The sequence below is a fragment of the Poecilia mexicana genome, unplaced genomic scaffold, assembly GCF_051168715.1.
Source record: "Poecilia mexicana isolate PSO_F unplaced genomic scaffold, ASM5116871v1 scaffold_10, whole genome shotgun sequence".
NCBI classification, from domain to species: Eukaryota; Metazoa; Chordata; class Actinopteri; order Cyprinodontiformes; family Poeciliidae; genus Poecilia; species Poecilia mexicana.
The window spans coordinates 12,512,484-12,656,662 of NW_028263379.1; the positions used below are offsets into that span (position 1 = coordinate 12,512,484).

The window sequence follows — 144,179 nt, forward strand, 5'->3', positions numbered from 1 at the left end:
GCTAGGTAAATGGATGAGTGACTAAGTAAGCTAGGACGCTAGCTAGCTAGGTCTGTTTGGAAATTTTCTGTCAGTAAAACAAAATTTACAATTATTTTATGCAAAAACAGTTTGTTTCTTTTGCATTAGCTTTGAGGACTTATTAGAAATAAAAAGATGATGTTTTTATGTGCAGCATTGTAAAATCTGAAATTTCCTCCTCCTCATATTAGAAAGTGAGAAGCTGAGAACCAAAACAGATTCATCACAAAATTTGTAAAATTTGCTTTATATATTATTGATTTGCATAAATTCTTAGTTTTTTTTTTAAATTAAAATTTCCCCCAAAATGTTGCTTGATAAATGTTCTACCATTTTAGACATGCAGAATAAATAATAACCACTTTGACCTTTAGGAGTCATTTATTCGTCAGTAAAAACAACAACAGAGAACATGGTGGCATAAAAAACACTTTTTTTCAAAAGGAAGATTTTCAATTGAATTCTGGAACAAAGTTGGAGTCAAATTTAAAAATATAAAGAGTGTCCAAGCGAAGCAAACAAACCCGACCAACACTTTCGACATGGTTACCATAGTTTTTAATCAAGTTTTTAAAAAAGCACCTGAATTACAAAAACATTAAACAGATTTAACTTTCAATGACTAAAATGAATAAATTGTGAACAACTGTAATTCTGAGTGTGTGTAGTTTATATTATGAATCTGCATCCTTACAACTTTAGCTAACAATAACAAATAAGAAGGTAAAAGCTCAGGAAATACATCGACTGGCACAAAATCAGCAGCCGCAGAATCACTCACAGTAATAAAGCATCAAGATTTATTTAGTTTTCACGGCAACACAACACCTGTTCACTAAATGTAAGGAAACTGTTAGTGAGTACGGCTCAAAAAATCCAAGCTACTCATTTACATGATACAACCTGAAAGTGTCTGATTATGACATGCTGTGGTGGATATAAGAGTTTGGTTAAATCTTTATTATAGCAACAATCAGAAAAGTTTGCATGTGTATTTAAAGGGGCAGTATCACATAAAATCAACCTTTTTTAAGCCTCACATCATGTTATAATGTTATTCCTTCATCAAAAACAGATTCATCTCCATGGCAACCATTCAGCTGTACAAAACGCCTGGTTGGACCTAGCCCCGCCTTCGAGGCGCAGCTCCTTCTCAGAGCTGCAGTTTCCAAGCTTCTGCCCCACAGAGCAGCTCCTTCAGACTAGCCAGCAGCAATTAGCAAACATCTGGTGAAACTGCACATCTGCTGAGGTTGTTAAAGGAGCAATGCTGGTAAAAACGTTGTTAAAGGGTTCTTAAAGAGACAGAGGCCCAACTTCAAGGTGTTAAATCAGGAAGTAACATTTCTTTTAAGTGATATTTGAATACAACATTTTTATAATGACCTACAGTAACATTTTTACTGCATTATGCTGTTTTATGCCTGGAAAACACATAATACTGCCCCTTTAAAGCACTGTACATGTGCAAACAGATTTAATAGAACATAAAGTAAAAGTGAAAGCTTTTAAAAAAAAAAAAAAAAGAAGGACCTACATTGATTTCATTCGCTAGTATACAACATGAGGCAGTTAATGATGCCTTTGAGAATATAATCAATGAATACGAAATGCTCTTTTTCCACAAATGAGGTCTGGAATATTTCTCAGATCCAGAAACAGCTAACATTCAGCTTCAGATCCTCCCCAGCATGCGAGCGACCCACCAGTCACACGGCATCACGACCTGGCAGATGACCCGGCCTCCTTGGTAGTAGTACGGCCACGGGTTGAAGCCGCCCAGGGGCTCGAAGTAGCGGCGGCAGAAGCGGTAGCCGCGGCGGCAGTACTGGCAGCAGTAGCCGCGCTCGTCCAGACGGTTATCCAGCTCGATACCGACCTCCCTCTGCAGAGGACACAGCAGGGCCACCATCACACACATGACAAACGCCAGTCCTCCAGAGGCAAGGGCAGGAGGAAGAGGAGGAGGAGGAGTGACTGATGGGAATTGATGAGGTGGCTTTTGGTTCTAGGTCAGGAAAATGTACGCAAAAGCCAAACAAGAGTCAAAAGATCGGAGCTAATGTGTGTGAAAATGCAGAGTTGTGTCGCGTCTGACGGCCGAGACGAAGAGATCAGGAGAGCCCAGGTTTGAGAGAAGCTTCAGTACGATAATGCCTTTGACCTTTTCTATTATAACTGAGGCAAAGCGACTGGCAGCGGCACAGCGAAGCCACCCTTCATAACCTCCCAACCAGCGCTGTTTCCTGTCAAAGGGACTCTTAGTTGCTAGTTACTAACATAATTGCACTATTTATTTCATCTTTGACCTCTTAACTCCCTCGGATGGAGCGCAGACGGCTCTAAAATGGCCGCCCCTCCTCCAGCAGAGCATTCAAATTAGAGATCCTCACTTCTCGCTGCCCTCCCCGTGACCTTGACTTTAAGTGCATGGCACATTCCTAAAGCAATTAGCAGAGTAATGATCGCCTAAGAAGGATTCTTTCATTTGCTCTTGCTGGCTGCCTCTGAATTTATAGAGGGGCCAAATGAAACCCAAACGAAAGGTAAATTGGGTAGAATTAATGGCCCTTGGATTTTTCCATTGTGCTGCTTGGTTCATGCCCCCATTGACTCTTTGGGCTGAGTGCCATGCCTCCGATCAGGATCCTCCGGATGGGGGTTCGGAGAAGTGCCACTTAACTGGCAACATGCGGGTCGAGGTAGCAAAATGCCCTCGGTATTCATTTGACCACATTTCAATCTCTTTTAGTAAATGAATCCTCAGAGACAATCCGGCGCTGGTTAATCTCCTCGGATCCGGAGATTTGGCCTCAACCCGGACACACGCAATGACTCAGCTACACGCAACCATGCAGAACAAAAAACATCCAGAAATGTGTGGGAAACGCTTAACCCTGAGGGAAACGGACCCGTCCACCTCAGAAATAAAGGAATTTCTCCACTCCACTCTGCAAGTCACACAGCAGTAAATCCCTCTTTGTTTTTGTTTATGTCTCCGCTTGCTACAGCGCCTTGCAATTGTTTTTATTTCCCAGTTTTTGTCACATTACAACCCTGAAGGTCAATACTTTGTATTGGGATTTTAAGTGGTAGATCAGCACAAAGTGGGGCATAATTGTGAAGTGGTGGAGTGAAAACACTCCAGCAGCGATCGAAATATTAGAAACAGCTTCGTTAGCAGACCAGTGTGTCCTGGTTTCTGGTTTTCATGAGGCGTTTTGCTAAAACCAAACAGTTTGTGTTGAAATAAAAAAGTTTAACATGAAAAAAACATTCAAATGGCTCAATCAAATCAGCTTGAAAGCTGAAACGTGGTATGTTATGAACCAGATAAAAATGCTCCGCTCCCGGTCAAAAACAACCAGTCAGAGCCAGGAGGCGGGTCTTAGCGCTGTCAATCAATCTGGTGTACGCTGCTCAATGTGCGAATAGTGGAAAAACAATACATCGTTACAGGAAAACTGTTTAACTAGCATTAGCATTCATGGCAGCCTATGTTGTACCAGTTGAAGCTTAAGAGCAAGTGAGAGTGATTGACAGCGCTAAGACCCGCCTCCTGGCTCTGATTGGTTGTTTCTGACTGAGTGGATCAGAGAAACTGATCATTTTAGGTGGTCTCTCAATGTTTTCCAGAGCTGTATAATACCGGTAAATATCGATTATCGGCCATAGCAGTAGTATTAAAACATCAACATATATTCATGTCGTTGCATCCCTAAAAACTCATAATACGGGAAAAAATACAAGTTTTCCAAATTATGTTTTATATTGAGGGAAAGATGTTTTGTTCCACTGGCAGATTACTTCAGCTTTAACTAGTACTTTTTGTCCAATGTTAAAGAATTAAGCTGCTATTTCTTGCTGAAAGTTACTTTAAGTTAATTTTGTCTTATGTCTGATGTATTTGCACCAGAAACTAAACCAAAAGTACTTTAAGATTTTGTGTTTTTACAGCGTAAAAACATTTCCTTCACTCCGTTTTGATGGTCTGCCACATAAAATCCCACTAATACGTATTGATGCTTTAAAAAGTGGAGACGCTGTGAGCAGTTCTGTGAATCTCTGCAGCTCCTGCTAAAAGCCGGAGCAGTGAGGAAGTCTGTCATGCGTCTGATTGGAGCGCTGATAAGGCGAGCCGCGCTGCGCACACTCGCCAGACATATTTAAAACACACAGAAACAGATAAACATCGAGCATAGCTGCGTTTGATTTATGACTATGACAGGCTCAGGTAGGCTTTTAATGATTTATTGTTCCAGTCGGGTTTCAGGTCATCAGCTTCCAGGCAACAATCTGTTATGGAAACAACACGAAGGCTGTCAATGGACCGACGATAATCTTATCTGCTGCTCGCAGCCCGAACTGGGATGTAACCAAGTCTGGCGCTCTGGCTCAGAAGAAATGAAGGAAATATTTTATTCAAATGACGTTTATCAACACAAACAGCCAATGGGCAGCATTGTAGCTTAAAGAGAATTAATCAGAGCTATCCTTTAAAACGCAGCCTCCATATTAATCGCCTTCGCTCTCAGTTGCCGACTCTCGTGGGAAGCTGAGGTGATAAGAATAGTTCACCTTGGGAAATCTGAGACAGTCACTCACAAACAAGCCGCATTAATGAAGAGTAAAAGCCATTACCCCCTCGCTGCCTCTGATTTCATCACACCCGTCCTCACACACACACACACACGCGCCTCCATGCATAATATGAGACACTGGATGTGAATGAGTCGGCAGTGTAGAAAACTGTGTCAGTCATTCAATAAGATGTAACGAATCAAAGCATGACTCCTCTAATCTCCACACTTGTTGGTATTACACACCCTGATCGCCGCTCTTCATGAAGCACATCCCTGGTTGTGTTATTAAATCTCATCACATTCATTCTGTGATCAAAACGGCAGCGATAACGCTTCGTTCCCTGCCCTGCGTTTCTTTCACTTCAGGCAGGAGGGAAGGAGCAACATTTGAAACGTGTTGCTGTGAGACCTGGCCTCAGATTTCCATCTCTGTGTGTTACAGTGAGGAGGGATGACAGTGAAAACCGATGTACTGTAATTCAATAGCGCAGTCATGTTTTTCTGTACACTGGGAGTGATAAGGAGCTTTAGGTTCAGAGAAGATTTCTTTGCTGTCTTTACATTCCTGCAGCTTTTTACCTCTGGTATGCATTGCACTGAAACCTTACGAAAGCACTTATGTCTCCATATTTTGATACATTTCCCACAAAAACATCAGTTTGTTAGGTTTTTATTTGATAGACACAAAGTAGAGCATGAATGTGAAGTGGAAAGATCCACAGTTTTCAAACATTTTTATAAATAAAAATCAGGTGCAACTCATTAGTAATTAATATTATTTGCTAATATTTGTTTTTTACTCCATAAATCAGCCACTGCAGACGTGTGACCAGCCAGGTAACACCAAAACATCACTGCATACCTTTGGAAGCCTGCAATGCTACAAATACACAGCAACTGTCTTTACATATTAAAGGTGACCTATTATGCTTTCTTTAACAGAGTAGGATGTGGGACTTACAAAAAATTATGTTCACTACATTTTTTGCACAAAATCATTCTCAGATAATGAGATTTTATTCTGCTCAGTCCTGCATATCTTCTCCCAGAATGAGCTGTTTCAGGGCTCTGTCACTTTAAATCCAAATGAGCTGCTGTTGGCCACGCCCTCCATTAAAACGTTTACACTCACTCGTAAAAATAGCTGCAAGTAGATGTGCATTCAAATGTACGTCTTTGAAAAGCAGAAGTGGAGCCTGCTGCACAACCAACCAGAAAGCAGCAAGTGGTTTCTGAGTGGTAAGTTATCAATAAAACACATGCCTTTTCTAGCACCCACTGTAAAGCACATGTAGCAGTAAAACCAGCTGACCAAACATGCTGGAGCTCCACTTGGGTTGCTAGGCAACAGCGCATTGACTTAACATTCTGGAGGTTTTTGAAACGGCTCATTTTTGTCTTAAAAAGATTAATTTACTGCCAAAAAACAGGTGTGTGTTTTTTTTAAGTGCTTTGGCTGTTTTTAGAAGCAGGAGAAACCAAAATGGAAGTAGAAAAATGTGAAAAAAGTCAATTTTTCATAATAGGGCTCCTTTAAAACATCCGGTTACTTCATATCAAAAGCTCTATTTTGCTATTTGGGTCAAGCACAGCGGTGCCATCTCTCCACAGGCCTGTCAGGGGAGGCAGTTATTTAGTCTGAGATGTTCAGGGCCAGCTTGGAGGCAACCTGCGCTCCAACAGGGCAGCCGTGGCAAAGTTCAGCAGCATATATCTGTCAGGCTCAGCCACAAGGACTCAGCCGATTATCCCGCTTTGTGAGCGCGCGCTGCGGGCCGGAGTGGCACCGGATCCCAGGTCTGTGAAATGCAGATGAGCTGAGCGAATGTTTTTTATGTGTGTCAGAAGAAAGGAACCAGTGTGTGTGTGTGTGTGTGTGTGTGCGTGTGCACATCTACATGAGCGCAGGAGGAAGAATAATAACAAATAAAAATAAATGCGGCTCACACATGTGGCATCCCACCGACATGAGCTAAAGCTCAGACTCCCAATTACAGACTGCTGCCTGCCCTCCGCTCGGCCACAAAGGCCTTTGTTATCAGCAGACCCACAAACAGCGACTGGAATGGATTGCAATGGTGCGCGTTGCTCGGCTGATAGCGGCAGAACATTTCAAAAGGAGCGCAGAGTTTTTCATCCCCTGGTCTGTTTTAATTGCACGGACAGTCGGGGAGAAGACAGAAGCCGAGGTGTTTCTGGGACGGGTCTGATAAATGTCAACACTGCGGGACGACGTCTCGCTTCTACGTTTCTCATCGCTGTGAGGAGGAGAGCGAGTCTGACTCATTATCCTTGAAGTTACCTGAAGTGGCAACTGAAGCGCTGAGCACAAAGCTGTATAGCCTGTGTGTCACCTGCATCTTAAATCACGGTGCTTGAAGTCCTTGAAAATACTGGAATTTCAATAAGGTGTTTTCAAGGTCTGCTAAGTCCTTGATTTCGGTATGGACTCCTTGCAGTGTGACGACATGCACGTAAGATCCCGCCCCCATCTTCCTGCTGGAGGGCTAAAAGCTAAAAGCTGCTAGCTAACGATGACTAGCATTGCTTTTAGCTGTTAAGCTATCAATATAATGTGCTAAATCTTAAATGTACACCTGATATATAAAAGAAAAAAGTGATGCAGTGCTTTGCTACTAATTGTCAACAATACAACATCTAGATAACAAGGTCAGGAAAAAGCTTTAACTAAAAATTGTGAGGGAGAGGCAAGGGGTTATGCTAGCTTGACTTTGATAAACGTAACCTGGAGATGTGCTGCAGAATCTGGTGAGTTTTGGTTCAGTTAAAAAATGTAAAAAAATCCAGGAATTTAAATTAGCTAATAAACCACCGCTGTGTTAGCTTAGCTAATAACAACAGTAGCTAATCTACCACAGCGATCACTTATCAATAAACTCAAAATAAACATGAAGCCTAAAAATATAAAACTGTAATGGACTGAATGTTCTGATCTGTTTGTGGGAAATGTTTGAGTGTTGAATCCTGACACAAAGTGTCGTCGTCAGTTGCTATGGCAACGGGTCTGGTGTAGCGTAGCCGACAGAGAGCGAGAAAAAAGTGGTTTTGAGTTGTTTTTTCTACGTTATTCTTCCCTTTGCTGTGGCGCACTGCACTAAATTAATACTACCTGCATTTCCAGGTTTCATTTAATTTCCTGAGTGGCAGCGCAGACATGGATAGTTTGTAAAAGAGTAGAATTGTCTTTATTCATTGTTTCTGTTGTTGTTTTAAATGTCTTCCAGTGTTAAATGTTCAATAGAATTTAAAGTTTATTGATCTTTGAGAAAACGTGTTCGTGCATTATGGTGCCATTTCTTGAAAATGATCTCAAAACAACAATATTATCGTTCATCACAATAACTTCTAGGGCAATTTATCGCCCAGCAAAATTTGCCTAATTTGATTAAAATCTTAAATATAATGTACAGCTGAAACCAGACATTTTCATACACCGAATAAGACGTGTTTTTCTCTCTCTGAGGTTAAATCAGAGTGTAAGAGAGATCTTTCAAACATAAAGTTTTGTTTTATTTTAGTTTACAAGACTATTACTAAAGTTAATAAATTATATTGTGAACTGAAACTGTTTTTTTGTTTTGTTTGTTTTTATCCCCAAAGTTTCTGGAGTTTCAAAACTTACCTTGAAAAGTGCTTGAAAAGTGCTTGAATTTCCTTGAGGGAAAAGCGTGTGAACTGCAGTTTGTAATTTACGGCGCGGCGTGATTGTCCCTCAGAGCCGGCGATAATTAATCACGCTGCATTGAGAGGTCTGGATGCAAAACCCCAACACTTGGCCTCTGCATGCGTTTTATGTGCTTTTATAATTAAAGCGTTATTAATAAGTGCAACTTATCTGTGCAGCAGCGAGTGACCTTGGGAGTGCTGCTTTGTGCAGAGATGTCCGCTGACTGAGGAGGGGGAGCCAAAGCTCCAACGGGCTGCAAGGCACAAGTTGCTGCCTTTGAAAGGCTGGATATTCCTCTCAATTAATGGAGAGACATTAAGGGAGTCTTCAATGAACTAGCCTTGCTTAAACAGATATATAGAGCAATTGCTGTGCCCTCTGGTGCACAAAGTCAGTTTTAACATCAATTAGTGAGCAATTTATATGCAGAAAGAGTGGAGGCAGAGCGGCCTGATTGAAGCAGCTCACTGTATCTCGTGGTGTGGTCTCTGGCAGAGAGGAAGAGGAAGAGCTGGGCCTCCACTTACGTAATCGTTCACTGGAGCGTGGTCCAGGACGTCCCGGGCGAAACGCTGACCTGTGACCTCTGCGTCGGGCGTGTCCACATCCTGAGCCTCGCCGTCTGCAGGAGGGAAGGAGACAAGCACCATGAGTTTCTGCTGTTTGAAAAGGAAATGAGGAAGATTAAAATTTCACCCTGTTCTCCCTGTGGCTTTTTGTAATTAACAAGTGAAATGTGCTCAGATTCAACCCAGACTCTTTTTTTTTCCTTGTTCGGTTAAACAATGCTGTTCTTGTTGTACTAACATGAATTTTAATTTGTGAAACATCACGTTTTACAGCATGTTGGAAGGAATCCCAGTCTCACCATAACCAGACAGAAACACGCTGGAGCTGGCCGGGCGCGCTGGTTTTACACTGCAAAAACACAAAATCTTACCAAGCATTTTAGTTTATCGGCCAAATACCTGACAAAACTAACTTATATACAGGAGCTTGTGTTAAAGTTAATAATTCCTTAATATCGATGAAAAATACGAGTTGCATTGGCAGTTGTTTGTTTTTTCAACTGAATTAGGACTATTTTGCACTGCTGAATCCAAAAATAAAAAATCAGGTTGGGGTTTTATTCTAATTTGATTAAGAGAAATCAGATCTTCTGACTGAATTGATTACATTTTTGTGACATTATCAGTTCTCATCCAAAAACGGTTTTAGGAGAAAAAAATTGTTTTCTAACAGAGTGTATCAGTTAAATATTACCAACCCGGATTTATGTGAATAATAAACACTGATAAGGGTAAATTAAACATTACGTCTTCATCTCTCATTGATCCAGATTGTCAGGAAACCGATCCAGATATGGGAACAAGTCGTGCATTTTGGTGCTCATGTTGCTCCGTAGTTCAGAAATCTGACCTGACTGAGTAAAACCAACGTGATTTTTGGATTCAGCTCATCAAAATGACCCTGAAACAGTTGAAAACCCCCAGAAACATTTAGGCTGTTGACCGGTGTAATTTAACTTACAGCAATAATCTACCAGTGAACTAGAACTTTTTCATCAACATTAAGGAATTATTAACTCAAAATAATCTCCTGTATGATGCCGAAAATTTACTTTGTACAAGTGTACAAAGACACTTGCAGTGGAAACTGGACCAAAAGTACTTGATAAGATTTAGCATTTCTGCAGTGCAGTTTAAATAAAAATAAAACAATCTGTGCATTTTGTTACATTAAAACATAAAACTTTATTACTTCATTAGGATAGAGCAGAATTGTGAAGCTAGATGGTTTTAAAGATTTAAAAGTGTGTTTGTATTCAGACGCTTTTTCTCTAAATAAAAAAAATCAAGTGCATTTTGATGAGTATTTTTTTAATACTCATCAGTATGGATGAGTATTAAAAAAAACAAAATTTTTCCCAATTCTATTGATATTAAAGCCAGAATTGTCTTTCTTCCAATGGCTTAAATGCTTTTCCACTGCTGCTTGATAAAAGCATAAATGCATCTCTTTTGAAAGCCACACTGCCAAACATGGTGGTGGCAGCATCATGCTGTGGTAAAGATGTTCAGTCTGCAACATAACATCGTAATAAATAAAATACACTGAAGTCTGAGGTTTTAATGCTCCAAATTTAAATAAGCTAAAGTGAAAACGTTTTAAAGAGACTGCCGTGTCTCAGGCTGAAAACAATGAAAATAAAATTTTCTTGGTAAAATATTTAATCTGTTTTCAAGAGTCAGATAAATATTCACATCAGCTCTGAAGTTAATGCACCAAACCTGTTGGTAAACACGCTGCTTCACACTCCCTGCAGCCCTAAATTAGAAAGACTCAAAGACAAATGTCTCATCATCAGGTGAATATTCATGTCTTTTAAATCATTATTTATTTTCTGAGTGTTTATCAAAACAGAAATCTGCACAGCGGTTAAAGTCTCTGTTTTGTGGAGCTGCTGGTGAAGCCGCGTCTATCTGCTGCTTCATGCTGACTGCAGAATCTAAATGTTTTTAGATATTAAATCAACTGCAGGAGCTGAAACTCTGCCAGTTCATCTCTGCAAAGATCTAGATTAATGTTTTCACATTGTTTCTTTAATGAGGTAAACCAGTAATCCCGCCCGTCACTGGCTGAGCAAACAAACTTTCACTAAACGCCAAAAAACCTAAATGTTAACTTATGATTCCAGCTTTTAGTTTTATGTCAATATCCCAAATCTATGTTTTGAATTTCACAGGTTGATCTCGTATTAAATGTTATGTTCCTAATGGTATGTTGAGTGTGTAACTATTTTTGTAATAAATGTTTTATTTTTAAGATGTGGACCCCAGGAAACACAGCCATTGTTACGGTAAATAAATAAACACATAATCTTATTTTTTACGTTTTCCCAGTGTTCAACAGGAAGCAGTGTGTTTGAGGTGTTGCTTTAAAATTCCTGCACAGAAGCGCCTCCATTTGACTCAAATTTCAAGTCCAGTGGTGTTTTTCCTCTGATTTCTCCCTCCACCACAGTCCTTCAGTCTCTACACTCTCCTGCATGAGCAGCTTGAACAAGCTGCTCATGCAGTTGGTAAATCATGCCTCCTCCACGGACCTCCGCATGGCCTGTGGGGAAGCCCTGCAGCTACAGTCTTAATAGTCTGCGTTTAGAGGCAGATATGCCCCCTGCTCTCACCAGTCATGGGGGAGGGATGGATCCAGTGGATGGGCATCTGCTGGCAAATCTCCCAGATCTTGGAGTCGAGCAGGAAGTCTGGGTTAACGACGGGCTCCTCGGCAGGAACCCACACTCGGGAGTCCTCCACCTGCACTTCCACGGCCTCGGCCTCGTCGACCTGCCGGACGACAGCGCACACAACACTTGCGGCTGCACGTTTGTTACACAAACACATTAAAAAGCATGTCGGCTCCTGCTAAAAACACCTCGCTGTCCTGCATTTGCACTCTTCTCCCTGGAGCTGTTCCAGCCTTGTAGCTCCATCTATCACCTCTGTGTCTTCAGAGAGGAGAGCAACCTCCTGACTCCTGACACCCGCTGCCCTGCCTCGGCTCTCACCCGCCTCTCGAGCCCCTGGCATGCTCCTTTCTAATATACATCATTGAAATTCACAGACGCCCATGATTTGACTTTTAAATGACTTTAGAAGTGGTCTTCATTACTCTGAGAGTGGTTGCAATGTCGCGAAATGTGACAGACACAATAAAGTCTTGCATTCTCCCTCCACCCTTCGTACTTTACTTGGCACCCAACGCCATCAGACGGCTTAATTTGTTGATACTGTAGTTCATGAGCTGTAAAGTAAACTATTATTGCTTAATGATAGGGACTGCATGTCAGTGTTGTCTAATAGAGACATATGACGGGGATTTGGTAATGCTCTCCCCTAACAGTGCAGATATTTATTTTCTTCATGTATATGTAAATACACACGCAAACAAACCCTTCTCTTCCCTTTCCCTTGCTAATTAGCCGCCCAGAACAGAGAAACAGTTCACTTGACAAATGTTTTTACAAGGTGATTTTCTTCCAGTCTGCAGCTTAATTGCACATTAGTTAAGCTTGATGATGTAGAATCCTGGGGCAATAGCAGGAGTGGGAATCATTTATAGCGGGTCCTGCCCCCCTCCCTCATCTCAGCCCCTGTCACTCTCACTTGAGTTACAATTTCACCCCATTTGCTGCTTTTTGTGTATCAGTAGTGGCAACTGCCCCCAGAAAGCTCAGTTTAAAGGAGGCGCATTTCACAAGATTCACATTTTGCCTGTTTTTGTACTTCCATTTGGGTTTCTACTGCTTCTAAAAACAGAACAAGCACTTAAAAAAACTATGTTTTTTTAAGTGTCTGGAAAAAGACCAGTTTCTAAAACCTTCTGAATGTAACATCACAAATCAGCAGGCACTGCCCAGCCCGTTACCTAGCAACCCCAGGGAATTCCAGCCCGTTACCTAGCAACCCCAGAGAATTCCAGCCCGTTACCTAGCAACCCAAGCTGAGTTCTAGTTCTGAGTTCAAGTGTTTCGCTTGTGACTTGTCAAAGGACGATTCATACCACCAGCTAATTTGAGCATTTGCTAGTAGAAATACTTCAAGAGAAGGTATTTTTTTAAATTTCTTTTTACATTTTGTATGTTATTGTAATTATAAAAAATAGCGCATGATTTCAAGAGAATAAAAAGAAATAAAGATAAAAATGCTTAAAACACATTTTGCTGGACCGCTACTGAAAAAAAAAAGAAAAAAAATCATGTATTTGTATGTGCCGGTGAACAACAATCAAATGTAATAAATTAGTGTTTCACATCAACACGTTGAATAGCCGACAGTGAGCTAACACTTTTAGTTAATGTCATAAAAAATGCGATTTTTATAAAAATAAAGGGTACTTTTGACGATGATGAGTTCACCAGAGGGCATATTGACAGTCCCATGGGTCCAATACACAATTATAATTTATGGATTAAATAAAGGCAATTATTATTCTTGAAACATTGCTTTGGCCTCTCACAATGAGTATTTTAATTAACGTAAATAAATATGCTACACTTTATTGAGGTACATTTTAAACATAACCCAGAAGTATTTCTTCAGTGCGTACCTAAACGAGCCAATGGTACGCTTCGTCGTTCAGTGACATGACTTAGCTTGTGAACAAGTTGGGGGACGTATTATTTGGATTTAAAGAGACAGGAGGCCCTAAAGGAGCTCATTCTTAAAGGAGCTCAGAATAGGCAGAACTGATTTAAGAATGATTTTGAGCAGGTTTTGTATAGGCCATTGACCCATCCTAACCTGTTCAGGGAAGCATAATAAATCACCTTTAAGCCAATTCTGCTATGTCAGAGGTCATGTTGGGTGCAGGATTTATTCACCCTTTTCTTACACACTTTCCTTCACTTTTAATCACCAACAGTAATGATAACTGGGAGGACTGGCGTGTGCCGCAGGGTGATGGTGGTACAACAGCAGAGGTGGTGCTCCGGCGCTGTGCTGCAGAAATTAAAATCAAACACAAACAGCACTCTTTAATTGGACCTCTTAACCACTGGAGCCAAGTGAGTCTTCACTGGGAAGTAAATGGAGGTCAGGACACGGGGCTCACAACAAGACTTTGACTTCACAGTTGAGAAACGACTCCAATAACTTGGAGGAGAGAGAGAGAGAGAGAGAGCACCCGGGGGGAAGTGGTAAAGGTCAGTATTTTAGCATGGGGCATGGATTTCTAAATGCCAGTTGACAAGCACAAAGACAACATGATTACACACTGCCAGTTTGTACACACTTCTGAAAGGCTTTTCCATTTTCTATTGACAAATGATATATTATTAAGACACAAGCAACTTTTTATCATGTATTGGACCTTGGAAATGATGGTAATTTGTTTTGCAGCAGCCTGCTCCTGGAGCATGTATGACTTTCGCCTACAGTGCACAACTTAATTATATACCAGTTGTGCTGTAGTTAACAAATTTACCCTCTCCTGCCACCGTGTCCCAAGGGGGGAAAAGCCTGTCGACATGACACATTGTTTAAGCGCCGCTGTTTGCCAGAGATCAACAAAGATTTTCTCACCATACCCAAGAGCTTTCACATGCCAAACGCAGCACAGCGGAGGTTTTTTATCTGGTTAACCGGTGAGTGAATTTCCCAGACAAATTCGACCAGGAAAGTGATACATGTGAAACATCTGATTGCTCTTTTTCATTGTCTGATCCACACACTGTAAAACATTTGAGCCCCATTTAGTTGTGTCTACTGTCTTCTACTGTGTGAGACAAATACATTTAGCCAGTTGAGTTTGTGAAAGATTAACTTGTGTAAGTTGTGTTAACATTTTACAATGTTTGTCAAGAGTTGAATAAACTTGAGTTTTTAGCTTAACACCTTAAAAAAACTGAAAGAAGTCAAAGACAGGAGTGGGAACTATTTCCCAGAATGCTTAGCGGCATGTGAGATTGAAGTGCGTTACGTTGATCTGACTCTTGTGTTTTATTAGGGCAAATGTTTATTGTAATATCCTGTTCACAATAAATGTTTCTGAGCTGAACTCATAGTTTTGTTTAATAAAATTAATTGTCAGATCAGAAAATTTGTTCATGTAGTTAGAAAAAAGGATTTAAATTATTCTAAATTATTATTTTAACTTCATATTGTGAGTGAAACTAATAGAGAAATCTGAGGGCAGTTTTTTCTGCTGGAAACCATTTTGCAACGGTGTTGTTTCCATTAAATAAGGAATAAAATAAAAATCACACCTAAATAAAGCTGGTGATGCAATAAGGCATCAAATATCAGCAGCGATGGATGTATACTGTTAGATAAAATATATTCATAATATAAATTTATTTTCAGAATTTCAATTTGTGAGATTTTATGGTCAATGAAGACACAGCTAATGTTACACAAGCATAAAAATTGGATTCAGAATATAAAACAAGGTTTTTAAAGACTGTTTTATTAACAAGACACTGGATTTTAATACTAACCAAAAAGTTTTAAGGTGATTGAATATGAATGTTGGTTAAAATAAATTAAAATTACATTTACACCTTTTCATGGACTTCAACAAAACAGCAGTTCAAAGTGCCTTATACCTTAAAAACATAAAACAGTAGCCAATTATAAAGCAGCAATAATTATATTTTGTCAAATACCATCAGCAAAATCATTAAGCAAATATATTTATTAAGCTTCCAGTTATTATGAATTAAAGGCAACTTTGACTTTTCATATTTTATAAAGTGTAGTCGCTTGGTTGCAACTTCAAATTCATTTGGTGAAGTAAGTATCTCTGTGATTAGTGTTAGTGGTAACCTCTCTGCCCATTTTATTTGGACTCCAAAGTGGGAAAACTAAAAACAAAAAACCAGCCAGGGTCAGAGAAAAGTCTGGAGAAAAATTATTTTGCGTCTCAGTTGAAGCCCACCTTAAGCCTGCCTCTCTTTTTCTAACCACTAGGGCTGTTGTAAACGAATATTTTAGTAATCGAGTAATCTATCGATTATTCTTACGATTAATCGAGTAATCGGATAAAAAAAATTATAAAATGAAATATTGGTAAAACTGGCATAATACCAATGTTACTATCAGATATCAATATCAGTCCAATTTTTCATATTTGAGCATCCCTAACAGTTGCTTTTTGTAGTATAGAAAACTAACCTGTAACAATAATAGCTCACTTTCTAAGTTAACCAGAAGAAAAGTTATAGAAAAATCTGAAATTATATTGAATTTAATAACAAAGAGGCAGGCTCACAAATATGCTTATAAAAAATGTCTACAATCCAGCTTTTAGTTTATGTATTCATCTTCAGTGAGTTTAATAGATTAATTAAACTCACCTTGCCACCTAACCTGTCACGCTTTGGGTTTGAAAATACGGGAAATGCCGCCTGGAGTGGGAGGGGAGGGCGAATGAACGAACGTAAGATGGGGTGGAGGGGAGGAAATAGACCAGCGGACTGACGAACCGTTAGACCGGGGGACGAACACGGGGGGAAGCAATACAGGATATTTACGACACCTTCACTGGTCACACTCAGAAACTCATCTACCAGCCATGTACGATGCGCTCCGCCACCCGTTTCTTCAGACCGGGATATGAAATTTATTGTGCGGTTCGTCGGTAAAGCTACATTTACACGGTAAGCATCAGCTACTCAGCCGCCCGCCCTGTTCAGGCTATCCGCTCACCTCAGCGCTCTTCCCGCCGTTCGCTTTCAACCAGCAGCCCCGGAGGAGAAATGCTGCCGTACTCCAGGCATTCCCCCAGTCATTTTAAGGATGCTTATTGGTTCCCCAAAAACGATAAAAAGTCGGGCATTATCATCAATCAATAAAATCCCCACGGGCCAATCTTGAAGATTAGACTTTATGCCGCTGAGATTTAGCTTTTGTCAACAACTCAGAGGCGGAAGTGAGAGCTCCGCGCAACGCAAATGAAGTCCCGGCCGGAACACGGTGCGCTAACTAATAAAACATAAATTAACGAAGCTTCGAGGCAGGTAAATTTTCCTCGAGGAATTTTAGTAATCGAGGTACTCGAATCATTCGAGGAATCGTTTCAGCCCTACTAACCACTTCACTTTTTTAGCCTGTTTCTGAGCTGCAGCTTCAGAAACAGATTGCAGTGGTTTTAAACGTACCGTGTTCAGTGTGAGACAAATTACGCTGGTTTTTGAAAATCAGGCATTTTATCTACTGGTTGTAATCTAGAGAAAAAAGCCATAAGTTTGAGACTCTTTTTTCTAACTGTGTGCAGCAAACCTCGTTTAAATGAGCCTGATGCAGAGAGAAGCCATATTCTTGGCAGCAAAGCATAAGGTACCAGTCTGTGTTTAAGAGGGTTGTAGCTCACATTGACAAAATCTTTTGTCTGTTATTGTTTTCCGAGACAAAAGCTACAGGATCTTTGAGTGCAGAGATCCCCAAACGGCAGATCATGATCTCAATCTGGAGCCAAGTGATTAGTAATAACAGCTAATCTCCACAGATTTACTAGACTTCATAATAATTCAGCGGGAGCCGGTGGGTTTTGTGTTTCTGGAGTCAGACGGTGGAGAAGAAGAGACCTGGAGAACCAGTGTGGGTTACAGAAGAAACGCTGCCTGGCTGCCTCCAAGCAGAAGACCCCAGAGGTGACAGGAATGTTTTTTTAGGCTGGGCAGATGCACAGATGCTCTTTTCTCCTTTAGAGAGTTAAAAACCTTTGCTTGATATTTTCATAGTTTGCAAAGAGGATAAAATTTTGTATTGGGTAGTGTTAATATAAAGTTAAACACAAATTACTTGAGGAATAATTACACCCTGCACCTGCAGACAGAAAAAGTAGGCTTTAATGCTTTCTATGGTGAAAGCATTAAAGCTTTCACCATAAAGCTTAAATGCTTTATGGTAAAGTATTTACCATAGAAATACTAGTAAATACTTTGTTGATGACTATTATAAATGGGATGTATGTAACTTAAAAAAACAAACACTTATTTTTACATATGTGTTAAAACTGTCGCTATGCTGTGACAGATAATCTGTGAAGAAAATCTCCTCTACTTTCTTCCCAGTGCAGCTAGACACAACCAATCAGAGCCAGGAGGAGGGGCTTAGTGCTGTCAATCATAGTCTTGTGTGGCGCTGCTCATTCTCCCTCTCCATCTTCCTCTTGGTCCTCTTGGCATAGGCTGTTGTGAATGCTAGGCTAGTTAGCATGGCATGATGGCAGCTAAACGGTTTTCCTGTAACGGTAAATTGTTTCATCCTCATTAGCACATTTAACAGCAAGTAGATGAGATTGATTGACAGCAGTAAGACCCGCCTTCAGGCTCTGATTGGTTGTTTTTGGTTGTTTTCGCTACATTTCTTTAAACTGCCATAGCAGCTCAGAGAGGAGGTGGAGGAGATCGATCTTTTTACAGATTATCTATAACAAACTGTCACAACACGGTGACAATTTTAACAAATATGTTAAAAAAAAATTGCAACAACCTCAGCTGACCAAAGTACTTTCTCAAAAACTCCAATCAATTAAGTACTAATAACCTCCTCGCCCCTTTAAAAAATGTTAAGGCGAATGAGATAATTTTCAGTCATTCTTTTCTCAAAATTGTAAATATAGTACAAACTCTTTTAAGTTGGTGTGACTTGACCAATAAAATGTTGACACTGACGGTATTTCCACTCTTAACACACTTCTCAAAACAAAATTATAACACAATCACTGCAAATAAATCTCATGTTTTTAAAGAGTGTCAACCAAATGAAGATTAAAACCAAATCTAGATTAAATTTTGCTGTTCAGTTTTACGTTTTCTGTGATTTTGCAGCAGAAATGTCAGATTTTCCCCAGCCGTTTCAGTCCATTCACCGACTTCATGTAGAATATTCTGAGACCATTCACAGCACACCGCAGGACTGTGATGTATTTACATCCTCTGCAGTGTTTTTGTTTCTTTGCACAACGTTTTCTCTATTTGCAGCTGTGGGAGGTTTGGGGTCGCTGGGTGAGCGCTGGCCATCCATATTAAGAAGCTGCTTAATGGACCAAGCAACATCTACTGACAATGTTAAAGACTGTGAGGGAGGGAGCTGCTGATTTCTGACTCACACTGGGGGGAACTGGGATGAAGCTCAGGGATTACTCCCTCAGACATTTCATTGAGAAGGAAAATTGAAAAGCGAAGAAAAAAACCTGGCGAACAATTCGTATTTGTCACCTGGTTCCCCCTCCACATGGGCTGTATTTCCTTATCAGCGACTTGCAGTTTTTCCTACAGTTTTCTCTTTTGTTTTTCCCATCAGCTCCTAAGCCTGCTGCTGTTCCTCTGAGCCTGTGGTGGGGTTAAGCTGAGAACCATTACTGCTTAGGTTTAACCCCTGTGTGCTTCAGCACTTGAGGAGGAACTTGTCGTGTTGATCCTTTACAGGGTCACATGTGGGTGGATGCTCATGGAGGACAGATTAGAGGGGGGCGCTGTGAGTGTGAGGACAGATTTGGGTCACCGTTTATTACCTAAACATGTCCTACCCCCAGTATTGACTTGGTTTCAGTGGTGTAACAGCATATTGCAGCCTTTAAATCAAACTTTCTGGTGTTTTGAAGGAATTGATTTCTGATTTTGATACAGTAAATAGTAAGTACAATGGGAAGTGAGAGGTAATAGTAAAAACATATAAAGTTCTCATAAATATGTGCATGATTTTAACAGAGCAGAATGCTAAGGTTAGCATCTTAATTCCACATTTCAGAAGACCTGCACCGTTATATCAATTAAGTGACTTTAGCTTTAGCAACAGAAGCTGCGTTTACATTGACCATATAAGTTCACAATTTGACATTTCGAAAATAAATTAGCTTAATAGAAATACGGTAATTTTGAAATAAAAATCTTGTTTTTTCTAATTTTATCAGAACAAGAATCCAGAGAAACCCCTACTGGTTTATAAATTACAGACGACTTATTCTTATTAAACATGGAGAACCAATATGTAATTTTATACTTTTACGTTTTTTTCCTTCTTTTGGTTTGCTGTTTTGTTGTATTTCCTTCCAATTCATGTAAAGCACGTTCTTGAAATGGTTTTAAAAACTTAATGTTGTCATTGGTAGGGATGGAAATCTCAGTCGTTCAATTACTTGTAATCATTTAGCTGCGAGTTTAACAATTCTGCTTGTCGGTTCCCGTAACATGTGCCATATTTGCGTGATGACGTACTGAACACGCTCCTTATTTTGCTTTCGAAAATATCCAAGATGGCGTCGCGGCAGTAGCGCTCCAAAATACGTTTATATTTAAGAAAAAAAGACGAAACTGGGGCCTCTTGCAACAAGTTCGGAACGCTAATCATAATAAAAGGAGTAAACAGTTGAACAAATGTAGCGGTTGACCCGTTGCTTAGCAACGGCGGTGACTCAGGGGGGCGGAGCTTTGAGCGCAACGTCTCCTGCCGTTAATCTCCTCCACATCCTGGTTATTGTATTAATGCTAGCCATATCCTATCTATTCATAGTCTCCATCTCACATTGACATTTATAGTCATTTTCAGTAAATTAACATATTTTCCGACGAGTTTAATACATTAAAAGCACAAAAGCTGTTGATATAATTAACATTTCATGGTAAAATGTTCATTTGACAGAGGGATTCTTATTGTTTAAGCAAGTTTTAATTTAGTTTGAATTGAGCGTAACAACATGGTGCATATTTTGAATTTAAGAGTTTATTTCCTAACTCAATAAGAATCAATAAGGAGTCGAATCGATGAGTCAGATCAATAACAGAATCGGTATTGATGACTTCTTATCAATTGGCATAAACCATGAAGAGGAAGACAGGAAGTAGTTGGAATGAATTTTGAATGTTTTATTGCATGAACAAACTTACTCACGTATAAATTTAATTGTTTTTTATTTAACCAAAATTGCGAAATTGTGTTTTTTCGACAAAGTTTTGTCCACCTCAACAACCCCATGCGTCACTGCATTTCTGTGTTTGACTTTCAGTCAAAACCCACAAAAACAATCCCCAAACAGGTGTGCATGTTAGCACAGAGTGGTGTCAAGTAGTTTCTCAAAGACACCGCAGCACATCTGGTAGACTAACAAGCTTTTTGCAGACGGGGCGCGATAAACACTGGAAACACCATGTGGCTGGAAAGCGACACAAATGTCTAGTGGAATCGGTGGAGGAGGTTCAGGACTGCAATTAGATGCTTCAGAAACCAAAAACAACCTGGAGATGTGACACTGCTTTCATTTAAGCTCCATTTGATACAAATCTCTTTTGTGCATCAGGTTTTTATCATTCTGACGTTACATTCCTCAAAATGTAACGGGTGTTGATCTCAATTCTGCAAAAATGTGGAATATTTAAATAAGAAGAAGGTAGTTTGGATAACATTTTATTTGAATGGATGTGCATAAACGTGACATAACACCCATCATAAACATGAAGAAGTCTTTGTAAATGTTTATAAATGTTGTCATGAAGTGTCATTTGGTAAATAATGACACTTTTAAAGCAAAGTTAACTTTTTTATTGCAAGTTTTAATGTAACTTTGGTTCAAAAGTGTCATTATTCATAGAAAAATACAAAGTTCACTCTTTTAATGCACTTTTAATTAAACTTTTAATGCAACGCTGCTTTAGAAATGTGATTATTTACCAAGGACACTTCATGAACGAAGACTCCTTCATGTTCATGACCGTTGTTATGTTCGTCTTTAGCAGACCCCTTCAAATAAAGTGTTACCGTTGTTTATGGTTAGATTGTTCCTGACATATAATAGATAGATTTGTAATAAAAAAAAGTCAGATTCGTAAGAGTTAAGGCAACCCTTGACGACATAATCAGGAATCCCTCTTGGCTCTTTGCTTTTTAAAGGCAAGGTTGCACCAGTGAGAGCAAATTACAGTAAAACGTGACTTAAATAGCCCTTTGAACCATTATTTTTATTAAACGTAAGCGTGTCCGTCAATACTGGTATGAGCCCAAGTCACTTTGCTGTCCTTTCATGCTTCACTCTGGAGCTGCGAATTGAGCCAATTAGGCTTTCCGGTACACAAAAGAAGACAGAGATGGCACGGACATATGGTGCTGCCTGGGCAATTAGTATCTGTAAACGTAGATCAGACAATTTGAAGATGAGAGGAACAAAAACTCTGCTTTTTGGTGTAACAGCTTGTGTTCTTAAAGTTTAAAAACTAAAGCTGGACTGACAATTGGCTTTTTTTTAAAAAGATAAAGCGGTGAGTGGGGAGCGACAGATATTTGCCAGCCTCTTCTTCTTAGCTGAAATCTGAAATGTAAATGAGAGCATGCTTGGAGTTGAGACGTTTGAGGAAAGGATTTTCTCTTTCAACACGCGGCCCACTCGCCGAATTTCACTGTGACACTGAAAAATGGGAATTTTGATTGACTGAATTTTTACCCACTCCTTGTTCTGAAGTTCACATTCGACTTTAAGAAGCCCGATAACTAAAATGAATCACCCTAAGCTTGGAGAAGGGGAGCCTTGTGAATTTTACAAAGAAAGGCATTGCTTAAAAATACAATTTTAATGGTTTACCTCGCACAGGCCTCTGCAGCAACCCTTCCCCCTTTAGGCTATTTGGGTAAAGTCTTTGGAGGAGATGATTAAAAATTAATGTTGGCTCAAGATTGACAGCTAGCACCATTTGATGTGAGCCACAAAGAGGCAGAGGGTTTGTGGTTAGCTTTCTGGCAGTTTCACAGGCACCACAAACCCCAGCTTATTCCTCAGTGAGAGGGGAGACAGGATGAGATGGACAGACTGAGGATTTGAGCTCTGGTTATCTTCTGACAATATGCATGGCCGCCTCCTGCAGGACGGCGTATAGGAAGAGCGTGAAGGCGTACTGTACCGTCCTTTCCCTGTCGTCAGCCTCCGCCTCGGCCACTGTGGGCAGTTTCTTCGTTTGGGTCCTGATGTAGCACCTCTGATGTTCGGCAAACCGTATCCCAGTGATCCCCTTTTTGAAAAGGAAAGAGAAATGAAGAGGCACTCAGAAATTCAGATATATGTATCATTCATCGGGCTGTCTGTGATGTGGATGTGCCGTAAGAAGTGGGGCGTTCGTTTTAAAACACTGCTTTTTACCGATAGCCAAAGTTGTTAAAGTTAAACCTAATGAGTGAGAAGAGGTGTGTTTTGAACTCCTTCTGCTAATATAAAATTGATGGCTGCTTGAACCTTCACAACGCTCTGCTCGCTTCAAAGCTGGATGAAGCCAAAGAAAAAATGCAGGGGACGTTCCAGCGGGGCTGCATAATACTCCATGGCAGGATGCGTCGCACCGGAGAGCCAAGTGACATTGTTGAGAACGAAGTGTTTTCTACAGAGAGCGCTCCCATTGAATTAGCCAGTCATAGGTCCCTGTCACTCTCTTAATCTGCTCAGTGGAGTGTGGCGATGCTCTCTTCAGCTCCAGTGATGATCCTGCACCGCGCGGACCGCGGCGCCATTCAGTCTGACACACACGGCCTCAAAAGGCAGAGAAGATCTGTTGATTTTTCCCCTCACAGCTATTCTGTCTTAATCTAAGATATTCAGCCAGAATAAGGCTGAAAGACTTTCCGGAGCTCATTTTAATTTTCCTGCTCTTCTTTTTTTTTTGCACAGCTTCCTGTATTAGAAAAGACAGCTCGATCTACATCTGAGACCGCCGTTTTAAAATTGTATGAGGTGAAATTTGCATGAACCAGAGCACAATAATGGACGTGGTTCAATCTAAATTTAATTACAGTAACACGTAACGCTGTTATGCCGTCTCTTATGAATCTGTTAACTTGACCATGTGGTTATAATTTCACTTTTTGTCAATTTCTGCAGCACCGTCACTCTGGAAACTAGATAGAAGAGACGCAGAACAAAGTGATGGCTGCCATAATCTAGTGCAAGAGATTTTTATCTGCAGGAAAAGGGATGGGCAATAATGGTCTGGAGCAGGAGAGCATGATGTTTATGCCAGGCTTCATTGTGATGAGACTTTGTTTAATGTGGGTCGGCTGTGTTGGTGAGAAGGAAAGAGGGCAACGCCGCGATGAGATTCAATGATTACCGGGCCTGGTCAAGCAGAAAATGAAGAAAGACACATTAACACAGGGAATAGGAATGGAAAAGTGATTTCATTTTAATAGACGCTGCTGAAATATTTGCATGTGCATGCGCCAAGTCTCTGGTAACATGCTGCTGCTTGTCAAGACATCCGGCTCAGTCATAGCTAAAGTTGTATGAGTTTCCTGGAAAGACATCCAAACTGTAAAAACTCAAAACTAAATTAATAAAAAATGCAGAACTCTAAAATCCAACCTTTAACTTGAGTAAATTTATTCAGGAGTGTAAAAATTCCTCCGTTAAGAAATGACTGTTCTTATCAAAATCACCAATTGGGTTTCCTAGAAATATTTTTTTTATTCATACTTTACTTTTTCCAAGTTGAGAAAACTTTGATTAATTAGTAATCAATTGCTTTTTCTTTCCTTTGGGTATTGATACAACTAAATGCAAAGTTCAGTTTCCTTTAGCCTCTGGCCGTTTGGCTGGACAAGCAGCCATTTTGTTTCTTTTGCCGTTCACACACGATGAAGAATCTGCAGGACTCATTGTTGGAGAACCAGAACAGAAAACAATGGAGTTACAATCTCCAAAACAAAAATCAGACGCCATGTTCAAACCTTTTGTTTAAAAAAAGGAAGCTTTTATTGGGTCTACCTCGGTTCATGTCAGTCTGTATAAATTAACATTTAACACATCAGTCAAAAATGCACCATAAAGAGGAAAAATATGCACATAAGTGACACCTAACTATAAGTCAGAGGAAAAAAGTTCAACTTATAGTCTGGAAAATATATTATTTCTTGACATGGGAATCCCAAAAAATAAATCTATTCAGATAAAGGTTTAATTTTTCAGTTTGAAAACTGAAAATAAAGACAAATTTAAACAAATTCTCCACATTCTTATCTGCAATGTAAATATCCATCCTCACATTGCAAAAACACAAAATCTTACCAAGTATTTTTGTCTAATTTCTAATGTATAATATCTTAGTACTGTTGAAACAAGACAAATTTAACTGTAAACAACTTTTTAGCAAGATACAGGAGTTTGTTTTAAGTAATTTCTTTGCTCACTACTTTAGACCAACATTTAACTTTATAGTTTTAATATCTGAGCAAGACGCAGAGAAACTTCTGTTAGTTTACAAATCTAGAACAAACTTAAAATGTACCATCTACCTAACACAGAACAAGAATGAAACACGGAGAACCAACATGTAGCATCCCAGAACCGTTAGAACCAACATGTAGCATCCCAGAACCATTAGAACCAACATGTAGCATCCCAGAACCATTAGAACCAACATGAAGCATCCCAGAACCATTAGAACCAACATGTAGCATCCCAGAACCATTAGAACCAACATGTAGCATCCCAGAACCATTAGAACCAACATGTAGCATCCCAGAACCATTAGAACCAACATGTAGCATCCCAGAACCATTAGAACCAACATGTAGCATCCCAGAACCATTAGAACCAACATGAAGCATCCCAGAACCATTAGAACCAACATGAAGCATCCCAGAACCATTAGAACCAACATGTAGCATCCCAGAACCATTAGAACCAACATGTAGCATCCCAGAACCATTAGAACCAACATGTAGCATCCCAGAACCATTAGAACCAACATTTAGCATTATACCTCTCTAATCTCACCAACAACTAGTTTTAGCAGAACAAGAGTCCAGAGAAACCCCACTAGTTTATAAATTACTACTTATTCTTATTAAACATGGGGAACCAATATGTAGTTTTATATTCTTACTTTCTTGTCTTTATTTTGTTTGTATTTCCTCTAATTCATGTAAAGTAAAGCTCTTTGAATTGCCTTATGCTGAAAATGTGCTAAATAAATAAAATTACCTTTACCTTTATATTGATAAAAGTATTAGATTATTTCACTTGTAACAAAACATTTTTCTCATAAGTGAAACAATCAGCCAGTGGAACTCGCACTTTTTCTAATATTAAGGAATTATTTAATTGTTGAAAGTCATTTATGAGTTAATTTTGTTTTACTCCAAGTGAACTAAGATATTTGCACCAGAAACTAAACCAAATTACCTGATGAGATTTAATGTGTTTGCAGTGATATTTAACATCTAAAGTAATGAAACATATTTTCCAGGTTTTTCCAGTGTTCGGGGGTTGCACTCAGTCATGGACATCCAGGGAGGATGTTGAGTTTCTGTAGGCTATCCTCCTGACCATCACCATCATCATCATCATCAGTACAGTTCCTGGCAGTCATGAATTTATTTAAAAAATGCTCCAAAGAAATTTCAGATGGATGAACGCTGGAGGCAAGTTTTGATGGTTCCGTTTCATTTGCAGCGAGAAGAGGAGGCAGCAGAGCAACATGGCAGAAGAAAAGAGGTTAGATTTCTTTTAAATTCCCCTTTGACCAATATATTCCCACCGCTAACGGCTATCTGAGAGAAGATAAATGCATAAAGCCTACATAACCACCCTTCAGATGCAGCTTCTGCTGCACCATTTGCAAACAATGAGAGCTTTAATTTTCTGTTTTACAGATAAATGAAAGCTTAACCCCCCCAAAAAAGAAAACAAACTAAGTCAATTACCAATAATTTTTCTTATTAAGAGTGTCTGAGCTCACCCGCTGTTTCCTGTAGCATCTGTGTTGATTTATTGCAGCTGGCTACCTCACACTTCAGGCTAGATGCCATTTGAAGGTAGGAAGCCAAAACTGATTACTGACAGCTTCTGGAGCACGAAAGGAGCCAAATATCCCCATATCTTTGCAGAGAGGTGGCAGCACTCATGTCTGAGGGTTATGTCTGATCGAAACCTGGCAGGTGGCAAATGAAAGAAAAACACAGCTCACTCTTGTTTAACATGTGCTGCTGTAGCATAACCTCTGAAGAAAGAGGCTCTGCTTCACATGTACGTTTGTCCAAATGTAACTCTACTAATTCACATAATTATCTCCAAATATTGTATTTACAAAGTAAAATACCCTTCGACTGTTTCAGCTGTTGTGTAGGTTTTAAAGCATTGGCTTCAGACCTGCTCTAATTAATATTTCAGGCCGGCGTGGTCAGTGTAACAGCATGAAAACATTTTTAGCAGCCAGTCGGTTCTCAAAACTGATCTCATCTATGGAGTGTTTTTCCATCAGAGCAATCTGTTTACAGACTTTACATATTATTTGGTATTCCTCTTCAATCACTCTGCAATGCCTCTTCGGTGCAGTTTGGTACGATATTTTACAGTCTGGTGTATTCAGGAGAACATTTCCCGCATACCAGTGCGATGATAAACTCAACACACTGGTGGTATGTCTTGTGTTTGTTTCAAGCAGTAATGTTTTACTGTTTCAATGGACTGTGTTGTTTGACGCCATTCGCTCCGCCCCTAACTCTACCGTACCGTTGTGGTATGGACCCTTTCCTGCAGGAGGGTTACAAAGCTGCTTGCTAATAATGACTAGCATTGGTTTTAGCTGTTATCAATATAACGTGATAAATCTTAAATATACGCCTGATATTAAAAGAAAGAGAGACATAGTTCGTCAACAGTATGACAACTAGATAACAAGATCAGGAAAAAGTTTTAATTAAGAAGAAAAGTAGCGAGAGAGACAGAAGTAGCTCAGTTATGCTAGCTTGACTTTGACAATCACAACATGTAGGTGTGCTGTGGAATCCGATTTGATTTGGTTCAGTTAAAAAATAATAAAAACAGACCTAAACACCAATCTGACAGATCAGTAGAGCAGCTGTTTAAATTAACTAATCAACCACCACAGAGTTAGCTTAGCTAATAGCAGCAGTAGCTAATCTACCACAGTGAAAATAACGCAAAATAAACATCAAGCCTAAAAACATAAAACTGTAATGGACTGAATGTTCAGTTATTTGTGTGGGAAATGTTTGAATGTCTTTTGGTGCTGAATCCTGAAACATAAAGTGCCGTTGTTGTCAGTTGCTATGTTCAGCTGTAAAGGCCACTTTTACAATGGAGACAACATGACGTGCCGAACCACACCGACTCAGGCCGTAATGGAAAACAGACGTAACGGCCCCGAGTTGCAGGGGAGGCTTATTGTTTGGGAATTACTTGGGTTCATTAAAACTATCTGCAGCTAAACTGGAAAATCTGTTTACATTTTAAACACTTATGGGTTCCACTTGTTGCTGAAATTGTCTTGGTACTTGTGCAGCCACAGGTACAAAATCTTCCCATTTTTGTCAAAATTTGGCCAGAAACAAAAAAATTTAACCCTAAATAACCTATTAAGTGTATCAGCAAAAAAGGTTGATTTGGGGATTATTTACACTTTAAAGTCTTTTTAAAGAATATTTTCAGTGATGTCAAACTACAACTTTGGGGAACTTGTTGTGTCTTTGGAACACTTTATTCATTCCTTTGTTTCCTACTTTGATTAATGATTAATCTTAGGTGCTTTGCAAACACAATATTTCCTGTGATCTTTACGCCTAAGCACTTCACCATGCTCCTCTTCAAGCGGGGCAAACCGAGGCTAACTGTCTGTCACAAACATATTCTCTTTGTTGCAAGTTTGAATTTGAAAACCTCTCCTATGTTTTTGCTTTAAGGAGAGAGGAAAGCCATCCTACTTCAAGGTCAAATTTCCCAGCAGAAATACCAAAACATCTTTTAAATCATCCAGCAGGTCTCTGGCAGTCCAGGAGAGAGTTTGATTTTCCTCTCTTGGCAGTCCTACAAGATGTTTTGATTTATTGGTCTACCACTTTAAAACTATTATTCATGCTGACTTCCACTGCTTAATTACATTACAAACTGAGGAAATGACCCCTGAAAACACTTTGCTGTCCTCTTACAGGCTTCTCCTGCTTTGTAAGCTTAGAGGACTTTAATTTTCATAATGCCAGGCTGCTGCTTTAAGCTGCTGATTGCTGTAACGAGGTTTGAGGAATCAGATATTAATAAAGATTTAAATTGTCGTCACCTAACGAAGGCTAAATAACTGACCCACCTAACAAGCTAATCAAGATCCGATCTAAAAGTTATTTGGGAGCTTAAAGGTGTACAAAGTTTTCCTGGATCTTTGTTAATGAATCTACATTTTAAACTTTATATCCTTTAGGAAATATCTTGTTCTCTACTCAGTAGTTCCAGATATTTAAGGCAGCAGTGCTCAAATAAAATAGATTTGATTTAAAGTCAATATGTGAGGGGAAAACATTTACAGCTTCAGCATAAAAGGAGTTTTCCACATGACAAGGTCAAACTGGGATCACTGGTAAAGCCTAAAGGAGTAATGTTTAATGAAAATAAAGCTACTGCAGACGTCTGGAGTGATATAAAGTATTAGCACACTAAATAGAGTTTGGTTGAGGGCAGAAGGTCTCTTACTCAAAAAAATACCAAATACACCATTTTGAGCCTTGTCAATAACCTTAAAGTGTCTTTTTTATACTTTTTCCACCATCTGCTGTAATTCTGCGTTGAAGAGAAGCTTAATGGAGGTAAAAAACATATAGGCGACATGTATGGGCCTCGTTTCCCTGGACATGTCCACCTTTCAGGTTCTGTCCAGAGCGTCTGGGGGACTGTCAGTGGGTGACAACAGGTTTTCACTGAATACTTAAAGGGCTACATTATGTGTTTTCTAGGCACATCGTGCCATTTTATAGCACAGTCAAGTGTCTCCAGTTTTAGAAAATGTCAAATATGACTTAAAAGACATTTTGTTTCCTGATTTAACCCTTTAACGCCTTGAAATTGGGCCTCTGTCTTTCTGAATCTTGCCTTCAGGAAGTCACCACAACATGGCTCCTCTACTAACCCTTCACACTGAGAAGTAGCTCCTATAATGAGCTCAGCAGACGTGCACATAGGTGTTTGCTAATTGATGCTGGCTAGTTTGAAGGAGCTGAGTAGAGCTGCTTTGTGAGGCAGAAGCTTGGAAACTGAAACTCTGAGGAGGAGCTTCGTCCTCGGAGGTGGAGCTAGGTCCACCCAGGCGTTTTGCACAGCTTAATGGTTGTCATGGAGACTAAAGGATTCATCAAACATGCATGAAAGAATCAAGGCAACACTCTAGGTGTGTTTTTGAAGAGGGAATAGCATTATAGCATGAAGTAAAACAAAAAAAATTGATTTTACATAATGCTGTCCCTTCAGTAATAAAAAGATACAGGATGGAGTGAAATGAGAAAATTGGCTCAACAGCTCAAGAAAGGAAAGTTCATGCTCTGGTTTGGCAGTCCTTACTTCAGTAATTATTAATAAGACTGATCTATTCTTTCAGTTGCTTTGCTCCTGTTCCTAATCCTGTTAGGATTTGGGGAAGGCTGGTTGGGGCATCTCTAGTTTCTCCACCAGGGGGCATCCTGGGACCTTCTGGAGGGCGTGGACCTGCAGCGGCCCACCTGCACACCTGCTGCCACTTACCTTTGTTTGGAGGAGTTTATCAGGACGGAGCCCTGACACTCCTGTGCCAGAGTGTTAGCCTGTGATGGTTGTCATCCCGCGAAGCCCTGAGTTCTTTGAACTTCCACGAACCTCGGCATATTGACCAAGATCCTCGAGACCCCGCAGATTTTACCCGTTGGTAGCCTCAATCCCAGAGACCGGCTCTCAGTTCAGTCAGTGGTAGTGCCCTGATCAGCGGTTCCCTCCCGGCTCCTCATTGAGATCACCCTCCACTCACCTGCCCGCCCTCTAGAGAAGCTCACGCTTCTCTAGAGGGCGGTTCTAGGTGTTCTAGGTGTTCTAGGTGGTTCGTTCCAGCCTGCAACTCCGGATCCTTACGGTACACCTTCCCCGTGCTCAGACGAGCTCGTCAGCAAGTAGGTCTCTAGCAGGACTGTAATTTCCCACGACCTCTGAACGCCCCTAACCGGTCTCATCTCCACCCAGAGAGCCAGAACCACCAAGACGAGCACCAGTTCCGGATCATCTTGTATATATTTCTGTTTACACTGTATTTAATAAATCACCTTCACCCGTCTCCAGAGTGTGTTCTGCGCATGCGGGTTCGACAAGTTAATCGCAACATGACAAATCCTGTTTATTCCTTATTTATATTGTTTTTCCTCGGTTATAATTTGTGAATTTCCAGGCCTATAAACTGTCTCCTTCTTTTTGTCCATGATGGTAGAAATGTCATAAAGCATTATCCTAACTTTAGGGGCTTTTGATATATTTCTGACATCATAAAAAATGTTGAGGTAAATGCAGACAGAAGAATTATTTCACAGATTAAAGAAAATCATATTGATTGCAGCAATACATTCTGTCAGGTTGTCTTCTTTCCCCAGCTAGGGCAAATATAATGCTGTACAGCCCCAAGGGGAATAACAGTTTCATTTTCCACTTTTCTCAACAGCTCCCAGGTTTGATTGAGTTCATGTTTGAAGGTGCTTTATAACAACCAAGGAGATTCACCTTTTCTTATCCTAAAAAAAATCAATTCTAACATAATTGCTCAAGCGCAAACTACCTGCAAACTATTGTGGATTTTGTTAGTTCCTCTCTTCCAATGAGGCCTGAATCATTGTGTTCAGTCAGTTGTTGCTTTTATTCTTTCATGGCGGCGCGCCGGATCAAACAAACCTCCTCAGGGACGTGCTTCACCCACAGGAAGCGGGACAACAGCGAGCAGATGTGTTTATGCATGTTTCCGATTTATTCACACAGACGTACATTCACTGCTCTTATTGGTGTGGAAGAATGAGACTTCAGAGGTTAACGCCGTCCTTCGCTGTGCTGGTTTCCATCATTGATTCATTTTCCACTCACAAAGACCATTGTAACAAAAACAATGCCCGCTCAGTGTGGGGCTTTTTGTTCGGGATGAAGTGCAACCTGTAACTTTCAGCCTTGCAACCCCAACATTTCACAGTAAATAATGGAGTGAGAGTAAGAGCATTCATTACCCAGTCAAGCTGTGCGCTCCTTTCTCCCAGATGCAGAATGTGTAACATCCTGCACACTCGAGCAGGATTTGAGAATGAAAGGTAAGTTAATGAGTTTTACTGCAGACAAAATAGCAGCTCCAGAAAGCGTGAGAAATGCGTAAAGAAGGGCTACTTAATGGTGTTTGTTTCTGCACTGTAAAGAAGTTGCTGTATAGAATTAGTGGGAAGAAAGCACTTCTTGTTTTTTTTTTAGCAAGACTGATTGTTTTTTTCTAGGTTGCTGAATGCACATAAATCTCAACATCTGCTGCTGCTTTAGCATCATTTACTGATGTGTGTGAACGTTATTTAAAAAGGCTCATTAAAGCTGCAGCATGTATATACATAAAAAATAAGTTTTTTACATGTTTGTTAAAAATGTCACCATGTTTGTTAGGAGATAATCTGTGAAAAGATCGATCTTCGTCTCCTTCCTGAAATACGTCTGAAGAAATGAACCACTCCCGACCAAAATCAGCCAATCAGAGCCAGGAGGAGGGTCTTAGCGCTGCTAATCATCCTCATGTACTTGCTGTTAAATGTGCTAATCTCGGAGAAATAACTTAACAGGAACCGTTTCCCTTGTCTGTCTGTTCAGTTTACTATTTTAATAAACTGTGGAATACTTATTACTTTAGACCAAAATTTAGCTTTATACTTTTAATATCAGCACAAGACCTAGAGAAACTCCTATTAGTTTACAAATATAGAACAAACTTAGAAAGTACCATCTACTTAACAACCCAGAACAATAATCAAACATGTAGAACCAACATCTAGTTTTATCAGAACAAGAATCCAGAGAAAACCTACTAGTTTATATGGACTACTTATTCTTATTAAACCCGGGGAACCTAAATTTTAGTTTTGTACTTTTACCTTTTTGTCTTTCTCTTGGTCATATGAAGCACTTTGAATTGCCTTGTTTCTGAAAATGTGCTATATGAATAAAATTACCTTACCTTTATCAGCAGTGGCCATGCTAACTAGCATTAGCATGCATGACAGGCTATGCTAGCTGCAGCTAGCAGACAGTAAAGTGGGGCGTAAAAGGGAAGCTACGCTAAGACCCGCCTCCTGGCTCTGATTGGTTGTTTCTACTCATCACTGGGAGCACTGGGAGAAGGCAGAGTAGCTTCACTTTTTTCACAGACAATGTCTCAGTTTCAACAAATATGCAAAAATATTAGTTTTTACTAAAAATATTTTTATTTAAAAAAATATTTTTTAAATAAAAATATAATATATATAAGTTATACTGCAGCTTTAATTTTCTTTTCCACTTTCTATTTCTGTTGTTTGTCAAACATTTTTTTCCATTGAAAGGATGAAAATCTAAGAGATGACTGGAGGGAAATGAGAGGAGCCGTCTTTCAGCTCTGAGCCGTGTGAACAGCATGACCGTTTCTCTTCTGAAGAGAAGATATGATTGTGTTGTCGACTTTGCATCAAAGAAGGGTCAGCTCGATATGGACTTGTTTAACCTTTTTACTTACATTCTTAAAGTCGTGCACCTCCACGACCTCCTTACTGCCGTTCCCCATTCTGAAGATCTCAGTGAGGTCAGCTGGGTCAATCTCCATCACACTGTTCGTCTCTACGCCGTCCACCACGGCTTTGTACTCGTGGTCATACACCTGCAATGAGATGAACGACCAGAAAACTCTTACAATGGCTCAGATTGTTAAAGAGATGGTGAAATTCAGAGTGTTTAAGTGATGCAGCTACAATGTCTGTCAAAAATGCTTTGGGCTTTAGCAGCACAGCATCTCAGATCTTTAATTCAAACAGGTCTGGATTTTACCGGCAGCTGTTCTCCAAATGGAAAAAATATCTTAATGAGCATTAAATAATATTCTATGCCAAAAAAAAAAAAAAAAAAAAAAAAAGACGGGGACAGAAAACTTGTGAACTAGCATCATCACGTCTTACAGAAAAGCAAAGGATAACAGCTGGAATGTGCTAAATATAACATTTGCTCATATTAAATAAATAAGCTGGTAAAAAAAGATTAAACTCATTTTCATTTTGAGCAAATATTAAGATATATATAAATGTTCTTAAGAGGTGGTTGTGTCAGAATATATTGATAAAACCCTTAAACTATTAAATTAAGAACAAATGGCAGTCTCTTCTTACAATAAGTGCTTATTATAATTACATAATATTGAACATTTCTTCACTTTGATTAATCAAATCATAGATTTCGTGGTGCTAATTTGAAATTATTTTCAATATTTGTGCTTATGTATAAAGCTGAATGTGGCTTTTTATTACTAACCTCATCAATCACAAACTATAATTTAATACAAAGTAAGACAGAGACAGCAGTGTTGTAAAAGGAGGGAGAACGACGACACATTCGCGCTTTTAGATAGATTTTTACCCAGAATGCAAATGGAAAAAACCGTGAGTGAAACGGTGACTGGTACTGACTAGTATATATTCCATTGAGGGAAAGTTAGTTTCACATCTGCTCAAGCCCCCTGGTGGTTAAAGAAAAATCCACATATAAACCAGAAAATACAATATATGAAAAAAAAAAACACTGAATGCTCTCTGGTATGAGGAGGCAGGCCAGATCCAGCATTGTTCAGGGGGCCGGACCAAATGACGTGGCAGGCCGGATCCGGCCCGCGGGCCGTAGCTTGGGGACCCCTGGTCTAAAGGGACTCATAAAAAGCCGTGGCAGACCATATTTGGCCCCCGGGCCTTGAGTTTGACACGTGGTGTAAACGTATTTATCCTGTTGCTAAGTCGTTGTTGGGAAGCTATTTAGTTGTTGAAATAAAGCTGTTTTAATCACTTTGCTGATGAATGGGTTAAGGCAAGTCCAAAGCAACGCCTCTTCTGGTTTCCATCTACTTCAGTGTTTAACAAACCTTTTCACTGACCGCCTCACCTGAAACTGCCCCTGCAATAACATCTTAACATATACAACCAGAAACTAATTGTCTTAACTCATCGTCTTTGCTCCTCCTAATGTGAAGGGTGGTGCTGTTTAATAAATGTGACTGGCCACAATGAAACCATAAACAAGTCAACTGGGGTGATTTGAGTTATTTACAGATTCTGGAAGATTGGATTCTAATTTTTCCAAATACATGTAACCAGTATATTACATTCTTTAAATATACTACAGACAGAAAATACATGGAAATCAAAAAAGTTCTTCACTATAAGTGTTGTGTGAATTAGTAACGTTTTAGAGTTATTTGTACTGTAGAAACACAATAAAAGAAAAATAGACTTTCGTCGTGCTGGAAAAAACAAATATATTCTTTCAGCCATAGATAGCCCAACATTAATTTTATTTTAGGTGTTAAGGTGCAGTTAGTCAGCGTGGGGCGCAGCTCTGCTCACCGCCTCGAGCTCAGAGTGCGACGCTACTGTTAGCTAACCAAAAGATTGTATTTAAAATAATGATAATGGATAAATGGCTTAAGTCGGCGTAAACGAACTTTTACATGCAGTACCTGGCAGACCACTAGGGGCCGCCTGCGGACCACTAGTGGTTCGGGAACCACAGTTTGAGAAAGACTGATCTACTTGATAAAAAATAAAAATAATTGTGAGCTGCTTTAAAATATTAGAGCTTGGTGATTTATTTTAAAACCTCACAATGTTATCTGAAATACAGCAGCAGGAGGGTGACAAAAAATATCCCCATAAAATTATATTGATGCAGAGGAGGAGCTTAAATTGCTTTTAAAAGGTAAAACTATATGGATAACATTGGCTTGTTGAAGTAAAATATTTGCATTTGCAAACTAAAAGGTCAAATATGAAGATGCACTTCTAGAACTTTGCCTCCAGAAATCCAAATAAAGACGTTTTAAATCGGCGGTACAGTTGAGGTTTTCTCTCCAGTGTGTTGCCTTTAAGCAATGTTGTTTATCACAACCGCTCGCTTATGTACTGTTCTTGGACACGCATGGATAGCTCTTAAAATTCCGTCTGAAAAAATGATTCATGCCCACCAGCTGAAAATATGCTATTAATATTTATGTGAGGGTTGTGTTATGATGAGAAATATATTGCTGGGTTCATCTTCATCTGTCTCAGTGGCAAATCAGAGCCTCGCCAATGAGACACATGATTAATGGACACACTCATACGGGGAGTCCATCAGGATTTATATCCCCCATCAGAACCATCTCAATGTCCTCTAACGCTCTAATGCAAAATTAGCTTTCAGTCTTCACTCCTCCTCTTGTTCCGTATTTAGCGTGTTTTGTGTTGGCTAGCTTGTACACGGCTATAGGACATGTAGATGTTCCACATTACAGACAATGATCACTTCTCTCTCTTCTGTGGGAGAGAAAGAAGTAATGGGATATGATTCCTAATGGTATAAGCCAATAAATTTCTGTTAAAACGGGTCGAAGAGCTCTGAAAGTAACCTAAAATTATCAGGAGAAGGGAAATTAAGATGGGCTTGAAATTTAAGCGTCAATTGAGTAGTGATAGATAAAATTGGGGCTATTAAACCTCCTGGCTGTGTGGTGCATTAAAGTCCTATTTGGGAATTTCTTTTGTATTAACATAAAGGTGGGAGAGAGAGAATAGATTTTGGGGGCTTATTGATTTATACTAAAACAGTGAATTACATTTTCAGCAGGTTATCTCGTCTGATGAAAATCCAGCAGCGAGAATCTCCCCACCACACCGGGCTGAAATAGATAATAATGTATTACAACAGTTTGACTTAAACTGGTTCAATAGCTAAAGCTGCTGCTGTGCACAGTAATTGGCATTCTGAAAATAGAAATGAATAGCCTTTGAAATAGCCTCTTTTAATACTTATACTCAAGTACATAGAAGAACCTTCAGTGAGATTTATGCCACAATGCATAGATGCCTTTTCAGCACAATGTAGTACTTTACCTTTGTGTACTGAGGATGATCTGTTTGGGTCGTTTATGAATAGCTTTTGTGCACATGTTTCAATATCCTTGTCAACAAATCTCGATTTAGAGGAGAAAATATTGATGAAATTCAAAGAAACTCAGTCTAAGTTTATTACCTTCACATAATAAAAACATTCAAACATCCGAGATCTGTCTACATTTCCTCTAAAGTTTGTATATTTTTACTTGATGTCTGTGAGCCCTTGAAACTATTCTTATTCTGGTAATTACATTTACTTTCCCCCTGGAATCTAAATTAGCTGCTGCTGCCAACTTAACATTTACACTCACTCGTGAAAATGGCTGCCAACAGATGTGCAATTATACAACTGGACAGCAGAAGTGGCGCCTCCTGCACAACAAACAAGAATACAGCAAGTTCTTTCTGGATGGTGAGTCAACGACAAAACGCTTATCTTTTCCAGCAGCCATTGTACAGCGCATAAAACCAGCTGACCAAATGTGCTAGAGTTCATCTTTGGTTGCTAGGTGATGAGGAGAATTCCGCTGGGGTTGCTAGGTAATGGCGCAGAGCACGCAGATTGTGATTTAACAATTTGGAGGTTTTTGAAACGGCTCATTTCCCAGACATCAAAATATATCAACTTCTTGCGAAAGAAATGGCTGGGTGTTTTTTTTAACGTTTTGTAGAAGCAGTTGAAACCCAAATGGAAGCATACAAGTGTGAATATATGAATTTAGCACAACAAATCCCCTTTAAAGCACATATCGGATATATATTACTATCACAGTGAAGCTGCAGAGGCAACTGATTGCTCACCTGAAACTGAAGAAGAATGGGGAAACAACTTTATCACTCTAACCGAAGGCAAGAAACAGACTCAGAGTGCACACATCCCCAAATTGCACATTTGCAGAGAAACAAGAATCAAGAAGCGAATGGATTCATCAGGTTATATTTTTTAATTCAAAGTGAATTTACAAAATTGTAAAAGTCAAGCCCTGCCAGCATCCTCTATGATGAAGAGAGGGGATAGTCTGTAAAAACATTTTTGTGTGATTATAATCGTACTGAACAGTCAGAACTGACAGACGTGTGGATCAATAGCAGTACGAACAGTGAGAGGTGATGGTGGTGCAGCACCAAACATGCCTGGCATCAACAAATCAGCAGAGAAATGCAGAGAATCTCATTCTACACCTGATTGAATATGATTGCATATTACTTTCTGCTAGTCAGCTGTGAATGAGACAGTGATTGTGACAAATGAATAAACCAGATGATGCAAATAAATTAATGCAGACGCTACTGCTGTGCCCTGCTCGAATTAGCGCTTTGCTCCACTTTCCTGAATCGGCCACATTTCACAGGTTTTCTCACCTTGGCGGCAGCAGAAACTTAAGCCTTCTGACATGCTCTGGAAAACACGCAGATTTAGATGAAATAGAACCTGTTGAAGAGCCCAAGCTTGAGGTAGAATCTATAAAACAGATCTACGTACACAGGAGCAGAGATTTCTTTTAACTTGTAATGTCTTTGCTATTTAGTTTATGTACAACCAAAATTTATCAAGTTATTTCAGATTTCTGACCCTTAAATCACAACATATTGTTTTATATGTTGCAGTATTTGATTTCTTTTCAGTTTCCATCAATTTTTTAAGTAAAGTTCACTTATTGTGCAGATTTGGTCACAGAGGACCCGGAGGGAGAAGCGGAGCGGCCATCGAGGTTGCCTGACTTCAGCTCTGGTGGTAACTGTAAAGGTCTGTGGCAGCAGGATAAACCCAATAACTGATAATTATTTTAATGAACTGGATGTCTTTGCCCATGAGGAGTGTGCAGAGATTCCTCAGGAACGCTGCCAAACGCTGCCGCCTGGCTATGAATCACTTTAACAGCAGGTCAGGGCAGCAAAAGGCGCTCTACTAAGGAGTAAAGACGCTTGTCATAATGTTGAGTCATTAAAAAGAACATTTTACATTCAATTTAAAGAAACCTCTGTGATATTAGATACTGTTTTATTTGTTTACTGGAAACAGTAACGCATACTAACCTGCAGTAGAGCTGAATAAATTTCGGTGCATAAATAACCTTAATGGAAGATAGAGTGATAGGTCTGCATGTATCAAGAGGTTTATTTAAAGATCACAATGTGCCACAAAGGTCAGCATTTGTATCGTTTATCAAATATCGTGATAAATTACTTATCATCCCAAGAGTTTTTGATTTATCAGTGTCACAATAAGGATGTAAGGATGTTTCAAAGCCGCCCAGGTTGATAATTTTACAACTTTTTCTCCAGTTTTTTCAATGAAAGCATCAATAAATACCAATAAATCTGAAAATACAGTTTTCATGATTAAAAAAAAAAATCACACTTTTTTACTTGACTGGATTCCTAAAGAAGCATATAATCACCAGGAATGTTTTTCAAAAGCATTACTTATAATTATTTGGGGCAATAATTGGTGTGACAAAGTCACAGTCATATAGTTATCTAAAAAAATGTATTAAATAATTCTAATTGTCACCTTTATTGTTATCATAATAGTATCGCAAAATGTTGTGATAAAAATGTAATGTTTAGTAATGTATAATCTCAAAAAATGTAAAAAAGCTCAGTTCAGTAATGAAATATTTAATCACTATGAAGATATTCTGTCATATGATGGTGTGTATGTCTCCATTCGTAGCCATTAAACATGTTTTTTCTGTGCTTGTAGCTATAATGCAGGAAATAAATGCCTGAAACGCAGTTACTGAAGAGATGCAGTTCTCCCTCTACATAAATATTCTTTTCTATCATTAAAAGCTTCCAGTAAAAATTTCATTCTCAGAGAGCATCTTCTCCTCCCTCCCAGCCTCACTTTCTGTAAGTCATATTTTAGAATAAACTGTCTTCTTTGATACATCTGACCATTCTTTGAAACTTTCGCAGCCCACCAAAAATCACAGCCTGCGATTTCTGGAATTTGACATTTGCGAATTCAAACGAGTTTCCTTTTTATATGTGAAGTTTCTCACTGCCGCTGTAAGCAACAGCCTCTCATCTCAAGTTCAGTGTCGACTCCCAAACGTCTCACCAGCCTTGCAACTTCTAAGAGCATGCTGAAGTGCAAAAACAAATCTCAGGGATGGTTTATAAGAAACACCGGGAAGACAACAATACAGCGGTATGCTTGGACGGACAAAACTGAGAGATGTACTTGAACACTTCAAAGTTACTGCGCTAAAGTGGAAGAAACAGTAGATGCAAAAGGATTATTTCTAATAAAACTACACATGATTCATTTACAAACCTTCCTCCAAGGGTTTCTGATAGCCCTGAAGAACCGCTTGCATCATAAGACACCTCCAACTTTTTCAGAGAACAAGATAAAGCATTCAGATCTACACCAGAAAGAAAAACATTCAAGCTCTGGAGCAAGAAGCCTTCACAGACAATGCCTTGTTTATTTCCTCTGCTCAAGGTTTCCATCTGAAGTGGTTCTTAACAACCCCCACCTAGAAGGTTTCAAGCTGAGACGCTCAGGGAAAGGGAGCGAATGAGTAGCGGCAGGCGCAGCCGGTCCTGGAGGCTGTTTGTGCGAATGGGTTGTGGTGTGGCACCCGAGGACATTAAGCAAAGGTCACGTAGCTGTTGTTACAGGTGAGCGGCTCGCAGTAGGCTGTGTGTGTATGTGTGTGTGTGTGTGTGCATGTGTGTGTGCGTGTGTGTGGAGGAGGCAGTCGTGGGAATGAGAGAGATGAGCTGATGACAATATGTCCTCTTAGTTGTCCTTGAGGGTTGGAAGAAAAAGGCTCCAGTCAGGCGGAACCGGATGCCTGTCACTCATGGCGGGGTGGTAATGGCCGTGGAGGCTGTTGAGGGGCTGGAAGGGTGAGGATGAGGGGGTGAAAGACGGCGTGGGGGCTGCACATGGCCTCCTGGGAGCCATCGGCAGAGCCGTGATAGATCGAGGTGGGCAGCGGCTATGACAGTATAACCACCCAACGTTGTGTCCTTTTGGTTTTAGTGCTTCCCAAGTCTTCGCTGGTTTGAAATCAGCAGCACATGCAGAACCTTAAAGGTAGTATTATGTGTTTTCCAGCCACACAGTGCCATTTTATAGCATAATAAACTAAGTTCAGTTGTTATAAAAATGATATTTATGTCGAATATGACTCAAAAGAAATTTTACTTTGAGGTATAATGGCTTAAAACTGAGCCTCTCTCTTTAAAAACTTGCTTTTTCTGAAACTACTGAAAACTCCACTGTAGGGCTGTTGTAAACAAATATTTTAGTAATCGAGTAATCTATCGATTATTCTTACGATTAATCGAGTAATCGGATAAAAAAAAATTATAAAATGAAATATTGGTAAATCTGGCATAATACCGGTGTTACTATCAGATATCAATATCAGTCCAATTTTTCATATTTGAGCATCCCTAACAGTTGCTTTTTTGTAGTTTAGAAAACTAACCTGTAACAATAATAGCTCACGTTCTAAGTTAACCAGAAGAAAAGTTATAGAAAAATCTGAAATTATATTGAATTTAATAATAAAGAGGCAGGCTCACAAATATGCTTATAAAAATGTCTACAATCCAGCTTTTAGTTTATGTATTCATCTTCAGTGAGTTTAATAGATTAATTAAACTCACCTTGCCACCTAACCTGTCACGCTTTGGGTTTGAAAATACGGGAAATGCCGCCTGGAGTGGGAGGAGAGGGCGAATGAACGAACGTAAGATGGGGTGGAGGGGAGGAAATAGACCAGCGGACTGACGAACCGTTAGACCGGGGGACGAACACGGGGGGAAGCAATACGGGATATTTACGACACCTTCACTGGTCACACTCAGAAACTCATCTACCAGCCATGTACGATGCGCTCCGCCACCTGTTTCTTCAGACCGGGATATGAAATTTATTGTGCGGTTCGTCGGTAAAGCTACATTTACACGGTAAGCATCAGCTACTCAGCCGCCCGCCCTGTTCAGGCTATCCGCTCACCTCAGCGCTCTTCCCGCCGTTCGCTTTCAACCAGCAGCCCCGGAGGAGAAATGCTGCCGTACTCCAGGCATTCCCCCAGTCATTTTAAGGATGCTTATTGGTTCCCCAAAAACGATAAAAAGTCGGGCATTATCATCAATCAATAAAATCCCCACGGGCCAATCTTGAAGATTGGACTTTATGCCGCTGAGACTTAGCTTTTGTCAACAACTCAGAGGCGGAAGTGAGAGCTCCGCGCAACGCAAATTGAGTCCCGACCGGAACACGGTGCGCTAACTAATAAAACATAAATTAACGAAGCTTCGAGGCAGGTAAATTTTCCTCGAGGAATTTTAGTAATCGATGTACTCGAATCATTCGAGGAATCGTTTCAGCCCTACTCCACTGTTAACCCTTTAACAAAGTTTTTTTTAACCAGCGTTGCACTGAGAACTTGGACACTGAGCTCAGCAGATGTGCAGCTCTACCAGGTGTTTGCTAATTGCTGCTGCCGCTAGTCTGAAGGAGCTGAGCGGGGGGAGTCTCATGAAAAGGCTGTTCTGTGCGGCAGAAGCCCTAAGTTTGAAAACTGCAGCTCAAAGGAAGAGCTGTGTCCTTGAAGGCGGAGCTAGGTCCAACCAAGTGTTTCGCACAGCTGAATGGTTGCCATGGAGATTAAAGGATTTCTCAAGCATGCATGAAATAGTTAAAGCCACAATCCAGGTTTGTTACTGACAACAAAGGTTTGTTGTAACATCGTAACATGATATAAAGATAAAAAATAGATTTTACATAATAATCCCTTTAACGACTGCTTGACAGAAAATTAGAAATTCAGGTCAATATTCAGAAAACAACATAGTTTAATTAAAAATATAATATTGATAGGGCCAGATAATAAATCAATAACAGCATATATTGTGATAAACACATGATCTATATCAACTGATAACACATCTGAGAATATGCAGTGTTCAATATATAGAATATTCATTGAACTCTGATCCAGAACCGCACAGAATTCTGGGAGATGTAGGCAGAATGCAGAAGGTAGGCAGAGGGTCGCACCAATAACAATAATGTGTGTGTGTGTGTGTGTGTGTGTGTGTGTGTGTGTGTGTGTGTGTGTATATATATATATATATATATATATATATATATATATATATATATATATATATATGAACTCAGGATTTGATTTCTGCTTGAACTCAATAAAATAAGCAGATCATCAAAGTCTTAATTTAATCTGTTATGTCATCTATCTAAATCTGATGTTTTTTAAGGTGTCTATAAAGTTTTAATGAAATTTTCTTTCACTCTCCTTGTCCTCAAAGTGACTTTCCTGAAGGCCTTTCTTTGAAGTGTTTCAGACTTCTCTCTCTTTTTTAGATAAGGTCAGAGGCCAAATATCTTCTTTGAAACTCTTAAGCCATTAATGGTCTCTTTAACCTTGTCTAAGATGTGCTTTTACAGTTTATTTCTGATTCAGACAAAACTATATGTTCAGCACTTTTTCTCTCTAATGCTAACAGGCGTCTCAACCAAATAACAGCTAAGGATGTTTCACTCGGTGTGAAGTGCAACCTGGAAGCTATTTTAACATTTCTTTAGTATTTTTTCTCAAGGTTTGAAGAATCAGAGAAATGATCACCTCTAAATGTCAGTCAGGCTTTTTTTAAACCTCCCTTAAAAGTCCTAATGAGTCAATTAAAGCCCCAGAAATCAGCAGAGCCATGACACTTTCTGTGTTTCACTATTTTGGAGTTCATTAAAAAGCAACACCCCGTTAACATTTAAAAAAAAAGAGTCCAAATTTTTAATGCGTGTTTACTTGTAGAGCTGTAATACCTCATTTTATTTCAAATAGCACAAACAGTTTCTTTAATAAGGCTAACCTTTCAAATAAGGATGAAACACACGTTCCTTCTATCATGTTTACATATATTCTGTGTTGGGAGATAATAAGCTCTTTTGAAGATCAGAAAAGGTACATTAATCCTTTCCTTTGTGCTAAAAAAGAGCCTCACCTTCTTATCAATAACAGTAACTCTCCCACTCGAGCCTTTAAATGAAACACTTATCCAGGTTTGAAGCGGCAGCCATTCTTGAGGAAAGTACTGAGCTGCAGATAGCCGTGCAGCCTGAGCGCTGAGTCACTGAGTTTGACATCTTTTTGCTGCAGTACAGTTGTTTATGTAACGTCACCCAGGTGAGTATTTGTTTACTGCACCTTTTGCTGCTTTCATCTCTGTCTGACTGTCCAGAGTTTCCATCTAAGAAGTGATATTGTTGCTGCATGTTGCAGGAAAAAAAATCCAGACGCTGCGGCTCGAGCATCACATGTCTCATAAATTATTTAAGTGACTCTGCTGGGTGTTTCTTTTTTTTCTTACGGCAAAACTTAAAGAAGTGGGAAGAGTCCGATGATCACCTCAGCCAGCGACGCAGAGGAAACTTTATTTCTCTCAAGTTGAAATTTCAGAAACCTCAAACTAAAATGCTTTGAATATACAGAGCTCATTTCTTACACAGATACTTATAGAGCGACTATATTACTCTGCAAAAACAAAAGTATTTTTGCTGTAGTTTTTAGTGCAGTTTTTTTGCACACTTGAAATAAGACAAAACTAACTTACAGGTAACTTTTCACCAACTTATTGGAGCTTGGTTTAACTCAATAAAGATAAAAAGTTGTTTCACTGGCAGATTATTTAATTTATCACATGAGAAGAATTTCCTGCAATAAGTGAAATAATCTGTCTGTGGCACTAATACTTTCATAAATATAGGAAACTATTTACCTGAAACAAATTCTTATTCAGCACTGGAAAAGTTAAGAGGTCACTTAAAATGATCAGTTTCTCTGATTTTACTCTTTATATGTCTGAGTAAAATGAACATTGTTTGTTTTACTCTATGAAATACTGACAATGTGTCTCCGAGATTCCAAGCAAACATTTAGTACTTAATGTAGAAAATGAGAAATGGTCAAAATAAGAAAGATGCAGGGAAAGTTCAGAAGTCAGTATTTGGTGGAGCCAGGAGGTTTTCAGTGGGATTCACAGCAGTGGGCTCTTAATTTTTTTCCAAAGATGCATCTTGCTGAATAGTTTACATTTAAGTTATTTTGTCTTATTTCAAATGTAGTAATATATTTGCACTAGAAACCAGACAAAAATACTTAATAGGATTTGGCTTTGCAGCAAAGCACACTACCAACTATTTTACATTTTCTCACATTACACCGATTAACTTTCATTCATGTAATTGGGATTTTATGTGGCGGACCAGCACAAAAAGGTGCACAGTTAGGAAGGGGAAGAACTATTTTGCATAGTTTCATGTTTTAGTTGTGCACTTAAATGGAAAATGTGCAAGAAGAAAACTGGTTTGATGACGTGCTAAAGCAGTGGAAAGAGTAGGAGCTTCTTAAAGAGACAGAGACAAATTTCAAGGCGTCAAATTTCTTTTAAGTCATCTTTGATATATAAAGTCTTTCTTATGACTTGATTGTGCAATAAAATGGTACTATGTGCCTGGAAAATACATAATACTGCCCGCTAGTTTATTACATTAAAGGCCAATAAAACTTATTGATATTCGTGTTTGTAATGTGACAAATTATTTTAAGTTTTTAAAGAATTTCTCTTCTTTTCAAGGGTAAAAATGTAGCATCATTGTCACATACTGAAAACATTCACTCCAGAAGCGTAACAAACACACACCAGAGTTTACCCTGGGTGCAAAAATATTACAAATACTAAAACAAATGCAGGAGAATTTGCTGCAGCAGAACACATTTGGCTGTGATAAAAGTGGAGACGGGCTCCAATGGAAATATTACTTGAAAATGAGGATCCACAAAGGACATAATTACAGCTGGCAGAGCGCCCCCACCCAGAAAGAGCAGTGCAGATGGCCTTCTCACACGTGAACACATGCTTCTTGATACCATGTGTTGTGCATATTTATGCATGTGTTTTCCATAGTTAGGTGATTTTTTAAAATCAAATATGAAACAGAGAAAGGAGGGCGCAGAGATTTGATTGTTTGTTGTCTTGCGGCCGCAGGGATTTCGCTTGTGGTCACTGATTACCCAGCCTGTCAAGTCTCAAGGTCTGGTGAATTTGGATAAATGAAGTAGGAATGCTCTGCAGCTGCCGTACGCATGCAGGCTTGTTTTTAGGGATGCCTGCTGAACACGAGCAGCGGCGTCTGGACGGACGCCAGCTCGGGCAAATTCAATTTAGAAAATACTGGTCAGTCACTAATGCGTCATCAACTTAGTCAGAACAGGGTAAAATGAGCCCACTGGCAGAGCATGACATTAATCTCACTGAAGTCAGCCTGACAGAACATTACAGTACGCTGCTACATGCTGCAAACTAAAGTAATGCAATGCGAGCTTGTACAGCAGCATTTTATCACCACTCAATCTTTTGTGTGTTTTCCTTTCTGTTTCAGAGTCTCATCCGAATGTTCAGATGAAACCAGAGATCTACACAGGCTGAATAAAAATACAATCATTTATTTTTCACCGTCTGACTTGAAGTCAGACTAAACTGTTGTTTTCAGCAGAGGCCAGTTAGGATTAACAAAGTTGTCTATTTACTGAATGCCAGAATAATGAGAGAACAAAAATTAGAAGTTTGCTCTGCAACTTCTTTCATCCATTGCTACAATTTTGGCCAATTCCTCTGAACAGAACTGGTAAAACAGTCATTTTTATAGTTTGTTTTCCTTTACACACACCGTTTTTGGACAATTAAATTTGTCCAAAAGTGTAATTTTTTCTCACTAAGCTAATTTGTAATTAATGAGAAATTAAAGGATTAATTGTCCTAAGTTTTAACGTTATTCCTGATGTCTTGAGATATTGCTTCAGTGCCATTTAATCACGACACCATCTACTTCGTTAAGTTCACCTCTCTCTCCTGTGTAGAATACCTCCACAGCATGATGCTTCCACCCTCGTACTTCACAAATATAATTGCATTCTTACATTTAAAAGCTTCTTTTTTTTCCTCCAAACTGATTATGACAGCCAAACACTACAACTTTTTTTCATCAGACCACTGGGTAGCTTTAATAAGAGTGAGGTGTTTGAATTCATTTCCAATCTGCAGTCTGTTTTTATTTATTTATTGTTGCTTTTGGGGTAATGACTTCTTCCTTACTGAGAGGCCTTTCAGTTCACATAAGTGCAGCTCTTGACCAACTGTCGTTATGACGCTGTGCTACCAGGTTTGGCCAGAATCATCTTTTTTCTGGGCTACATTCACACGTTCATCTCTGTGGCACAGAACCTGTTTCCTCCCTGAACGGCATGAAGCCGTTTGTCCTGGAGCAGAAGTAAGTGGAGCTTTCAAATATCTGGAAATTATACCAAAAGGTGAACCAGAATTGTGGCGATCAACAAGTGCTTGTCTGATTTTCTTTGATTTTTCCCATAATGCCTTAGAATAGCTTAGCTAACAGCAGCGGTAGCTAGCCTACCACAGCGATCACTAATCGCAAAATAAACATACAAACATAAAACTGTAAAGGACTGAATGCTCTGTTCTTTGTGTGGGAACTGAGTGTTTTTTTGGTGTTGAATCCTGAAACATTTTGTGGCGTTGTAGTTTGTTGCTATGGCAACAAGTCTGTGTGTAGCGCAGAGGACACAGAGAGCAATAAAAGAAGTGGTTTTGAGTTGTTCTACTGCGTTATTTTTCCCCTTGCTGTGGCGCACTGCACTAAATTAATAATACCAACATCTCCAGGTTTCATTTAGTTAACCGAGTTGTTTTACCGCGGCAGTGCGGCTACGGATGGCATGCAAAAAAACAGAATCGCCTTTTTGCCCTCCATGTGTTAATCATAACAAGGGGTAAATAAAATATTTACTGAAAAACAAGTAAAGCATATGCTTTAAGGTACAAAAATAAAATAGACTCTTGGCTTTTTCTATTCATGTAATTATATTTGTTCAGTAGCGCTCCCTGTGACAATGCTGAGGTGACCAGCTGTGCAGGTGGACTGGTCCAATTAGTGCTGCTGTTTATCACAATCCAGAGGAACAAAGTCCCTCATTTTCCTTCAACTCCATTTGAGCTACTCGACACCAACATGGCTGTTTGCTCGAAAAAAGTGGAAAACCCAAATAATTATGTAATATTTTGTGGATTTTCTTCAATTAATCAATAAAATCAATCAACAATGGTTCACCTGCAGGTCTAAAAATCACCTCTCTGTAAATGTTTGTTCTCACTTGACCAACCAGTGATTATTTTTGGCAGATTACATTTTTGTTGAATTTGTAGTATTGCAGAATTAATTTTCTAATATTAAGAAAAATTTCTTCCACCATTGTGACTAAGCTCTGACATCCTGGAGTTTGATTATAATCAAGGTTTCGTCCAGGAAACTTGCTAAGCCAGGTGGTTGGGTGTGAGGGCCAGTCGTTCATCCAGAGGTCTGTCGTGTTTTTGAGTTAAAAAATGTTTAAAGTTGACAGGAAATTTGAAAATATCACTTAATAATCATGTTATTGAAAGATTAGAAGATTAACACCTGAACACCAACTATAAAGTCTTAAAAAATTAAAACATTTTAAAAGGACTTAAATAAAAAAAACAATGCTCAGCCTGGTGGGGGCACATGTAAAGTCTGGTTGCCTGCCAGGCTTATAATACACTGGGAGAAATCCTGTACAACTATGTTTCCATTACGACTGTAAAACATCAAAACTTTTCCACTTAATGAAAGCCGGCAGAAAAACTGAAGTACAATATTCTTGTTGTAGATTTGTGAGAATAATGAACAGCAGCAGAGACGAGTAAGTGAATTTATAAATATCTTTTCAATTATTTTCTCTATAGATTTTATTTCTGTCGGGTGATTTGATCTGAAATTGCAGTTTCTCTATCACTGCCAGTAAATATTACTTCAAGAGAAAAATATAACAATTTTAAATATAAGCACGGTCTGGACTCAAGGAATCGTTCACAGTTGTTTTTAATGTTTGATCCAATTTCACAGGTGAAACCTCAGCATCCTGTCTCAGGAGATTTCAGTCTGCAGGGGTTTTTTTTCTGAGAAATTTCCAGCCTCTTATTATCTTTCTTTATTTCTGATCCAGCATCAGATCAACACGCAGCCCGCAGCATGACCACGCGCCATTTGTCATCCTCCTCACACCATGTCCTACACCTACACAGATATTAAAACTAGATGTTATACGCAACTATTTTCAAGGTAATATGAAGTCCTGAGGTTTTAAAAAAGTGTCTGAGACATACTTTAACTGTCGCTCTAATGCTTTGTATTTTGTTTAAGTTTTAGTGGGAACAATGGCTTCTGATGAGGTTTACTGATTGTCATTGTAATGGAGTGCTCTTAATAAAAATACAAATGAAGAAGAAGACAATAAGACTGATTCGCTCGTTGGGCTACAAAACTTTTGATAAAGTTCTGACAGGCTAATTTCCCCAAAACAAAAGCAGAACATCTGAGAAACGATAAATAATTTGAAGTTAAACTGACACTGAGGTAAAGACTGAGTGCTTCCTGAACTTTACTTTAGTTACTCTGCAAAACTCCATGTACATTTTTAAAGCTAAGGGTCTTAAAGTTAAGTGCAGAGCTTTAGCTTCTAATATGCTCTGAGCTGGCTTTAACTTCAAGTCACAGTATATTCTCCAAAGCATTAAGACAGGAAACCCATTTCACAATACGTGCCATTTAAGTATACAATGCACCAAAAGACTGTAACAAGTTTTCTCTGCTCCAACGGGAGCGAACAGAGAAATGCTTTTTCAAACATAATAGCCCAGTGGAAGCTAAGTGTAGAAAATAATAAGCTGTAATTGTTTCACAACTGCCTCCGGCTATTTTCTTGATCTGAAAGCTTTGCTGGTCTGAAAGTTTTAGTTCAGCAGCAGCACACGCACCTCTTCTGATCTTTTGCCCGTTTTCTGGTGCTGCGGTTAGTTAAGCTACTGTTCAACACCTGCCAGCTTTCCAGTTATTAAACAAAATTGAGTTACTTTTGTTTTCAGATGCTTTGGTTTTAAAGGGCAACACAGAAACCCAAATGGGACCAGAAAGTGTAGTTACCACATATCGGCGCTGCTGCTGGCACTTTAGTCATATTAAGCCAAAATACTATCAACTAAGTTAAATTTTTACTTTACCTCTAATTAAATAATGATCTAAGTAGTAGTAATTAAATTTGTCCCTGATTTATTAGAACATTCTCCTATTGTAAAAGGTTTTAAAGTCCCTATATTTAGTCTTCCTGTTGTTTTCTTTAAGAAGAAAACTAATTTTAAAGCACAATTCTCTGAGTGTTAATTGCACTTTAATAAAGACTCTCTTCAGTGTGTATGTAACACACTCAAGTGTTACCTTCAGTTGTGATCAAAATGCTGTATAAGTCAAACATAACCTAAACAAAATTGTGCCTCTGTCTCTTTAAGAACTTCCTGTTCTTTCCAGCACTCTGTCATCGCAACAATGTTTTTCCATTACGCCATTTTCAGTGTTTGGACTAAGAAGTAGTTCATATGATTCCAGGTCCACCAGATGTTTGCTAACTGCTGCTGCCGCTAGTCTGGAGGAGCTGAGTGGGGGAGCGGCGGATGCCACGGGAGACTCAAGGATTTCTGAACATGAATGAAAGAATCAGCAACACTCAGTGTCTTTTTTTTTTGAGGGAATAACATTATAACATGACAGAAAGCTCAAAAAGCCATTTTTACATAATCTTCCCTCTTTAAATGCAGGTTAGACGCTTTCACCTTTAGAACTACTTTAAGATTATTTAGATTCAACCAATGATTCCTCAGAGATTTATAGATATGGATATAGAAAATACTAGGAAATACTGTTAAAACCAAATTAACATGAACAGTAATTATTTATTTGAACAGTAATTACTATTTTGATCCTTATTGACATGATGTCATCCCATCGTAGCTGCATACCCAAGATACAAATCTATAATTTCCTTAACATTAGTTCATTAAAATAATGTAAAAATGAATCAGTTATCAGTTTAGCATATCTTTCAGTAATGGTGTCTTTTTGAAGCTTTTTTTTTTTTACTGAAACCAGCTCACAAAACATCTTTATTTTCTCTTTTTATAAAAGTATATTTAGCCTCCAAAATATGCTTAGCATTCAGAAACTCTGAAGAACTGTCATCCTCCAATTTAAAACTGAAACCTGTAGTTGGTGCTTTTGTCTGGGAGCAGTAAACATGGTCCCAGGCACTGTATAATGAAAGGACTCAAAATTGGAGTCCTGCTCCAAATATAAACATTTGTAAGGCCCTGGAACATTCCTTCATTGTAATTAGTCTAAGCCTCTGTGTTGTATGTAGAGGTAAATAGCTGGATGTAAGTAATTAAGAAGCCGTTTGCCTTTTTTATCCCCAGGAAGTTCTATCAATAGTACCAACAAACACCACAGGGATGTTTAAACAGAAAACTCTCTGAACTACTCACATTTCCGACTCTTTAATGACAGTCAATTTTGATCTCTGTAAACGCTTTGAAGTCGTTATGTACCCCAGTTTGAAATTGGACGACATACAAAAATCACAGTCGGTTTATATGGTGTATGTAGCATTAAATTGAAGCTAAAACTAGGTTGGCGTAAGGTTAAAGTGCTTCGGGAATTCCACAAGCAATTACTTTAAGCATCAATTTGTTGTTAAAATGTTTTGCAGCTTCCGATGCCAAAGGGCGTTTGAGCAAAATGCTAAGGTCGCCAGCCTTTCAAAGAAGAAGCAGCAACATGTCAAGATGCAAAGGTTTAATGGAGCCATCTTCCTGAAGCGCATTAACCGTTAAAAACAAGCAGCTACTGGCAATGTGCCTCGCATGTACCTCCCTTCTGCTTCCTGACAGGGATTGTTTTTGGTTTTGTTTTGTTTTAGCAGACTATTTGCCAACACAAAGCTAGTCGCCACCCTTGGATATTTCAAGCAGAGCTGGAGTTTAGTCCAAGAAACATGCATAACCTTCTAAAACAGTAAATTACTCGCCCCATGGCAGAGACTGTGACGGCTGCTAACTCCAAAAAGAAACATAAAAGAGTCTTCATTGGGGACAGTTTTAGGTTTCTTGGAAAACATAGTAGTGCTATATTACTCACTGCAAACTAATAAGAACAAAGCAATGCTAATTTCTAGGGGTAAAGGTTTATTTTTCACAGAAACGACACTGTGGATCTAACAATCAGACATAAATAATCCCTTCTGGAGCAGAAGAAACCAACAGCAGCCTTTCTTTTTGCTTGACAGTCCAGGTCTGAAAATGTATCACTCAGTGGGAGGCTTATGAATTTTGAAGCCTCTACCCAGCAGTTAATCTCAAAGTAATATATGTTTGCTGTTCCTTGAAAATCAGAAGTCAGAGTTTTCTTTCATCTTTTAGTTTTGTCATTAACTGTTGATTCTTTTCAGTGGTTTTACAGCTGAATTATCCAGGAATTTATTTTGCCAAATCTAGTTTTGCCCTGGTTTGTTTTAGTTTTTATTTCATGGTTTCCTCTTAAAACAGAGACTTACCAGCCTCAAAGGTTCTCAGTTGATTCTTGTAAAATAGCTTCTCTATGATTTTAGGGTAAGTCAACCTACCCCAAAGTTTTCTGACATGTTAGAAAAGTCTAGTTTATGAGTGCTGTGCAAATCAGAAACATCATAAGTGCCATATTTATCCTCTACAACAATGGTTCTCAAACAGGGTCCCGAGGTTTTGGGACCCGGCCATTGACCCTTATTAACAAATAGGTGACCCAAGTAGGTGAAACTTCCCAGTCAGTGTGTGTCTGAGGCTGACAAAATCACAACAGCATTTTTAGCAGACTGTTTCTGTTTTCATGTAAATTACATTAATAAAAATGTTTAACTACTGAGCAGTGTTTTTTCTAAAACACAAATGATGTAGCTTTAGCTTAGACTCTTGTCACTAAAAGTATAGTAGTTTTTTAAATACAAATGAATGAAAAAGAAAATGCAATTCAAGTAGGGCTGAAACGATTCCTCGAATGATTCAAGTACCTCGATTACTAAAATTCCTCGAGGAAAATTTACCTGCCTCGAAGCTTCGTTAATTTATGTTTTATTAGTTAGCGCACCGTGTTCCGGCCGGGACTTCATTTGCGTTGCGCGGAGCTCTCACTTCCGCCTCTGAGTTGTTGACAAAAGCTAAGTCTCAGCGGCATAAAGTCCAATCTTCAAGATTGGCCCGTGGGGATTTTATTGATTGATGATAATGCCCGACTTTTTATCGTTTTTGGGGAACCAATAAGCATCCTTAAAATGACTGGGGAATGCCTGGAGTACGGCAGCATTTCTCCTCCGGGGCTGCTGGTTGAAAGCGAACGGCGGGAAGAGCGCTGAGGTGAGCGGATAGACTGAACAGGGCGGGCGGCTGAGTAGCTGATGCTTACCGTGTAAATGTAGCTTTACCGACGAACCGCACAATAAATTTCATATCCCGGTCTGAAGAAACGGGTGGCGGAGCGCATCGTACATGGCTGGTAGATGAGTTTCTGAGTGTGACCAGTGAAGGTGTCGTAAATATCCCGTATTGCTTCCCCCGTGTTCGTCCCCCGGTCTAACGGTTCGTCAGTCCGCTGGTCCATTTCCTCCCCTCCACCCCATCTTACGTTTGTTCATTCGCCCTCTCCTCCCACTCCAGGCGGCATTTCCCGTATTTTCAAACCCAAAGCGTGACAGGTTAGGTGGCAAGGTGACTTTAATTAATCTATTAAACTCACTGAAGATGAATACATAAACTAAAAGCTGGATTGTAGACATTTTTTATAAGCATATTTGTGAGCCTGCCTCTTTGTTATTAAATTTAATATAATTTCAGATTTTTCTATAACTTTTCTTCTGGTTAACTTAGAAAGTGAGCTATTATTGTTACAGGTTAGTTTTCTAAACTACAAAAAAGCAACTGTTAGGGATGCTCAAATATGAAAAATTGGACTGATATTGATATCTGATAGTAACACCTGTATTATGCCAGATTTACCAATATTTCATTTTATAATTTGTTTTATCCGATTACTCGATTAATCGTAAGAATAATCGATAGATTACTCGATTACTAAAATATTCATTTACAGCAGCCCTAAATTCAAGTTTACAAAATTACATGTTCTCCTGGCTGCCTGTCAGTGGCAAAATGGTGAAAAACATTGGGGTTTAAAAAAACGTAAGTGGTTCAGATTGGTTTTAGCATCAACATACTGATGAACAGACGAGAGTCCATAGATAATGTATCCATGGTTACTTCTGGGTCGGTTTAGATGGATCGTGAATTGCAATGCCACTCAACCAAGTAAAAATGTCTTCATGTCATGCTACACTGTGCAGACGCTCTGTCTGTGCTAATGAAGAGTCAAACACTTTGGTATGCATGATGCTTGAACTTACAGCTATTTTCAGCTTAACTCAACTGATAGTTATCCAAATCATAAAGTGTTTAATGATTATTGAACATCTATTCCTAAAAGGTCAAACAATTGATTAATATGTAAAGAAAACAGAAATATCAGAAAACTTGATATTAGTCATTACTTTTGGCTGACATAAAGTGTTTTTTTAATGTGTTAACTTATGTGGCAAGATAAGAAGAATTGTGAGAGCAGCTTATTCCTATATGAGGCAAGTTTTGGTGATTAACCTCTTCCCCATCACCATTTCATCAGGGGTATGACTGCTGTTTAATGGATGTTTCATACCAGCAATACTTAAATTCAGACAAGCAGTAGGGATGGTTCATACCATCTTTAACAGCTGGAGGCAGTGTTGTGTTCAAGACCACCTAACCCGAGACCAAGACAAGACCAAGACCAGAGTGTATCGAGACCGAGACAAGACCAAGACTTTTGGGGTCCGAGACCAAGTCAAGACCAAGACCGAGGGGAGTCGAGACCGAGTCAAGACCAAGACCAGCGGCCCGCGCTACATGACACAATAAAATGTAAAATATGATCGAAATTGCTTCTCAAAATAATCTGAAAGATCCATATTCCCATAAAAACACCTAGATATTAAATACTTAATACATTTTACCAATATTAAATATTCCATTTATGTGCTAAAAAGTGTGATGGTCTCGTGCCAACCCTAAAAACATAACACCCTGGGAATTTGCCCATATTGCTCATATAAGAAACCACCACTGTCTGCACCATTAGCAATTGAGGCAATGCCCTGACGGTAAATAACGCTCAACTACGAACACTGACCAAGGAGCAACAAGCAAGAAGTAACCAAGCAGAAGGCGCTCATCGTGACTGTTTTCACTCTCTATCCCAGTACATGAAGCCAGGTAGTCTGACACCATGGCAGACATTACAGCTGACACTTTGAACAAAAACAATCAAAGAGCAATGTGCATGCTCTGCGTGCTCTTTCGTTCTTGTGTTTTAGTTATTTGTTAATTTAAATATCAACGTACATAATTAAATAAAATAATAATGCAGTGTACACAGAGTATTACAAAGAACGGGTGTTCTGTCAGGTCAGATCACGGTGTTCTGTCAGACCAGCATACGCTGTCAGATAGTCGTACACTTAGCTCAGACATGCATACGCTGTCATTACCATATGATTTTATTTAATCAGCAACATAGAATCATGACATAAATCATTATTAACAGTTATTAACAGTTGTATGGCATCCAGCTGCAGCCAGACCTGCTTTAAACACACTTTGAAACCATGACAACGCATGTATATCCATCTAGTTATCACAATATGTCATATTATAAACAATTTAATTACTTATTTTCGTCATAACTTGTTGCGTATACTGACAACCACACTGACGGTCGGACTTAATGCGCATGCGCTGGCATGGTACTCACTGCATGTATGCTATTCTGACAGCGTATGGCTATCTGATAGAACACCGGCTATATCTGTCAGACACGTCATTACCATAAGATTTCATTTAATCAACAACACAGAATCATGACGTAGATCGTCATACACTTTGTTATTAACAGTTGTATGGCATCCTGACTTAGCGGTTAAGTGAGTTTTACACGGGCGTGTGTTGTAGCTGACTCCAGCAGCAGCCAGACCCTGCTTTAAATACACTTTGAAACCATGACAACACATGTATATCTATATAGTTATCATTAACAATTTAATGACTTATGTTCATCATAACTTGCTGCGTATGGTGAACTGACAACTCCTCTGACGGTCGGATTTCTTAATGCTTAATGCATGTTATGCTATTCTGACAGTGTATGGTAATCTGATAGAACAACGGCTCTCAGTGAGTGACACTCCAGTCCTATCTAATAAGTAAAGAGCCGTGGAGAAGAATCGACTGTTTCTGAATGTCACCTCACTATATTGCAGACTTTTGGACATAGCATTGTCCCATATATGCGACAAGTCAGTCAACACCTCCGCACAATAATTCAGCACAGTGAGTGATAACATTTTTCATCACAATGCTTATGTGTCTCTATACAGCTAGCTTTGCTAACATCACGTTAACGGAGCTTACCTTCTTTGAGCTACTTTTCTAAGTGATGAAAAAAGTTAGACGTTGTCCCCACTGTCTGTGAAAGCGAAGCGCTGCTGAGTTAGCTCTGGCCATCGGATTTCTTACTATTTATGCAGCGCTATTATATTACTGACGATTAGACAAACATTTTCTGCTGCTGAGAGGAAACCACTGCGCATGTCCTGGAGCGCCGCGCGCGAGTGGAAAGTGGGGAGGGGAGGAGGAGGGAGAGTAAAAGGTGGGGAGGGGAGGGGGGAGTAACAGAAACAGTAGTTGCTTGGATTTTAATCGGTGCGTTTTGCATCCACTGAAAACAAAGATGTTAACAAATAAAGTGGACAGAATGCTGCACGTTTAGTGATATTTTCACAGTTGCGGTCTTGACTGGTCTTGAAATAAAATGCCGAGTCCTCAGCGCCCGAGACCGAGACAAGACCGAGACCAAATGCGGTCGAGTCCGAGACGAGACCGAGACCATCAAAAAATGGTCTTAAGACCGGTCTTAAGACCAAGACCAACTTCGAGTACCACAACACTGGCTGGAGGTTTAAAATAATTTCTTATATTCTGTGCAAAGTCCATAGCAAGGAAATGTGGTCATTAAACTCCTTTAAATTAAATCTACAGTAGTAGGGTAGTTAGTGGTCGGATCAATGTTCTTATTTTACCCATAAATAGTCACAAACATATTTTCCAAAGTGTTTAAAAGTTCCTTCAAACAAGCTCTGACAAAAATCACAAACAAATCATTTCTTGACTCTGTGGAATTAACAACTCAAAGATTAAGAGGAACGTTTCTTTAGACCTCCAACTCACGCTAAAAGTAGAGGTAAGAAAGAAAAAAAACAATAAAGTACAAAATCTGACAGAAGACCAGGCAGTAGTTTTGTTCAGGAATAATGGAGCCTGTGGATACCTGAGGAATTGTGGGAGATTTGGGGCATATTTCTGCAGAAACTCAGCAGAGTTCTGTCAGTCTTCTCGGGGTCTCATCCTTCTTTTGTCGTATTTCTCATTGATGGACTTAATTCAATGCTGTAATACTTGAACAGAGCCTATCTCTGGGCCTGCCTCAACCCACTGATACCTGTAAAGAGTGTAATGACCCACTTTCTGCCCTTCTCCCTCTGAGACTCTGACGCTTACCACGTTTGACCACTTTACCGTGGTCGACTACTGTGTGCAGCTGCTGTTAATTTACAGGAGCGCCGCGCACCGCCTTTTCAGCTCTGAAGCATATATGACTAATCACACCAGTCATTTTAAACAACTTGAGCTCTCTGTGGCTATAAATCACCATGATGCGTGCTACTGTGCCCATAATAGAGCTGCATTCAGATGGGAGGAGGGCAGGGGGACTTTGGGAACTATTCAGCACTATTGGTCAACAGACTATTGTGAAACAAACTCAGGGGTAAGAACATATTGTTGTTCAATGTGTTGCTTGTTTCTGTGATCTCAATAATGGTCAAGGTGAACAAAAACAAAGACTTGTATTTTCTTTGAGAGGAATCCCAGAAGTATGATTCTTCTTGCTTTTGTTTTGATTTTTGCACTGAGACAGTGCAGCCTTCCCAATTTTACAGTTTCTAAAGATGGTCTTTAGTCAAATTATCACACTTTTTCTAAATTTCTGAAGCCGATGTGAGATGAAGAGCCTTGCAAAATGGAACCACTCAAAGGAGTGCAGCTGTTGTAAAGTGGAAGTAAAATATTATTTACAAATAAAAGTCTAAAAAAAGTGTGATGTATTTTCATTCAAATGCTAAATTCTTCCGATACTCCTAAATAAAGTCTGAGATCCCTTGAAGTTACTATTGACTGCTTCTCCAAATATTGTAAGCAGATTACTGTTACTTTTGTGCAAGCAGAGTGCATTACTGTGTCACAAACTCTGCAAAACCAAGTTACTTGGAAATAGAAGTTACTAATTCCTGATTACTTCCCCAACAATGTAAGATGGAAATTTACTGATTACTTATTTTCAACAATTGGATACTTTAATTATTTCTAAAAAAAAACAAAAAAACAAGGCACAATTGGAATACGCTATAAATTGATTCCTTTCAGCCTAATTCTAGCCTTTCTGCATTTTCTTTGCATAAAATTGAATCAAATGAAACAACAAATGTTGTTTTGCCCTTTTAACTTCATCCACATTGCTTCAAAAAGTAAGGGAACGCAACAGACTTTGATTTGAATAAGTTTGTTGAATATTTAAATCTATTCTCTGCATACTCCACTATACATTTTAAGAAAATCAAGTCTCTCTTCTGTTCAGCTGTATTTCTTCCTATTCCACCATGTAAAATAAAATATTTTTGGTGTTTGCACTTCATTCGAATGGATATAAAATATAGCTATTAGACAAAACTCAGTCTCTCCTGAATGTACTCCCAAATAGTAACATTTACATATGTTAGTAGTTGATGATGTGCAGAGCAGAGTAATAATTAGGTTTTAAAAAAATATTTTCACCTGTTGAGCGGGAGAGGAGCTGCCGGAAGTTTGCCCGGTGTGTTAGCCTCATCGGTGAAGTCTGTGGGGGGTTTCCGGTAGTTTCTGCGGCCTGCTAGCTGGGTGCTAGCTCAGATTTAAAGTGGAGTTTTTCGCTGGTTATAAGTTTCCTTTCCAGGCTGAGCGAACTGGGAAGGCTAATGTTTGTTGGCCTGACTGAAACTAATGTCGGTACAACCTAGTATTAAAACGCTTACGTGTCCTGCTGCACTCTCCCAGACGCCATTTTGTTTGTTGTGGATCTACGCTCCTGCCTGTTACCATGACAACGCACGTTCATACGTGAGACGCTCACACGTATCACGCTGCTTGCGCGGACTAACAGTAGTTACTGACTTTTGTTTGCTCTCGTACCTGACAAAAGTAATCAGATTACACTAACACTTCTAACATATGTTGCCTGTCTAGAACTGGAGATGGACTCGCCTGTGTCAGTTTATCACATTTAATTTCTACTAAATGTACCAAAGTTCGTTAAAACGTTTGCCTTATAACATATACTGAAATAGTTCAAACACTGCAAATAAACAAAATCTTAGCAAGTATTTTTTCTTTCTAGTTTCTAGTGAAAATAATACACTTGACACGAGACAAAACTAACTTAAAAGTAGCTTTTCAGCAAGAAATAGGAACTTTTTTAATTAAATAATTTTTTTAACAAAGGGAAAATCTCTTATCAGTGAAATAGTGTGCCAGTTGAACTAGTACTTTTTCATCAATATTAATCAGCTGCTATATTTGTTGAAAAGTTACTTACGAGTTAGTTTTGTGTACTGAAATATTTACACTAGAAACTAGACCAAAAATACTTGGTAGAATTTTGTGTTTTTTCAGCAAAGCTACAGAAAAATAGTTTTAAATGAACTGAAACTCAACATCACAGAGGCCTGGGTTATGACCGAGCCGTGCTGTTTCTGTTTTAGTCTCCATCACTGCTCGCTGTTGCATTCTCCCTTCATACCTCTCCCTGCCAAGTAACCACAGTGCCGAACTGAGGAACAATCTCCTTCTTGTCAGGAGCCTTGAATGAATCCTGTAGCCTATTGTTTAGGGTGAACACGTTACTCGAATATGACCAATCTCCTCTAATAAAAGCGCTGTTCCGGTTTATGAAATATTCATCAAAGGTATGCCTCGGAGATGTATTCAGATGCATATCTCAGAAAATCTGCAGCCAACAAAAGATAGCGGGCAGCGGCTGTGTGCCTTTTATCCGTAAGGCTGACAGTCACCGGGGGACTGACCTCTACAGTGGACGTGTCCCCTTGTCGCTCTGCTGGTTTTCAGCAATTCTACCTCCTAATAAATCGACAAGAGCAGACTCTGGAATCCAGCAGCTAAGTGGCATTTAAGAAACAGCTTGTGAGACCTGTAAGGCAATTTGGATCATTTAGACGCCAGGCAGTAATTTGGCCAGATGAACAACATTAACAGCCCCCAGAAAGTTTTAAGCCACTTAAGCCCTTAAAGAAAAAGTCGAAAGTAGCGTTTTATTAAGAAAAGTGAAGGTTGAATATGTTGCCATTCAGAAGGACGAAAATGCTCTCTGTTTATTCAGTATTAAGGTGGTGGCACACAGAAAGTCAATGGCAATTTTACAATGTGATGGATAGTCGGCTCGCTTTTCAATGGTTGCGCATTTAATTTGGGCCATCAAAGCAGTGCAAGGAAAGCAATAAAGGTTTCTGCCACAAATAACGACAACAGTTTTGCTTAGGATGATCAAAGACGGTGTCGCCACCACTTTACTGGTGTTTTAGGATCACAGCACAGCTGGTTTAGCCAGAATCCACACGGCGTACTGCACAAAAACAGGCCAGCGAACCCAGTAACATGGAAGATGCCTCAGAACCGGTTTTAAACTGGGAGATATTGAGGCCTGTAATTGTTCAAACATTGTTTACTCCATGGCTCGGCATTGAAGACACAATAAAAGGAGAAGTGATAATTCCAGGCAGAGACACTGGGGTGTCGCTTTGGGACTGATGAGAAGCTCTGGGTCTGTTGCCATGGTCCCTGTATGCGTTAGCATGTCAGAGCCGGCCTGCCCTTCATCCTGATAACACTGAGAAGACCTGCTTTAAAGACCCGCAGAAGGAAAACAACACATTGCACTCCCCATGGTGTGCTTCTGCAATTTTACAGCTTAACATCGTCTCCCAACATGAAAAACACAGACAATGAAAATACCAAGGAGGATCATCAGTTCCTTCAGTTTTCTGCAAAATATATATTTATATATATTTGGAAGCAAAATGCAGATGAAGTTCTTTGTAGGAGCAGATCAATAATATTTTGCATATTTTTTCAAACCAGTTGGGAGTAAAAAGCTTGTTTTGCTTGAAGGGAATCAGCCAATGTGATTTATTTGTCTTTGAACCTAATGAACAGTTTTATACCAAATGTTTCAACACGGTGTTCCTACGGTTTACATTCTTTTAATGACTTGCCATGCACAAGAGTTTTCTTTAGGCAAAGAGCCCCCTCCTACACTTGTTGCTGCAAGCTGCCAGTGAACCTGCAATGTCAGCTAAATTGATCAAAAACCTTCATTCAGTTCTGTTTAATTAACCCCAAAATTATTGATACCAATAATAGAAGTAGATCTGAATTATTTCAGTTCAACCAAATTGTTTGTCTATTGCTGCATTTCCATTGACCATAAAGTTGCAATTTGACATTTTGAAAATAAATTTGCTTAATTTATTGCAAATGGCAATTTTGACAAAGCATTTATTTCAGTAAAACATTTATGCACTTCCTGGGAATATTGAAATGAAAAATGTAATGCAAACAATTTTTTCGACTCACAAGTGACCTGATCAGGAATCGGACGTTGCCACCGGCGCAAACCATGAAGAAGACGACGACAGGAAGTGGCTTTTTTTTAACGGCTAATTATTTTACAGAAACCAAGCAATCCAGGATGCTTCCATTGTTTTACTATTAATCTTAATGATGAGCCTCAGTTCTCTGAGGATGGAAAGCTTTTCCCCCCATCACATTAATTTTTAGCTTCCTCCACGGATCCTCATTCAGATTCACGCTGGGACTCTGACCGGACCGACCGCTCCAGAACCTGAATATGACTCCCAGTCAGAAGAAACCCGCTGGCAAAGCAAATGGTTACAGTAAATCTAAATCTCCAAGTGGTATGAGTAAGAAAGAAAACTTTATTTATGTGTCACCTTTGAAAATATAAAAGTGTATAAAGTGTTTCACAAAAACCAGCAATGTATAAAATCAAGAGAAATAATTAAAGGATGTTTTTTCAATAGGAATATTTAAAAAAGACCAAAAAGTTAACCAATTTTCAGCTTAAAAGAAGAACGTCCTAGAGTCTGGAGGCCATTATTTTATAACTATGTTAGTTTTTATCTTGATTTAACTGAAGAAATCCATTTACTGCTCAACAGAATCAATAAAATATGAACATTTTTTGACTTGACTGTAGACTGGTGCAGGCTCTCTGAACGAAATGCTAGCATGTGTTAAAAAACTAACTTAGCTAGTTTTTGAAACTTTTAAACAAACAAAAACCGTCTAGTTTGAGACTTATTGACCGGATCCCAGTTTGTGTGAGCCAACCAGTAGCCAATGTTTGCACCATTAACCAGCGTCTGCATCCAGATCCGGTTAGGTATCGGAAAGTCAAGACCATTCACTTTGATCCTGATTGGATTGTTTTTGCAGAGATTAGAGCTGACGTGTAATTATTCACAAACAGATTTATTGTATTTGTGTAATGAGGCGGATGTGGCGCCGTCCTTTGATTAGAAGATCCGTGTTTCACATTTCACGTCAGCAGCTGAGACTGATTAAGAGTCAGTTTGGAAAAGTTTGAAAACACAAAACTCAGACTGGGAAACGAAGCGGCTTTCTGAAGATGAAATGAAAGCAACATGTCTGATGCATCTGTTTGTTCTCTTTTTTTAAAGTTGTTACATGGCTGGAACAATAAGTCATTTGTGCTATCTTCTGCATTTGTTGTAGTTGTTGTTCACCTTTTTTGCTCAAAAACAAGAAAAACGATGTTTAACTGTATTGAAACTTGAATTTTTAAGCGTTTATTCTGGTTTTAATAATGCCACAGTAATATTTTTAAGACAACATTGACATAATTTAAGTGTAAAAACATCAAATTCCCAGCGAAGCCGATCAGTGACCTTTGAATTCACCTGCTCTTTCCCTGCAGGTCCAAATGGCAGACCAGACCGTTATTAATGAATGCTGGTTGCAGGTGGATCCGGAAACCAAGGACTCCAAACACTGAGCTTCACACAAAATGTTTTGAACTAACAAATTCTTTTAAAATCCCATTAACATTTTTGCAGAGCAATTCAATTAAGAGGAGTTGACGATTTGACCCCCGTGTGTTTGGATGCCGAACCCTTCTGTTGATCGACGGCATGAGAATCTGCTTCACAGCGGGGAAAAGTTTGATATTAATATTTAGTGTACAACAGCGATGTTGTTAATTAAACCCTGCAACATTTCACCCAGGCTATTATTTGTTCCTGCCACACAGCTAATGAGCCCCATATTATCTCAGCAAGAGACAAAAGACCAGAGGACACTCTGTTCTTTAAGGGGCCTTGGACCCCCGGTGGAGACGGCAGCGTGTCTGGACTCGCAGTGCAGAGGGAGAAAGATCAAAAACAGGCGAATTACAGCCACTTCAGAGAGAAAAAAAGGAATAAAATTAAATTTAAAAAAATAAAAAGAAAGATTAGCCTCAGAAATTTTATTGAAAAACAAAAACAAAGGAAATTACTGAGTTTGAAAAATAGGAAATCTACACGAAAAAAACTCTTTGAGATTAATCTCAGAAATGTTACAGAAAATCTCAGAAATGTTATAGAAAATCTCAGAAATGTTATAGAAAATCTCAGAAATGTTATAGAAAAAAAAACCTTGGAAAGTTCTGAATTTGGAAAGTAGAAAATCTGTAAGTAAATACCCTGAAATTTTAAGAGACTAAGCTCAGAACATTTCTAGAAAAAAACAATAATATTTCTAAACTTGAGAAGTAGAAAATCTGTAAGCAAATACCCTGACATTTGAGATTAATCTAATAAATTTTCTAAAGAAAAAGAAAATTTGTGAGTTCGAGAAGAAGAAAATCTGTAAGAAAAAATTTAAATTTTAGATTAATCTTAGAAATTTTCTAGAAAATTGAAAAAAATTAGTTTGAAAAGTTGAAAATTCCCAATGTTTGAAAATTTTCTGCGATCCTCTGGTGTAAATTCAGCCGTATTTCTTTCCATCAGTGTCCCTCGTAATGTGCAGTCGTAAAAACTGGCCTCCTGCTCAGACGGTGTTTAGCATTTATTAGTCACCTCCGGTTTCATCTGTTCGTGTTGCGGCTGCTGCTGCAGGTCAGCGGGTCGGCGCTGCTGCCACCAGGAAATGAAGCCTGACAAGCGTTATCGCCGTCAGCTGACAGAGAGAGGTGCGTTTTCTGGCCAAATGAGACGCAGCAGCCGAGCCGTCGCCGTCATCCGTCATACTTGTAGTGATGATTGCTGGATAAGTAACCAGCCAGTCGGGATAAAACAAAAATAAATCAAAAACACACCAGAGGATTAATGCCTCAAAACTGATGTTACATTTTAAGTGGAAAAATCAAACATGGATCACTTCAATCATGAAAACAGAGAAAATTAGGCAAATTTAGATGGTGGTTTTTTTTAATTCAAAGAGTTTTTTTTCTCAGTGCGTTCTGCAGTTCATATAAAAAATTCATATTAAACTTTACCCAAACTGTCAGAGTTGTTTAGCCATAAAAGACGGGGCACACTGACAATGTGCTGACAGTTAACTTGAGAGAGGGACTGGCTTCTTCATCTTCTGGGTTTGACTGACATGTTTGCTTAATGAGCTTCACCAGTTTTGCATTTCTTCACTGTCAAAGATATGCCCAACTTGTACTTTACATGTAATTTTGGTTTTTTGCTTTAACTTTCCAACATTAAATGCACCCAAGCAGGAAACTTCTGTGCAGTTCTGTGGAAATTTGTTTGGCTTGTTGTGGATTTTTTCTGTTTTAATCCTGGATAAATATTTTTTTTCATTTATTAGAGGCAAAACGGACCCTAATTTTCCACTCTTTCCAGCTCATCCAGATTCAAACTAATTCTGCAAATGGCTAACATGTCTTTTATAGCGATAAAAAACAGATAAGAACCTAATTTTAGTTTAACGGAGTCATTTGTTTGGTTTGGATTGTTTTCATATTCTGCATTTACCCAGCTCATTTGGTAACAAAACTGTAGAAATAAGAAGGTAAATATTTTTTACACAAGCAAAATATGAAATCAAGACAAAATTCGCTCTGAAGCCAGATGTGCTTGAAATGCAAGAGATCATAATGATGATAGCTACAATATGTGCAGTTTAACAAGTAGGTCAAAGAAGTATTTAATGGTTTTTCCAGAAGATTATAAAGAATGAAAGCCCGTTTTAATTTTCCAGTACTAAAAGAGACATTTTTTAAACCTCCTCTAACGGTACAACGTGGCGTTATTGATCTACGTGTTAGAGGACCACATAAAAAGATACAGCGTGCTGGATTTGGTCCACAGGCCCTGAGTTTGACCCCCCATCTTAAACTGTCATAGAAGATTACTTCGATTATCTTGATCTGGAAAGAAAAGGTTTCTGTTCTCCTTCGATCCTGAGGAGTTGCTGCTGACTCAGCATTCGCCCCAGACGGTTCTGAATGAATCTAAACCACGAGATGCAACAAAGAGACCCGTCTCTGCAGGAAAAGCATGAAAGACGGACTGAAATCCTGCAGGAACCATTAGGGCGGACAATAGGAGACCGGTGCAAAGTTATTTTCTCAGCTGAATCCTTTTCCCATTTCTATGGGACATCTGGAAAATAAATTGTTGGGGAAGAAAAGGTGAGCACAAAAAGTTCTGTGTCATTCCAGCAGTGAAGCATCCAGATATAATCCATGTGTGGGTTTCTTTTCATTCAAGGAACTGGGCTGATTCACATTTTTCCAAGAATACTCACATGAATCAAAATATACGAAAAAAACCCCAAAACTTATTTTAGCAAGTCAGGCGCAGTTTAGTGTCTGTCAGCATGGTGGAGAATTGTTTCTAGAAATGGGGAAATTAAGTTCACTAGTAACAAGGGACTGAGTTACAAAAAGCCAACACAAGCGTTTAAATCAGGGGTGTCCAAAGTGTGGCCCAGGGGCCATGTGTGGCCCTCTGAGGGACTGTATGTGGCCCTTGTCCTCAATGCACACAGGACTGGGTGATGCAGATGGACAGGTTTTCATTGTTAAGAGCGAGATTAACAATGAATCTCCTTAAAATAATACCTTAAAAAAACAGATTCCCATTTATAGACGACGGTTCAGAATCGTCAACATCGACCTACTTTTACTCAAACGCAAAGCATTCAGCCCAAAAAAGAAAACAGAAAGTTGGAAACTCTGGGCGTGTTTATGACACAATCGCTGATCTACAGTCACTTAAAAATTAACTTTAGTTTATTACTGAACAGATAAACTTTAAAAAAGACACAAAATGTTTGTTCTAAAATTTTTCTTGCAACCCAACGATTTTGGCAAAAAAGCAGAGACACCACCAGTTTAAATGGAAAAAAATTTAGCTTTATAATTTTTAGTTTATTACTTTTATAAATTGTGGAATACTTATTACTTTTGACCAACATTTAGCTTTTTTGGAGTAAGACTTACAGAAGCTCCTGTTAGTTTAGTTAACAGCCCAGAACAAGAATCAAACATGGAGAACCAACATTTAGCTTTATACTGAGCCCAGAACAACTGGAACCAACATTTACTTCTCTAATCCAGAACAAACTTAAGATCCAGAGAAACACCTAACAGTTTATAAGTAATATTTATTCTTATTAAACATGGGGAAGAAATATGTAGTTTTATATATTTGTTCCCCATGTTTTTGCCTTTCTTTTGGTTTGTTGTTTTGTTTGTATTTCCTTCTAATTAATGTAAAACACTTTGAACTGCCTTGTTGCTGAAAATGCGCTGCATAAATAAAATTACCTTTATTTACCAAATACACTAAAGCATGTTAAAGTTTTTGGGAATGACTGAAAGATTAAATCATAATTGATCACTGAATGCAGTAACATGACATCAAAATTCACACAGCATAAAAGCTGCTGATCTTTGCTCCTGAATATGTTGATGAAGGACAGACAAACAATATTTGCAGTCTGCTGCTTGTGGCTGTGAATGCATGTTTAGGCTGTGAGCGGCACCGACTTACTGGGGGAACAAAAGTGGATGTGAAAGCTCAATCACAGTGTAAATTGTACAACGGAGCAGAAAGTCTTCTTGGCAGTCGCAGTGGTGAGATGGGGAGGAGGGAGACAGAATCTGGACAGGGAAAGGCGCGCGTTTATGTCTGTTTACCCACCACACCGCACATAAAACATGGCGCATATGAGCTGCTGGTGGATTGGCAAGATGAAGCTCTGGCAATTAGGAGGCGGATTTCCACCACATTTGTATTATTTTCAGGGTCTAAAAATAAAATTTGTGCTGAAATGCAAAGTGTCCCGGCACTTTTTGAAGGAAATGTGCCTCGCAACCTCAGGCACCTCGCTCAAACTCGAGGCCCGTGGGCCAAATCCTGCCCGCCATGGCTTTTTATGTGGCCCTCTAGATTCTCAACTAAACACTAAGGCTGCGTTCCCACTGCAGCTTGAAGTGACCCAATTCCGATTTTTTTGACGTAATGCGACCTGTATCTGATCTTTTCATGGCAGTCTGAACAGCACAGGTCTGATTCTTTTCGAATGCGACCCATATCCGATACGCATCCAATTCAAATGCGACCTAACGTTCAGGCCGCATTCATCCGAACTGAACGTCACTGATACTCAACAAATTCTGCTTCCTGATACGCACAAGTGGGAAGAAAACAACCATGACGGACTATAATGAGGATTAAATTGTTAATATGCTGCTCTGGTTGGACAACAACTTCAAATATGTAAGCTAAGCTCCACCGTTAGCCTCCATGTTTACTTCCGCAAACACTGAGCACTTCTTTTTATGGGGGTTGGCAGAACACTGAGAACACTGACGCTATTGCGCCCTCTACTGCGCATGCCGGACACTTTCAGGTCGTTTGCCCGTTCAGACTGCAGAACGCATACAGGTCGCGTTTATTTGACCACGGCAAAAAAAATACAATCAGAATTGGGTCACTTCAGGCTGCAGTGTGAATGCAGCCTAAGTGTGATTAAATATTATTAGGGCTGTTGTAAACAATTATTTCATTAATCAAGTATTCCATTGATTATTCTGACAATTAATCGAGTAATAAAAATTCTATCAAGTAAAATATTCAGTTCCTCCAGTTTCTTGAGAATTACTGTGGAAATTCACGCAAAATCAACAAATCCAGCACATTTTTGCACTGATATTTAATTGGGAGTTTATTGCTGATTTTTCTCAAAAACTTTCTTATTCTTAATTGATGTCAGATTATAGTCCATGATCTATACAGCGAGTAATAAAATGTCACATTTACAGTCATAAATAAAAGCAAATATTTCCAAATTATTACCACAAACACAAAATCCTGGAGGGACTGAAAAGATGTTCAGTAATATGATTTAATTTTAAGAATTCATTGATATTTTAACAGTTTATGAACCTGTTTTATCAGCACATTCTGGCACCGCCGGCCCTTTAAGAGCCTTCATGATCTTGATCTGGCCCAAAACAAAAGTGAGTTTGACACCCCTGATATTCTAGAACAACTCTCTCCTGTTTTTCACAGGCTGCGATTCTTCCCACCTCCGAGTCGAAGGCGTAATGCATCATCTGAGGAGGGAGCCTGTTGTGGCCTAATTTAACAGCGAGGGAGAAACACCGGCGGACATCGGCTTGCTAATGAATGAATGAGCCTGACAAGTAAATTCAGAAAAGATTACAGACTGAGGGGCAAGCCTCCCACAAGGTCCAGCTGTTCAGATAAGGCCTAATATCCTCTCTCGAAACCGACACCACAAAATCCGGTCGGATTATTTCGTTTTACTCCCGCAGAAGAGCGAAAACAAAACAAACAAAAAAAACTAGCGACATGACGACATGGCAGGAAGATAGAATCATATCATGATCAGATCTTGTGTCTTCCTCTGCTGTTGACATCTGGACACTGAGGGGGCTGCCGGGTGTACACACGCTCCCAGCAATAAATAAACAGAGGCAGAGCCGGCCTTGGGAAGCCGCACACCTGCGACCGGCAGAAAGCAGCAGGAGCAGCCGTGTTCATTAAAGCAGCCGCTGCTGACAGTGAGGCCTTTAAGAGGCCATCAGGAGATGCAACTCTGCAGCTACCTTGGGACCGCAGAGGGGAAGGCATCAAGGTGAGTAATGCAATTTCAACTTGAATAATGGAGCACTTTCCTCCAGTTTGACATTCATGAATTTCTCAGGCAGTTCTGCCATACAGAGGAGCAACAGCACCTGCGATCTATTCAAGGTTCCCCAGGAAAACCGGTTTACAAGATCCACAGGTTCACAATTACTCTGCGCACGACTGCTGGCCCGGAGATAATCTCACCGAAAGTGGTTCATGAATTAAAAATAGAGCCGAGTGTATGAAATGTGATGTGATAATATATTTAGAAAACGTAAAATTTGTGGGCTGGGAGCTGCATTTATCACCACTGTGTTGACAGTTTTAATAGCATTTTTTCCTGGTAGTGTGTGTGTGTGTGTGTGTGTGTGTGTGTGTGTGTGTGTGCGTGCGTGCGTGTGTGTGTGTGTGCGTGCGTGTGTGTGTGTATTCAAAATGCCATGAAATTTTTATATATTTTTAAATTAATTTATCTCCTTTAACCAGAAATAATGTGAAACAAATTTGTTTCAAAAGCCACCTAAAAATGAGAGCTGCATGGGACCACATGTTGGGAATCCAGCTGAGCGAAGATCTTTGGGATGACGCCACTGACAGGATTCGATCTTCCTCATCTTCTGCTCATCTTAGTTTAATCCAATTTAAAGTTGTACGCAGGATTCATTTCTCTAAATCTAGGCTTTCTCAGATTTACCCGATGTTGTGGATATACATGATAAATGCAAAGGCTCCAGAGGCAATCTTGGCCACATGTTCTTTCTTTGACCTAAATTATATAATTTTTGGTGTAATTAATTACACCTTCTGTTCTGAAAGTAAATTTGCAACCTTGTCCACTTGTTGCCATGTTTGGTATCCTCAGCCCCACTTTAGTCCCAAGTTCTGACACTTTACTGTTGCACTGGAAGTCTGATAAATGTCCCTCAGTACCCCTCTGGGTTAAAGACATGATGTGGGTTTTTTTAAGCTTGAGGAAATCAAATTCACCCTTGGAGGGGCTACACAGAGGTTTTACCAAAATGGCAAAATGTTTTCTTTCCTTTTTTTCAAACTTGGACGTTTTGCCAAACTGAAGGTGCCTGTTGCTGAATTTTGTTATAAATGTGGGTAGTCATACCTGATGAATGATATATTTAATTATTTTATTTTAAATCGGGTTGACTCTGAGCTGAGATGGGAAGGGGGGAGGTTTTTTTATTTTTTTAATTTTTTTTAGTTATATTGTTTATTTTTAATTTTCTTTTCTATTGAAAAAAAGGGCTGAACCTCCTGGATTGTAATTTTGTGATTTTTCTATTTGCGGAATGTTTCGTCAGTAATATATTGAGTGAAATGATTAGTATGTGTGCATAGTGAGATGTGTGTTGTATACTTTTTTCTTCTTTTGGCTCTAATAAAAACAAGCCACCTAATTTATGAATATTCTATTACTAAACATAATTCAGAAATGGAAAACTGTTGTTTACCGATGTTGATCATGATCTAGAATTTAAATTTCTTTAAATGTTTTAACATTACAGTTTTTCAGAGATCCTGTACACGTCTTTATTTGAAGCAAATGATTTGAGTAAGACTGACGTAAATTTGTCATTGTATACACACTCAATGAATTCAGTAAAAAAACAAACTTAATAAATTAAGTTGGATAAACCCAACTGAACTACTTGTTACCAATTGAAGCAATTCAATTGAGTTGGTTCAGCTAATTTCTTTTTACAGTGCGTATCTATTCTACTCTCTGTTGGTTTCAGTCGTCAGATTTCATTTTCACAGACTTGCTGATGTGAACTGGTAATAAAAGAGGATTAATTTACAAGCAGGAAGAATCCCCCAGTGAGACTCGAGGCCCACAACAATAATGAGCGCACGGCAAACACAGTTTTACTGTGAGCCAAAAGACGACGCAGAAAATCTAATCTAGACGCTGAACTGTTTCCTCGCTTTTTAAAAAAGACGCCCATCTCGTCTTTTCCTCCATTTCTCTCACACACGACCAGGCAGGGGGAGAAAATGACAACAAACTTTCATCCTCAGGCCTCTGCAACAGCATATGTTTGCAGGTAATTAAAAGGAGTTCCCAGGCGGTTATCATGCCATATTGAAAGACAATGCACAGAGCAAATTACCTTTCTGTGGTTATTTATACAAAGCTGGGTGGGCGAGGTCACGATGCTTTGGCGAACTGGATGCAGCTGAGCATACGCGGCAATAGATGGGATCAGTCTAATTGCTGCGATACGGTCAAATCCCTGTGTAATATTTAGTATTCGTTGCAGGGTGTAGTCCGTGTACATCTCTGAGAGTCAGCAGCTTAACAAGTTTATGTAAATTAATCTATTAAATGAGCGTAAAAGAAAGTGCAGATGTGAATGCGAGCTGCATCTCTGGAGTTGGGAAGTAATTTCTGAAGTGGAGAACAAATGTTGTGATTGTCGTTTTTGGTGAAACAATCTCCATCGGCACTCAAAACAGCTTCGCCTGTTTGTCTTCACCACACCTGCAAATTCTCCGATTTGTCAGCTTAAATCTGCATCGCTGACCTCCAACTCAGAGCACACATTACACTGTAAACATGGCGTACTGGAAAAGTCTTTAGGCCACTTCAAATTTGACGTTATTAAACTTTACACCAGCGGTGTCAAACTCATTTTTGCTTTGGGCCACATCAAGATCATGAATGCTCTTAAAGGGCCGGTATCTATTGATAAAAAATGTTCACAAACTGATAAAATATCAATGAATTCTTAAACTTACTGAACATCTTTTCAGACCCTCCAGGATTTTGTGTTTGCGGAACTAATTTGGAAATATTTCCACTTATTTTTGATGGTAAATGCAACTTTTTATTACTTGCTGTATAGATTATGTATTATAATTATGATTATATTAGGCAGATGTTTAGTACAAATAAAAGAATTTGACAATTTTTGAGCAAAATCTGCAATAAATTCCCAAATATCAGCACAATAAAAAGTGCGAGGATTTGAAAATTTGGTGTGAATTTCCACAATAATTCTGAAGAAACTGGAGAAGCTGATTGATATAATTTGGCAGTAAACAGATAAAAACTGCAGTGATTTGATAGATAACATAATATTAAAACACACTTAGTGTTTAATCTAGAATATAGAGGGTCACATAAAAATCTACGGCGGGCCAGATTTGGCCCACGGGCCTTGAGTTTGACACATGTTTTAGAAATAAACCCATAATTGTAAAGTGCAAAAAAAAAAAAAACCTATAGTTTTCTTGTTTTTATTTACAAATTTGAAAGGTTTGGTGTGCATTTGCATTCAAACCTCTTTATACTCCTAAATACGTGAAATCTGGAGCAACCAGTTTCCTTTACAGTGTTGTTACTAAACTACTTGTGTTTAATTTGTTCTCAGTTTAAAAACAACAGTCAAGGATCCAAATATTAGCAGAATAAAGCATTCAAGTTTTTTCCCAAACCTGTGTCTGAGGTTAACATTTTTTAATTTCTATTCTGAATTTGAGAACATTTGTACTGATTTTGTTCACAAAACTGTCCATCTGCGTAGGATTTTATTGCAAGAAAAGATAGATTTTCTCATTTCTTGGCTGCTGCATTGCCCTTTTTTTTAACAACATTCTTTACCAAGACTTTGGTACAGGAATTACATTCTTTTTCTTTTTTCATATTTTCTCTTCTTTCAGTTCAGTTTTGATCTGTTCCTAAAGGAATCCACACGCTTTTTCTTGGCAGATTGCTCAGACGGGATGATATTACAGTTGCTGTGTGTGTTGCTTTGCACCAAAAAGGTTAAATCTGATGGCTTCCTCTTGATAAGCTCACTGCAGGTGTCATTGTTTCTCTGCGATGCACTGGTGACCTGTCCAGGACGCATCATGCCTTTCAGGAGAGACTTAAACTCTCCGTTGCTGTACAATAACACAGGAGAAAAGCTTTTATGTGGGCACTGACACCACAAAATATGAGCTGAACGCAAGCCTGCATGTAACTGTGGTTAGTTTGTTCTAAAGTGAGACTTCATATTGCTACAGCGAAACGTTGGAATATGTGTTTTTGCTTAATAATAACATTCCTCAGTAAGGCAGACAGCTATATGTTGATGTAGCTATTATAGAGGGATTATTTGTTTGCAAAAACAGCGCCGTTTGACTGCAGGAAGAGCCGGAAGGCCACTGGTTGCCATGGTTACCCGCATTAATCTGGCCGTTTTACCGTTAGCTAGCATGTTGTCAGTCAGCGTGCTACAACTCTTTATCGCAGCGAGATAAAATAAGTTATTCTACCAAATGTGGTAATAAAATCAGGGAATGAGATGCGTCTTAATGACCTATAATCATTAAATGTAGGTGAATCGATAAATGATGAGAGAAAATGCCCGAAACTTCGGATATTACTAACTATATTAAAGCAATTTGAACTTTTTTATTTTATTTTTTTTTAAAGGGAATTCAAATTTAACGTGTAAAGAACAAATAAAATTAAATAATTTCCTCCCAGTTTGGTCACAGTTAGAGGGGAAATTAAATAAACTAAACCTTCAGAAATGAAAAATGCGGCGGATTGAAGGGGATGTACAGCGATTATGTGCTAAAATAAAACCTCTGATAGATGCTGCAAAGCTTCGTGCGGCAGTTGCGCCGTGTATAGAGGTGGTTTGCGCTGGCTGCGAGTTGGAAATGATTTTATAGCCTGATTGTAAATAGTTTAATCAGAATGATGTTTTCTTGCCTGCGTTCTGAAGACGACATGCGCAGTAGAGCGGCTGCTGACGCAACGTGACGCCGACTGATAAACCCACAAATATTGACAGAAATATTCATCATTGTCGGGTCTATTATTAATAATATCAACACGCTGAATCACCTTTATTCTAGCTTCACCTGGAGTGTTGTTTGTAAAGATCCGTGCATGTTTGAGAAATCCTTGAGGTTCTTAAAGAGACCCAATTTCAAGAGGTCAGCTGTGGCTATAGTGTGAAGTCAATTTTCTTTTAGGTTATTTTTAAGATAGATATAGCATTTTCATAACAACTTAAATTTAAAAATACTTTATTAATCCCAAAGGGAAAAGAAATAAATAGATTTAAGGTAAAATAGTTACTTCATTTAGCTTAAAAATGACACAGAATCAAACCCTACTTGTTCTTTTTAAACATCCATATAGTCATCTTTCAGACTTAGTTTAATCTCATATTACCACAGCTATCGTTTTGTGATGAGAGTCAAAATGTTTTAAGGGAATCCTCAGTGGAGGTTTGAGGACTTGGAGCATTCACTATTTTATATATGATCTTTATAATGTGAAAACCTAAACTCATCCTAATTTCAGTTTGTTTCCTAGCAGCAAAGCGATGAAGTAGAAAAAAAGAAACTACCTCTGGGAGCCATGGCAACAAACAGCATGTCTACATCTCTGCACATGATTGAGAATGCTGATATAAACTCTTTATTTACGTCAAGTTCAGGTTATCAGCATTTAAAACACACTCCTCCTCCAAGCAGCTTTGAATGACACACTGGCCTAATTCCTTACATGTAAAGATGCAGCTCAGGATTAGCTGCTGAATCAATAAATGCTGTATAGGTGCCGGCTGCCAAAACTGAGCAAGTGAACCATCAATCAGCTGTAGCAATCCATCTGCTAACCTTCAGGAAGGCTGTGTTACGTTCAACATATAAAATGCTCTGAAAAATGTTTGTTTTCTGTCATGCCAAAATGTTTTAGATCATTAAAGAAGTTTCGGCAGACAAAGCTAACCCGCAGGAAGACTAAAAGAAGTGTTTAGATGATGGTTTCCACACCAACCAGGTGACAAACTAAACCTCCTTACTGTGGGTTAAATTTTATTAACTATATTTTTAAAATTAGTTTGACAAGCCAAACATTGCCTGACCAACATGTCATGCACCATTCAAGAACAGATGAGAAACCAATCAGTCTGGAAAGGGTATCAAAAACATTTCTAATGATTTAGGATCCAATACACTGTAAAACATTTGAAGGTGGTTTAACTTGAAAAGGACAGTCCACCTGCTTCCTTGAAAATCTAATTTAAGACCAGAAAATTTTTTTGGTTTTAACTCAGAAAGTTAATGAAGTTATTAAAGTTCATGAAGTTGATTTAACAACAGGACAAATTGTCTAAACATTGTTTTTTTAAGTTTATTAATCTTGAATTGTGTTTTAAATTAATGCTCCAATTTAAACCAAATAATTATTTTACAATATGCAAGAAAAATGATCTCGCCTGGTGAAAGAGCCACATTTCTCTATTATTTTACTCACATTGTCAAATTAAAAATAACTACTTATTTTACTTTAGAATAATTAAAATTCTTGTTTCAAATTCTAGGAACAAAATTTCTGATAATAAATCTTATTAAACATCACAATGAATTCAGCTCAAAAACATTTAGTCTGAACAGGACATTAAAATAAATATTTGCTTTAATAAAACACAAGAGTCAGATCAACATAACGCACTTCCATCAAAAACATGCCGCTAAGCATTCTGGGAAATAGTTCCCACTCCTGCCTTTTTCTTCTTTCAGTTTTTTAAAGTGCTAACCTAAAAACTCTGGTTTGTTCAGCTCTTTAAGGTTTGACGAAATGAATAAAAAGTTAACACAGCTTACTAATATAAGTTTATCTTTCACAAACTCACACATTTAGGTTCAAAATCTAAACCTGGATAAATTTATTTGACTTAAAGAGTAGGAGATGTAGACACAACGAAATGCGGCTCAAATGTTTTTGAACGAATGGAGAAAACAAAAACTGCTCAAAATAAAATTGGTAACATTTTCACCAAGCACGGCGCAACCAGTTATTATAAAGTTTTTTAATGTGAGTTTGGATAGCTTTATTCCTTATTTACTAAATCATCACATAAAAAACTACATATTTTTAATTTACTAAGGTTCATGTTAAAATTTGTTTTGAATTCAAGTGTGACCAAAAAAAAAAAAAAAAAAAAAAAAAAAGCCAAAGAAATCTGGTTTCATAGCACTGTACCTCAGTTTTCCCATGTTTCACAAAGTTTCCATCTGACATACAGGTAATGTTTTTCATTATTTTTTTGAGTGGATCCATCTTACTCTCTGATGCAGAGACCAGACAATAAGCCTCCCCTCAAGGCCCCATTAAAGCAAAACCCAGGGTCTGCAGGTTTGATATTCATCGCCCGGGCAACCTCTGCCATCAACACATTTTGAGCCACGTGAGAATGATCACAGCTTATTAAAGTGGAAATAATGACTGCTCTGCCTCCGGCATGAAATATTTAACAAGGACAAAGGAGATGGCTCAAAGGTGATTCATATCTGTGTTGAAAGGAGGGCGCGCGGACAGCGCCGTCCTTACAGGAAGTGCATGTGACCCTTTGCTAACCTGAGCTGAGGCGGCGCTCTCTGCAGCTGAATCTTTTGCCTAACAGACGAATACGGCGGCGGAGGCTGTTGTGATTTAATGTTTATTAGCCATAACAATGATATTGGCATTAAAACAAGCAACGTCAAGGACACCACACGCCCTTCTTCTCATCTCTTGACATTTACTGTGCACACAAAGCAGTCATGAATTCAGCTCTAAAATGTCTGTTGCGTTTTTAGCCATCATATCAGTTTAATCATTTCTCTTTCTAACCCAGCTCAGAACCTACACAGCATCCAATTCCTGGATGTGAGATTATTGATGTATCCTCCTTCCAACTTGGATAAATTAGCTCTTTTGGCCTCTTGGGAAAAGTCTGGGGAAAAAGGAGGAGAGCGAAAAATGCTCTCCATCAAGCACGATTGAATTGGATTTCACAAGATGAATTGCCTGGACAAGAGTTTATCCCAATTACATTGCCAAGAGGCTCCAGTCCTTCTGTGGCCACTTTGTTCAACAGCAATTAGGGCCAGCTTTTAGTTACCAGGATCCTCCATTGTGAAAAGATGTTTACAGTCCAAGCAGAAAGTAGATAAATGCATCAGTCCAACATTCTGAAGAAGTTAAAAGTGGTTTGTGGTCTGAGCCAAGAACTCACAAAAATTACAGATCTGACAGCCAAAACACGAGGAGGAAAGCGCAGCTGTTACCCGAAGCCCACACATCTTTTAATCTACAGGAGCACAACATGCAGAGGCCGCCCCTGGTTGCTTGTGTGCCCGTCCGCTTTCCTCTCTTACTTATTTCGTTGTCTTTGATGAGAGCTGCATGATTTGCAGATGTGGAAACTCAGGCTGTCTTTCATCCATCATGAAGATCACATTTACCTCAAATCCAGTAGCAATAAGGCTCTGTTATATTCCTCAGTCTTACCTTTCCCAAGCTGGGGCCCCACAGATACATCAGACTGAAGATGCAGATGCCCAGAACCAGAAACACCACGGCCAGCACCAGAGCCACCCAGTGGTAGTTGTGAAATCTGGTCTTCCTCTGTTTTTCTGCCTCCACCTGCAAACAGCAGCAGCTTGTAAATTGTTCACACAATCACAATGTTTCAAAACATTTAAAATAATCAAAACATTCATGTATTTAAAGGGGAGCTATTATTCAAAACTCATATGTTGTACACTTTTATTTGATACTTCCTTTTGGGTCTCAACTGCTCCTAAAAAAACAACTCAAGCACTTAAAAAAAAACATCCGGACATTTTTGGGTGTCTGGAAAACAAGCCAATTCCAACGATTCACTTCCTGCTAAAGCGCCCCCTGGTGGTTGAAGAAAGATCCGTAGAAAAGCCGCACCGGGCTATAAGCCGCATGGTTCAAAGCGTGGGAAAAAGTAGCGGCTTACAGCCCAAAAACTACGGTAAATAAAACCAGCCTGTCTGTAAATCAGCACCTTGAAGCAAGCAGATCCTGTGATTGAAGGCATCACATTTCACTGTGGGGTCGATGTGTTGTAGCCCCTCTCCCCTCACTCTCTAAACATCAGGAATGCCTCTAAGGCCAGAGAGCTGTGGCTGGTTTTGTCTCGTCTGGCTGAAGGACATGCCTCCAGGATGCAGACTGTCCTTAGCATACTTTACAGTCTGTCTAATCTGAAGTGGAGTTTTTCTCCGGCTGTAATCTTGCATTACCTTCCTGTGCAGAGCTCTTGTGACTGAGATAAAAATTCCTGGCTTGATGGGGGATAATAATACTGTCCCTAGTTTGCCTTATTGTTCCCATTTAGAGTTGCATTTGATTTTAAACACATTATTATTTTTTTTATCATGCATGTGCTCCTTATTTGTCCTTTTATGCATCAATCCTTGTCTTTAACACAGTTCTGTGTCAGAATTGAAAAGCTGGCTCTTTCTGCACCTTCATCCCTTTTTTTGTTGTTACTTCCTGTTATTGTGACAAAAGCAGCAAGAAATGAACTTTTTGTGTATTTGTGGAAGCATTGCCCTCAGCAGACTGTTCCAGCTGAAACCTGAGACCTGAAAATAACCAGAATATTACTCCGACTTCAGTCTGTGAAAACACATTGCAAGATCTTATTTTACACCAACACCTCTGCGTTTCATTTGTAGGTTCTGCATGTGGGTCACTCAAAAAAAAAAGAAATGCAATGGCTCAGACAGTGAACCAAAGGGAAAAAAAATACAAATCTACACGTGTCAAAGAAAGGTTACATTTATTAATCTTCCTTTTGGATTAAAGCTCTGCCCGCTGCCAACTATTCCCCAAGCTTAAGGACACAAATTAATAAAGACAGTCTTTTGTTCCAGAGGAGCTCCAGTGGGGAGAAAATGAAAACTTCTCATTCACAGTGGACCCCATCTGAAGGTCTCAGAGGACAACGGAAAAGAAGATAGGCAAAAAAAAGGGGGCCGAGTTCAATTAGCAAAATTGCTGTTGCTTATCTTTGTGTCTTTTAAAGTGATGATAAAGCAGCTCTGGTTTTTTTTATTGTGGCTGAGCTTGTTACAGTTGTTAAGCATGTTGTAGATTGGCCAGCACATTTACATACTCATGTTTTAGTATAATGCAGTGCTTTAAAAATTCATGCTGCTTTAGCTTCACCACCACGAACATATTTTATTGGGGTTTGAAGCAAAATAACCATATTTCCTCTGAAAATGCCTCTTTAAAGTATTTTGCAGTATGTTGCAGCCCACAAAAATAAAAATAAAAAAGATTGCAAAAGTATTTAAGCTCAGATCAGATCAAACATTGATCTCTCTACACCAACGTTTGCCTCGTGTTTTCAAGAGGACTTAAGTCTGGGCTTTGACTGGGCCAATCTGGGCTGGCTGGAGGGTGAACACAGTGCTTTATGACTCTATGGGGGACAAATGCTTTCAGAATGAGCTGTTTCAGAACCTCCTGTCACTTTAAATCCAAATTAGCCACTGCTGGCCCCACTCAGCATTTACACTCGCATGTAAAAACTGGTGCAAACAGATACACAATTATCAAAGACACAAACATACATCTTTGAAAAGCAGAAGTAGAGACTCCTGCACAGCCAACAATAAAGCAGCAAGAGGTTTCTGGATAGTAAGTCAAGAATAAAACACAACCTTTTCTTCCAGCAGCCATTGTACAGCACATACTAGGGTAAAACCAGCTGATTAAACGTCCTGTAGCTTTGCTTGCGTTGCTAGGTAACAGGCTGGGCTTCATTGGGGATGCTAGGTAACAGCTGGGCTTTGCTGCGGTTGCTAGGGGAGGGGCAGTGCCTGCTGATTTGTAGTGTTACATTCAGAAGGTTTTGGAAACAGCTCATTTTCCAGACACCAAAAAATATTAACTTATTGCCAAAAACCATCTAAGTGTTTTTTTGTGTTTTTTTTTTTCAGCGCGTGGGCTGTTTTTAGAAACTCAAACAGAAGTACAAAACATGAAAAATGTCTCAACAGGAACAATAAAATATATCAAGCTTTTTGGCTGCAACGTCATAAAATCTGAAAATGTCTAAATGAATGGTTATGTAATCTATAATTTAAAAATGAAGCCCTAGGCGTAAATTCAACCTGTAAGACTCTTCCGGCATCACTTATCACCACGCCTTCACCCCAGCCAACCAGGACGTACCACCATTCCACCTCGAACCAATCACCTGGCAAGAGCTCCTTCAAAAGGCGAAGCAACCTCAGATCCACCTGCTTCAGTTGTTCTTCAACCCACCTCCTCCCCGTTTCCACCACCAGCCTCCCGGACGTCTCCAGGTCCCCTCAAGACTCCTCTCTCCAAGCTCCGCTCCACCACCAGTGACCGGGCCCGGGGGAAGACCTACCTGAGCTTCGTTCGAGCCGATCTTTCAAGCTCGCTGCAATTCTCAGCACGCACGTCTTCCACCGGTGTCCAACCAAATTCTCGGTCCACTAAAATTGTCTAACTGCTGTTTCTCTCTCTGTGTGAGTCTCTACAGATTGAATTCAGATGCGAGGCGGAGTGGCCATTTGCCATATGTGAAGGACAGAGATTACATTATAGAGGGCAGCCTAAAAATGTTAAACTACTGCTTTTCCATTTGATGAAACCAACCTGGACAATTCCTCATTGGACATATTTAAGACAGCAGCCAGAAATGTGAGGCACATCAAAGCATAGTTAATCCTGAGGGAATAATAAAAAACAGACGTCTACGGTGGGAACCAGAAATTCCATACTCTGAATTTCTCAGTGAGCGAAGAGGAAGAACAAAAAAATAAAAATAAATAAAAAGCAGTGGATGAAATTCACTCTCATGTGGCAGGTTGCATAAGCAGTGGAAACTTAACTGGAGGACAAACCTCTCGCTGGCTGCTCTTTGAATATCAAATGCTCAGAGGGAAAAAGGTGGGATTGAAAGACAGACGGTTGGTCGGACAGAAATAAAGACAGGGATGGAGCAGTCTGAGTGCACAGCGCCCGCCAACTAGTGTTTAAAGGTTTAGGAGTTCAGAATCAGCCAGGCAATTCTTCCTGAGCTCTGGGAGGAAAAGTGCCCAGAGCCCTCCTGTTGTTATCAAGCCAAGAAAGAGCACTTTCTTAAGAAAACAACAGAAAAAACCCGCTAGCCTGCCTGGCCAACGAGCTGAGGCTGTGGTTCACCCCACCAAACCACGCTCATTTCCACATTTAAAACAGGCCACAGGTGACTTCTTATTCATAACCCTTCGTATTCTTGCATTTGTATTTGCAGTATTGGTGACCTTATCATATGGCCACAATGAAGCAATTAACTCTTTTATTCACCTATATGGAGGAATAATATTGTGCTGATACCTTTTGCTGTGTGTGTAGCAAGAAAGAGGGGAAAAAATCCTCTTTGAGCTTTCATTTCAAGTAGCAAGAACACCATAAAGACCTTAAAATGGTTGGGATTAAACAACAAAAGAGTGGAGATGAAGGTAAAAAACGCTGCAGGATTTGCCAGGACAACGTATAATTCAGGGGGAAAAAAACTCAAGGGATATTTCTGAAAGATATAAAGTCACCAAAAACCAGACTACTGAAATATTTAAGTTGAATCTTACACTCCAGTTTCACTATTTTCTCCTTTTCTAATTTTCAAAGAACTTCTTCTGCCACCTGCCACTGCTTTAATGAGCTTTAATATTTCAAAGCTCATTAACTAAGATTCAATAAAATATACATATTTTATCCTTTTAAGTTCTCCTTGCAGCCGATTAATCGGCTGCAGTCAAACAAATGGAAAATGAGAAAAATGTACTCACATCTTTCCACAGAAGTTGCTGACTGCTGGATTGACTGCTAGCCTCCATGATGCAAGCCCACAGGAGGAAACTTTCCGATCCTCTTAGCTGAGGAAAATACCAACGCAATGCACGGCAAAGAGTCCAAGCTTCATTCCTCTGCTGTAATTTGGGAGAGCGCTGAAAAGGGAGGAGAGTTTGGGATGGAGTGGAATAACTGTAGGAGTTGTGATACCCATTAAGGCAAAGCAGATGTCCCTCCTGCCGGTCTGCTCCCCTTCTAAAGGTGGTAAAAACGTTTCAGGCTGAAAAAGTAGCCCTCTGTTGAATAAATTACAAACTATAGCTGGATAATAATACTGCAGTGGCTAACCAGCATCCCGATGTCCAGGAAAACACAATGATTGGGCAGAAAATAATAACAGTGGTTCTCCAAAGTGTACATAATCCTGGTAAAGAACCTGATGGCTGTTATGTAGAAAAAGGAGACCATGATAAATAATTTTTCTGTTAATTCCACCTCCAAACTAAAAAATAAGTGAATATGTTAGAGGCAAACATTTAAAGAGTGTGACTTGAACCACTTTTTGACTCCCTTTCAATATTCAGTCTCCAATTACTGAATTTCTTATTCACCCACAAACTTCAGCCTTGGAACCACAACTAATTGGACCTTAAATGACAATTCAAGGAGGAACGCTTTAACAAGTTTATTGATTATCACAGGGAGCATCTTCTCAAAACAACCAGAGGATTCTCAGTCCTCTTTCGGTTTCAGGATGACTTAAATGAGGAAGAATAAGGCTTTACCTGCTTGAGGTGCACTGAAGAACATCAAGTGTCAGACAGGATGGAGAAAACGTTTTTCATCCTGTCTGACACTTGTCTTGTGTATTGTATCTTGGTCAAAACAAGTGACTAGTGCAGGGGTGGCCAAGTCCAGTCCTCGAGAGCCACCATCCTGCAAGTTTTAGAAGTATCCTTACTCCAACACACCGGGATCAGCTCTACAGAGGCCTGATAACAAGCCATTCATTTGATTCAGGTGTGTTGAAGCAGGGATGCATCTGAAAGTTGCAGGATGGTGGCTCTCGAGGACTGGACTTGGCCACCCCTGGACTAGTGTAAGAGAGAGAGGTCCTGCACCAAAATGATCCAATAAGGAGAGTCCAACATAAATATTTGGAGAGGGAAGAGGCAGAGGGAAGGTCATAAAACAATTCAGGTTTAACCTCAACACCAAAGGAAATGGGTCAGCTGGAAACAGGGAAGGCAAAATAGGTAGACTGAGGGAAGAGATTAATTAACATGAGGGATGCTGAAGGAGACGTAAGCAATAAAACATGGAGAAGGAAGGCTGATACTTCGTTAGCTTTTGTTTCAGCTGGTGTATTTTGTTTTCCCAGTGCACAATGTCAGACAAACCAAACAGTTTCAGAAACCTGCTTACCCCCGTGCCTGTAGTGACGCTTATGTAAGGATACATACACACCTGCCACTTTTGGTCTGCTTTAAACAAACCTGAATTAGTTTCCCCTGTTGGTCCGGATATTTTGTGGCAGCATGGGCTGGCTTAGTCAAAGTTTAAGAAGAAAACAAGATGGAGAATCTGTGGGATCACCTAAAGAGGACTGTGGACAAGAAATGTCCTATTTTGACAGATTTGAAAAACTTTGCAAGGTACAGATTAACCGAGTCAGGATATTAAGTACATTTCTAAGGCATCCGGGTGTTAATTCTTCAAGCAGTTAGACGTTTTCATATCCATGTTTTTATTTTGAAGTGGGTCTTTATTTTGAGGGCGTCTAATGGAGTTTCTCTTTCTTCTTCGCTATCTCCTCCAGTTCTGTTGCCGCAGTCACTGAAGATGCTAGTGTTAATAGTCATGTGATATTAATGTGTGGATGTTAAGTATCCGTTCTGACTGTGTTGTTTCGCTTCTGGTGTATGTTTGTAGCCTTGAAAATGTCCATTTTTACACTTAGTGTGATCGTGATTTAGCATTAAATGTAACATTGATGGGTTTAGGTGGATTGTTGCATTATTGTGTTTTTTCTGAAGTATCTTGGAGAGCTTAAGTAACTTCTCCTGGCTTTTTTTCCCTCTGTTGAACCAGTTGAGTAAACAAAAGCAGAACACTAGTACAAAGGAGCCAACAAAGGAAATTGCACTTGGGCACATAAGAAAACAAAACAAACTAAGAATGAAAGCATTAACTCAAGGACATAAGATTATAGGTCAGCTTCAGTGAAGCTTTTATGGCACAATAGAGAAATACTAAATCTATTCATCCGTCAGTAAAGAAAAAAAGAAAACACAAAACCCCGTATCTGTAAAAATGTAATGATAGAAAAAAAAGGTTCATTTCAAAAACGTAGCATACGATCCTCATTCTTGGTGAGTGCACACTCACTTTCCCAAATTCCATATTGCAAGTCGGCCTGCGACGGTTCTCCTTGTGATGTGATAAAATTAAACCACTCATGCAAGTCTTAACTCAAGGGCTGCACGTACATCAGGCGCATGAGCTGTAAACTGGTTTTAAAGGATCGCACTGGAGCGGGATGAATAACACATGCAGCAACTGGAGCTAGTCAAACTTTAACAACCTCAGACCTGTGCAGCGCTCAGATACCAATCTGCCGGCCTGGAGTTATTTTCTCTCAAGCTGCAAGTGGAAAGATGAGACTTTGTCACGTTATCATTTATTGTTGTTTAGAATTAGAATATTTAGAGTGGATGAACTACAATGCCAATGGAAAAATGCAGAGTTGGTCCTCTTCTAGGACGCATGTTTGACAAAAATTATTTTACAGATAAACCTAATATATATCGAGAAATTCCTTAAAACTGTATATAATTCTGAAAATAATTTAAGTAATGAATGACAACAAAAGAAAACGTACCTTTTGGTAGTTGGTTGAATCTATATTGGATTCTCTGACAGCTTAAACTCGCTGAATCCTGGGTTTTAATAATCCAGAACAATATTCGTCTTCCATCCGGATCAACCGTTCCCATATAACCGCTGACAGATCAGCCGAGCAGGACGGAGGTTTAACCTGCAGCATTTTTTGTTTCTGTCATAACTTTCAGTTGAACTCGGATCCGGACTGTGTACTGATCATGTTGGAAGGTTTTCATGCTCTGTCCTTAGGGGGTAAGATGAATTATAATCCTAAAAAATGCAGTCACTAAATGAGAACAGTGCTCATATATTTTAAGACTGTAGTTTGACTGGAACTTTTAATTTGCAGTATTTTTTGAAAGACATAGAAATGGAAAACAGTTCTTATCTGTTAATGCAGAATATTTGGTTTAAGGACCTCATTAATTTGTGGCTAGGGTCATAGTTTCTGCTAATTTCTCTTAATTATCTTTGCTTTTATCTGTTAGGTGAAAATATTTTTACCATAAAAGGCAACTCTACATCCAGCAGTGGTTCTTGCGTCACAATTTGAAAACCACGATTAGGTGTTTAATGTTCAACGATGGTTTTGACTTTTCTATGCAGAAATTGAATTTTCTCCCACTGAATTAAGAAGTTTGGCAAAATTGACTTGTGTTTCTGTCCATTTGACCTCAATTTCTATAGGGCACCAAGTGTCAAATTTTAGCATTTATGTTTAGCATTTAGATATAGATTTAAAATTTAGATTTGACATTTAGATTTAATATTTAGATTTACTGAAATGTGGGGAAATGTAAACACGGTGATGTATAAGTAGGATGGCGTATCAGGTCCATTGCAGATAGAAGAAAAACAGAGTAAATTTCCTAAGAAAACCCAGAAATTCTATTGAAAAAAGAATACCTCAAATTAATCTAAACTTTTTTCTAGACAAAACATGAAAATTTCTGAGTTTCAAAAGTAGATTTCTAACTTTTTTCCTCAAAAATGTAAATTTTATTTCTTCTTTCTACCTACAGTAGCCCTTATATGCTGTCGTATATGACAGTTTTTTAAACATCTCCATTTTAAATGTGATGAAAGTGCACTAAAGACGAGAAAACAAAGCAAATATAAAAAAAACTATCTGCTAAGTCTTGCGTTCAGATTTTCCACTTGACAGCTGATCGGCACATCAGCATCAACGTTTTCTCACCGCATGTCAGCGCTCCACCTGTTCCTCTGCTAAAACGCACACAATGAACAATTAATTTTATCTGCGCTTATCCTGAGGGAAGGAAAGATCTGAATCAAAGAATAGCTTGTGTGTAGGGGTTGCCTGTTTGTACAAACCACCTGCCAGCTGACGTAAATGTTATCTGAAACGGCACACAAAGCAAAAGCTCAACTGTTTGATGAAAGCTCTGTGAAGTAATTCCAGCTTATTAAAAACACAATTTCACAACCTAAAGGTTCCACTTCACACTTGATTTGCCCGAGTGAAAACCGGTGGCTCGGTCAATATCAGCTGAGGTGGAGCATTCCAGGTAAAATTGGTCAACCTGCAAGCCTTTAGTGCGGCAGGCAACATTTGAGCACATATTAGGTCTGTCAGATCTGATAGCCGCGGGTCCTCGTCAGCTCTTTCCCATTGATATAAATCTTCACAATTACTGTGACATTTTGCTTGGGCAAATCAAGTGGCGGGTCCTTCAGGAATGGTTGTGTCAGCAGGCAGTGTGGAAAGCATCCTGGGACCCTCGTTCCCCCGATAGCATTCAGCGGCAGCCGGCGGCTTTCACATCCCCAGAATAGAATAAACAGCAATTTAGTCTGGAGTGTATAGCAGATACTCGCAGATTAGAGCAGGGCTTGATAGAAGCCGCCTTAGCAAAGCAGAAAGAATCACAAAATATTTACTCTCTCCTTGTCATGCCTCGGTCCCGATAGCTTCGAAAGGAATTTTTCTCTTTTGTATTTGTCACTTTTGCAAACACAGAGCGCTGTGACCAACAGCGGCGAGGCCCATTACAAATCCAACAGACCAAGCTGGAATCTGGGGCTTTGTTTTTCCTTTTTTTTTTAAATAAATAGACTGTTTTCCGGCAGATAACAGTAATTCTGCTCGAAATGACTTGTGGTACTTCAGGCAGGCGCAGCCTCTGGTATATTTCGCTCTGTTTTTCCATGGCCAGCTGTAAAAAAGATGATCCTTGTTTGCTTCTTTTTTTTTTAAAGAAATTCCCCAGCCAGCCTCTAAAACCTTGTTGAGCTTCTGTCACTCAGAGAGGGAGAGAATAAGCCACACATTTCCCACATCCACAATGACATTCATTAACAGCATCTTTTCATGCGAAGGGAGGCCATCACTGGCAAAAATGTGCAAAAAAAATCTCCATAAAAGAAGTGCTTTGTTTTTGTTTGTCAACCAAAAAACATTTCTGTGGATTCAGTCCCACTTTTCCACCTAGAAGCTGAATTCATGCAGGTCAAACGTGACGCTTAATCCTGATTTTATCTGATTGTCAGCCTCCATCTTCTCTGCAGCTGCAGCTTTTTAGATTGTGTTTCATGGAAAAGGAGAGCCGGGTCGCACCGGGCTCCTGACGAAAAGCCAGGACGGGATCCTGACTGGGTCTGGAGCGGGGAAAGAAGAAAAAGAAATCCTAGCACCTCTATCCATCATCTTTCAGCATTCTCCTCATGCTTCAGTGGCTGTGGGAAGAAAGTGTACCTCTGCACAGGAAGCTGGTGTTTCCCAGGAGTGGCTTGGATCTTCAGCAGACTGTAGCAAAGGTCTGACACATTGTGCTGATATACTGCTGCAGATTCCTGAGTGCAAAACTCTCAGTAAGGCGCAGCAAAGCAGGAGCAATAAAATTTCACCGACACTCAGATTACGCTCTTTTCCAAATACATTTTTCAACCCTCCAGTGTGGCATTCGCCGAGTTCATCAAAATGAAACCAGTGGAGAGCTGCCAGTGGTTAATCAATGCAGTGGAAAGTGCATTTTGTTGGATAATTACATTTAGATCCCAAGTGGGAGAAAATCTTCTTCTTTTTTTGCTTGTTTTTATAATCTACTGATGCTACAGCGATGCATAACGTTTCACATCATATTTATGCTGAAGCTGTGTTTACTGCAACTGCATAAATTACCCACGAACTCATATCTCATATAGGCCTGTCATAATAAACAGATCAATTAATCGCATGATAGATTAAAAGAAACTCAATCATTTTCATTTGCTTGATTTTTTTGCTTTTCTTTCTCCTTTTACCAAAAACTGGATGATGAAAGTCTTCAGTCTGGTGTTTTGGTCTCAACTATCCCTTTTTTGAAAGATAATTTGGCTTACAGAGACTTCATAATTCATTTTATTTGTTGTTTCTGTTGTTTTCTTTATTTATTTTGGACATTTCAAATGTCTCCCTGTTCCAGTGTTGAAATGTTTATTAGAATTAATAGTTTGTTGATCGTTGAGAAAGTTTTCTTGCATTATTGTGCCATTATTGCTAATTTATTACTTAAAAATGGACTCAAAACAACAATATCACTGTTTATCGCAATAACTTCTGGGAGGATTTATCCTCCAGAAACATTAGTTATCGTGGCAGGCCTAAACTCATTTTTCAAATTCATTGAATGTTTACCCTGGAACTGCTTTATTTTGTCCTAAATTTTTGTTTTTACATTTTCTACAAGTGATATTTTATAATAATAAAAAAGTTTAATCTTTCAATAAAGGCATTTCACACTTATGGAAGTAATTATAGTGATTATTGAAAAGCTCTTAAAAATCTAATAACTTGTTATTCAGAGAGAAGTTCACATCCGAGTTGTATTCAAAGAAAAACATTTTAGTTTAAAATGTTTTGCCAGAGTTTTGGGGCAGCTTTTTGTTCCAAATTGAGTTTTCTCTCCACTGAAACACTAAATCATATTTTGTTTTCATGCCTCATCTTTTTGCATAAAAACCTAATTGGCAACGGCTCAGTACATTTGGACACAAAAGTCAACATGCATGTTGCTCTGCTGAGGATCTTTGCACAGGGAGACGTTTGCAGAGGTTAACTTGCTTCCTCTCTGTCTTAATATGATTTGTTGGTAATTTAGCTCATGACATGTTTGCTTTGCAGATCCAATTAGTCTGTGGACAAAACTCAGCGCTAAATGTTTTCTCCCAACTCATAAAGTCGGTGTGTTGCCTTGAGCGTCGTAGTTGCTAATGACTTGGGTTGGCCTGAAGCGGAGATGAGCCTGTCTGAGCCTCACCGTGGACATGGATCCACACCGTGGACATGGATCCTCACCGTCTGAGCCTCACTGTGGACATGGATCCACACCGTCTGAGCCTCACTGTGGACATGGATCCACACCGTGGACATGGATCCACACCCTCTGTGCCTCACCGTGGACATGAATCCACACCCTCTGAGCCTCACCGTGGACATGGATCCACACCGTGGACATGGATCCACACCGTCTGAGCCTCACCGTGGACATGGATCCACACCGTCTGAGCCTCACCGTGGACATGGATCCACACCGTGGACATGGATCCACACTGTGGACATGGATCCACACCGTGGACATGGATCCACACCGTCTGAGCCTCACTGTGGACATGGATCTACACTGTGGACATGGATCCACACCGTGGACATGGATCCACACCGTCTGAGCATCACCGTGGACATGGATCTACACCGTGGACATGGATCCACACCGTCTGAGCCTCACCGTGGACATGGATCCACACCGTCTGAGCCTCACCGTGGACATGGATCTACACCGTGGACATGGATCCACACCGTCTGAGCCTCACCGTGGACATGGATCTACACTGTGGACATGGATCCACACCGTGGACATGGATCCACACCGTCTGAGCCTCACCGTGGACATGGATCCACACCGTCTGAGCCTCACCGTGGACATGGATCTACACCGTGGACATGGATCCACACCGTCTGAGCCTCACCGTGGACATGGATCTACACTGTGGACATGGATCCACACCGTGGACATGGATCCACACCGTCTGAGCCTCACCGTGGACATGGATCCACACCGTCTGAGCCTCACCGTGGACATGGATCTACACCGTGGACATGGATCCACACCGTCTGAGCCTCACCGTGGACATGGATCCACACCGTCTGAGCCTCACTGTGGACATGGATCCACACCGTGGACATGGATCCACACCCTCTGTGCCTCACCGTGGACATGAATCCACACCCTCTGAGCCTCACCGTGGACATGGATCCACACCGTGGACATGGATCCACACCGTCTGAGCCTCACCGTGGACATGGATCCACACCGTCTGAGCCTCACCGTGGACATGGATCCACACCGTGGACATGGATCCACACTGTGGACATGGATCCACACCGTGGACATGGATCCACACCGTCTGAGCCTCACTGTGGACATGGATCTACACCGTGGACATGGATCTACACCGTGGACATGGATCCACACCGTCTGAGCATCACCGTGGACATGGATCTACACCGTGGACATGGATCCACACCGTCTGAGCCTCACCGTGGACATGGATCCACACCGTCTGAGCCTCACCGTGGACATGGATCTACACCGTGGACATGGATCCACACCGTCTGAGCCTCACCGTGGACATGGATCTACACTGTGGACATGGATCCACACCGTGGACATGGATCCACACCGTCTGAGCCTCACCGTGGACATGGATCCACACCGTCTGAGCCTCACCGTGGACATGGATCTACACCGTGGACATGGATCCACACCGTCTGAGCCTCACCGTGGACATGGATCTACACTGTGGACATGGATCCACACCGTGGACATGGATCCACACCGTCTGAGCCTCACCGTGGACATGGATCCACACCGTCTGAGCCTCACCGTGGACATGGATCTACACCGTGGACATGGATCCACACCGTCTGAGCCTCACCGTGGACATGGATCCACACCGTCTGAGCCTCACCGTGGACATGGATCTACACCGTGGACATGGATCCACACCGTCTGAGCCTCACCGTGGACATGGATCCACACCGTGGACATGGATCCACACCGTCTGAGCCTCACCGTGGACATGGATCCACACCGTCTGAGCCTCACCGTGGACATGGATCTACACTGTGGACATGGATCCACACCGTGGACATGGATCCACACCGTCTGAGCCTCACCGTGGACATGGATCCACACCGTCTGAGCCTCACCGTGGACATGGATCTACACCGTGGACATGGATCCACACCGTGGACATGGATCCACATTGTGGACATGGATCCACACCGTCTGAGCCTCACTGTGGACATGGATCCTCACCGTCTGAGCCTCACCGTGGACATGGATCTACATCGTGGACATGGATCCACACCGTCTGAGCCTCACTGTGGACATGGATCCACACCGTCTGAGCCTCACCGTGGACATGGATCCTCACCGTGGACATGGATCCACATTGTGGACATGGATCCACACCGTCTGAGCCTCACCGTGGACATGGATCCTCACCGTGGACATGGATCCACATTGTGGACATGGATCCACACCATCTGAGCCTCACTGTGGACATGGACCATAACTCAACTGTAACTCAACAACAAAACACTTGTCTCTTCCAGCAGCCATTGTACAGCTCATACAGCAGTAAAACCAGCTGATCAAATGTGCTGGATCTGTGTTTGGGTTGCTAGGTAACAGACTGGGGTTGCTAGGTGAGGCGCAGTGCCTGCTTATTTGTGATGTTGCAATTCGGATATTTTTGAAAAGGATCTTTTTCCAGACAAAAAGATCTTATTTCTCTTTTTGGAAGTTTTAGAAGCAGTAGAAACCCAAATGGGAATGCAGAAATGTGCAAAATACGTCCACATTAAGTCGTCTATAGCTGGTACGAAATGTGGATTTTTAAATTATGCAGCTAAATGAGAGCACATAACTCTAGTTTTGGTGTCCCATTATTGGCTTCCTGTCCAGTTTTTGATCCATTTTAAAATTATTTTGTTTGTTTTTAAGCAGTTTTAGCCACTCTTATGTCGCCTGACCAGATGTTATTAGCAGTCCTGAATTATTTCTAAAACTCGTTTAAAAACATGTTTTTTCTCTTTGGTTTTTAACCCAGAGGGAATTAGCATCTCTGTGTTATTTTTGTACTCTTTCTTTCTATCTGTGATTGTTTTGAGTTCTGTTTTTTCTGCGGTTGTCTTATTGTTTTTATTGTTCTTTGTTTTTTATTTTTCTACAGCACTTTGGTAGCTGCTATGTTGTATTTTATGTGCTTTAGAAATAAAGTGGTATGGCATGAAGCACTTTACAACAAACGGATGCTTTATGGTCAACACAATTTAAAAAAAAAATACAGCTTTCAGTAAAATAAGAGCAAAATAAATCCTCTACAAAACTAACAACCTTCTGCTAAAGCAATATGAATATTTCTGCGAGGTGCGGCTCATATTTAAACACTGCACAGTACCATGGATATTTTATTTGTTCCTAGAAAATGTGACATTTCATTTCATGTTGGTGCCTAAATGATTCCTAGAAGAGGACTATAAAACAGGAGCTCAATGGATCGCCGTATACTAACCTGTAAGGAGTTTATTTGACATATTGAAGGAGGTGGATGAAAAATAACTGAGATTACCGGGCTGAAAATCTTCTCCAGGTTGATTTATTCAATTCCCAAATCTCACTGTGAGATGAAACCCACTTGCTGGGGGATTTTCTCAATTTCTTGCTTGATGAGACAGGTGTATTTACCTACATAATTGTATTCTTCATGCAATTCATAATGTGATTAAATATTAATACAAATCTTGAGTTTGGTGAGAGGCAGATCTGGGAAAATGATCTAGACGGCATTATTGTGAAACTGTTCTTCCTGCTTTGCAACTTTGTCAATCACCCACAAACGGAGCAGAGGCAGCGAAAGAGAAAAAATATTCACCGTATTAGAATGCATTGAAAATGGTATTTCAGCAAATAAAACCCTGAGAGTGAGAGATAAAAATAGGCGCAGGTATTTTTCACTGCGGTGATCTCGACTCATCTTGGCTGAGCTTTGTTTAGTGAGTAGCAGAGCTCTCCGGGGGAACATTGAGTGGTGTAGTCAAAGTAGAACTCTCCTGAATGAGCTTTGAGCATCAAGTCCCCAATATCCCAGCATGCTCGCTGCAGAGTCAGACAATGGAGCCAAACACAAGTCGTAGCCAAATCGTAATTACCTCTGCACCCTGCAGGAGCAGACCAATTGACTCCTCCAGATGAATGACAACAGGTAAAGGGCAGTGATTAGCTGCAGGGCTCAGAAGCTTTGTTTTGTGCAGAGAGAGAGAGAGAAAAAATCCTCTATTTAGGCCAGAAGATGTGCTTCACTTATTATGCTCTGATTTCATGGACTTATTACAGACACAGTTCGGTTTCTCACTTCAGAGCGGCAGAAGAGAGACAACAAAACAAAAACGCAAAATCTAACCAAGGATTTCTGTTTCCAGAGCAAACATCTCAGTACTCTTAAAATAAGATGAAACTAACTTACACGTAACTTTTCAACAAGATATAAGAGCTTATTTTAGGTCAGCTATGCTTCAGTGTTGTCATGATCCGTGTTTCTGTGTATTTATTTTAAGGTTTTTCTGTGTTCAGTTTCTGTCCTGAGTCTCTGTTGTTTCTGCTTCCCAGGTGTGTCTCATTCCTTGATTACCCTCCCTGTGTATTTAGTCCCACCTGCTGTCTTTGTCGGATCCTAGTCAAATCTCATTTTGTCTGCCTGCCACCACAGTCGTACTGTAAAGTCCTGTTGGTTAGCTCTCCTATTCAGTCCTCAGTTTTTCAGTTGCTACCGGTAATTAGCTGTGTGCTAACTCTCTGCCGTGCCGCCTGTGTTGGACTGTTGTTGAGCTTTCTTCATTAAATCCATCATCTTCATCACAACCTGGGTCTCCGCGTTAATCCTCACCACCTCATAATCACCGCCTCATGACAAGTGTTGTTGTAAAATCACCTGTAATAATCAAGGAACTTAATTTGTACAGCACATCTCAGCAGTAAGTGCTTCACATAATAAAAACACCATACTGTCAACAATTAATAAAACATTACTTTTTGAGGAGTACCATCACCAAAATCATATAAAACATATGAATAATGCTGAGGGGAAGCTTTTTGTGTGAGCAAAATGCTCTGAAATGGTTGTTTTAGTCTAATTATTTCTATTAACACTTGTTTTCTGCTCACATAGTCGCACAGTTTTTGATCCTGAATCCAATACTGAGGACAAACTGAGGTGAAAGTTTTAAAAACTGTCACTTATGTGTCTTTAGGAACAGCTTAGAAACATTTAAGAAGTTATTTTTTAACTGGGTAAAAGAAGAGCCTATCCATTATTACACACTGCTGTGTGTTTTTCTATCACATAAAAATAAAAATCACCGACTGTTGCTGTCGTGATACGACAGAACATGAACAGTTTCCAGGAGTATGACGAATTTATATTTTTGACATCAAAATTTATCTCCAGATAATTTATTGAGTCACACTGGTGGCAGGTAAACAGCAATAATTATGTTGATTAAATGTTTTGTGCAGTTAAAAATATGAAAAAGATGAATATGCATGATTTATAACAGCCACACTGATTTGGTTATTCTACGAGGAGAAACAGGTGCAGAGTCACATTAATCTACAATCTTCATTTAGCTCAACAAACAGCTAATTTGTCTGGAAATAAACCAACTAATTTTGATTAATGGGACCGGGACGCAGTGCAAGAACATGAATGAAAGCATTATTATTATTACTACTACTATCATTATTATTATTATTTTTATTAAGTCTGCTAAAGAGATTTTCTAAGAAGTTTGTAAATACTTTAAATTTTATTTTATTCTTGGTGGAGATTTTAAAAAATAAAAATAAAAATTTTCTGAGTCTTTTTCAGAGGAGGACAGGTGTGTCATCCATAATCAAATTATAATAAAATTATGATTTATCCAGGCCAAACCTTGATTTCTTATAAATTATTCTGATTCAGCAGCATCTGGTTACATTAAGGAGGGAAGAAACAGAATGACTTCCTTCAGAGTCAATCACATTTAAACTTTCATGGCTCTCTTAAGAAGTTGTTGCATATTACTGCATTTATGAAATGCGGAGCGCCAAGTGGGCAATCTGGTTAACATTTAACGATCCGGTAATGCGTTGGACGGCGTTAGTTTGCCTCTTCTTTTGGAAATTCAGAAGCAATAACAAACCTATTTAAGGAACTTCAAGCACCCAACAAGGAGCCATTGTGTTTAGCTCTGTAGTGTTGGGCTGTACTTATAAGATTTACCATTTATTAAATCTTTATTTAACTCTGCGGCTTGCCTGAAACAAACTGATGTTTTTAAGTTCATCTCCCGTACCAGGCCACTCTGTAAAGACCGTGAACTCCAGCTCCTCCTCTCCAGCGTGGATGTTATGAAAGCAAAGCCTGACAGAGTGAAGCAGCAGCAGCACATAACCTTTTCCGTCTTGATTTGCAGAGTGCATGCTCCAGTGCATGCTGCAGACACTCCTCTGCAACATAGGCGGTATTTTTGTAGAGCACTGATACGTAGAGTTGAGGCAAACCTTAAAGGAGGGGTCGGGGTGTTATGTGAAATGAAAATATTGAGGTTGATATCATGTCGCAATGTTATTCCCTCATCAAAAACACACCTGGAGTCTTGCTTTGATGCTTTAGTGCGTGTTTGAGAAATCCTTGAACCTCCCATAGCAACGATTTGAGGGTGCCTAAACTTATGAATGTCTGTTTCCAAGTTATCTTTGCAGTACATAATTTTTATAAAAATACACACTATATTGCCAAAGGTATTCGCTCAGCTGCTTTGACTCACATACAAGTTTAAGTGACATTCCTAATCCACAGGGTTCAACATGACGTTGGTCCACAGTTTACAGCTAGAGCAGCTTCAGCTCCTCTGGGAAGGCCATTCCAGGTTTAGGAGAGTTTATGGGGATTTCTGACCATTCTTCCAGAAACACATTAGTGAGGTCACACACTGATGTTGGACGAGAAGGCCTGGCTCTCAGTCTCCGCTCTAATTCATCCCAAAGGTGTTTTATGGGGTCAAGACTCAGTGCAGGCCAGTCCAGTTCAACCACACCAGACTCTGCCATCCATGTCTTTATGGGCCTTGCTTTGTGCTCTGGTGCTCAGTCATGGTGGAAGAGATCAGATCCAAACTGTTCCCACTCAGTTGGGAGCGTGGAGTTGTCCAAAACGTCTTGGTATGCTGAAGCCTTCCACTGCTCTACAGTCCAGTGTCAGCATGCTTTACACCACTGCATCTAATGCTTTGCGCTCGGTGACGTTTGGCTTGGATGCAGCTGGTCACCATGGAAACCCATTCCATGAAGCTCTGCCCACTGTTCTTGAGCTAATCTGAAGGCCACATGAAGTTTGGAGGCCTGCCGCGATCGACTCTGCAGAAAGTCATCGACCTCTTCGCACTATGCACTTCAGCATCAGCTGACCCCGCTCCGTCAGTTTACGTGGCCGACCACGTGGTGGCAGCGTTGCTGTCGTTCCCATACATCTCCAGTTTCCAGCTGGCAGCTGACTGTGGGGTATTTAGGAGTGATGAAACTTCATGACTGGAGTTCACTGAGCTCCTGAGAGCGAGCCATTCTTTCACAAATGTTTGTAAAAACACTCTGCATGCCTGAGTGCCTGATGTTATACACCTGTGGCCATGGAGGTGATTGGAAAACCAATAATCTGGATGGGTCAGCAAATACCTTTGGCAATATAGTGTATTTGTTGAAACTATCACTGGTAAAGGCAGAGCATTGTGACAGTTATTGACAAAGGATTTTACAAAACAAGGTTAATTTATTCTGACCTGAATCAACATAATTTTCCACAAAGCAAAATTAGTGAAAACCCAGAAAAACAGTTAAAAACACAAAGAGGAACATATTGTTCATAAAAGACTGTGGCTACAATAAATGGACAAGAGATGAAACCAAGCAAACATTCTAAGGTTAATGACTGATAAGTGTGCAGCTAAAAATTTAAAAAGCAAAGTGTAGCTCAACAAAGGTGCAAATTCTGAATAATTTACAACTAATTTATCTGAGAATACCAGACAATTAAACATGGTCACAAAGGTTGCCAAAAACACCCACTGAGCAGCAAGAAAGTGCAAATAAACTGCAAAAACATGAAGCTACAATGAACCAATTATCCTCCAGTGGCCCTGGATTTCAGAGCTGCAAACTACCTCAGGGTGTGTGGAAGAGCAAGGTGTCAAGTGCTCAGAAACACGGCCGGGGTGGAAAAAGACGAAACCCACTCACCACCGCGTGAGCCGTGAAATACCTGAAGACAGAGTTTTTCAGAGGTTTTATGGATAGATAAAAGCAGCGTGACACTTGGTGGGGCAGATGGGCTGACCTGGATCACTAATGGAAACAGGGCAGCACTCGGCGCTGCGCCGCCGCCGCGGCGAGGCACAGGCACTGATATGGGCGGCAGTTTTTACGGTTGAGCTCCACGGACCTTTTGAGACTAAAATAAACTCCAAAAAGTGTTTGGAGATCATTTGGATTGCATTCATGGATTATATATATTTAAAGTTATAGCGCTTTGGAAATGTATTGACATCTCTTGGAGCTTTTCTTTTATTCTGTTGGGTTGTATTAATATAATTTAATGCATCTCATTGAGGTTTTATGTGACATGAGGGGAAAATGATAACTGGCAATGTTTCATGAGATGCAACCTTTTACCTTTTTGATGCTATTTGTTCATGACGGCTCTTAAAGGGCCAGCAGTGATTATACCGAGATTAGGTCACACTGGTGTATCGTACTAAATAGATGATTTCTGAAGGCATTTTTGTAAATTTAATTTGGCAGTATTAAATACCTTCATGTGCCACACTTTTCAGATATTAATAAAATCATTTTAATAACTTGCATGATTTTCATCCTGCTTCAATGTTACGTTCTACTTTGCTTTGCCATTTAAACTCCTAATTTCCCAAAGTTTACAGCTGTAATTTAAAAACATTTGAAAAAGTTCAAGGGATGTGAATACTTTTGCAGTGCAATGTTTGTCTGGGATTATATCTGTGGTGATTTACTGCCTAATAAAGAATATTAGGTAATGACCTGGAACCCTTTTAAATCTGGTTGTTCCTTTAAGTCATAGTGAAACGAGACGATACTCCACTTTGAACAGTAGGTGGGAGGAAAGTTGTTCATAAACAGATTAAAACGCCTGACATATGCAAAGCATTCAAGCAACATGATAGTTATCAAAGAGGAGAGTCAATATTTGATTCTCTGGAACAGCCAGCAATCATTTAAATGTCAATTTGTTGTCCTAAAGTGTTCCTCTTATGATAAGAGATTTCTTTTTGTAATTTAGCTTAATGGCTGCACACAATAATTTCCTCTGAGAAATCCAAAAGTCATTTCCCCTTTTAAACAAATAAGAGCTGAAATTCATTAATGGAATGAATTTACTGAGGGCACTAATTGTTCAACAGTTCAAATAAATCCTGAAGAAAAGTTTGCTTCATTATAGAGCATTCAGTGGGGACAGAGAAGTAAACAGTATCCAAGTTATCCACTTTAAATGCCACTTAAGGCACGAGAGCTTCAGATAATAAGACTGTGCAACATGTTTTTTGTGAAAGTGAAGCTTATATTATGAAGTTTGTGACTATCTGGTGAAGTTAACCTCTACTGTTTATATGAGTCAGTATATAAATACATTGGAACTATTAGCAGTTGTTTTTCAGACAAATGCAACTCGTTATTAGTCACGATAAACTTGCTTTTCAATGGATTTCTTTTGTAGCAAAATATTCAAAAGAAAATTAACCTTAGAGACTAAAATACCCCAGGCCAATGCTACTTAACATGCTATTGGCTGGCATTTTCAAAGCAGCCAATCAAGGAGCTCCATTCATTTTCCCCAGTGCTGATTGGCTGAACCACCAAAAACGGAAATATGAAAAATGCATCGATGTGAGCTTCCTCTGGGCACATTAATGTACATGTAGGTGTGTTTGGTGTTTGAAGTAATAAATTAAGCAGCTATTAACATTTTTACTGCCCAGATATTTATAACAGTTAATAGATTTCTGGTGCTAACAAAATGTTATTACAGATATAATGCAACACTTTAAACTAAAAACATTTACAAAAAGTAAAGATTAAAATTCTACTTTTCAGTTATGAAATATAAGTCGATCTATAAGGTTAATGACTTGTTTTTTAGCTGACAAGCAGATGTCAGAAGACGCAGAAACGACAGACTCAGGACAGAAACTGAACACAGAAAAACCTTAAAATAAATACACAGAAACACGGATCATGACAAACAGATGCTTAAGGTGGTGGAAAACTAAAGCAAAGTATGGAATAAACCTTGCTGACTTTAATAATATGATTTATATGACCTATTTACTATCAGAAGAGCAGTACTTTATCAACAGTAATGAAGGACTGCCTTTAGTTTCCAGACCATAACTTTGCAAAGAGCAGGTGTTTATTGAAATACGCTACCCATCAATCTGTCCTACCTTGAGGCATTGTGCAGCCTGAATGGACGAGACTTTGAAAGCTACTTTATCAAAGTTTCCAACCTGTGGAAGTTCAGTGTCTCCGTTCTTTCAACTTTTAATTACTGTTAGTTTGACAAGCAGTGTGCGTTTCTTAACGGGTGGATTAAACGTCATGTCTGAAATGTTCATTCACGCCAAATCTTTATTTGGTGATTTAACTTCTTTTGTTTTTGATTCTGTGAATTTAATAAATGTACATTTATGTAAACGTTTATCTGCCAGAGCTTGGATATATATTGAGTTGCATCATCTTTTTAAAAGGAAAAACTTTGTTATAACAAAATGAGTTTTATATCTCATTATGTTAAGATTTCTTGCTGACTCTCTTTCTCACCGTGTTTTTTCTAGATTACATCTAAAACCTGTAAATGTGTTGGTATTTTACTGTTACAACCTTTCTTACTTAAACTCCTGATTTAGAGATATGTGAAATAGTACGATGCTTGTCTGCCTGAATGAAAATGCAACTGGTTTTTAAGAAATTTCTCTCACAGTTTATTGATTGAACTAATGTGAGAAGCATTAACTGAAGCGACGCAGCTGGTACAAGGTGTGAAAGTGAGTTCTCGGGCTCTGAGGATTAAATGATGATCGTTTGCTCTGGTTTCTCCTTCACACCTGTTGGGCTTTGACAGCAGACATGCACATCATTTATCAGACCGTTATCCTCTGCAGTGCAGAGCAGTAATAGCTGTAATCATGTGATTTATCCTGCATCTAACGCAGCGATACAGTGGAACGAAGGCAGGGGCGCTGCCACTTGTCTTTAGCAAACAGAGTGAATGCAAAAGGAATTTAATCAGATTATAACAAAGCTTTCGATGAATAAAAGCGTAATTCCTGTCAGAGGACCCATTCAAGTAAACAAGTTTTAACTAAAAGATGCAAATAATCCTCTGAAAACCAACATTACAGCTGGGAAAGGTGAGCCGAACATTAAACCCTGCAGGGTTGCGAAAAGCGGCTCGATGGAAAGACTGAAGTGGTTCCTAAGCAACCGTTCGCTGTGGGGAACTGCAGAGGTCCTATTGAAAACCGGACTATTATGAGAATTAACCTCCAGAATCTCCAAAAGGTTCTCTATTTTTTGTGCAGTTAAGCACACATTACCAGGCACCCAGGGAAAATTACTGCATATTAAAATAAAACAGGAAACCGGCTCCAGGTAATTATCCGTTTGATTCTTTAATATGTACGCCAAAACTCTGCAGAAGAAGAAAAAGTAGAGACCGCATGGTATACTTTTAAACACTCTGTCTTTGGTGTGCCTTCAAAACAAAGCAGACGGTAAATGACAGCTTAAGAAATAAATAAATAAGAGAAACACAGAATCAGAAGAACAAAGTGAAATCCTAAAGTGACAAGCCCTTCAACTCGGCCTGCCTTTAACGAGTGAAGTCAAAGTTGAATGTTGAAAGGCGTCTCTTGAGGTGGAGTGATGCAAGCAGCGACAAGGCAGAACGGTAAACAGCGGCGGCGACGGATTAACAGTGTTGGCTGTGTAATGAAGATGTGTCTTTTGATTCTGCAGGATTCAAGGGTAAACACATGACAGGAACAAACAGCTACACGTTGAGCATAACTTAACTTAAACGTCGTCTTATCCATCCTCCGCCTCGGAAGAAACGGCACAAAGCAGACAAACCGGGAGTCGGAGTTAGCTATAGATGTCAGCTTGGCAGAAGAAATTATTGAGATGATCTGCAGCGACACAAAGAGCTTGTGTAATAAATTAAATACCTACTTTATTGCATTTCTTTCGTTTTATTAGTTGTGTTTGTTCAATTCGACCCTGATCTGTGACGCCTCATATAAAAAACAGTACAACTCTGAGGCTTTGCTCTGTTTTCGTTTTCAGAATCATTTGCTTCAAAGGTAATGCGCTCTTTCAGCAAGAAATAATAGAGAGGCCTCTGCAAAGCGCCAAGGATGCAAAACACCACGTCATATAACTATGTGAATTACCTTGTGGTATCGACAGCAACAAGCAAATGGAGAATATTACACAACTGAGATGGAAAGAAAGGAGAAGGAAAGATCTGCAGCTACAGCGTCTTACTAATGTATCCATGTCCCTTGAACTTTTCAAAGAGCGGTAAGTGAAGCATAATTTTAAGTGGAAGAAGAAAACAAAACAGGGATTTAAAAATTCTTTACTAATAAACATTTTGAAAACATTTATTTTCAATCTCTGTACCGCTAATTAAAATCTAGAACAGGGGAGTTAAACTCATTTTTGTTTTTGGCCAAATCAAGATCATGAATACTCAGAATGTGTTGATAAAACCTGATCACAAACTGATAAAATACCAATGAATTCTTAAAATTAAATAATATTAATAAACATCTTTTCAGTCACTCCAGGACTTCATGTTTCTGGTACTAATTTGGAAATATTTGGGCTGCAGCTCATGGGCTGTAATCTGACATCAATTATAGCTGAGGCAGCTGTTTAGTGGAAGTAAGAAGGTTTTTGACAAAAAAAAAAAAAAACCTGCAATAAGTTCCCAAATATTAGCGTAAAAAAGTGTGAGGATTTGTTGATTTTGAGAATTTTCGATAATGTTAAAGAAACTGGAGAAACTTGATTGATATAATTTGGCAGTAAACAGATAAAAACTGCATTGATTTGACTGATAACATAATATCTAAGCTCACTTTGTGTTTAGTCTATAATATAGAGGGCCACATAAAAAGGCTACGGCAGGCCGGATTTGGCCCACGGGCCTCGAGTTTGTGCTCTAATTACAGAGCACATGTGTGTCAGTAATATTTGCTCAGCAACTGAAAACGATCAGAAAAATAAAAAAAAAATACAGTCAGAACCAAACCAGCATGGCTCTCCTCCTCAGCAGCCAAAACTTTAAAATATTAAAACAAACGAGGACTGGCAGAGATGTTTATGGATGGCTGCATGGACTTTATTTACAAATAAAGGTAGAATTTTGACAATTAAAAGAGAAACCAGGCACAGAAAACTTTTAAACTCTAAAAAATAAAATTTGACCTTATATTAGATATGATTTTGTTTTTCATGTTTCATATTGTTGAACAGTCTAGAATTAAAGGTTGTTTCAATTAAGATCTAAATTGAAATGTAAGCTTCTATTTTGCATTCTGGGTTAGCAAATTAAACTCCAGAGAAACCAGTGGCTCACCAGTTAAGAATCTCGCCACTCATTGCTGCAGTGTGAAGCACGGTGAGGGCAGCATAATGCTGTGGGAAAGCAGAAATGGAAAATGGGCTGAACTTTTATAGCGAAAAGAAAATGTTTGAAAGATGCAGTCGAATTTGAGACGCAAGTCCAACTGAGAATCAGTGACAATTCTTCATATTTAAAGTTTCTGCATCTCTGCAAAACCATGTATTTTCCTTTCACTTCGTATATGTACTGATTTCTGTGGGTCTCTGTAAAACGCAGACTTAATCTCTACATATAATTTCAAGCAAATTTGTATCTATTTGCATTCTCAACAACAGCTCCTACAAAAGCTTCCAGCATACTGATATTTGTGTGAAAGCGTGTTTAGGTAGATGGTAGATTTAAAAGCTGTGATATCTACCATTCTGAAACAGAGTTACCATATTTAGGAGTTGCTGTTCTGCACTTTAATGGATGGAAAATAGAAGAACTGGATGTATGTTTCCTCCCAGATAAATTTGACAATTCAAGCTTCTGAGTACACTAAATGTTCGAGCCGGATCCCACTCAGATTGTCGCAAGCCACAAAATGAAATGGGTACTCATAAAAAAACAAGAAAATTACCAAAATCACCACCATCGCAACACTTTGAAGAATCCTCCAGTTAGCTGAAAGGAGCTGTAAAAAGACACTCCTAAAGAGTAAAAGGGAGAAAAGAGAGAAAATATAATTCACTTAAGAGAAAGCAAAAAGCATACAAGCAGCCTGATGAGAGCCAAATGACCTGCAGGGCTTCTCTGGGCGTTTGTGCTCCGATCCTTCCTAGCACAGCGCGGAGAGTTTTAGCTAACGACCTGCCGCAGGTAGGGGTCAAAAATTGTACTTCCTTCTTTTCTCTAGACTAAAGGAAGGAAAGAAAGAGTTTGGGTGAAAAAGTCTCACTAGATTTTTTTCATTACACCAAAAATAAAAGTAGGCAAACTGGGTATCACCTCCCATGCTGGAGAACGTGTGGAAATATAGAAGCCAATCATACACATTATGTAACAGGGTTTTATTTTAACAATATTATAGATGTGAAGTTTGCCCAAATTTGTTTATTAATGCTTTGAATTTATTTAGTTTAGTGAATTACTTGTTTCTTCGGACATTTATTGGTGTTTTACGGCGTTTTATGCTGCTCTTGGCAGTTGGTGGTTACCGTAGAAACCGGTAACTGACGGCTCCTCCCCCTTTTTCTGTTGCTGTCGGTAACTGTGGTTTGTACTAGTCAGCTCTGTGTTTTCTTTACAAGTATTATATTTTAACATACATTTTAGTCAAATTTAATATACAGTGTTTCATAAGTAACTTTGCTATGTTTTCTACACGTTATTTATTATTAATGTTGCCCATTTTAGATAATTTCACAAATGTTACCTGCTGCTAACCGCTAACTACTGGAAGAAGATGTGTATTTGATTAAGATTCTGTTAACTGCTTGCAAATAAACCCATAAAGAAATGGTGTCAGAGATCTGCTCCATCGATACAATAGTAGCTGAATATTGAGGGAAAAAAAAGTTACCTTCATTCTTAGACTAAAATAAGACATCTTTATGGATAAATGGGGAAAATGGACACTATCCATCCATCCATTTTCTGTACACCATTGTCCCAAGTGGGGTCATGAAAAATGGACACTATATGTCACCCAAGTCCAGTTCAAGTCCAGGCAGAAATGACTCTTACAACTTTTATTTGTGGCTCTGCTTCGACATACCCGAGTTAAATAATGAGGTCATTAGCAGGACTCTGGTGAGCTTGATTGATCCAGGTGTGTTGGACTGAGGAAACATCCAAAAGTTGCAGGACACCAGCCCTTAAGGACTAGAGTTAAAGATCTCTGTAAAAAATATAACTTTTTTTCTACATAGTCCCACATTATATTCAGACAAAACATTTACTGTTTTAGATTGGCTAGGATCTGAAGTGGTTTTACTGGCCAGACAGTCAGAAATGACAGCCAACAAAAAATTCAACACTAAAATGAGTCCTGGTTGAAAGGTCTCCAAGTAATGAACCCATTACTCCAAAAATAAAAGTAAAGACAGGTTAAAGTTTGCAAATACACTCAAGGACAAAAAGCTAAATTTTTGGAGGCATGTCCTGTTGTCTGATAAAACTAAAATAGAAATATATGGCCATGATGATAATTTGAATGAATAAAGGAGAAGCTTACAACCCTGAGAAAACCATCCCAACTGTGAAAACACCCACACATGTTGCTCCTGCGTGGGAGTTTTGCTGCAGAAGGGGACTGGTGCACTTCACAAAACGGATGGAGTCACAAGGTAAGGACATTTTGTCTATTATGACTGGCTCAGTGCCAAAGCAAAAAACAGGATGGGTAAAAGTGCACAAAAGGAACACCTATGAAAGATAAAGTATAGAAGTAAAAAAAACTACAATGGAATCTAAGTTTTGGAATCAGTGGCGTATTGCAAATGCTTGGAGGCGATATAGATATGCATATGTGAGTGTTGGGATTCGACAATAAAGATAAACAGAGCGACCTGGAAAGAGGCTGCCTTAAATACTCGGTTCACATCAGCACAGAGGAGGAGCACATGGCAGACACACTCAGTCCAGCTCATAAGACCCAGGGCACAAATGGATCTTCCAAAGGGACAATGACCCCAAGCACAACACTAAAATAGTTGCAAAGTGGCCAAAGGTCAACAAAGTCAATGTTGTGGATTGGGCACCGCAAAGCCCTGAATTTGTATTCAGATCTGAAAATCCTGCCTCAGTTACACCAGTAAATAAAAGGATAACCATCTGTTTATGCTGTGTATGTAAAATAAATGTCACATTTTATGCTTCCTTGAACAGGTTGGGTCTATATATACGCTATACAAAACATAATAACGCAACAATAGCACAGTGAAACACTTGATGTTTCCAGCAGCCATTATGCAGCTGCAAGAGGTGCTCCACTTGGGTAACAGGGCTGGGCTCGGCTGATGTTGCTAGCTGAGCCCAGCCTCGGTGCATTGTAACTTTGGAATGTGGAGAATTTTGAAACGTCTAATTTTCCAGACACCAAAAAACATGACTTTTTGCCACTCTTTAGCACATGGAAGCAGTTTAGACCCAACTGGGAGTGTAAAATGTCCATTTTGCATAATAGATCCCTTTAACCGTATCTAGGGACATTTGAACCCTGCCACAAACATATGACCACTCATTCTGTTGCACTTGCTGCACAGAAACAACAACAATACAATGACCTCCAGCTATACGCTCATTATTAATAACCCATTTATCCTTGTGGGGTCATGGAAGAGGTTTGGGGGTATGGGTGGAAGGCGGGGAACACAATGACTTGTTAACCTAAAAAAAAAGTGCAATCACAGTGAATTGAAGAAACTTTAGTAGATAATTTCAGTAATGTGTGATGGAATTCCTTAAGGCAGTGTTTCCCAACCCTGGTCCTCAAGGCACACCGCCCTGCATGTTTTAGAAATTTCCCTGTTTAATGCACCTTATTCAGCTGATTGCAGTTCAGCAAACACCTCCTAATTGAAATCACCTGTGCTGAAGCAAAGAAACACCTAAAACATGCAGGGCAGTGTGCCTTGAGGACCAGGGTTGGGAAACACTGCATTAAGGGACAAAACAATGGCTATTCCTTTCATAAAGGTTGAAGCCATGTTTCCTTTCCTTGAGCAAATGGCAAAGGAAACAGTAAAACCACTTCCTGTAGCATTTTAAATAACAACCTGCTCTTTTGTCAGGAGCAACTTACATACATTCAAATCACTTTGACTCTTTCACCCACACATGCTCAAGATGGGAAAACATCACCTCATGGAAGGTCATGCTTTATGGAGGTTTGTATCTTTTATTGCAGCGTTTTAAGTAAAATGCATGATTATTTTTGGTAATGTGGATCTGTTATTCTAATTACGGTAAATTATTTTGCTTAAACAAATTCACATTTTAGTGAGAATAAAATGCAAACAAGAGATGCTTACTCCAGAGAAGGAATAATGTGGAATAATCATGTATAAGACCTTGTTTTGACCCTGCTCTCACCTACATTTTCTGCTTACTGTCATTTGCTGATGAATTTATAATTTCCGCTTACTTTTAGAGACTCTCAGAATATGACATGAAAACAATATTTGAACCCATGGAAATGGAAATCAGTTTAGATATTCACCCTCTCTCCGTGTTTTCCCCTATGACATACTTGTTTATTTCTCCTTACACATTTATTTCTGAGAAATTTTAACAATGGGGTCTGTGAGGGGTTGTATTACTGCTGGAGTGGCCATTAAATGAAAAGCGGATTTAGAGACTTGCTGTCGTCATGCTTTTTCAGCCCCCACATAGCCACTGGGATAAACACAGCACCAAGTCTTCCCAAACGCTGAGCATTAATAGTATTGCAAAATAAATTTGTGCCTAAAAAATTGTAGCAGATAAAAATGTCGGGATTAAAATTTTTAACATGTTGCTATAAAGCCTTCTTAGCCGCTTTTCAGTTGAACCGTAACATTTCTGTTGCTTGTTTACACGAGTGACCAGAATCTCAGGCACATCTTGAAATCAGGTCTTGGAGTAAAACTTTTCTTTAACGCACATGCGCAGAACGCAGGTCTAACAGGGTTTATTCTACGCATCTGTGGGCATATGAAAAAAAATACCAATGATTCATACCTGTCAGGTTTCTCGCTTTGGCCGGGAAACTACCGATCTTCCCGCCACCCCCTTTCCTCGCTCTGACAGTTGCAGCGGATAGCGACATTCTCCGTATTCACAAATCCAAAACCTGACAGGTATTCAATGGTGGATAACATTGTGCTTCCTTGTGCTACTTAACCTGTTAAACTTAACACAATTTATGATAAGAAATATGTGTGTTGGGAACATACACATGAAAAAAACGTAAATATGTCTGTAGTTGGAGGACCCATTTCCACCTCCTACTCTTATCTGCAGACAAAATTCACGAGACATGGCATTCGAGCTTCAGCCTGTCACGAGATACGCTCTGGGATTCGCTTTGCTGACCTCAGCTGCCTTGGGGCTACGCAGCGTACGCAGTAACGTGGCCAGATAAGGAAACCCTCCTATGGCGTCACACTGGCGGTTGTATCGAAGATCTCTGTTATTTTTATTCAACTACCTTCACCAAGTGAGAGCCTCTGGTACATCTATTATTGGATATTTAAGGACATTTTTGAGGAGAAATTAAGCCAGTAAACATCTTGACAGAATGAGTTTGTTATTCGGAGCTACAAACTGGATTGGAGCTGGACTGGGAGTCAAAAACCACAATCAACCCAAACCGAATCTCAGCTATGAGGTAGAGGCCTTCAGGGATAACGGGGCTCTGGAGAAAACTGAATTACTTACCTCCCACCGTAACAGCTCCGCAATGGGGCTGGTGGACAAAACCAGAAGATTTTGCACAGGAGTGCCGTTGTCTGGCGTAGACCTTTTTGAGATCACGAAATTTACCATGTGAAGTGAAGTCAACTTCCACCCAAACTCAATATAACGAATTCCGGTATGGCAGTATGCCTTTACTCCCACTGCGAGACTTCGGGGCAGTGAGGCCCAGAAGCCCACAGCCACACTGTCTGGGTTCACAAAAGTATGAGAGTGACAGACCAAATCGCAGTGTGTCAACAGATGGAGATAATTCCACCCTCCAGTGAAGGAAATGTAAAAGTTGGAGATAACAAGGACCATCAAGCTACAGCTGAGAGTTACAACGTTGGATAGGGTCAGAAATTATGAACCTTTTAAACCAGGTTGGTGTATGTCAAGCACAGGCATGTGATGCTCTCCGCAAAGCCTTCATCGCTTCCCGTGAATTCTGTTCAGACATTATAGATGCCTTCACCAGAGACGAAGACATAATCCAAGACCTCTGAGGAAGAGGAGACCATTCCTCCAAAGAGTGAGTATCCAACAATTCTTTTGTTTTGAGTTTGTCTGTATCTATATCTATAGATCTATAGATATCTATAGACGTCTATATAGATATAAATGTCTGTCTATTTAAGAATAGAGTCTGAAAAGATGAGAGAACTGGCAACTCTAGTTACTTGAGCTCTTCGTTCATGTGAGGCAGAGACGGGTTACTGTTTACAAGGAGGCGGAAGCTAGGAAGCTACAGCGCTGGAAGCTAAGGGTCAGAAGCGCACACGTGTTCGACATGCTGAAATTGCAGCGCCATCTAGTGGCCTGGCAGGACAACTACAGCTGACTCGAAGTGTCTTGGCGAAGTAAACGTTGATCTTTCCATCAATCAAGACGGGAAAAATACTGAGTTTCCAGGCAGAAGTATGTAAGACGTTGTAAGAGCGTGTTCATTTACTCTTCCCTATGTGTTTTTTTTGTGTGTGTGTACATCTGTTATGGAGAAACTAAAGGTTTATTTCCATTAAGTGTCACCCTGGAGATATGGGTAAAAACTCTAAAGGTGGTTTTAAAATCTTTATTTTATCCATCAGGCTCTATAATTATTAATTTTTATCTCAAAACATGACTTCAATTTAAAAGCAGAACACTGATTTTAATGGAAAGCTCGCTGGGCTTGCAATTTATGAGTACTTCTGCTAAAACGGTTCTTCTGAATGAGTTGATAAAGACAGATTTTTCGTAGAATTGACTTAAAAAGCTTCATTGATATGAATTTTTAAACATAACTGAAACCATAACCCCAGGTGTCATTTCATTGCTGACTCATTTTAATAGCATATTTAACTTTTTGTAGTTTTAGACTTTGTGTTACTTTTAAACATCAGGCAATGGCAGTGAAAATATTTGATATTTTACTGTCTGGACAGAAAGCCCCCACACTATTCTTTGATAGGGTTTTTTATATAGTGATCTGGGAGCTATGTACAAAGAGTGCACAAAATCCAGGCTCAATTTGTCAATAATGAGCTAACAGTGGAAATATGCACATTCCCATGGCAACTTTATTGCTGATGTACTTCTGCAGTCAATATTGACAGTACCTGAAGAAGGGGAATCCAAACTGCGGCTCGGGGGCCATTTGTGCCCCTCAGAATCATTCTGTGTGGTCCCTGACAGCACTTCAGTGAGGTACACATTTTACCAGCTATCACAGGCAATTGATAAGTTGTTGCAAACATTTTGTAATGAAAACTGACCCACATTCTTTCCTTGTTGCAATATCTAATAAAAATAAATCCCAAAACTTCACAACTTGCTTTCCGTTCAATAAACCAAAAGTGAGTACATACACTTTTTAATCAATTTTCTTCAAACAATGACACAAATTTGCTTCTACTATTAAAATATTGCATGATTATATGATTAGTTAATTGTTGAGATCAAAATAATAAAAAAAACATAAGTCAGTTTTAATTCAAAAATCGAGTTTTTGTTGCTCAGTCCTTTTTACTTTTAAACTTCGGTTTTCGAGGCCAAAAAGAATCGAACATTACTGTTGATGAAGATCTACAAAATTTCAGTTACACTACTGGATAACAAAATATGTGCAAGATGGTGCAGAAAACAACTTTAAAAACAATGAATTGCATCACAAACATACTTTAATCAAATGAGACCAAAGCAAATTGATTTTCTGTGGCAGAAAACAAACACTGACCATGAACACACCATCCCCACAGTGAAACATGGCGGTGTCGGCATCATGCTCTGTAGGCACATGCAGAGGGGGGAGCTGGGGGCGCTTCAGCACCTGCCCTTTTTGCTCCTTGCCCCCAAGTGCCCTTTTGGTCAATTTTTTTTTTTTTTGGTCTTATTTTTTCCTAAGCCCTCTTCTGACACATAACATGTACTAAAATTATTTGCTTTTTTGTACAACATAATAAGCCCTCTGATCACCTTGTTACCTTTGACCTTTTGCCCGTGACGCATGACGCAGTTGCCTCTCGCGCAGTGAGATAAGACGGCTAACTGGAGCTCAGCATAGCGAACGATCCAGATTACAGAACAGTTTTTGGTGAATTAAAAAAAACGGTTTTGGTGAATAAAGTGGAGTAGACTTGCTACTTGTCAGAAAACGTTTAAGTATCGTTTCTGCTTCAGCACGGAGTCGCGGTTTAAGCAGAGAGGTAATGAAATACAACAGACACTGACAGTCTGCCTTTCTCTGAAGAACTACTGAGCGGGAGGAGACAGCCAGGTGAGGAAAAACTGTTACCTATCGATTCTGTATTTTTATCATACATACATTAGGCTGTTGTTGTGCTATTAGCTAGGTGCTAGCTAATGACTTTGCTAGCAAAGCTAGATAACTAAAAAGCTTCTTCCCTGTGTACGAGGCACATCGCCCATCCAAAACTTAGCTCCATAATGGATAAATGTCCGATCTTCTAATTTCCTTTGCTGCATAATGTACATTGCATTTATTCTAGTTTTAGGTAAACATGTTTTGAAGGAGAATAGCACTTAAATAAAAGTCCAACAAGGATATTCATTTAGAATTAAAAATAACTCACCCTGAATTATCATGATAGATATAATGTGTGTCATTAACGAAGGGGAAAAAAACTCAACCCAGACTTTAAGTTTAGGGTCTGGTTCGCAGAGTATGAAGTTAAATTTGTTTCCCAATTATTCAATTAAAAAAAATAAATAAAAAAAAAAAAAAAACTAACCTCAGTTAAGTAAAATAAAATTGTAATCAAAACTTTTGGAATTGTAATGATTCCTTTAAAAAAAAGTTGTTTAAAATACTTTTTTTAATTAAATAACTCATTTTTACCAAACAAACTTTTGCACACATCAGAAATCTTTTGTTGTGATTTTAGGTCCTGCCCACGACATCATGTGAGAATCACAAGCAAAACTTTGAGTCACAAACAAACACTTAGAATAGCAAGAAAACAAGTTTGTTTTGCAAAAAAGAAAGTTAACTTAATGAGTCAAAAATGTGTGATTTAAATAAAAAAAAATTAAGCAAAACTCAGTAGGTTTTTCATGGTGGCATGCATTAACAATTACATTTTTGCTTTTTTTGTTCTTCTGCAGTTCCATGTTAAATGCAGCTCTGCTTTCCTGAATGGACCATCTTCATCTCCACTAGCAAACAGGCAGCTCTTTTTTATAGATTACAGTACACCAAAATGTTGCATTGAGCCCTTGTTTATATTTTAGTGTAATTCTGTAAAGACAAAATATGTCTGGTGGTCCAGCTCTGATTTACATATCTTGCTAAGTTGCGGGTTTGAATGTTGCAATACTTTCCTATAACAAAGTAGACCTGCAGAAAGAAATTACTAATAAAATATCTTGCATATACATAGTGTTATGCTCTAAATAGAGATGTTCGTTAGCTTTGATTGTATATCTCACAATTTTGTAATTTATCATTGTTTATTAAACTCTGCAAGCTGTGTGGCTTTGTTAATATTCTGTCCTAGAATGCGGTTGTTGTTGAGCACCTGACCCTTTAGTGGTCTCTGCACAGCCCTGATGCTGTGGGTATCCTTGCTTTACTAGGAACAGGAAAGATACTGAGAGTCAGTAAGGAGATGAGTGGACCTAAAGTGGGGCTGCTACAGATCTGAGTCCAGCTCTACAGCCAGTAGAAAATCTGTTGAAAATCTTGAAAATAGCTGTTTATCCGAGAGGGGTTGACAATATTTTTCAAATTTTTATTTCTGGAAAAAAAAAAAAAAAAAAAAAACCACATGCGATTTTATCACTTCACAATTGCACGTTAACATATGTTGTTCTGCACAAAATCCCCGAAGAATAAGCAAAATTTTGAGATGGTAATGTGACAAAACGTGAAAACGGCATTGTATTTGCAAAAATACTTTGTGAGACAAACAAAACCCTTACAGATCAATCTCTGTGTCATTATTCATACAATAAATTGAAGCTACATGAAGACAGATATAAGATCTCTCATCGTATTAGCACTCATAAGCTTCAAAACAGACCCATTCAGTCCTGATTAATTATCATGACACTGGCTCTGCAGAAAAGTGTTTTTGAGGCCGCAGTATAATCAAATGGACTTCTACTTTCTGAGAGTCTTAATTCAAAGGAGGGCTTTAAATTATTTTAATGCAGTAATTTTCTCTTCCTTTCATCAAATGAGGCCATTCACAGAACACAACTACATTTTAATTTGCCAGGGAGGGATAATTCACCTCAATGATTCAAATCACACATATTTTGAAATCCATTTTATATTAAACAACGGCTCTTCGCATATTTATGTTCATAGACGGTAGCTGAAAACTGTGACTCACGTTATAATGTTTTTGAGAGGCTGAAAACTCTGGAAGTAGCATAAAAAGAGGAGAAACTTCATCTAATAAATTAAGATTTTACTGCAATACCTGCTGCTCTGTGTGCCAAAAAGTCTCCACCAGAAGAAGCGATCAGCAGATCAGAGACAGATGAATTTGTGAGTTGATTTAGTCATATTACTCTTGCTACCTGAGCCTTTTAAGCACTGTTTTTTATTAGTATTTCATCAAAATGGCCTTACTCCTGTGTTTAGATTTGCTCTCGGTAGTGGCAGACAGTGCGGTAACACCACACTGCAGTGATGAAATAAAGGGCAAACTTTAACTGCGGAAGCCGCAGGCGATGTTTTGAAACTTCTACCTGAAAAACATCCTCAGAATCGGTCAGGAACCGCTTCACAATCACGAGGCCAAACTCAAACGAACTTTGACTCGATGAACAAGAGGAACTTGACAGAGCACTAAAAACCCATTTTGTGTGCTTGTCTGCAGCGCTGTAAAAGGAATAACTGTCGCCTTACGTATTTTGTTTGATTTTTTTTTTATCATGTTTAAAGTTTGAAAATTTTTAATGCAAGATAAAAAATAAGCTGATTTAAGTTATTGGGCCATGCAAATCTCTGGAAGCTGGAAATCTCACCCAATTTTATTCTAACCTTGAATCAGATAAATAGAGAATTGACAAACAACATGCGAAGTGAAATTTTTCCTGCACATTTGTTGTTTACAGACTGGTTGCCGTTTCTTGCTCCAAATACACTTTCTGGTATTTGGTTTTGGTGCAGATCATCATTTCTTTTCAGTCACGTTTGAGAGAGAAAACATTTTCATAGCAACTTAAGTTACTTGATTGCGCTATAAAATCAATACATTTTTTTGTATAGCTCATTTCAGCAAGAATGGAGTTCAAAGTGTTTTACATAATAAAAACAAAAATAGAAAGCTATAAAACAGTCAACAATTCAAGCATAATATTTAATTTCCTTTTTAAAACCATACCTTAAGTGTTGCTGATAAAGAGACGGATGCCAATGTCAAGACATCAAATTTCTGGAGATAACAGTCATTTGATTGTGCTATAAAATGGTGCTGTGTGCCTGGAAAATACATAATAATGCCTCTTTAAATAACAAATGTCAAATAATTTTGTGATATAAAAGTATCTCTATACATCTGAAGCTAGTTAAAGCTTCATCCTTTTTTAAAAACATTTCTTATTTTCTTATTTAAGCTACATAAAGAATCACACATGCACAAATAAATAAAAATACAAGTTCAGTTTCTTTCAGGAGAAAACATCCAGAGAACTTTCACCTCTTCTCCTGTTTGCCTCAAAAAGGCCGATATAGGAGGCAGCATTTTTTGAAACGACAACACAGAGATCAAGTGGCTGTGAGGGCTTTCAGTTCCCATTTCTTTTTAAATTAACAGACATTATCTGTGATGCAACAGACAAACTAAATTATCGCTACATGATATGTTATTTGGGCGAGGCTTTGCAGAAAATTAAGCAAATAGAAGCAAGCCAACATAAAAAAGTGCCATGAAGTGAATACAGATAAGTTTCATTAAGCATTTGACATTTCAACAGGCTGGAGGTTTGAAATTGAATTCACGGCCCTGCTGATAACTTTAACACGAGCCTGCATGTTTTTCTCCAAGGCAAATGTTAATGCCCAGGCCAACAAAATAATGATGAAAATTTTAGCAAGTATTGAGCAGAGACGGGGAAAATATATTCATACAAGTGCTATCATTAGCTCCTTTACGCTTTGCTCAGTTTTTCCTCTCGTGGGTACAGCTCCTACAAATTACAGAAAATTTATTGGATGTACAGAGGTGGATGTGGCATAGAGATGTCCACTTTCCTGACTGATCTCATTAAGCTTCCTTCTTCCTCCGCCCACGTTTTCCCCGCACACTCCTGCCTCTCATTTTCAGGGAGGCTGTCCTAATGTATGACCATTGTGTAGAGGTCACTGTTGATGTCCGAGTCATGCAGGGGAAGCTCGTCATGCGGAGCGCCGTGAGCTTCGGGGAGCAATCACCGGCCTCCAGCTCTCCCTATCAACATTCTCGGCTGCCCTCAGGCCAACAAGCCAGATTTTTCATGTCAGCTGGCATGCATCTTCAGCTCGTAAGTAGCTGTTTGACTTTCACAAGTCTCGCATCATTTCAGCGTGCTCACTCCCAAGCAAGGTTACCATATCCTTGGTCCATAATTATATGCCAGTTATAAGTGTCCACTTGTGCATGCAGATGGGCCGGGCTCCTTAAACATCCAGGTAGCAGGTTGAACCTATCAGCACATATTATTTATTATCCACTGATGAGTTAGATAGCTCTCGCTTCATCTATCTATCTATCTATCTATCTATCTATCTATCTATCTATCTATCTATCTATCTATCTATCTATTAATGTAAATATATTATTGTACATATGAGGGAACTGCATGTAAGACAAAGTAGAAAGCTCTTTAAAGATGCACAAAATCATTCTTAGATAATACTGGTCTGTTCAGAAAGAGTTGTTTTGGGGTCTCTGTCACTTTAAATCCAAATAAGCTGCCGCTGGCTGGCCACGCCCCCAAGTCAACGGTTACACTGGCACGTAAAAACAGATGAGCAATTAAGAAACCATACATCTTTGAAAATCATGTGTAGAGTTTCTTGCACAAACAACAAGAAAGCAGCAAATGGTTTCTGTAAGAGAAGTCAACAACAAAACGCTCGTCTTTTCCGGCGCATGCAGCGGTAAAACATGCTGGAGGTCCGTCTGGGTTGCTAGGTGCTGGGGTTGCTAGGTAACGGGCTGGGCTTCGTAGAGGTTTCTAGGTGACGGACAGTGTCTGCTGATTTGTGGCGTTACATTTCATACAGAACATTTTAACTTAACTTACTACCAAAAACCTTCTGGGTGGATTTTGTAAGCGCTTGTGCTGTTTTTAGAAGCAGTAGAAACCCAAATGGAAGTACAAAAACATGTAAGTACTTCATCTGTAATATTATTTTTTTGTAAATGTAATGTCTTTTTTTTTAATAAGGAAGAAGAATAGCTGCTGCAGATGCTAATGGAGATCTCAATAAATGTAACAAACATATCCATCTATATCTGGCATTATAGGTGACTTCAGAGCTGACACAGAGTTTAACAATATGATAATTTGCTGCTACATTAATTGTAACTGAAAATATGCTCTGATGTAGAGACTGGCAGCTAAGTGCAAGTGTCATGACACGAGTTATTACAGCAGATCGGACCTTGGGTGCACGAAGCAATTTCTAGGCACCGTCAAGATCCAGTCAAACTTCTTCCAGTGGGACCGTCCAGCTCTCTCAGAAGTCAGACAGAATAGTTATTATAAAGTTCACCAGAGTCAGCAGATTCCTGGGGAACTTTGGAGTTCGGTGTTGGCAGCCAGGTTGATACTCAGAGGAGGTGAACCATTACATTGGCTGTCTTTGCTCGCTATGGAAATACGGAGAGTTGTGACCTCTGCTGTTATTTAAATAGAGAAGCATGGAGCACCACAACTCATAGGGGAAATTGTTAGCAACACTGCTGGTTCATCTGAGATTGGAGACATTTAATTTTCTTTTTTCATGTGAAGGAAATTCACATGATAGGAAAATGCCATACATCTGCAATTACACAGGCGGTGTGGGAAATGTCTGTTGTCAGCAAATGCAAGAAAATCTAAGAGTGCATATGTAAATTTTCTTAGGCGGGCTGTAGTTTTGTGTTACATGTTTTATGTCTGATAGAAGTCTAGATGTTAACTCAACACTTGAGTTATGGTGAATGAATCCTGTTTAGGATAAAAAAAAATCCCATTTTGAAATTTTTTCTGCTTATTGTTTCAGCATGATTAAGTTACAATAATGTTTTTGTCGCTTTCCATTAACAAATCTGGAACCATTTGGACACTAAGGACTCAAAGTCAGATTTCTGTAGATTTTTTTTAGCATTAAGAGTAATATCAGTACTTAATTTTAAGATCATTATAATCAACAAAAGCTAGTAAAAACTAGAGATGCAAATCTTAATTTTTTTAGTCACGATTTGATTCAGAAATTATCTTTGAGTTAGCGCCTCTGTAAAATATGATTTTAAACAAATGCAACACTGCAAAAACACACAATCTTAGAATTTGTCTGTCTAGTTCAAATATCTTAGTAAACTTGAATTAAGACAAAACTACCAGTAATTTAAAAGCAACTTATCAGCAAAATATAGAAGCTTGTTTTAAGTAAATAATTCCTTAATATTATTTTACTTGGGGAAACTGTTATGAGTACCGTATTTTCCGCACTATAAGACGCACCTAAAAACCTTCAATTTCCTCAAAAGCCGACAGTGCGCCTTATAATCCGGTGCGCCTTATATATGGACCAATATTGAGCCACAACAGGTCCAGCAACGGACTTTACCACAGGGGCCGCGTTTCATTGGCTAATGCCCATTTTAGGTCACAGTGCAGCTACCACGTGCGTGACCGTCTCACAAACACAAGCTACAGTAGTAAACATATGCTAATGTACATTCAAAACCATGAATGCCGACTTACCCAGCCTTGCAAGAACAATAGGCATCAGTGATCTTGTCCACAGCTATATTTATGCTGAGGGTGTGAGGATCTGCTGTTTTCCTCATCTATCGGTAGCTTTTAGCTGTGACGCGCACAATGTTGGAGGCATCCAGTGGCTCAAACACCTTGATGTCGTCCAAAAAAGATGACATGAACTTGTTGGTTCCCCTGTCCATTGTCGTGGCTGATATGTTGTGAAAATCCGGCAGAAATGCTACGCTAATTAACTCAGATCGAAATGAAAGACGTCATGTTTACACAGACATGCAGTAGGCTGCTTACGTAGTTGGTCCACTACGGTAAGCAGCCGCCTACTTCTTTTTCCCCCGTAGAAGAAGTGGTGCGCGGTGCATGCTGGGATAGTTGTCAGAACACTGGTTTGTTAATAAAGTTTGATAATACATTTAAAGGGGGGGAGGGGCAGGGGAAGAGAGACAGAGACTGCAGCGGCAGCGTGTCGGTTGGTCTGTGTTACCCAGAAAGCAGTTGGGCATAATATCGCAACACCAACACCGTGAGTGAAACAACGGCTGGGCCAGCCTACTATATAAAGTACTCGGGGACCATTTCTTTATTAATGTGGATGTGTAATAATAGAGTATGAAGCGTCTATTCTATGCGCCTTATAATGCGGTGCGCCTAATGTATGAAAAAAGTCCTAAAATAGGCCATTCATTGAAGGTGCGCCTTATAATCCGGTGCGCCTTATAGTGCGGAAAATACGGTAAATTTATCTGCCTAGGAACAGGCACTTTTTCACCAATATTAAGGAGTTATTTACTAAAAACAAGCTTATATTTTTGCTGAAGTTAGTTTTATCTTAGTGTAATAAGATATTTGCACTAGAAATGAGACTAAAAATACTTAGGTTTTGTGTTTTTTTAGTGAAAAGAAATCCAACAAGGACAGCTTAACTGTATTTTAGGTTAATTACATTAACTATAGTTGATTTCAGGCGTTTATATTAAGAGACTAAATGCTGGAACTGAATCAAAAGTTGCTTCAATAAGGTATTTGTTTAAAGGTTTGCATAATTATATAAGCAAGGGTTTTACATTTAACTGAAGCGAGGTTGTTTTTTTATCGTAGCCAAATTATTTTTCCTTCACAGATCCCTGGCATTTTAACATAGTTCAGATTTTTTCACATTTCTTTATAGTGAAGTGGGAAGTGTTTGAAAGCATTTGGAGAAAAGAGGTTTTTGTAGGTGACAGTTCAAATGTGAAGTGTTTGTCTGCACTGCACTGTCAACAACCACCCTGCAAAACCACCAAACATTGAGGAAATCTTTTAGAACAGAAATATAGGTATTATTGGTGGTACAACAAATGTAACCCAAAGATACAGGACCCCAATTATCTGTTCAGGTGTTGTAAGAATGATGTTTTGTGTAAAAGCAATTATGTCCAGAAGCAAAAAAGCAGCTTGAATATTGAACAGGAGCAGGTAACATTAATCACAACCACCTCTCGGGTTTTGGGGGTCGTGCTTGCTGTGACGGGGATAAGGAAATATTTTCCCCAAAGTGCAGCTTAGTTTTATAGGAAAAAGGAAGCGCTATAAATTGAAGTGGAGCAGACCGTGCCCTTCATTCAAAAGGTTTCCCCACAGCACATACACCATGTCCGCTGCATCATTCCTACCAGTCTTTATTTAACGCTTAAGGCCGTTTATTTTTTTCCCCTTCACTAAAACCTCAACACTTATTATCCAGTGAAGTTTATTTCCAGCTGCGTCACTCCTGATTTGTGTCTGGAGCGACGCGGTTTTGACACACCTGCTGCCCATGTTGGACAGTTTTCACCTTTTTAATTCCTGAAAAAATGATTAAAAATAAAGCTGGATTTATTTGAAATGAGGATTTGTTCTCTGGAAGTAATTAGAAGGTGATGTCCACGAAACTCATAAAAGGCATCGGTATAATGGTGGTAACCATAGAAACCATGTGGCCGGAGTAGTCTTCTGGGAGACGTGCTTTAATAATATATTGGCCAAGAAAAGAGGGCAAATATAATATCTCTCCATAGAAATGACAGTCAATGAATGACTCCTTTTTAAGGAGCTGGATTCATAAAGGCATACATGCCGATAAAAAAAAAAAAAGACTCTTTGGCAAAACATATGATCTACAATGCAAATTATTTAGATGATGATTTAATATATAGTTGAAAACTAAAAAATTAACAGAATCATACAGGTGTAGCACATCAAGTTAGAAAATCTACATATATTGTTTTATAGACATGTTGAAACGTGACCTCCAGCTCCCTGCTGGAGGGCAAAAAACAAAAATCCTTTCTGGCAATGACTACCATTGGTTTTTCTGTCAAGTTGTCAACAAAACACTAAATCTTAAATTTAGGCGTGATATATAAAAGAAAAAGTGTTTTGCTATTAATTTACAACACTACAACAGCTATAAAATGAGTCTCACGGGCATTACATTTCATAGGTCAGTAAAAGGTTTTATTCAAAAACAAGTAGCAAAGAAGGTCAGTTTTGCTAGCTTGACTTTGGCAATCTTAACATGTAGATGCGTTGCAGAATTCAGTGTGTTTCAGTTCAGTAAAAAAAAGTTGACCAACACACCAACTCCAACAGATAAGTAGTAGCAATCGTTTAAAGTAGCTGATTAACCACCGCTGTGTTCAAACAACCACTTATTAATAATCATAAAATAAACATCAAGCCTGAAAACAAAACTGTAACCGACTGAATGTTATTTTCCCTGGAAATTTTTTGTCTGTCTTTTTTTTCTTTTAGTTGAATCTTGAACATAATCTCTGCTCTGTTAGCTAGTGGAGCGTTATCAGTTTCTATGGCAACGGCTCTGTTCTTCACTTTTTCTGCGTTATTTTTGCCTTTGCTATGGCAAACTGCACTGAATTAATAATATCTACATCTCCAGGTTTCATTTAGTTCAGTGGTGTCCAAACATTTTGCACCAAGGGCCAAAATCCCCAAGCTGAAAGTATTCAGGGGCCAAAATGTTATTCTGCCTCCAGCCCCCAATTAAAAACAATATTATTATGAGTTCTTTATCTTTTATCTGTACAAGAATAAATAAAACATGTAATATTTACAGTTTTGCCTTAATGTTTACAATTATTTAGCTTTTTGGACTTAGTATTTTCTATTTTTCAAGTCTATAAAATGTTTTTAGTTTATTCCCAGCAATGAAAATAAGAATTTTCTTTTACAACTTTGCTGTGTTTAGCCTAATGTAATGGATGCCACACAAAATTAATCCAATTAATTTGGACACTTTGGACACCCCTGATATGGTTAATGGGATTGATTTACCACAGCGGCTATGGATTGCAAGTAAAAGAATCATGTTTTTACCCTCCATCTGCAAAACAACAACATTCAAAGTGTTTATACAATGCATGGCAAAAAAATTAAAAAAGAAGTTGTCACCTGAATTTAATTTATTAAACTGGTAAATAAAGGATAATAAAATCCTGTCTTTCAGCTGACAGCAAGTTGTTCCCAACTGATGTGTTGATGAGTAGCTTCTTGTTTCTTAAACGAACAAACGCATTATGTACTAGAAAGTACATAATATCACTATCAGCCCTTTAAGAGTGCCTGGACAGAGAATGCATCACCAAGAATGTGTATGAATGGCCCAGTCAAAGTCCAGATCTACATCTAATTGACTTTTCATTACAGGAATTCATATTTCATGTCCTCAGTTTTTATTGATGTGAAAAGATAGCAGAAACATAAAAAAGGCTAAAATCTTAAATCTTTCTGTGCATTTGTTTTCATGCAAAATGAAGCGGTTATTTAGAAAAATAAAGTTCTGGTTTCATAAACAACACATATTGATTAAGACACATTTTTGCAGATGCAATTTTCTGCTGGCATCAAAACGACCCACACGGACGTCCTCCGCTGCCTTTTTAACAGAGCTCACTTTGATTTAAATTCGAAAGCAGCTCTATGTCACTTTTTCAAGGCTCAAGAACTGATTGTCATTATACATCTTTGTCCATAGTAACATTCAATCTTCTGCATAACTCTTGGGTGCAGGCACTCAGAGTTGTTACACAATTAGCCTTGAAGTAGTTCAATTTTAGCCTGACACTTTAAGAAGCTCTGAGCCGGGTGAAAAGACACTCCAATTTGTCCAATTCCACACTTCTGTGGATATGAGTAATCATCCAGCTATACTTGCTGATTGGCTCTGAGCAGAAGCTGGTACCGAACAGCAGCAGCCTGCAGAAGATATACTTCATATGTGTTTTTTTATTCCTGCTCAAGGAAGAAAAAGAAATTGCAGTGAAATCATACAAAGACGCACAAGAACTCCAAGAACAGGAAAAGCCAATACTAAAGCAGAGCGTCAACAACTGCTCCCCCAAATTGAGAGGCTCTCACATCACTGCTGCAGGTAAACTAACATTTACCTTGATGATTTGTTATTTTAGTTTTTTTTTTTCCTGTAAAACATTTATTTGGAGTTTTAAAAACAAATTAACCCTGAAACATTTAATACATGTGAAGTTTTAAGAGCTTTTCTTTTTGTCACACCTGAGCTCTGCATGCATTCATCATTTGCAGCTACAAGGCTTTTTAAAACAAGGAGTGAAACACACACACTATATTAAAGTTTGTGATAGAAAAAGCTACATTTCTCATTTTGACGTCCAAGTATGTCGTTTTAAGTTATTTGCAGTGAATGTTTAGATAAAAAGCTACTAGTGTTCAAGGCTGTAACTTTGGATCACATTTCGTCGAGCTACAGAATTGATTTTTTAAAACATTTACTTGATCTTAAATGTCTTCACCATGTTATCTTACTTCACCTGTCGTCTCCTTCACCGTCTCTAAGGTCAGCTGACCAGCTGCTCCTCAAGATGAAGCTCAGAGGTCATTAGACTTTTGGTTGCATCCACATGTTATGCAGGTTCATTCCTGTCTTCCTTAAAACCTTCTAAAAACTCCTACCATTTCCCTGGCGTTCAAGAGAGAGTTGTTTGTTTTGTGTGAATTGTTTAGTCAACTGTATGTTTTTAAATTTGCTTTACTGTGGAGCCCCCTAGGGGCATGAGGAAAACTTCTTTTTTTTGTTGCCTCGCAGTAAAGCACTGCAATATTTGCTGGTCTATTTTGTATACAGGTAACAGGATTTTATTTTAACAATATTATAAATATGAAGTTTGTCAAAATTTCTGTCCGTTTATTCTTTGAATTTATTTAGTTTAGTGAATAACTTGTTTCTTCAGACATTTATTGGTGTTTTGCCTCCGTTATGCTGCTCTTGGCAGTTGGTGGTTACCATAGCAACCGGTAACTGACGGCTCCTCCCCCATTTTCTGTTGCCATCAGTAGTTGTGGTATGTATTAGAATCAGCTCTGTGTTTTCTTTACAAGTACTATATTTTAGACAAGTTTAATAAAGGCGCTTTCGCACGGAACGGAACGGTTGTGTTCGCATTACACTCCGGGGCGCCATCGAAGCGGTGCCGGACGTCATTATTTTTAGAACGAAACAATGTGGTTTGAGTTGGTTGGTTGCCAACTGCCAATTTAATAAAGAAGACGAACAGTTACTACTACGACGACAACAACAACAACAACAATGGACGACGTGGATTTAATTTTGCTGTTCATCAACCTCATACAATTAATTAAATTTCGCCGACAAGCTATCCTCAGAAGACAAAATGCTGAACGACTTCTACGTATTGCCAGGAGAAATACGGAAGAAAAATACCCGTAGACTGTTCCAGACTCTTTACAAAATATAGTAGTGAGAGCCAGCTGTCAACGGAAAATCAACGTCTGACTCCATAACAACCAGCGGCCAATCGGCGCCTTTAATATACAGTGTTTCATGAGTAAATTTGCTATGTTTTTGAGTGTTATTGTTATTAATGTTTCCCATTTTAGCTATATTTAATTGTACAAATATTATCTGCTGCTAACATTGGGAGCTATTGCTTTGCAGTTTGTTTAGGGTCATTTATTGTATTTTATTTAATGTACCAGGGCAGAAGCTGCTGGGCTGGTGTTAACCACCAACTTGATTTTCTCTATTCTTAGAATAAATTGAACCTGAATGTGTCTGTCATGAAGTCAACCTATGAATATGAACATAGAAGGGTTTACAATCACAAATGTGAATTTCAAATACACATTTAAAGGGCCTCAGTGAAAACATGTTTACATATTCTTAACTCTTTGCTGCAAAAACTGATTGAAAATTGATTTATTCACTGCAGGTTTATGACTGTGAGGTTGAGATGGAGATGCACGAACATTCAGACTACCAACACGAAAAAGACACAATCATAACTGTCAGATGACTTTATTACCCCATGAAAATAACTCAGAAATAAATAGTCCAAATAGTTTGGATATACTTTTTTTTTTCTTTCCTTCATAAAGTTACATAAAGTTTGTTTACATCTCAGAGGAGATGGGAAGCCCATGTTTGGCCTGTTTTGCTTTTGCAAAGGTTTGTGGTGCATTTCTATCCTAAAGAAAAATATATAAAGCTTCAAATATCTCACAAGATATTAACATGCATGGAAAAACCTTAAAACCATATATAAAAGCAGAAAGTGCGATGGCTACCATAAGAAAACTTTTCAGTAATCAATTATGTCGCATGAACTGATCAGTACATTACTGCGAGGGAACTCAAACGTTTTCCAAGGGAACGCAAAAGAAAAACTATTTTCCCATGTCCCCAAGGGGGCTCCGCACTTTACAAGTTAATTGGATGGGATTTTCTATTTTTCTCTTTTCTCTAATTAGATTAAGTGTGATATTAAGAACATAATGACCGTTTGTGAGGCATCAATCTGTTTCACAGCAAACTTGTTCGAGATCCGAAACATGAGTTTGCACAGGCTGCATGTTCACATAAAATTTAACACTTAAAATAGATTTCCCAACAAACTGAGAAGAACATACTAAAACAACAAAGTCTCCTTCCTGCGTTCCAGCTCAGCAGTAAAACATTTAAGTTGAGGGATTCCTTGAACCAAAAACACTTTGTTCAGGGTTCTTGTCACACCAACACACGGAGGGAGAAATGGGAAATTGATACAGTGCGTTTCATTTTTTATTGTGTCAATGCTGCCCCAGCCGTCATCGCAGAGGTCAAAGTGATTGTCATCCAATTTACTGACAACGACAGAGTTGATGTGGCTGCTACACATTTTGTTGTTTTCTTATTCTCTATCGGAGCGATGATGCTGTTTAAACGCGGCCCCTGGCCTCAGTCTCTGCCACATTTTTCATACATGTTGAGATTTTTCTTACATTACAACCACAACAGTTAATGTATTTTACTTATTTATTGAACCTGACCCAATGCAGATGGATTTTTTTATAGTTTATTAACGTGCATTCTGCTCATTGTAACGCTCCACAAAATTTTTTATTATAAGGCTTAAGGTGTCAAAAGTAAAAAAAGAAAAAAAATATAAACATAAGATGATGAGATCATTTTTCTGGCTTTTTTCCCCCTGATGTTTTCAGCATTTTTGTCAAAAGTGATTTATCATCAGTATTATTTTTGTCATGATATGCGGTGAGGGAGAAGCTGTGGACCCAGGTTGTTGATGAAACAATAATCCAAGTCCAGGCTGTACAGAATGAGCAGAAGGCTAAGGCTCAAAACTGGTAGCAACTGGTCACACTAGACATCTGACGGCAGTCAAGACAACAGATTTGACACAACAACTAGACAAGGACCCAACAAGGCGCACAGTGGGATTAAATACACAGAAGGTAATCAGGGAAACGAGACACAGCTGGGAACAGTCAAGGGGTACCGGGGAAAACATGGAGACTCAATAAAACCTAAACTAACACACAGAAAAACTCAAATCCTCACAATTTTGTCTAAATCATCTTTTGTTTTGGCAAAAATAAAAAATAAAAAAAAAATACTCAGGCCGTTACGTTAGGAAGGTGACCAAGTAAAATGTTGTCGTAACTCATGTCATCCACATATCTCTAAGGCAGGGGTGTCAAACTCCAGTTTTAAGGGCCTCAAGGGCCACTGTCCTGCCACGGGTTGAAAACACTGGAATCAAATGGCTTAATTACCTCCTCCTTGTGTAGATAAGTTCTCCAGAGCCTTGCTAATGACCAAATTATTCTATTCAGGTGTGGCGCAGCAGCGGCACATCTAGAAGTTGCAGGGCAGCGGCCCTCCAGGACTGCAGTTTGACACCTGTGCTCTAAGGAGTTGTGGAAGTTGATGCTAATGGCAGGAATAAATCTGCAGACCTCTGACTGAACGATGATAATGAACGATGGGAGAGATTGATCGATGTAACATATAGACTCGTTTTCAACTCCTCTGCAACTGGGGGTCGTAGTTCAGGTATTAGTTGAGCTCTTGAGCTAATCAGCTAGTCCCGGTTTCATTAAAAGATACCTTGTTACCATGGTTACACTTCAAAACAACAGTAGAGACACACCCAAAGACAGCAGCTGTAGAAGAAAATGGTCTACAAAGTATCCACTCAGGTGGTCGGAAAAAAAATTACGCACTTCATTTTCCATTTTCTTGTACAAAATCACACGTGCAATTTCTTCTCCCTGCTCTGCTTTATGATTATCTGTCTATGGTTGTAACATGAAAAATGTGAAGAAATTTAAAAGTATAAATACAAGGGAGTGTTGTAGGAGTGATGTTTAAAATTTAGAGGATCATAGACCTGCAGGCACAATTTATAAAGAAACATTTGTCATATTCTGATGGAGGAGGGGGCTGCAACAGCTTTGGGAATCTTTTTTTTTTAATTAGTCACAGTCTATGCAGAAAGAAAAATCTGTTTCCTTTTGAAAAGAGCACCAATATAACAATGATAATAGTAAAAGCAGGGGTGAAAGTAAGGGGGTACGGCAGGGTACTGCGTACCCCTAAAAGATTTAGCGGGGGTACGCAGTACCTGCAAGAGAGAGGAGCGGCTGACTGCTGTAAGAAATCGCTAATCAGCCGTGAGTGATTAGTTTTTCAAGAACAATCTAAAACACGACTTAATCAGCTAATAAGTAGCTTTTTTCCCATTTCATGTTGTTTCTGAACTGTTCGTGCTTGGCTAGAGCAGCGGTGCAACAACACGTCGATCGCTGAGACCAGCACGTCCTCCTCTGGCTCCTTATCAAAATGTTTGTACCTTTATTAAAGAACAACAAAACAATCAACAAAACGCGTTCAAATTAATGACCCAACAACAATAATAGTCTCAGTGATTATTGTTTCCACAAGGTGTTGCGCAATTCTGTGCGTTTCGGTTCCATTACTAAAATAACGAGCAGAGCAGGAGTTTAACTAATCAACCACGGCTGTGTTCAGGGAGCGCTTATTAATGATCGCAAAGTAAATATCAAGCCTGAAAACCTGATATCGTGACAGACCGAATGTTATGTCTTCAATGTAACCTGTGCTCAGCTTGTGGTGGTTGCCATGGCAACGGGTGTGCTTTAAATCACAAAGAGGGAGATTTAGAGTTGATCACCTGTTCGGGTTGTTTTACCTTTGTTTACCGTTGCTGTGGCTCATCACAGCCGCTGTAGTTTCTTAATAAACGACAAACTTAACTCTCCTCATTAACATAACGATGCAGCAGATAAACAGCAAACGGAAAAAGACAAAGCAAAATATCTATTTTTCTTGACAAAAACGCATGTTTAGGTCAAATAAGAAAGAAAATATATACATGACGAAAACTCATGTGTTAGGAAAAGGAAAAACTAAATATATATTAATGCTTTGATTTCTTATCAAACTGTATATTTATGCTTTTATTTCTTATCAAAATATATATTTATTCTTTTATTTCTTATATTGAATATATATATATATATATATATATATATATATATATATATATATATTTGTTCTTTTTTATATATGTCGGATATATATTCTTTTGTTTACATATTTATTATTTTTTATTTCTTATGTCGGTTTTGGTCCTCCATATGTGTCTAGTTGTAGATATTATCTATCTATCTATCTACACGCACACATATATACTATACACGCGCACGCACACACACATATATATATATAGAGAGAGAGACATTGTCTGCCACTGCTCCTCCGCCGCCTCCCGCTGCTCTTCCGCCGTCTCTGCCGTCTGCCGCTGCTCCTCTGCCTCCCTGTGCTCTGTCCGAGGCTCCGCTTCCCAGTGCTAACCCCAGTGCTCCCCCCAGCTGGGGGACTTTGCCTCCTGCACCGGCGCCGCCCACTGAACCCGCCTCCATGGGTCCACCTCTGCCTACTGGATCGTTTCAGTGGAGATTTCAGACTGTGGCAGGAAGCCGGAGCGCCCGGAGAGAAACCTGCAAACAGGAAACCTGTCAAATCTTTTTACCTTTTGTCCCATAAATTTAAATCAGACACATGTTTGGTCCCAGTCAGATTTCTCCAGCCTCAAAATGGTTACTAATTAGGTCTTCTAGGATTTTTTTCTTCTTCTGAATTTAATATTTTTAGCTCCTCTCCAAAGGCACCTTTATCACCTTCCAGAGGAGGGGCTGGAGAAACTGTAACCTCTGGTGTCTGATCATTTCTTCTCATAAATGTAAATCAAACTGTTGTTGGACATGTCTTCACTGCAGTCGCTGTCTGCAGTGAAGACATGCTCATTGTGTGCCTTTACGGTTCGTTCTCCCTTCATTAAATAACAGTAGAAGTCTGTCAGCTTTGGATCCCCACAGATGACGGAGGACAGGTGATACGTCTCCGTCCCACATTCTGCAGGGACCTCTATGGTCTGAGTGGCTTCTGTTTGGTACTTCCTGGTCAACCTATGCAGAAAAAACACCAGCACCTTGTTATCGGCCAGGCAGTGTTTTTTCTGCCAGGCTGACCCGCAGCCTGAACAACGGCGTTTGCACGCCAAATCCAACCAGTATTCAAGCAGTATAGATATCCTGGTTGAAAATAATACCGGTGGAAGGGCAATCAGGGCGCCGTTGTTCAGGAGCCTGAGGGAAGTGGCTCCACAGTTAGAGCAGGAGTCGTCGTATAACTCTCTATCTGTGTCGCCGCCAAACGAATCCAGCCAGACCAGCACAGACTCCAGCAAACTTTTTATGTCGTAGTCCTTTCCCACACCTGATGGCAGCTTCCTCTCGCTCAGCTCCATCAGAACTGGGGAAAGGTCTTCCTGACTAAAATGTTTGCCGGGCTGACAGACAGCTGAAACCATGAGACTTCCACAGCAGGGGATGGACAATGCCTCCAAAAAAAACCCTTTCCTGAGCGAGACACCGCTTGGTGACGCTCAGGTTCAGGATGCTCTGGAATGCAGCGTTCACCCAGCTGTTGTGGAGCTCATCGGAGAACTTAAAGAAGTTCTCCTCCGCTTGTCCTTGTCCTGCAGATGTCCTCCCTACATCTGGCAGATCCAAGCCAACGCTAGCTGCTGAATTATCTCCAGGAGAACAGGAAACCTCGACAGCAACGGAAATCTTTACATTTAGAGGTGGTTTTCTAGACAAAAGAGCAACTCTGTTTTCATCTGAAATACAAAGTTCCCCATGCGGGGAACTTTGTATTTCAAAGGACCCTGTGAAAGTCCCCTTCAGAGGACTCTTCTGTAAGGATGGGACCAGCGAAGCCAAAGCTTTGGCTGTCACTTCATCCACAGCTTTGGCTGCGAGATCAGCTGCAGACAAATCTTCCCCAGCCGGGTTAGATTTTTCTGCGACTGTAGTCTCACACTCACGGTGTACTGTCATCTTCAAACAAACCTCCCCAGCCGGGTCGGTTTGTTCTTTGGAACTGGATGGAAATCCTTTCCAAAACAGATCGTCCTCTTCAGCCTGATTGTTTTCTTCGTTGCAATCCTTCCCTGGAAAAAAACGATCACACACTTTCTTTATCCCGGTAGTCACGGCATATCCGTATAAATGTTCTGAAGCCTTTTATCCACTATTATTTTTAATTATTATTAATTCATTAGGATTATTTGTGTATTAATCATTGCACAGTGCTAGGAACAGTCTGTGTCTTATGATATTTATTTTTATTAATTTTTGCAGATAATTTAATGCTGTGACTATTTTACCAAACATAAGAAACAAAAGCAGAAGAGCGATCCAGGCATGCACTTATACATCATTTTATTGAAGTCCAGAACCCAGAAGTTCTTGGCTTGCTTCATCCAGGAGCCTTGGGGATAAAAAGGCTTCATGATTGTATTTCAAAGGCAGATTTTAAGAACAACTCGGGCAAGAGTTTGTGTAACCCACGTTAAAATCTGAAAAATAGGAATAAATAGCTGCTCAGTTAAAATCTGAATAAATAGGAATAAATACTTGCCCATGTTAAAATCTGACATAAATAAGAATAAATAGCGGATTAAAAGTCTGAACAGAGAATAACGTCGCTGCCCCTTTAAGGAACCAGCGTCACAGACGCGACGCCTGGGTGACGCTGCGGTGCACAAACCAGAGGGAGAGAGCAGAGGAGGAATCGGAGGAAAAGAGCAGTTGATTGATTAACGGAAAAAAAAGTTAATATTATAGTTAAGAAGACATAATTTACCTGGTCGGAAACTGACGGGGATTTTATGAGAACTGAGTTACATCGGTTTTGGTGAGTTTTGTGTTTATTTTCTTACATATTCACCGTGTTGTACTTTTCCTTTTGGCGGAAAGCTAACGCTTAAGACGTAGCTGTTTGCAAGAAATGCTCCGTTATAAACTGTGATCAGGTTAATGTATAAACGGTTATCCAGTTAATATGTTGAGTTTATGAAGAAGAATTTATTTGTATAATTTAAGGATTTAAAAAGAGTTTTGTCGTGTTTGTGGCCTGTTACACAGGTCAGGTTTTTTTGTTCGGTTGGAAGCTCGGTCGGAGCGAAGATTGGTCTGCCGTGTGCGACGCCCACATTCACAGACGGGATTCAAGATGGCGAGCCAGACCTAGACCTCCAATTCATCTTCTCCATCATATCAGGGAGGGACTCTCCTGCTATGATAATTCGCTGCCGGAGCGGTAGGAACTACAGGAACTAGTTCAAACCGAACTGAACAGGATTAAGAACTGATTTAAGAACTGGTGAAATTATTATTATTTTTCTGGACTGAATCAAAACTGAAGCTTTTCATTGAACTGAGAACCTGAACTCACATTTGGACTTGAACTTGAGTTTAAAGTGTCATACTTAAATTTTCATGTGTTATGTCTCTGAATGTGAATTGAATAATTGTGGTCCACTTTGATTTGTTTGAGGGTATTTCCTTACCTGTGAAAGAAAAAAAAACGAGTTAACTCAGAGAAAAAATAGGAATCCTAAAATAGGTGCAACCTAAGAAAAGGAGACTGGTCTAACTAACTTAAATTAGTTTGACTAAAATAACCTAGGAAAAAGAGACTGGTCTAACTAAATTAGATTAGTTTTACTGAAATAAGCTAGGTGAACTAATGAGTAAAAAGAAGTGATACACTTTTCTTTTTCTTCTTTTTTTGGGGGGGGGGTTGTGTATTGTGTTTCATGTGTGTTTTGCATTCAGTAAATTGCCGGCTTTTTGCATTTAAAGCAGCGGTCTCTGGTGTTGTTATTCTTGCTTCCCCACTCCTTAGAGCCTAGAACTGGTCCAGTAGCGCAGTTAGCCGTGTGATACCGGTGCTACATTTGGGTCAGGTGCTATTCCGGGATGTAGACGTGTGAAGGAATCTCCACGATGTCAGCAACACAGAGTAGCATGCCTTAGTAGGTGTGTGTGTGTGTGCGTGTGCGTGTGTGTGCAAGTAAAAAGTAAAATGCTTGCTACCTTTCTGTGCACAATAATGTGCATTATCATTTGTGATAATTTTATTTATTTATTTATTTTTGTCATAGTACCCCCAAGAATTTAAAACTACTTTCACCCCTGAGTAAAAGTGTACCTGCTGAAAGCTGCGTTGCTGTGACTGTCAAGAAGTGCCAAAGGAAAAAGTAAGTCATCTGCATACATTAGTGTAAACTGTAGGGGTAGCTATTAAGATTCAGATTTCAGATAGGAAAGCTTATATAATTTTAATATTTCTGTATCTCACCAATGCCTCTATGTGCTATAATCTTTAGGAACTTGATTGATGTATGCGTCTCCTCATGGTGACCTCAACAAAGAGTTTTTTATTTAAAATTTTGTGGTAGGATCAATTGGGGCAACTATTCCTGAATGCTGTTTTCATCCTGTACATATAAAGCCAAATAATTAAAGCTTAATACTTACTTAATACTTACCCTGCCAAACATTACACAACCTTAGAGTTGTTATTTTTTTATTATTTGGCCTTATGTATTTTGACTTTATGTTCTAAAATTATTGTCATTTTGTTGTATTGCTTTAAGAGATTTTAGTTATTTATAGACTCACTTTTAGTTTCGAATGTGAATGCTGGTCATTTTGTCCTTTTCACTATTTGGGGAAAGGCCATTTGTGACCCTTGAACTGATTTTGTGCGGCCGCCTAATGCAGTTCAAGAAAGAACCAAATTTGGTGGTTGGTGCAGATGAACAGACTTTTTTGTAATCAAGGTAACATTGTTACTGGCAATTTTCTTACAATGGAATATGCTAAGCACAACACAAAGTATTGCTCTTTTTATTACCAAGCTTTTATAATAATCAGAACCAAGTTTTGTTTAACTGAACCCAAATGAAATCGAAAACTAAATTCCTTTTGCTGAATACACCAAATGAGGAAAATCCTTTTAAAGTTTGGATCCACAATGAATAACATCCATTGTTTTTTTATTTTCTTGGCCCATAAGTACTTTTGACTGCATGATTTTGACAAAACGTTTGGACGCCCTTGGTTTAAAGTAAATTTCCATACATTTCTAAAGGAATGTTGCAATCTGACTGATTATAGGTTGTTCAGTGGTTGGAGCAGGACTCATAACACACCAGCATCATTACTTCCAACCATATTAACCGCAAAAGACTCCACTGCTGAAGGAAAACCACGTTGATCTTCACAATAAAGTGTAATGGAAGGTTGAATTGTGATTTTAGGAAGTAATTCCACTGGTATGCTGCAGCAGGAAGCTGCTGATGTATGCAGTCCAGAAAGTCATCTTCGTTAACGTGCTGGTGCAATAATAAAGCTTTATCATGAACTGCTTTAGGTAATAGGTGAAAGTAAGATAGACTATAATCCTTCAAACATTTGAATGTTTCAAATCTGTAATGCTTCTGCAAACATGATTCTCTTGGTTGAGCGAGCAAGTTACAAAATAAACTGCACAGTGTGTGCTCATCAGAAGGTAATTTCATCTCGGCTTGTCTGCCAAACATGCTCTGACCTTGCAAAAAAAGAGAACATATTCAATAATGGAGTGGTTTATGGCTGCGAAGGCTAATGGGTGCATTTGTGACTTCAAAACTGAACAAGCGATGCCCCTTTTAATGATAAAATCTGCAGCGTTTCCACCAATTTGTGACATTAAAACCGTCAGCCTACAATTTATAGGTCCTTGTCAGGCTGTCAAGGAAACACTGTTCGTGTATGAAGCTCACTTGATCTCACAAAATCTTTTGTGTGAATTGTCTTAACATCATTATTTTCCCCTGAGCATGTCGCAAGTTTATTCAAACCTACTAACAATCTAAACAAGGCCGGCATCTTTTAGGCTGGAACAATGTTTTTGTAGGGAAATCTATTTACTTAAAATCAAGTGAATAGATTTCCTCAAAGAGTGGTACAGCACATAATTCCTGCAGATGTTCACATTATCACCAGACTGCAGTGAGATAGGGTTTCCTAACCCGTTCAAGGAATCATAATAGGTCACCTTCAGCAATGATCAACTGCTGCAAACATTAGTTTTTAGGAGAAGAAAAATAATTATCACTCTGCACCAAAGAATCACGTTATTTAGGGCTCTTGGTGATTGGGTTCCTCATCAGAATAAACTTTGTCAGGCTCTCCTTATCGCTTTAAAAATTGTATTTGTGCTTCAGGCATTAGATGTGTAGAACATTTAGATGTAAAATGCCTTCATGGGAATTTACCTCCGACTTTTTTTCTACACTTTGCTTCACACAGACGATTCTTGATGCTTGTTAATAGCAGTAAAAACAAGTTAAAGTTACTCACATGTTCTGAGTGAATGGTTTCTAATAAAAGTGTCCAGACATGACTTCAATGCCACCTGACAGTTACGTCTGGAACAATGAGGCTCTAAGATCGAAATGTTTTTGCAGTTTGAGTCTAAAGAGCATCTTTGCCTTGGAATTAGTTGCTTCGGGATTCTGCATCTGTTCATTAGTCCCATTGTAGAGACTGATTGAAAATGCATTAGTCAGCTGCTTGTACACACTCGGAGGCAGACTGTGTGAGGGTTTCTTTTTGTTTGCTCTATGAAAGACCCAGACACTTGTCAATTTATCAAACCTCTGTGTCCTACGTTAAATCTCTCTTGCCTCAAGCGAGTGATGATCCAATAAATCTGATAAAGTTTTGTCCGTGTGCTAATTGGATTTTGAGACCCCAACCGGCCCGTTTGTGACCTTTGGCATCTTTTGAGGGATTGGTACTGCAATTAGATAATTAATTATCCACCTTACCTTTCAGTCATGTTAATGTTGTCAAACATTAAAGTGAATGATACCAAAACTCAATTTTAAAGAAGTTATTACGCCAAAACGAGTCCAGTGCTGTGAGTAAATAAAACTGGACTGGTTTTGTTTACCATTCCAGTGTTATTTGTTTATATGAATTCTCACTTTGTTTTATTGGTCTTACTGGAAAAAATGTATAAAACAAACAGCGGCATAATCTGACATGGAAAACTTTACAAAAGCCAAACCTCTACTTTGAGCACATTTACTGACACATTTATTTAATTAAAAAAGATTAAGTTATCCAATTAAAACATTTTGGTAATTGGCTTGAACTTGATCAGTAATTAATTAATTAGTAGCCCTACATGTTATGGTTTTGTTTGGAAAAAATACATTTTCAAATGAAAAAGTCGCTATTTTCTCTTAGCCACTCTTCAAAATGGCAAATACAAGCGAACATGGCATTCAAGTAATAAAGAAATGTCTTCTAAATGTTGCTATAAGAAAATAACTAACCTTCTACAAACATGTTGAGTGTAAAAAGGTTTATAGAGATCCAAAATGAAACCCAGTTATTGGGTCAGATGAGACTAAAATTCAGCATTTTAGTGATAAATGGTTCATGTGGGTCAAACTTTATTTACTCTTCACACCTCTGTCTGTCTGTGGTTTCCCTGATATTCATCCAGTTTAAATTTTACATTTAAGACTGAGAATTATTTTCATTTCCTAAGAAGTATTTTATTTTATTTTATTTTTTGGAGATTCTCAGTTTCTGTCTGATGCAGTGGAATATTATTACCCTTCAATATTCACCTGCTACAGCACTTGGCATTGTGATACCAGGGGTTTTTAAATATAAATATAAAGCTTTGCCATCAGATTTATTCTGTATTTTCGGTGAACTGCTTCCCCAGAAACAAAATGAAATTTTCAGGCCCATCATTGATCTAAATCCTTTGGAAAACCTGTGAGGTAAGCTGAGAAAAAGAGCGAGAGCGGACCCAGGATAATCTGGAGGGGTGGTTCTCAATCTGAAGCACATGAGGCTCTAAAACTTTATTACTTCCTCAGAATGAAATAAAAACATAACTATTTAATTATTCTAGAGGTTTCAAGAGACTGGTGTTTGAGAAACTGTCCAAGTTCAGAGAAACGGCAGTAAAAGACTGAGAACATTGTATAAACTGTTAAATACTGCCTTCATGCATTATAATTAGTTTTTTTTTTGTTTTTTTTGTTTTGTTTTTATAAAAACTTTTTTGGGACAAAAGTTTCCTCTGTCAGTAAAAATCACAGTTTGTTTCCACTTATGTAGTGTTGAGAAAATAAATTTAAAATAAGCTAGTTTTAAAACTTAACATGTCTTGATTCAAATGGCCTAAATTGTGGTTTTAAATCAGTAACTTATTCTGGCCTATTGACCTTTATTTTACTTGTAGTCACAGCAGATGGTTTGCTAGGATCGTTTGAACTGCCTTTTGTCTGTGAGAAAACAATACAGTGGAAGTTGTAGCTTTTCACACTCATCTGTGAAAGGCCGTAAACACGGCAGGGTTTCTGGCTTCAGATAAAGGGTCAGAGATAGCTCCTGGTTGGATGAGAAAAGGTACGCCTTATTTGAATAAATTAAATACAAGAGGATAAAACTTTCTACACAGAAGTAACTAATTAGATTTGCCCTTGCAATTCTCCAAAGATGTCTTTGCACGTCTTTGCTTTTCTTTCTTTCCATTTATGTTAGGTAAATGAATGTATGTCTCCGCCGTTCTGCAGTTTCTGGTGTAAATTTGTGCATTGTCTTACTTCTAAGTTTATGCATTGTCTTATATTGGATTAAATTCTGTAATTCTGTGATGTCAACACGCATTGTTGTTTTCCTTGTGCCTACACGTGGCCTGCCGAGAGGACCTGGGATCTAAGGAAGAGAGAGAGCCAACTTTTTTCCAAAGTTAACCTATTTTAGATATTCTTCCTTAACAGTAGTTTGACATTTCACACATTCTGGGAGTTTTTATTTTGTTTTTTAAAGGGGTAGCGTCATGTGTTTTCCAGGCACATATTGATATTTTACAGCTTAATTAAGTAACTTTTACCTCCAGTTGTTATAAAAATGCTATATAGATGAAATATGACTTAAAAGAGATTTGACTTTGTAATGTAACACCTTTAGATTGGACCTGTCTCTTTAACCCTTTTTGACCTAATTTTCAAATCTACGCCTGGATATTTTTGCTTATTTTAATCGTTCACGGTTCTTTCAATGTTCTGTGAGTAAATGTATATTTGTCCATTTATCCATAACAACTGGAACCTTCAATATGTAGCAAGATATTTTTGCAAGAGCACGCCTCAGATTAATTTCACTCCCTGCTACTGTTGGGTGAATTTACAGTAGAAACCTGATATCGGCTGGAAAGCACAACGTCTCCAGACTCAGAAGCAGCTGGAACTTTTCAGACAGCACACCGTGTGGCAGAATTATGGTACTGCAGATTTGGCTGGATTGTTGCCGCTACGTTTCATCTGGAATGGTTAAAAACTCCAGCTTCAGGAAGTCATAACAACATGGCTCCTCTATTAACACTTCAACGATGTTTTTTACCAGCATGTCTCGTATAACGAGCTCAGCAGATGCAAAGCCCCACCAGGTGTTTGCTGATTGCTGCTGGCTAGTCTGAAGGAGCCGAATAGGGGTGGCAGAAACTTGTAACGACTGAGGAGGAGTTTCGTCTTGAAGGCGGAGCTAGGTCCACCCAGCCGTGTTTTACAGCTGAATGGTTGCCATGGAGATTAAATGTTTTCTTAAATATGGATGAAAGAATGGAGGGAACACTCCAGGTGTGTTTTTGATGAGGAAGTAACATGATGTAATTCTAAAAAAAAGTTGGTTTTAAATGATACTGCCCCTTTAAACGGCTTTCTAATTCTTCTGATGAGTCAGGAAAAGTTGACTGAACTTTAACTGCTCCGCTCTGGGGCAGCAGGCGGTGCTTTTTAAAGAAGAGGGTTTTTTGGAATCGTAAACAGGTTTTCAAGACGGAGAAGAAAAAACACAATGGCCCCTTTAACGCTTCTGAGGTGAATCTTCCGGTGAAAAATGGGAAGCATGGTGGCAATCTCTGAAATCCAGCAGGCAGCTGTGTGAGGAATTTTGAGCCTTTCACTGAAGTGCATCCAGATGGTCGTCGCTCTCCCCCAGCAGGAATGCACTGTTCTCACACATGCACCCAAATAGTACAAAAAAAAAACTCTGGGTTTAAAAACATGTATGTCATCCCCTTCAAAAAAATGTTTTCCTGATTTGCTCTAAATTAGAGAAATCCTCATTTTCAGCCAGGCTGGGTTTAAAATATTAAAATAAGAGTTTGAGGCCACATCAGCGTGATCCAGCCTGTGTGGCTGACACATTCAGCTTTACTGGTTCGCGGCTGTAAATATGAAGCCTGCTCCAAAACTGATAAACTCTGTCCACCGCTAGTGTTTACACAAGGTTTAAGCCTTGACATATGTTTTGGAAATGAACATCTGCTGAGGCTGGCGATAATCCTATAGGCAGCCCATTAAACACCAGAGGTTCCCAGATAAGATATACAGTATCCCCGCATCCCCACTCTGCTGCCATCATCTTGACACTGAATTCCCATTACATGCATGAGGCTGAACTCTTAAGCTGTCTGTGGCTAATGCTACTTATCTGGTCTGAAACATTAAGCAAGATCTTTTTCGAGGTTAAATTCACACTGATGACAGCTTTAATCATTTCACTTAATCTTATAAATGTTTCTCTCATTTAGAAATCCAGCAGATGGAATTTTGGGGAGACAAAAGCAGATATCCTGAGTTCAGTTTCCTCTAAATCGTTGAGCCCATCTCTGGATTTCAGAGATAGATAATGCGACCCGTGTTTTTATTTTATTCTGCGGTGTTTTATGCGCTCCTAAAGCCGCCACTAACTATGTGATAATGACTGCGCATCTCATTGCACTGACCTTACAACTTTTATACGTCGACATAAAGGCAGCAGCTGCTGGGAGGAGAAGGCATAAAGTTGGTCTGATTTAATATTTTTCTTAAATTACAAGGACAATTTCTCACGAAGCAAATAAACAGCGTATTCAGAGTTTGATTTTAAAGTTTGAGGATAAAACTACAATTTATTAATATACGAGTGAGTCTCCATGAATTTTAATTTAATCAAAAAAGTCGTTTTGTTGGAGTAATTCAATTTAAAGAGCGGAGCTTGTGTATTACACACATTCAATACACTTGGGTAATATTTTGATGAGTGTAGCTAATAATAAATACTGTATCAACAATCAAAAACAATCATAGGGGTGACTGCTGACTTGATTAATTGTTCAGCTAAGCAGCTGTTGACTTTCCAGAAACAGCTGTATCTAAATGTATTGGCGGAAGGTTTAGTGGAAGGAAAAAGTGGGATGTAAAAGGTTCACTTGCATAAGTAAACCTTTTACACTCTTGTTAAAAAGACTAACTTTTCACAACGTGCTGTATCCAAATATAATATTAGAACATTTAGTGGAAGGAAAAAGAGGTGTGTAATAGAATCACCAGCCAGAGCGATTATGTGCTTTATGTTATTTGTAGTCATTCTGGTGTCAAACTCAAGGCCCGGGGGCCAAATCTGGCCCACTATAGCTTTTTATGTGGGCCTCTAGATTCCAAATTACATCATTAAGTCCTTCCAGTTTTTCACAAACCTGCAAAATTCACACAAAATCAACAAACCTCCACATTTTTTCAGATTTTACTGCAAATTTTCTCAAAATTGGTCAAAAACTTTGAGTTTAAGTGACTGCTGCCTCAGCCGTACTTGATTTTCCGTAATTGATACGAGTAATAAGAATTTATATTTAACATCATACATTAGTGCGAATATCAAAAAAATTCATTTCAAACATTTCTAGATTGGTACCACAAAATCTGTAATTTTGATTGCAAAAAAACACTAAAACAATCACAAAATCCTGGAGGGACGGCTATTTATTGATATTTTAACAGTTGACTTGGTTTTATCAATATATTCTCTGTATTTCTGCCTCTGATGCCTTTTTCTTTTTATAATCCTGGATAGATGCGGATCTGTTGAACGGTTTTTGCTTCCTTCCTGGTTTATTTTGACTTTTCCTCATCGAACCTGTACATATTTCTCATTCTGAGGCTGTGTCTAAAGCGCATATCTTTATTTTATTTCACTTTAATGAAACATCCTTTGCTCAGAAGCGTTAATGACGGCTCCGCATTCAGTCAGAGAGATATTTAAGTAGTAATAATGCGAACGCAGCCTCATCCTCCAGTGACAAGAGCATTGTAGGTGTGCTTCACGACTCTGACATTTCTGTGTGGACCTGGAGAAATGTTAAGACATGAAAGCATACATGAACAGGATTATTATCCGTGGGCGGAGAAGGAACGAGCTGACAGAGGAGAAGGTGACAACAAAAGCAGCTTTACGATGGAGCGATGTTGGCTGTCCAGGTTTGTCCATGACGCCTGACAGTCACAACAATGCTGCGTTCACGCCACTTCAACGAGACATATCAATTTATTATGACGTGCATTTCAGCACAGGCAGGGAGATATTTGCACACAACAAGCAATTATAGTCAGAACTTATTAGCACATATCGAGAAAAGATGTGAATGGCTTTAAATAAATCTCGTTATATAAAATAAGAAGGAGCTGTGGTTGCTTTGGAAAAGTACAATTAATTTTAAGCACACCACATTTTACATTATTATACTGGTACAAACTGAAATGTTGTCTCCAGTTAGTGGAAAATATTAAATCAAAATATGTGATATTTTGAAACTCTTTTCAAAAATTTTGTTTTTAATAAAACTAATACTGTTGGTAATGCATATAATATATGTGAGAAAATTGTGTTTTTCTGTCATTTTGAGCTCCAAATGGCGCAATGTGTTCAACAAAGCTTGTGTACGAACAAGAGGTCTCACTTCGACATAAATTAGAGGGGATGTTTCTGAGTCTGATGCATTTTTGTCTAAAACAGGCTTGTTTTTCATTCAGTGAAAGTAGATGAAGTAAGTAGACTATCCAGAAATTTCACTGAAGTAAGAATGTTAATACATCATGTGTTTATTGCGCAAGTATATCTTTTTTTTTAAATTTATTATCAGGCATAATGATCAGTAAATTTATTTTTATTATTTACAATTCATAATTGTGTGATTTTTAAATGTATTTTGATATTTAAAGTAGTTTAAGATTATGTTATATAATATTCTGTGCAATTTGTTATTGATGATTTGTTATTTTAGCAGAGTGTTCCACAGGATTTTAATGTTAGATGAGATCCGTTGCTCTTTAAATGCAGTAGATGCATTGACTTTTCTAAAGTGTAGCAGCTATAAATAATCGTGATTTTAGTGTTAAGCAATATAACTGTAGTGATAATGTTCTTATGATTGAGCAGCCCAACAATGTTGCATCATTTAATGTTTTAATGGTTCATAGATATTGTTTTCTGTCTAGTTTGCATGCAAAGTTACATCCCAACTCAACAGGCATTTATCTCAAATATTTATTTTTCTATAACTAAGGGGATTTAGCATAATCTTTAATATAAAGTAAATATTTTTCTCCCTTTTCTGCCCATTACTAAAAAGTAATTTCATTTCTTTAATGTTTTGGCTAAAATTGGCCTAAAATAAAATTAAACCCACAAAATGTGGTTTGTCTCAACTACTCTTCTTCCCAGCAGGGCCAGGTTAGAAATGTTTTTTAATCGCCACTTAATTTGACATAGTGAACTTGTGAGGAAAACAGTTTATGTTTCAAGCTGCCAGGCATATGTGAGGCCGGTATTCTCTCTGTTAAATCTGCGTTTTGGTCTCTACTAGCCCCCTGGGAAACACGTGGCACTTCGCTGAGCGCCGCCTCGCTGTGCTCACCAACTAGTTGCAGAGTTTGTCTCTGCGCTGTTCGCTGCTCCTGCTCTGTGTTTGAGCTCTGGGAGCTAAAATTAGTGGTGGAGAAAGAAACAACCCACGTAGTTCAACAATGAACTGCCTCACTACCAAAGCTGGGAGCTGCTACATGTTTACGTTGTTCTGAAAATCTGCTTAATTTTAGGGTTGGATAGAGTTCTGAAGTTATGCTGGTTTTTATTTGCTGTAAATCACTATCAGCTAAAAACGATAGAGAGAAATATTGCTGATGTTCTGAATGGCTTTTTAGTGATTGTTTTAATCATTTAGTTCAGTTCAGGTCAGTTCTGTGGCGTCCAAACCTTTTGCACTGAGGGTCAAAATCCCCAAGCTGAAAGTATTCAGGGGCCAAAAAAAATGTTTTTTCCCCTTCTCAATTAAAAACACAAAATATTTTAGAATATTATTGTGAATTCTTTCTCTTTTGCCTGCATAACAATAAATAAAACATGTAGTATGTTAAGTCTGCTTTAATGTTTAGAGTTATTTAGCTTTTTGACTTATTTTCCATTTTTAGGTCTATACATTGTTTTTAGTTTATTCCCAGAGACGAAAGTAAGAATTTTCTTTTACAAGCTTTGGTGAATTTAACCAAATGAAACCAGATATTTTCATACACTACAAAATTTAATGAACCTTTTTTTCTGACTGTCTCATTAAATCATTCTATAATTTTGTTTTTTACAGGAGGAACAGTATTTTCCTTTAAATACTAGATTTTGACTCAGATTAATTTCGTCAGTACTTGGTAGCATTGCCTTTTAAACTGTATGATTTGGGTAAAATGTTTTGCCTGCTAGCCGTTAGCCTAGCACCTCGGTAAACATGAAAATAGCATTAGCACGACCCGGATGTAAGCCCTTAGGCAGATATGTGGGTTCAGACATATTTATACTGGTTACAGAAACATGTCTGAAGACCTGCATTGTTACACATGAATGTCTTTATGTTGTGTACATTGAAAATAAACGTGTGAAATAGGAAATTAGTAAGTGAAACAGCAAGCCTCAGTCGTTTATCTTTATATCTAGATTAGGGACACGGTCAGTCAAACGGAAATTGGAAATGTGACAAGGCATGTAAGTTGCAGGAGGAAAATGATTCTCTTTAATTTCAGTCACTAGAGCGACTCAGATTCACTGAATCATTGCTTTTAACCACCTGCAGAAAAAAAACCCATTGTCCCTTTGGATTCAGGGATGAAAATGAACTAGTTTATTAACTGTCTTCTTTGAAGAAAAGAAATATAGTCATTTAAAGAGTACTTGTTTCCAAAAACTCCAACTTTCACATTAACAATGCCTAAACTGTATTTTAAATAATTTTATCTTATTTTAATTAAAGAAAATGGAAATTTTCATTAAAAAATTTGGATATTTCAAAGTGACCCAAAACTTTTGAGAGGTAGTATAAACCCAAAATCTGTTGCAAGACACGCATCATCCAGTCTCATTGAGTTTGAGTAATTTTTCAAGAAGACAGGGTATTTTTTTGTGTACACGAGAAGAAAATGAGTTAATATTTGAATAATTAAAATCTCTTTGAGAGAAAATTTATCCATATCCACCCTGTGTCTAAGAAAAGCCAACAGTGATTGATTTTTTTTCCTTCTTCTTCTGTTACTTGCTATTTTCTGTTGCCAGTGGCGTCCCCAAATGGTGGGCAGGGGGGGCCAAACCCACTCCTGGAAAAATCCTGGAGAGGAGGCAAAGGAACTCAATTCTTTTATAAATCTGTCTCATATTATACTGTCAGAAAATAATCTGACTATATTCCTAAATTCAGCTCTCTTCTTGTCTGGGAGAGGAGTAACTACTCCATTTCTGATTGATTAACCAATCAGAAGTAGGGTTGGAGTAATGTAAGAAATATATAATTTTCACGAGAGAAATAGCAGTGCTGCATTTTTGAAAAGTATTTTAAAATTTGAAAAATAATGTCAAAAACGTCTTACCTGAAGAAAAACAGTGAAAGTTCATAGATCAAGAACAAGGTTTATTACTGTGTCAAACATAGCGAAGATGAGATGATCTAGTAAGCTTACATGACCATCTCAAGGCCTTTTATGTAGTGTTTTAAGCACACGTCAGTCGGCTTTTAAAACTACATATAAATAGTTGGTAGGTAAAAGCAACACTGTAAAAAATATTTAGAAATAGGTCCTTAGCAAGTGTATTTTCAGTAACAACATACAACTGAAAACAATAAGCTGAAAACGTAGGAATTACAGAAGTTCAGTTTTCAAATTGGGAGAAGGTTTTAAAGATTAATAAGTGTTGTCAAAAAAGATTTTTATCTGTCATTTTAAAAATAATGACTTTTCTTATGGCTAAACATTCAGAAGTCTCGTGTTTCCACTGCTGAAGTTGTGTCTACTCACTGAAAACATAAAATGTAAAGCTTCCAAATGTAGTAAAGTTCAATAAAAACAAAACTACAAATGTGTAACTCTTGTGTGTTCGTCCAATAGGTTGACTTGAGGACAGACACATTCATGTTCACTGTATTTATTTAAACAAACTACAAATAAATAGCTCCCAATGAGCAGTTAGCATTTGAAAAATTAAACATAGCTAAAATGGACAACATTAATAATGATAACATTTAAAAAACATACACAAAACATAGCAAGTTTACTCATGAAACACTGTATATTATTAAGTTTGTCTAAAATATACGTTAAAATATAATACTTGTGAAGAAAACGTAGAGCTGACTCTAGTACAAACCACAGTTACCGACAGCAACAGAAAAAGGGGGAGGAGCCGTCGGTTACTGGTTGCTACGGTAACCACCAACTGCCAAGAGCAGCAAGGGAGCGTGAAACACCAACAAATGTCCGAAGAAACAAGTTATTAACTAAACTAAATAAATTCAAAGAATTAATAAGCTAATTTTGACAAGCTTCACATCTATAATATTGTTAAAAATAAAACATTACTGATAAAATGATTTCTAAATAAAAGAGAATCAAATCAAACAGCATTTTTAATAAATTAAAGACCCTCCATTCCTTCCCTCTAAAATCACCGGTCACATCCAACTTTCTGTGATGCATCATCTTGGATTTATGTTTATGATTTCCTTCTTTCTGTTCTGTTTTTGAACAGAGTTGAGAGCCGAGTTGAAATTTTCTATTAAAAAAAAAAAAAAGATGTATGTATATATAAAACGGTATATTCAGTATGTGTCGCATTGAGCCTGTGCGGGGAAATGGGAAAGAAGACAGAGCCACATAGATGTGCCAGCGCCACTTTCAATCTGTTGCCGGAGATGAGTATCAGTCTGGTCAGAAAGCCTTCCTGTGTCCCGGAGCCGTCCTTGGAACTATTTAATCACAACATTGAACACTGAAGCAAATTGTTGCCTTCTGATTGGACAGCTCTTGACAGCCATGACCATATGGTGGGAAATGATATACCCACCTGCTATCTTCC

General features: G+C 38.9%; 1 protein-coding gene across 1 annotated transcript; it reads right to left on the reverse strand.

Moving 5' to 3' along the window:
* Window positions 1–383: 383 nt before the first annotated feature.
* On the reverse strand, window positions 384–81,904 carry tnmd (tenomodulin). Its single transcript, XM_015012747.2, has 7 exons — window positions 81,722–81,904; window positions 77,385–77,519; window positions 33,299–33,439; window positions 22,685–22,792; window positions 11,480–11,639; window positions 8,820–8,914; window positions 384–1,906 (listed from the first exon to the last, which is right to left on the reverse strand). The coding sequence occupies exons 1-7, from the start codon at window positions 81,767–81,769 to the stop codon at window positions 1,697–1,699; spliced, it is 897 nt and encodes a 298-aa protein (XP_014868233.1). The 5' UTR covers window positions 81,770–81,904; the 3' UTR covers window positions 384–1,696.
* Between the last annotated feature and the right edge of the window lie 62,275 nt (window positions 81,905–144,179).

Bases quoted from the DNA above. Each gene is read 5' to 3' on its own strand.
- tnmd (XM_015012747.2), bottom strand. From the start codon at position 81,769: ATGGAGGCTAGCAGTCAATCCAGCAGTCAGCAACTTCTGTGGAAAGAT. The intron at 33,440-77,384 runs GTAAGACTGAGG...ATCTCATTGCAG, and splicing joins GGGGCCCCAGCTTGGGAAAG to GTGTATGACCACGAGTACAA. The intron at 11,640-22,684 runs GTACAGTACGCC...GTCGTCCGGCAG, and splicing joins CTGACGACAGGGAAAGGACG to GTCGACGAGGCCGAGGCCGT.